The sequence below is a fragment of the Ovis aries genome, chromosome 3 (genome assembly GCF_016772045.2).
Source record: "Ovis aries strain OAR_USU_Benz2616 breed Rambouillet chromosome 3, ARS-UI_Ramb_v3.0, whole genome shotgun sequence".
In the NCBI taxonomy this organism is placed as follows: Eukaryota; Metazoa; Chordata; class Mammalia; order Artiodactyla; family Bovidae; genus Ovis; species Ovis aries.
In genome coordinates this window covers 57,702,189-57,823,054 of record NC_056056.1, presented here as the reverse complement: position 1 = coordinate 57,823,054, position 120,866 = coordinate 57,702,189, and the positions used below count along the sequence as shown (strand labels likewise).

The 120,866-nt window shown below is 44.9% G+C and overlaps 1 protein-coding gene across 8 annotated transcripts; it reads left to right on the top strand.

Moving 5' to 3' along the window:
• The first annotated feature begins 22,796 nt into the window (after nucleotides 1–22,796).
• ST3GAL5 (ST3 beta-galactoside alpha-2,3-sialyltransferase 5) lies at nucleotides 22,797–85,303 on the top strand. 8 transcript variants are annotated; one of them, XM_042245167.2, is made up of 8 exons: nucleotides 22,797–22,989; nucleotides 50,745–50,866; nucleotides 51,099–51,222; nucleotides 54,101–54,215; nucleotides 73,693–74,036; nucleotides 77,730–77,916; nucleotides 79,101–79,259; nucleotides 83,947–85,303. In XM_042245167.2, the coding sequence occupies exons 3-8, from the start codon at nucleotides 51,101–51,103 to the stop codon at nucleotides 84,193–84,195; spliced, it is 1,176 nt and encodes a 391-aa protein (XP_042101101.1). In that variant the 5' UTR covers nucleotides 22,797–22,989; nucleotides 50,745–50,866; nucleotides 51,099–51,100; the 3' UTR covers nucleotides 84,196–85,303.
• Nucleotides 85,304–120,866: the final 35,563 nt, after the last annotated feature.

Genomic DNA, 120,866 nt, shown 5'->3' with positions numbered 1-120,866 from the left:
TGAGTACCTCTGGGAATTCAAGGAGAGCTCTGAGGCTCCTCCCTGTCCCTCCCCTCATCCCCACTCCCACAAGGTACATCCTCACTCGACAGTTTGCAAGGGATCACTGGGGTTTATAGGGCCAAAGCTGCCCATCTAAGGACTTTGGCTAGAGGACCCAGGGCCCATAATAAAACTGGATGATTGCTTCCTCGCCTCTTTACCTCAGAACTCAGGGGAAGAATGAGAGACTGGCAAGAGCCCCATCCCCCACCTGGACCCCACTCTTGACTCAGACCATCTCATCAACATATCATTTGAAAATAAATAATCATTAAAAATGCCCAGAATAGGGCTTCTCTGGTGGCTCAGTGCTAAAGAGTCCACCTGCCAATCCCGGAGATACCGGTTCAATCCCTGATCTGGGAAGATCCCACATGCTGAGGTAAAACTAAGCCCACGTGCCATAGCTGTTGAGCCTGGGAACCCGGGAGCCACAGTTCCTGAAGCCCTAGGTCCATGTGCAACCACAAAAGCCACCGCAATGAGAAGCCTGTGCACCGCAACAAAGAATAGCCCCTGCTTGCTACAAACTAGAGAGAGCACACGCACAGCAATGAAGACCCAGCAGAGCCAATATAGATGAATGAATAAAGAATGGTTTAAAGTGACCATGATAGGCATTCATCTGTGACTCATCAGTATATCTTTCACATCTGAATGCTCTTGATGGCCCAATGAATGCAATTTAATTCAGCATAGTACAGTGAAGGGACTGTTTGAGTCAGAAAGAGCAATACAGCATGAGCATTCAAAGCAGCAATCGCAGCATCGTCAGGAAAACACATACACGCTAGTGGCCATTCAGGCCGGTGTTAAGTTAAAGTTTTGGAAGAACAGGGGAGGCAACCATTCTTTCTGGATAGAGGAGAAAAGTTGGGCAGCGGGCTGAGAGAGGAACAGGTATTTGGTTAGACCTTTGGGCCTCTGCTGGGAAGGGCTTGTGATCAAAGCAGAGAGGTGAAGTACACATGTGTTTGAGAAAAGGTGAGTGCTCTGGAAGGGCGATATAGGACAGATGTGAGTGTTGAGTTAGGGGAGAGAAGGAATGAGCCATCTACTTGGGCTAGGTAGATCCAAGGCCCAGACACGGAAGGGAGTGTAAGAGAGATTAGTAAGCAACATGGAACACTTGGGCACTGTTATCAGAACAGACTGGCTTCTCCCCTGAGAAATAACATCTATGGTGAGAAGGGCATTGAATCAGGGACTTCCGTGGTGGTCCAGCAACTAAGACTCTGGGCTCCCAATGCTGGGGGCCTGGGTTCGATCCCTGGTTGGGGAGCTAAATCCCACATGCTGCAATGCTACAACTAAAAGCCATAATGAAGACCAAGGATTCCGAATGCTGTGAGTAAGGCCTAGCGCAGCAAAAGAAAGAAATACTTAAAAAGAAGAAGAGGTGCATTAAACCAAGAAGACCATTCCTAACTCTGGCACTCATAGCCAAGGGACCTTGGATGAGTGGGTTCCCTCCTGGGTATTAGCTAGCTCCTGTATAGGTGGAAGAAATGAATGCTTTCCATTGGTGATGCTTGACATCACATCCTCCTAGCAGAAAGCAGATGGCCCACGAAAGGGGGAAGCTAAGGACAGCTCAGTGAAGGAACTGTTGACCAAGCGCACGCATGCTAAGTCATTTCAGTCATGTTGCACTCGGTAGGACGCTATGCATGGAAGTCCACCAGGCTCTTCAGTCCATGACATTCTCTGGGCAAGAATACTGGAGCGGGTTGCCATGCCCTCCTCCAAGGGATCTTCCTGACCCAGGGATCAAACCCACATCTCTTAAGTCTTGTGCATTGGCAGGCAGGTTCTTTACCACTAGTGCCACCTCAGAATCCCGGTTAAAGGAGCCAAAAGGAGATGGTAAAATGCCAGAGACTTGCAACATCTGGAAGCCATTATCACTCCTTGACCTGAAGGGATACACTGAGAAACCAGAAGCTGGAGTTCTTAATTAATAATGTGCTGATTGTGACCTGTAGAGTGCAGGGGCAGAGCCACTTTCGTGGGGGTGGGTGGGGATGGTGCACAGGACAGAGCTCCCTCAGCATGTGAACATCCCTTTGAGGAAATGAAACCCGTGGGGTCATGTTGACTGAAGGCACAGTTTCAATACACCTACACAAAGGAGGTAGAGTCATAAAATGTATTACTGTCAGGATTCTAAGAGCTGGGGGAAAGGGGTGGGGCACAGTGAGCTGGAGGAAGGCCAGCCATCCAACGAAAGGTCGTGAGTGAGCAGGACAGACAGAGCAGGGCAGCAAGCACCTAATGCTTATAAGACAGCGCATGTGGAGGTTACTAAGTTTTCTAGCACTTAACTCTCAATGGTTATTTTTTAAAAATATTAATTTATTTTTGGCTGTGCTGTGTGCAGGCTTTTCTCTAGTTGCAGCAAGCAGGGGCTACTCTAGTTTCTGTGCACCAAGCTTCTCACTGTGGCGATTCTCTTGTTGGCAGAGAACTGGCTCTAGGGTGCGATGGCTTCAGAAGTTGTAGGGTAGGGGCTTAGTTGCTCTGTGGCAAGTGGGAACTTTCCATACCAAGGATCAAACCCATGTCTCCTACATTGCAAGTGAGTTCTGAACCACTGGACCACCAGGGAAGTCCTAAATGGTCATTTTAAAGCTGCCCCTGGGAATTCCCTGGCGGTACAGTGGTTAGGACTCCGCACTTTCACTGCTGTGGGTCTGAGTCTGATCCTGCATGCTATGCAGACAAAATCAGTAAGCACACGAGTAAATAAATAAATAAAGCTACCTAATAAAGCAGGAATCCTGAGGGCAGGAATCCTAAACTCAAGTCCATGTGAGAGTTGGACCATAAAGATGGCTGAGTGCTGAAGAATTGATCCTTTCGAACTAGGTGCTGGAGAAGACTCTTGAGAGTCCCTTGGACTGCAAGGAGATCCAACCAGTCAATCCTAAAGGAAATCAACCCTGAATATTCATTGGAAGGACTGCTGCTGAAGCTGAAGCTCCAATACTTTGGCCACCTGAGGCCAAGAGCCAATTCATTGGAAAAGATCCTGATGCTGGGAAAGATTGAGGGCAGAAGGAGAAGGGCGCGACAGAGGATGAGATGGTTGGATGACATCATTGACTCAATGGACATGAATTTGAGCAAACTCTGGGAGATTGTGAAGGACAGGAAAGCCTGGCACATTGCAGTCCATGGGGTGGCAAAGAGTCTGAGCGGCTGAATTAAAATGTCCAGACTCTGAGTGTGAGCAGGATTATCATACTGTAAACTACCTAGGCAGCAACTCAGAAGAAAACAAAAATTGCTTTTCTGATCGCAAGGGGTGACAACATGAAGCTATTAGCTGTGAGAGAGGGTCTGCAGGACCAAACCTGTAGCCTTCGATAGAGAATATGGCCAGTGACAACTGGGGAAAAATAGGTCAGAGGCCAGAGGCGTGAGCACCCTGACCTGCAGCTACCCTCTGTGCCTCTCAGCTGAATACATGCAAAAACCAGAGAGCGAGGGAGCAGCTGGAGGTGATCTGCAGGGCTCAGCTTCTCAGGCAGAGCAAGGTGGAGATGGGCCTGGAGGAGGCGTGGAGAATGTCTCACACAGGTAGCAGGCTGACAAATTAAATAGCTATGTGTTTGTTTTCATGTGTAATAGAGAGGCTATAGCTAGCACATCAAAACCATCCATCCATTCACAGCTGTCACTGAGCAGGGAAAGGCTGGAGCAGATCTTTCAGGGATAAAACATTAGATGGTTGAGAGAAAAATATTAAGTGATGGTAAGGTAGTACAAAAATACGGCAAAAGTCAGGGACAGCATTTCTACAACTGAAGTTTGGGAAATTCTGGGCTGGATGAGATATAAGATTTCTTCCCTCTCTGACTCTGAGTTTCTAAGGGTCTCCATGTAGCCATAACTGAGTGCAAGAACTGTCTCAGGTAGTCTAGGTTCAGTTATATGTTACAGTCATTTAACAGGGTGGGGTGACATTGGACTTCCAGTGACTTCAATACTCTTTTAAGACTGTTTTTGCTCTTCTCTTTTTTTAAGTTGGAAGATTTTTTTTCTTTATTTTTTAAATATAAATTTATTTATTTTAATTGGAGGCTAATTACTTTACAATATTGTATTGGTTTTGCCATACATCAACATGAATCCACCACGGGTGTACACGTGTTCCCCATCCTGAACCCCCCTCCCACCTCCCTCCCCATCCCATTCCTCTGGGTCATCCCAGTGCACCAGCCCCAAGTATCCTGTATCATGCATCGAACCTGGACTGGCGATTCGTTTCATATATGATATTATACATGTTTCAGTGCCATTCTCCCAAATCATCCCACCCTCTCCCTCTCCCACAGAGTCCAAAAGACTGTTCTATACATCTGTGTCTCTTTTGCTGTCTCACATACAGGGTTATCATTACCATCTTTCCAAATTCCATATATATGCATTAGTATACTGTATTGGTGTTTTTCTTTCTGGCTTACTTCACTCTGTATAATTGGCTCCAGTTTCATCCACCTCATTAGAACTGATTCAAATGTATTCTTTTTAATGGCTGAGTAATACTCCATTGTGTATATATACCACAGCTTTCTTATCCATTCATCTGCTGATGGACATCTAGGTTGCTTCCATGTCCTGGCTATTATAAACAGTGCTGCAATGAACATTGGGGTACATGTGTCTCTTTCAATTCTGGTTTCCTCGGTGTGTATGCCCAGCTGTGGGATTGCTGGGTCATAAGGCAGTTCTATTTCCAGTTTTTAAAGGAATCTCCACACTGTTCTCCATAGTGGCTGTACTAGTTTGCATTCCCACCAACAGTGTAAGAGGGTTCCCTTTTCTCCACACCCTCTCCAGCATTTATTGCCTGTAGACTTTTGGATAGCAGCCATTCTGACTGGCGTGAAATGGTACCTCATTGTGGTTTTGATTTGCATTTCTCTGATAATGAATGATGTTGAGCATCTTTTCATGTGTTTGTTAGCCATCTCTATGTCTTCTCTGGAGAAATGTCTGTTTAGTTCTTTGGCCCATTTTTTGATTGGGTCGTTTATTTTTCTGGAATTGAGCTGCAGGAGTTGCTTGTATATTTTTGAGATTAGTTCTTTGTCAGTTGCTTAATTTGCTATTATTTTCTCCCATTCGGAAGGCTGCTTTTCACCTTGGTTAGAGTTTCCTTTGTTGTGCAGAAGCTTTTAATTTTAATTAGGTCCCATTTGTTTATTTTTTATTTTATTTCCAGTATTCTGGGAGGTGGGTCATAGAGGATCCTGCTGTGATTTATGTCGGAGAGTATTTTGCCTATGTTCTCCTCTAGGAGTTTATAGTTTCTGGTCTTACGTTTAGATCTTTAATCCATTTTGAGTTTATTTTTGTGTATCGTGTTAGAAAGTGTTCTAGTTTCATTCTTTTACAATTCTTTTACATTCTTTTTCATTCTTTGACCAGTTTTCCCAGCACCACTTGTTAAAGAGATTGTCTTTTCTCCATTGTATATTCTTGCCTCCTTTGTCATGGAAGATTCTTTTTAAATTTTTATTTATTTGTTTTTGGCTGCGCTGGTTTTTGTTGCTCATGGGCTTTCTCTAGCTGTGGCAGCGGGGCTACTCCTCCCTGTGGTACACAGGCTTCTCACTGCAAGGGCTTCTCATTCCTGTGGCTTCTCTTATTGCAGAGCATGGGCTCTATGAGGTAAGGGCTTCAGTAGTGGAGTCTCCCAGGCTCCAGAGGGTGGACTGAGTGGTTGCCCATGGGCTTAGTTGCCCATGGAACCTTTCCAGACTAGGGATTAAACCTGTGTCCCCTGCATTGGAAGACAGACTCTTAACCACCAGGCCACCAGGGAAGTCCATTCTTCCTCTTCTTGAAGGTTAAAAAAGCATAAGACACAGAGGTAGAGAACAAACTATGAACACCAAGGAGGAAAGGTAAGGGGTGGGATGAACTGGGAGATTGGGACTGACATATATGCACTATTGATACTATGTATAAAACAGATAACTAATGAGAACCTACTGTACAGTACAGGGAACACTACTTGGTGCTCTGGGAAAGAAATCCAGAAAAGGGCAGGTACATGTAAACATATAGCTGATTCACTTTGCTGCATAGCAGAAGCTAATACAACACTGTAAAGCAAATATACACCAGTAGAAATCAATTTAAAAAAATAAAATGGGGATAATAATAGTACTCACTGACTAGGGTTGTCATAAGAATCATCACATTTCCCATTACTGTTTTTTAAATTGTTATTATTATTTTAAAAATTGCTATTATTGTTGTAATTACAATGCCTTCAAAAAAAAAGTTGTGTCTATTTATGTGCCCACAAGCATAGTTTAAGAGTATTGCCCAATTGCTTCAGAAATAATTATAAAGGAATCGGGAGGAAACAATGAAGAAAAAAACACAAACCAAAACACATGAACAAGAACATTTATAGCATCATTACTTGTTATAGTCTCCAACTGGAAGCAATCCAAATATCAGTCAAGGGGATTAAGAAACAATTGTTATATATCCATACTAGGCAGCAATGAAAACGAACACATTTAAGATGCATGTAGCTACATAGATGAAACCCACCAACCAACACTGAATGAAAGGAACCAGACACAGAGTCCATATAGTGGGATTTCTTTTGTAAACAGTTCAAAAACAGGCTAGACAAATCTTTGAGGTAGAAATCAGAAGAGTGGCTACCATCACAGGGAGGAGGGTGAGTGAAGGTGGAGACCACAAGGAGCACGGGGCTTGCTTTGGGAATGTAGGCAACACTCCTCCCCCTGCCTACCTCTCTACCCGCCACAATGACTACTGTTTACTGAGCACTTTCTATGTACCAGGCTCCTCACACACTACAACCATCCAACAAGCCTACGGAGCTGACATTTGATTTCTGTTCCATTAACGAGGATGTGGGGGCAGAGTTACTATCTGCCAGGGCCAGCATGTTCATGTCCGTGTTCCACCATCACTAAGACTACTGTTTATTCAGTGTATACTGTGTACCAGGCTGTGTACACGCTGTTGTTGTTGTTTAGGCTCTAAGTCATGTCTGAATCTTTGTGACCTCATGGACTGCAGCCCACCAGGCTCCTCTGTCTATGGGATTTCCCAGGCAAGAAAACTGGAGTGGGCTGCCATTTCCTTCTCCAACACTCTTTCTTGACATGGTATCGTCACTGAGACAGAATTCACTGAGCTGTACATTTGTGATTTTTGATCTTCTTGGTTGGTCTCATACTACAGTAAAAAATTTTAATTTATGTGTTTAGAAAATGGAAAAGTTGTGACGTTTCCCTCGTTGATCTAGTGAAATGGCCACGAAGGATGAATTGTCTCTCTGGGTGGTGTGCCTCTGATGACCAAAGGAACTTTGTGGCAATGGTCTTCGGCTTGGGTCTATGAAGCATGTCCCTAGAGGTGATCTACTTCTTACAGGCATATGAGAAAACCATCAACCTTCAACCATTTTCAAAGGTTTTGGGGGAACTACCTTGTGGTCCAGTGGCTAAGACTCAGTGGTATCCACGCAGGGGATCCCCCAGCCTCATCCCTGGTCAGGGAACTACAGCTCACATGATGCCACTAAAACAACGAAGATCAAAGATCTATGCTGCAGCTAACACCAATTGCAGCTAAATAAATAAATATTTAAAAATAAGTTTAAAAAAAGGATTTTTGTTCCAAAAGTGATATGATTTCCAGCCCCAAACCTGCATGAGTGTTGGCTTTTGGTTGGAATTCTCTGAGGAAACTTTCTCTTTATTTTGGTTCCACTCTGAAATAAAAGTAGGTGTGTGCATGCTCAGTCACTTCAATCATGTCTGACTCTTTGCAACCCCGTGGGCTGTAGCTCGCCAGGCTCCTCTGTCCATGGGGATTCTCCAGGCAAGAATACTGGAGTAGGTTGCCATGCCCTCCTGCAGGGGATCTTCCCGACTCAGAGATCAGACCCCGATCTCCTGTGGCTCCTGAATCGTAGGCAGATTCTTTTATCGCTGGACTTCTGCTGAGCCACAGGGAAGCCCAAAAGAAGGTATCTTAAGGCTAGTAATTATCTATGGTGAGTATCCCACTGTCTTGGAGAGTGAGATCTGACTACATCTGTTGAAATTTCCCCCCTTTGAGGGTTCTGGGTACCCATAAGGATCTCCCATTTAATCTAACAGTTTTGTCTCCATCTCTGATCTACCTGGCCAGAATTAACAGATGGATCCAAGGCAAATCTGACTCCTGCTCATCTCTCTGTAGTAACATTTTTTCATTGTTTCTGCCTCAGAGGGGCAACTCAGCCTTCCTGTAAAAATATGTTTTTGATAGTTTCCTCAGCAACTTGGGGTTTTTGGCAGATTTCTCCAGCAGCTAGCCTGCTGTATTGCTGGAGCATGGCATTCTTTTTTTTTTTTTTTTGTCTTCATTTTCCGACAGTCTCTTGGAATCCTTTGCTCGTCCTGTTTTCTCTTCCTGGATTGATCTTCATTTTCTCCATTTGCTAAGTCCTACTGAAGAGCAAGGAGACCAAACCAGTCAATCCTAAAGGAAATCAACCCTTAATATTCATTGGAGGGACTAACGCTGAAGCTGAAGCTCCAATAATTTTGCCAACTGACGCAAAGAGCCAATTCATTGGAAAAGACCCCCAGTGCTGGGAAGGATTGAGGGCAGGAGGAGAAGGTGGCCACAGAGGGTGAGATGGTTGGATGGCATCATTGATTCAGTGAACATGAGTTTGAGCAGTCTCTGGGAGATAGTGAAGGACAGGGAGGCCTGCCGTGCTGCAGTCCATAAGGCTGCAAAAAGTCAGACAGGACTGAGCAACTGAATAAGAACAACAATTGTGATGGGCAGAAAATTCTAAAACAGCTCCCAAATCCCAAGCCTCTGGTGGACATATACTTTCTCCTGGTTCTTCAATCAAACACTAATCTAGGTTACTGTGAACAAATTTTCCAAATGTAATTAATGTTGCAACTCAGTTGATCTTAAAATAAGGAGATTCTTCTGGGTAGACTGGAATTAATTGTATGAGGTTTTTAAAAGCAGAAACTTTTGTTCGACTGGTAACAAAAAAGAAAGTCATGGAGCTCTGCTCTGGCTAGCCTGGAAGAAAGCAAACATCTGTGTTGTGAACCTCCTAAAGCACCACAAAGCAAGGAACTATGGGCATCCCCTAAGAGCTGGGGGTGGTTCCTTGGCCAACAGTGAGCAAACGACACAAAGACTGCAAGCCCATAACTATGAGGAAATAAACTGTGCCCTAAAACCAGTGAGCTTGAGTGAGGATCCCAAGCCCACACGAGGACGGCGGCCAAGGCCAACACAATTTCAATCACATGAGATCCTAAGCAGAGAAGCCAGTCACGCTGCACCTGAGCTTAAACTGTGAGATAGTGTGAACTTCCCTGGTGATCCAGTGGTTAAGTCTCTGTGCTGCCAAGGCAGGTGGCATGGGGTTGATCCCTATTTGGTCAACAAAGATTCTGCATGCCATATGGTGCATAATGTATTCTCCCCACCCTGCCCCAAAATCTGTGAGATAGTAAATTTGTGTTGTTTTAATCTAAGTTTATGGTAATTTGTCATACAGTAACAGTAAACTAATACAGCCCCAAATTAATGTAGCTACCAGTATATTTACCTTAACTTTTAATGCCACATTCAACTTTCACCCCTCTAAGAGGTGCCCTTGAGCCCTCAGGCAGATCCAGCCATGTCTCCTTGGGGCTCCCTTGGTGCCTTGTTTACTGTCTTTCTCTTTTATCTCACTGTGTGACTGATTTTGTTTATTTATTCTCAAGTGTCTTTCTCTTCTGCTAGACCATTTGGTCCAGAAGGTCTTAAAGGTCCTGAAGCAAGGACCAGTGTCTTAGGTGGACTCTGGAGTCTGATGGCCTGGGTTCAAACCCTGATTCTGCTACTTCTTAGCCATGTGATCTTGGTGGGTTATTTCCTTTCCATCTGATCTTGGGTAGTTTATTTTCTTTCCCCAAGTTTCTCCTTAGACAAGATATCTCTTCCCTCAAAGGGAAGTTTTGAAGATAAAATGCAGCTCAGCATCTTGATTAGCATAATACCATAAGCTAATAATAATTATGGCACATATCAGGCACTTGGCAAATATTTGTGCAATGAATATACAGGTGGAAGATGGATGGAATGAGGGCCTGCTTGAATCTCTGTATGTGAAGACATGTCCCATAGCTTCCAAAAGGATTCAGTCTCTGCAGAACTCTTTCCTCAATAAACTGCCCTCTGCCAGCAGTCTCCCCTGATGCTTTTGTACCGTCTCTTTCCCTCCCTTGTTTGTTTTACTCCTGCTTCTCCCTTGATTGTTCATAGGAAACATTCCTAGAAAAACCTCAAGGGACCGACTTCCTTTGTGCTTCAGGGCAGCAGACGGAGTCTGCGTTCTGTTGGCTGCTGCTGTGCTCCAGCCTCTGGGGACTGAGGGAAGCACAGAGTCCCCAGAGGACTTGAATGGGAGTCTAACAGAAGGTGAAACCCACCAGGGGTAAAAGATGAAGACAATCCCTGGGTCAGAACCCCCACGAGGCAGTGGTGGAGGGGGAGGGACTCCTGAGCCCCCAGCTCACACACATCCTCAGTCTTGGTTACTACAACTTCCTTCCTTCCTTCTTTCCTTCCTTTCTGGCCGCTTACAAAATAGTCACATCAGCATCATCCCTAGCAGCTTCAAGGATGCCGGTCCCTGGGGAAGGTGCAGCTCCTGTCTTGGTGTTAGATGACAGTCATTTGGCAGATGAAAACAGAGCATCTGGAGAGGCCTCTGTTATTGTTGTTCAATCACTAACTCGTGTCTGACTCTGCAGCTTAACAGACTATAGCACAGCAGGCTCCTTTGTCTTCCACTATCTCCACGAGTGTTTTCAGACTCATGTCTATTGAGACAGTGATGCTATCTAATCATGTTATCCTCTTTTGCCCCCTTCTGCTCCTGCCTTCAATCATCCCCAGCATCAGGGTCTTTTTCAGTGGGTGAGCTCTTTGCGTAAGGTAGCCAAAGTATTAGAGCTTCAGCTTCAGCATCAGTCCTTCCCATGAATATTCAGGGTTGGTTTCCTTTAGGACTGACTAGTTTGATCTCCTTGCAGTCCAAGGAACTCTCAAGAGTCTTTTCCAAACCACAATTCAAAAGCATCAGTTCTTTGGTACTCAGACTTCTTTATGGTCCAGCTCTCACATCCATACATGACAACTGGAAAAACCAGGTAATTTGAACCAATGACTTCCTTGTTTTTATTTATTGTAAAAAATAACATTTAGTAACATGGAAGTACATTTCTTAAAAAAGGAAGAAAGATTACTCACCATCACCCTTATCCCACAACTGGTTTCTTTTTCCAAGTTATCTTCCAGTTTTGGGCCGCATGGAAAAATTTGCATACAATCTATCTTGTGTTTGTTTGTTTGTTTTCATTTAATGTTATGTCTTAAACCTTTTTCAGTTTTGGAATAATCTTCACATTGATCTCTCTCTCTCTCTGTTTTTTAACTGAAACTATTCCAGCCAATTTGATTGAAGCATAATTAATGATTTCTTACCCCTTCAGGACATTATTCACTCCCTTGAATCTTTGAAGCTGGCTCTGGGCAACACTGGAAATGAAAGGAAGTTTGTTTTCTAAGCCCATTTGCATGCCTTACAGATCTTCTTTCTTCCCTGCTAGCAGTTTTAGCCCAAGAGTTCTCTCACCAAGGGAGCAATCTGCACTCCATTTCCAACCTGCTCTGAGTCTGTGCCCTCATTCAGCGAGCTATTAAAAAAAAACAAGAATATAGTTCTACTTTTTCTCAACGTAAAAGTGATACATGCTCATGTCATCCAATTTGAGAATATATGAAAACAAAAGAAAGTAAAAATCTGTTGTAATCTTGCTAGTCAAGATCAGATGCCACGGTTCTTTGTCCTCTCAAAAATGTTGTTGGCATTTTTGATGCCACTCATCTGTGTTAGGATTTTTACCTCCCAGAACCTCCTATGCCTTCCAAATTCATCTTAGAAATTAATCTGTGTTGTAGTGATTACAACTGAATGAGTAAACCCTAGAAAGCATATTATCCTGAGCCTTAGGCAGCTGTTGAGGAAACACACACACACACACAAAAAGGTACCTAATGCACTAACTGGGGGCACCTGAGGTTGGCTAGTGTGACCACAGTGGAATTCATTGGCTTATAATCTGCAATATGTAGAAGTAGGATGGACTGCAAGTCTGGTTTGATCAAGTGGCTCAAAACGTCAAAAAAGAATGGTTTCTTTCTAATCTCTCTCTGTATTTTCTCCACAACATTATTGTCTTCCTAAGGTAAGTTCTTCTTCCTTGGAGGCCTTATCAGTAATCTCTAGGACTACACATTGCTTGGCCCTTGTCTAGCAGGGTATGACAGCATCTCTCTCATATGATTTGATAAATTCCCACAGTCTCCTGTGATTGGAACAGTCTGGTTCCTATGGCCATCCATGAACCAATCCTACTGGCAAGGAGGATGAGAAAAATTTGTGTGGCTGAAACCAGTAAGTCTTAAACTCTAGTCTCAGGACTCCTTTACACTCACAAAAATTAATGAGGAGCCCAAGTTCAATTCAGTTCAGTTCAGCCGCTCAGTCACGTCCAACTCTTTGCGACCCCATGAATCACAGCACGCCAGGCCTCCCTGTCCATCACCAACTCCTGGAGTTCACTCAAACTCACGTCCATTGAGTCGGTGATGCCATCCAGCCATCTCATCCTCTGTCGTCCCCTTCTCCTCCTGCCCCCAATCCCTCTCAGCATCAGAGTCTTTTCCAATGAGTCAGCTCTTTGCATGAGGTGGCCAAAGTACTGGAGTTTCAGCTTTAGCATCATTCCTTCCAAAGAACACCCAGGATATCAATAATTACCTTAAGTGTAAATAGATTAAATGCATTAACCAAAGACATAGACTGGCTGGGTGGATGAAAATATGTGCATATATGTACTTCCACTTGCAACATCACTCTACTTGACGCCCCTCCAAAATTGCATGTAATTACTTTATATTGTTAAGTTAATCATGTTCCCATTATGGCTTATAATTGTAAATATCTTTTATTTTTTGTCTGACTATTGATTTTGAAATTGATAAACATCTTTTACTACTGTGATTATGTAACTGTTACTCACTTAATACCATTGTATCACAATCGGTCAACAGAAAAATAATAGAACTCTATATCACCCAAACTAGGATCTAATAGAAAAATCTGCAATCACTTTTTAAAATCCAGATGCATATCAGAATTATCTTGAAATTTTTTGAAAAATACAAATGCTCAAGTATTGCTTTTTTCTCCAGAGCTCCAGATATGTTTCTAATGAGCAGTCATGTTTAAGAACAATTGGACTATATGACGATCTTTTACTTTTATTTAGTTTGTTTCACTTTTTCTATTTCATATTCAGTGCTCCCATTTCATCTAGTTTATGTTCTCCAGTTTCTCCATCTCTTCTTATTTTTATGTTCTTTCTCAAGCCTTTATCAAGTGTAATAGAAAAGCTTTTATATACTTGTATATATAAATATGTATAATATATATATTTTAGAAAACATGAATTTTTGCCTAACTAAAATTTTATGACACTTTGATTCCACTTGTTTGACTTAGTATGAATAGAATGCTATATTTCTAATTATAAAATAGATATGCAACAAGCAACAAAGGTTTACTCTGTAGCATATAGAACTACAGTCAATAACCCATGATGGAAAATGATTTTAAAAATAATATATGTGTATTTGTATAACTGAATTATCTTTCTGTGCACCTGAAACATTTCAGGTCAACTATACGTCAATTATATATATATATATATATTTTAGAAAGAAATAGAATCCAAATTGGAAAGGAAGAAGTAAAATGGTCACTGCAGATGACATGATACTATACCCAGAAAGTCCTAAAGATGCCACCCAAAGGTACTAGAACTCATCAATGAATTCAATAAAATTGTAGATACAAAATTAATACACAGAAATCTATTTCATTTCTTTACACTAATGGTGAATTATCAGAAAGGGAAATTAGGAAAGCAATCCTATTTATAGTCACATTAAAAAGAATAAAATACCTAGGAATAAATCTAACAAAAGAGATTAAAGACCTATACTTGGAAAACTCTTAAGATTCTTTTGAAACTGGACATGACACAAACAAATGGAAAGATATACTCATGGACTAGAACTAATATTGTTAAACTCACCATGCTATGCAGAGCAGTCTGCCGATTCAACACAATCCCTAACAAAATGCCATGGCATTTTTCACAGAACTAGAACAAATAATCACAAAATGTATATGGAAACACAAAAGACCCTAAGTATCCAAAACAATCTTGAAAAAGAAAAACAAAGCTGGAGGATTCCAAACTAGAAACCTTCAGTAGTCAAACCAGTATTGTACTGGCACAAAAACAGACACGTGCATCAATGAAACAGAACAGACAGCCCAGAAATGAACTCATATTTACATGAGAAATTAATCGATGACAAAGGAGGCAAGAATATACAATGGGGGAAAGAAGTTCTTTAGTAAATGATGTTGGGAAAACTGGACAGCTACATGCAAAAGCGCCATCCTGAACTATTCTCTCACACCATGCACAAAAATAAAGTAGAAATGGATTAAAGACTTAAATGTAAGACCTGAAAGTATAGGTAGCATGCTCTTTGACCTCATAAGTAATGTTTTTGGGATATGTCTCCTTAGGCAAGGAAATTGAAAGCAAAAATTAACAAAGGGAACTACATCGAACTAAAACTTTTGAGTGGCAAATGAAACTACCAACAAAATGAAGAGGCCACCTACTGAACGGGAGAAGATATTTCTTCACCCATTTGTAAACAATATATTCAATAAAGGTTCAATATCCAAAATATACAAAGAACTCATACAACTCAACAACAAGAAAGCAAACAATGTATTAAAAAATGGGCAGAGAATCTGAATAGACATTTTTCCAAAGAAGACATACAGGTAGCCAACACGCACATGAAAAGAAGTTCCACAGTACTAATCATCAGTTCAGTTCAGTCGCTCAGTCCTGTCCGACTCTTTGAGACTCCATGAATTGCAACACGCCAGGCCTCTCTGTCCATCACCAACTCCCAGAGTTCACTCAGACTCACATCCATCGAGTCAGTGATGCCATCCAGCCATCTCATCCTCTGTCGTCCCCTTCTCCTCCTGCCCCCACTCCCTCTCAGCATCAGAGTCTTTTCCAATGAGTCAACTCTTCGCATGAGGTGGCCAAAGTATTGGAGTTTCAGCTTTAGCATCATTCCTTCCAAAGAACACCCAGGACTGATCCCCTTTAGAAAGGACTGGTTGAATCTCCTTGCAGTCCAAGGGACTCTCAAGAGTCTTCTCCAACACCACAGTTCAAAAGCATCAATTCTTCGGCGCTCAGCTTTCTTCACAGTCCGACTCTCACATCCATATATGGCTACTGGAAAAACCATAGCCTTGACTAGACGGACCTTTGTTGGCAAAGGAATGTCTCTGCTTTTGAATATGCTATCTAGGTTGGTCATAACTTTCCTTTCAAGGAGTAAGCGTTTTTTAATTTCATGGCTGCGGTCACCATCTGCAGTGATTTTGGAGCCCAGAAAAATAGTCTGACACTGTTTCCACTGTTTCCCCATCTATTTCCTATGAAGTGATGGGACCAGATGCCATGATCTTCGTTTTCTGAATGTTGAGCTTTAAGCCAACTTTTTCACTCTCCACTTTCATCAAGAGGCTTTTTAGTTCCTCTTCACTTTCTGCCATAAGGGTGGTGTCATCTGCATATCTGAGGTTATTGGTATTTCTCCCAGCAATCTTGATTCCAGCTTGTGCTTCTTCCATCCCAGCATTTCTCATGATGTACTCTGCATATAAGTTAAAGAAGCAGGGTGACAATATACAGCCTTGACGTACTCCTTTTCCTATTTGGAACCAGTCTGTTGTTCCATGTCCAGTTCTAACTGTTGCTTCCTGACCTGCATACAGGTTTCTCAAGAGGCAGGTCAGGTGGTCTGGTATTTCCATCTCTTTCAGAATTTTCCACAGTTTATTGTGGTCCACACAGTCAAAGGCTTTGGCATAGTCGATAAAGCAGAAATAGATGTTTTTCTGGAACTCTCTTGCTTTTTCCACGATCCAGCGGATGTTGGCCATTTGATCTCTGGTTCCTCTGCCTTTTCTAAAACCAGCTTGAACATCTGGAAGTTCATAGTTCACGTATTGCTGCAGTCTGGGTTGGAGAATTTTGAGCATTACTTTACTAGCATGTGAGATGAGTGCAATTGTGCAATAGTTTGAGCTTTCTTTGGCACTGCTTTTCTTTGGGATTGGAATGAAAACTGACCTTTTCCAGTCCTATGGCCACTGCTGAGTTTTCCAAATTTGCTGGCATATTGAGTGCAGCACTTTCACAGCATCATCTTTCAGGATTTGAAATAGCTCAATTAGAATTCCATCACCTCCACGAGCTTTGTTCATAGTGACGCTTTCTAAGGCCCACCTGACTTCACATTCCAGGATGTCTAGCTCTAGGTGAGTGATCACACCTTCATGATTACCTGGGTCGTGAAGATCTTTTTTTTGCAGTTCTTCTGCGTATTCTTGTCACCTCTTCCTAATATCTTCTGCTTCTGTTAGGTCCATACCATTTCTGTCCTTTATCGAGCCCATCTTTGCATGAAATGTTCCCTTGGTATCTCTAATTTTCTTGAAGAGATCTCTAGTCTTTCCCATTCTGTTGTTTTCCTTTATTTTTTGCATTGATCGCTGAAGAAGGCTTTCTTATCTCTCCTCGCTATTCTTTGGAACTCTGCATTCAGATGCTTATATCTTTCCTTTGCTTTTTGCTTCTCTTCTTTTCACAGCTATTTGTAAGGCCTCCGCAGACAGCTATTTTGCTTTTTTTGCATTTCTTTTCCATGGGGATGGTCTTGATCTCTGTCTCCTGTACAATGTCATGAGCCTCCATCCATAGTTCATCAGGCACTCTATCAGATCTAGGCCCTGAAATCTATTTCTCACTTCCGCTGTCTAATCATAAGGGATTTGATTTAGGTCATACCTGAATGGTCTAGCAGTGTTCCCTACTTTCTTCAATTTAAGTGTGAATTTGGCAATAAGGAGTTCATGATCTGAGCCAATGCAAATCAAAATCACTAAGAGATATCACCTCGAACCTGCTAGAATGGCTATCATCAAAAGACAACAAATAACAAGTGTTGGTAAGGATGCTGAAAAAAAGGGAACCCTTGTTCACTATGGTGGCCACTATGGAAATAGTATAGAGATTCCTCCAAAAGTTAAAAATAGACCTACCATATGATCTACCAATGCCACTCCTGAGTATTCATCTAAAGAAAATGAAAATATTAACTCAAAAAGATATATGCACCCCTATGCTCACTGCAGCATTATTTACAATAGCCAATATATGGAAGCAACCTTAGTGTCCATCAATAGATAAATCAGGAAAGATGTTTTATATATACATATGTTTTATATATACATATATATACAATGGAATGCTGATCAACTGTCAAGAAGAATGAAAGTTTGCCATTTGTAACAGCATATATGGACTTAGAGGGTACTATGCTAAGTGAAATAAGTCAGATAGAAAAAGACAAATACTGTATGATTTAACCTTTAACCTACATGTGGTATCTAAAACACAAAACAAATTAACATAACAAAACAGAAACAGAGCTATGGATACAGGGAACAAACAAGTTTTTGCCAGAGGGGAGAGAAGTGAAGGGGGAAAGAAATAGGTGAGGGTGATTAAGAGACACAAACTTTCATTTGCGAAATAAATGAGCAATGATTATATAAGGTACAGTGTGGGGAATATTGTTCAGTCACTCAGTCCTGTCAAATTCTTTGTGATCCCACGGACTGCAGCACGCCAGGCTTCCCTATCCTTCACAATCTCCTGGAGTTTGCTCATACTCATGTCCATTGAGTCAATGATGCCACCCAACCATCTCATCCTCTGTTGCCCCCCTTATCCTCCTGTCTTCAGTCTTTCTCAGAATCAGGGTCTTTACCAGTGGGTTGGCTGTTTGCATCAGGTGGCCAAGGTACTGGTGCTTCAGCTTCAACATCAGCATCAGTCCTTCCAATGAATATTCAGGGTTGATTTCATTTAGGATTGACTGGTTGGATCTCCTTGCAGTCCAAGGGACTCTCAAGAGTCTTCTCCAGCACCACAGTTTGAAAGGATCAATTAATTCTTCAGCACTCAGCCTTCCTTATGGTCCAACTCTCACATCCATACATAACTACCAGAAAAACCATAGCTTTGACTATATGGACCTTTGTTGGCAAAGTAATGGCTCTGCTTTTTAATATGCTGTCTAGGTTGGTCATAGCTTTTTTCCCAAGGAGTAAGGGTCTTTTGATTTCATGGCTACCGTCACCATCTGCAGTGATTTAGGAGCCTGAGAAAATAAAGTCTGTCACTGTTTCCATATTTATTTACCATGAAGTGATGGGACCAGATGCCATGATCTTAGCTTTTTGCATGTTGAGTTTTAAGTCAGTAATTATGTAATACCTTTGTATGGTGACAGATTGTAACTGGACTCATCATGGCGGTCATTTTGAAATGTATAAAATATTGAGCCACTATATTGCGTAACAGGAACTAACTTAGTGTTGTAGGTCAATTATACTTTAAAAACAAGCAAACAAAAAACAAGCAGATGCACAGAAAAAGAGATCAGATTTGTGGTTACCAAAGGCAGAGAATGGTGGGAGGGGAATTAGATGCGGGCAGTCAAAAAGTACAAACTTCTGGCTATGAAATAAATAAGTGCAAGGGATGTAATGCACAACATGATAAGTATAGTCAACACTACTGTATATTACACATGAACATCGCTAAGGGAGTAAACCCTAAGAGTTCTTACATGAGGGAATAATTTTTTTCTATTTCTTTAATTTTGTATCTAGATGAAATGGTGGGTGTTTACTAAACTTATGATAATCATTGCATGATGTATGTAAGTCAAATCATGTTGTACATCTTAAATTTATACAGTGCTGTATGTCAATTATATCTCAATAAAACTGAAAGAAAAACTGAATTATTTAAAAATAATAAAATAATTTATAAAAATAATAAAATTTCATGTTGACAAAAAGGCTGATGTTTTCAAAATCAAAAAGATGGTGAGAAGAATGCTTTTTAAAAAAAAACATATTCAAGTCTCTTTAAGTATGGCTTAATAGAATACAGCTGTATTTTCATATCTGCTTTTGCATTCAATCTGTTACAAGTTGTTTTGGTTAAATCATGTGAAGAAAACCTGCTTCACATTGATACAAAATTGGAAAAGCAAAGAGTACTCTAATAGTCTTTCAGGAATATTATGGATAGTCTTCTTTGATAGTACACCAAAACTCTACAAGAGGTTATTTCTTTATTTATATAAATACTGAAAAGCCGTCAAGTTGATGGCAACACAAGTTTTCCAAAATTCCAAATTTCTTTTGAAATCCAGAAGGTTTTCAAGATTGGCAACAAGTAGTCAATTATTTTCCTTGAAGAGACAGGCTTGCTTAGTTCATTTGCAAGAAGAAGTCTACCAAACACCCAAGCTGAGATAACCATAATTTGTCAGTTGTTTTCTCAAGTAAGAATGGAGTCCCATGAAAAAACAAAACAAAAAACCCACCAGCTATTTCAGCTTGCAACTCAAAGGACTGCATGAGTGCTTCTTCTTGCACAACCATTACATGTCAGTTTGCAGCAAGTGTTTTATGTGCAGTTTCCAGGTAAAATATTTACAAGGTGTGTACTCAAGAGACGCTGAGCTTTTAATGAGTTAATCACATTTTTGTTGCTCCGTCCAGAAAATTCTCATATGAAACTGCCTTTCTTTTTTCCCACCATGAGTGTGTGATGATGAAAACACTACTACAGTTGGGTGCCCTTCCTTTGGGAAAGCACCAGAACACCTTTTGCACACCTTCGCTTTTGCACCATCAGTAACAAAGGAAAATAATGTCTTAGATTATAATGAAATAATTTTGACTTCAGAGATTCTCTGAAAGGTTGCCCCTGAAAGGTCGTCTGAAAGGGACCTGACCAGGGGTCTGTGGCCCATACTTTGAGAACCACTGACTTGGACCAATCAGAGACCAGTCATAGAGCTAACAGTGGGGCAGGCTTACCTTAACTGTATGTTGCATCACAGAAGGGGGAAGATGAGGTGAATGTTGGAAGCAATCACAGTATCTGCTATGAGAATGACCAAAGTAATGAGCATAACGTAATGAACAAGTTACAAAATCGTGGGTGCTGTCCCAGGTTCACAAACAGCCCCACCACTTTGCTAGCCAAGGTCCAAACGCTTTTCTGAGACCAGTATCTGTCTTGAGGTCTTCCCAGGTGGAGCCAAGGTAAACAGTCCACCTGCCAATGCAGGAGACTCCAGAGACATGAGTTCAATGCCTAGGCCTGGAAGATCCCCTTCAGTAGGAAATGACAACCTGCTCTGGTAGTCTTGCCTGGGGAAATCCCATGGGATAGAGGAGCCTGGTGGGCCACAGTCCATTGGGTTGCAAAGAGTCAGACATAATTGAGCACACACAAACCTATGAGGCTTTGAGATCCAGTGGCTGATTCTCATCTATTGTTTGGGGATCTCTGTCCTAACCCTGAATAGTAACTAAGGGTGGTGGGGACTTCCCTGGTCATTCAGTGTTTAAGACTCCACGCTTCCACTTTAGAGTACTTGGGGTTGATTTCCTTGGGGAACTAAGACTTGCATGCTCTGCATTGTGGCCAAAAGTAACTAAAGGTGGCCCTGCAGCTTAGTGGAAGGAGTATTAAGAGCACAGCTTGCCTTGTTGCACAGAAAGTCAGTCTCTCTCACAATCTTCCAAGCGAGGGTACTGCTGAGCCTCATGCCAGCCATAAAGGGTATCTGGTTCTTGCCTGCCTCTGGGCAGCTTAAATGTGGAGGTGGGTAGATGAGGTCCCTGCATAGGAGAAGAGAATGGGGGTGATAAAGCCTTACCATGGTTCTGCTGGGCTCCCTGGTGGCTCAGTGATAGAGAATCTGCCAACCAATGCAGGATACAGAAATGGCAACCCACTCCAATATTCCTGCCTGGGAAATCCCATGGACAGAGGAGCCTGGAGGTCTATAGCCCATGGGGGTCACAGTCTGATACAACTGAGTGACTGAATGACTAAACAACAATGATTCTGCTGGTGGTGGATTGACTGGAAGATCAGCTGTACCCATTTTTAAAAATACTTTTAAATGAGGTCTGGCTTTATGAATAAAGAATACCTGGGAGAAAAGCAGAATAGCAGCTGAGGCAGATAAAAGTAAAGAGTGTCTGATAAGGCAGGCCTCTGTTTATCTCCAAGAGAGAGGGGCTGAGGTGCTTAGCATTCTCCTTGCAGCTGTCACTGACCCCAGAGAGTTAGGCCTCGGCTCTGCTAGCCAGCCTTGGCCAACACTCAGAATTCAGATCTCCTAGTGACAACTTTTCCTCCAATATTTTAAAAATGCTCACATGTCCTCACCTTTAAATAATCGAGAAACACTTTTAGGACAAAATCCTTTTGAAAGGTGTGAAGGCAGTCCTTCCATGCTTTCCTTTCCAAGTTTTCCCTGTTGATCTTTGTTACCCAAGATCCCACATTTTCCCCCCAGTCCCCCTGCCCCCAGCTGGGGAAGAGGACAGACAACTCCAAGTCCTGTTTAGAACTGTGCAAACCGTGTGCCAACTGTTGCAAAAAAACACAACAAAACAAAACAAAAAAAGTGACAAGACTCTCCGTTTATGCAAATTATCTGGCTCCATGTCTAGGATCTTGCTTTTCAAACTGGAACCGTAACCTACATCACAGGCACATGACTGCGATGCCCTGTGTTCGCCAACCCCAAAAGAAAGTCTGAAAGCAGAACAACTTCACCGACCTTACTGAAAACTCAACAAGTCCTACCGCACAGAAATGTCTCAAGGCGCATAATATACACCTGGCTCTATTAAAGAAACAACATATCGTGTGCTTTCAAGTCTTTTAATTCCTGAACTTGGGGATTCACGAATATTCACGCTTTAAAAAACTGTATGACATTTCCTCTCCAGATTCAAGGGGGACACCAGAGATACGGAAATGAGCGCTCCAAACGCAGGTTCGCATTCATACTCTGCCACTAAAAGATTTAGTGTGACTCACTTCTGCTGAGTCTCAATAACCCATCCCCGAAATTAGCGCTCTCTCACTTTTCTCCAATACTTGGAACAACATAAAACTGTTCAGTAAATCTCCAGATACACTCAGGCAGCTCTCTTGTTGTCTCCAGGGCCCCAGGAACTCCAATCCAGTGTTGTCTGCAGGTCCATCCCAGAGAATAAAGCACGTGACTCCATAAAGCCCCTTCATTCAGCGACTCCGCGTCTACGAGTGCTCTGCGCAGTAAAAGCCTATACTCAGTCCAAACACCTTTTGTTCCTTCACCATCTAACCGCGCGCAGAGATCTGGACGGCGGTGGGTGCCCGGGACCCCGTCGGCGCCAGCACACAGTCCAACGCGCGTCCAGCTGGGGGCGCCCGGCTCCCCTAGGCCCGCTGGGTGGAGGGTCGCGAGTCCAGGGAGCGGAGGCAGCCTCGGGAGCCCTCGCGCGCTCTGATTGGTTCTCGTGTCCTCGTGACTCCAAGGCCCGCCCCCGCCCCTCCTCCGCATCCGAGCCGGGGAGCGCTCGGTCTGGGACTGAATGGGCGCTAGCGCGGCGCTGGGGGCGGGCCGGGGCGCGGGGCCCGGGACTAGAGGCAGGCTGGCGCCCGCTCCCTAATATGCGAAAGAAGGCGGCGGGTGGCGCGGAGCGGCGTCCCCTGCAGCCGCGAACCGAGGCGGCGGCGGCGGCACCTGCCGGCCGAGGTACGTGGCGCAGCCCCCTCCTCGGCGTAGCGGGGCCCGCTGGCCGGGGGCGGCGGCGGCGATCGGTTCCTGCCCCCGCGTGGCTGGGCCCGGCGGCTCCGCCCCAGCCTCCCACGGGCAGCGCCCAGGGCACGGCTCCCCCAAATGCGACTGGCGGGGGCGCGGGCTGGGCGTCGTGGCCTCGCGCCGAGCGGACCGGCTCGGTACGCCGCGGCCCGCGCAAGTGTGGACGCGGTGGAGACGGAGGGGTGAACGACCGGGATGTGCGCTCCAGGCGCGGTGTCCCTCTCCCTTCTGTGTTCCGCAGCGACTTGGGGTTTAATTCATTGCTCGAAGCTTCCGAGCTCATTTCCCCGGGACAGGATTGGGGGTCCCTCGGTGACTAGCAGCTCCGGCGACTGCCTTTCGCATCCATCGGGAAGGCGTGATGTGCAGTGTCTGCAGGTAGAAATTCGCCAGTGACCTTTTGTGCCCACTCTGTGCGGCCAGCCCTGCGGAAGAGACACGTTTTGTGGTGACCTTTGGTGTTTCCTGAATTGTAAGGAGTAGCTTGACATGGGCGTGCATTCATATGCGCCTTTAGTGTGTTAAGTAATACAAGATTTTCTGAGAGCATCTTCGAATAGGAAGAAGCTAGGTTCTGCCCAACCCCACAAGAGGTGGGTGACCTTGGCCACGCCGATCCCCCTGTAAGACTCCATCTCCTGATCTGTAGTGGGAGGCTTGTCCTGCAGATGGCCAAGGTCCCTTTCAGGCCCCTGGTTCTGTGGTTCTGATGGCAAATGTGTTCGCCAATGAAGAGGGTCCTGCGGAATCACTAGCTCACTGGAAAGACACATTTTATGTCCTCATGTCTTAGTTCATGTCTGTGGCCTTTGCTTCATTAAGTATCAGTCTGTTTAAAAAGGAAAATGGTTTTTACCTGCCAGCCTACATCTGCCCCTTTGGTTTACCTGCGCATCAGGCCAAGCATGGGTCTGACTTTGGGATTACCAAGAGGAAGGAGATGTGGCTCCTGCCCTCTGGTGTTAAGCTGAGCCCTCCACTTGATAATCTGCCTCCAGGGAAGAGAGGAACCTTGGGGAGGAATCCTGACTGCTGAGTGAAGGGGCGCAGAAGCAGAAGCTGTCAGGATGAGTTGTGGTTTCACTCGCCTAATCCTGAAAGCTTGACAGGTTAGGAGAATGTCTTACATTTCTAGTTGTAGAGCCAGGAATCACCTGAATTCCAGCCAGGGCTTGGACGAGGAGAGACTGATGTAAACGGGCAGAGCCCTGTGACCAGAGTGTAGTGAACCGCTTCATGGGTCTGTCTGGTGTCTGAGGGACGCTATTTCTGTGAGATGGAATGAATCTTGGTTAGGATTAGTTGTTGGGTCTTCCTCTAGGCGAGAAAAAAAAATGGGTGAGGTGAGAAGGCCTGAAGGTGTTTGTGGAAGAGAGAGGGAGAGGGCTGACAGGCATCAATGATAAACATGCACAGTAATGACTGCCTGTTTTGAAAATGCTTATAATTTTGGCTTAAACTGCCAGATTGTTTCATATTACCACGATAGGTTACTATTGAATTTTTTGGAATTAACTGACTAGTTTTTATTGGAATATAGTTGGTTTACAATGTCATGTTAGTTTCTGCTGTAAAGCCAAGTGAATCAGTTATATATAAATATGTGTTTGTTGTTGTTTAGTCACTAAGTCGTGTTCGACTCTTTTGCATACATGCTAGGCTGTAGCCCGCCAGGCTCCTCTGTCCACGGGATTTCCCAGGCAAGAATACTGGAGTGGGCTGCCATTTCCTTCTCCAGGGATCTTCCCAACCGAGGGATTGAACTTGCATCTCCTGTATTGCAGGCAGATTCTTTACCGTGGAGCCACTGGGGAAGCCGCATAATATATATATATATTTAGATTCTTTTTCCATATAGGCCATTCATTATACAGTACTGAATAGAGTTCCCTGTGCTATACAGTAGTTCTTGTTTATCTGTTGTATATATAGTAGTGTGTATATGTCAATCCCAGTCTCCCCAAGTAACCCTTCCCTCTGCTTTCCCCCTTGGTAACCATAAGTTTATTTTCTACATCTGTGATTCTGTTTCTGTTTCGTAAATAACTTTGTGCTGTTTTTTTAGATTCCACATATAAGCGATATCCTATGATATTTGTCTTTGTCTGACTTGCTTCACTCAGTATTACAATCTCTGGGTCCATTTATGTTGCTGCAAATGGCATTATTTTGTTCTTTTTTTCTGGCTGAGTAATAGTGTTGAATTTTATGACTATGTTCGAGGCAGGATAAGAAAAACCCTTTGTTCTTTGATGTGCCTCCTCCAGTCCTCCCCTGTTTGCCCTGCTGGTCTGTTTGGCAGGAGTTTGTCTAGCAGGTTGGCTCTTGGGAGGTGAAAGAGACAATAGAGAGGTTTCAAGTCCTCTATGGGAGTCCATCCAGGGGCTAGGGGCAGAAGGGAGAGTCTTGGAAGAAGGCTCACGGCTCCCTTTGCACACCCTTCTGGTTCCTGAGAAGCGGTTTAATCAATTTAATCTGAATTGCCTGTGGAGGTGCTCTCAGAGGGCATGCTCTGTGTTTTTGGTTCATCTGGGAAGGCTTGGCAGAATTAAAGCAACTGGAAGTATACACACATTAACAATGGTACGCACTCCCTAACTGCTGAGAAGCAGCAGCAAGGGGCTGGATCAGCATGAGGGTTGTAAGTTAGCAAAGGCATCCAGAAGTGGGTGAATCACTGGCTTAGTGTGGGAGGAAACCATCACTATGGATGGTGACACGTAGGCCATTAGGGAGAGAGACCCAGCTTGAGCACATGTGCAGAGGGGGAGCAAGGAAGATGTGGCGAGCAGAAGAAAAATGAGGTTAGAGAGGTACAAGGACATTACCAGGCTTGTCTTACTTAGAAGAGCGTTATCTTGTTTTTCTAAGTATAGCATACATGCTAGAAAAGTAGGCCTAAGTGGATTACTGTCCAACAGATTTTGCAAATTCAGCATACAATGCTCTGAGATCAAGAAGCAGGAGCACCCCGTGGGTCCCCTTCGAGTCACTGCATCCTGGAAGAGAACCCCCACTGACTCTCGAGCTTGTATCACCGGAATTCTGCAGTGTCTGTCTTCTTTCCTTCGGACTTGGGATTCTGAGACTCACTCCAGATACTGCCTCTCGCTGTAGGATGCTCACTCTCATTGCTGATTGGGCCTGTGGGTGAAAAATACACTATATCTTTGTCTGTGCACTGTTGATGGACACTTGGGCAGTTGGCAGGTTTGGCTATTAGTTAGTGCTGCCATGACTCTTTCCATACCTGGCTTGTGTGTGTGCATATTTCTCCTTTTAACAGCTTTTTTAAATATTATATTTAATTTTTTAATTTATTGTGACATTTGGGTTCTGGTTCCCTGGCCAGGGATTGAACCCAGGGCCACTGCATTGGGAGCATGGAGTCTTGACCACTGGACCATCCGTGTGCTCAGTCACTCAGTCGTGTCCACCTCTTTATGGCCCTATGGACTGTAGCCCACCAGGCTCCTCTGTCCATAGAATTCTCTGGGCAAGAATTCTAGAGTGGGTTGCCGCTTCCTACTGCAGGGTATCTTCAGACCCAGAGATCGAACCTGTGTCTCTTGTGTCGACTACGCTGGCAGGCAGATTCTTTACCACTAATGCCACCTGGGAAGCCCCTGTATGTGCATTTCTGATGAGGGTCTATGTACGGGTGTGATTCCTGGGTCATGGGTATGTGTATACTCAGCTCTGCATGGGTTGTTCCTCACTACTAACTGATTAGCTCAACATTGGCTTTGAACCGGAGAGACGGAGGAAGGGCGTGTGCCAGGAGCCATGATGAGTTACCACATGGCTGTGGGCTGTAGATTCTCGGCTAGCGCAGTCACCTCCAGGCCACAGGCCACCCTGGGTCAGGCGGCAGGACAGGCTGAGCCCTGGAAAGCCCTCTAGCTCCGTGAGCCTCTGTGGTCAGGGAGTGGTTGTCTCTGGCCAGACTGCCACAGACAGCCCTGGGAACGTCTCCCTTACCTTTTCTAACGCTGCACTTTCTCTGCTTTGTTTTTAGTTATGTGACTTGTGTTCCCTGTACCTCTGGGTTTCTACTGAAGAATTCCCCCACGTCCTAGAGGAAAAGTTTATTTCTTGTTTGATCTTTTGAGACCATGCAAGACATTTTTGCTCTCCTTTAGAGTGTGGAACAATATCCAGAATTAAGTAATACTGGGTGGTTCATCAACTCTTTATACCCATGAATTCTTCCTCTTTTCAAGCTTTAAATATCTGGAATTAATGGTTCTGTTTCATGTGATGTGATATGATTAAAGAGGAAAAAATTGATACAAATAACACATTTGAAAAGTCTGTTTTGATGGACTAGGACGTTGTGTTTTGAACATGAAGTCTGCCTTTAAGACGAGGTGTCATTTTCATAATTAAAGGCTTACATGTGTTGAGTTCAAAGCAGAAGCAGTTTTTCTGTTATTCATATAGAGTTCCTTCTTCTCTAGTCCTTTCTCTCCCCTCAGCTTCTATTCTCTTCTGTGTTGTTCTCCACCTCATTTCTGCTTTTCACAAACATCTTGTTTTCATTTCCAATCTAGACTTCAGCAACAAAAGAGGAAGACAGAGTTGTGGTACTTTTTTTTTTCAACTAGGGCTGCCAATACTCTCTGTGCTTTGCTTGTCATTTTCTTCAATCAAGTCCTTAGTCATCCAGGATTTGGTATCTGGTTTTCTTGTTTAATCTTCCTTTGGAGTGGCTCTGTCCAGTAGAAATGTAACCCAAGCCATATATATAATATCAAAGTTTTGGTTTCCCAGGAAGACTAAAATAAAACAAACCAGAACTAAACTTAACTTGTATGCTCCTAATAATACAGCTCCAAACTATACAAAGTAAAAAGAATGACAAAAAAAAGTTGACAAATGTGACAACATAATGAGAGATTTTAGCATATCTATTTCAGTAACTGATGGAACAAGCTAACAAAAAACCAATAAGGGATTGATTTAAAAAGCAAAGCAATTAATAAGCTTGATCAAACCAATTAAATAGAAAACATGGTTCCAGCAAGTGAAGAGTATACTTTTACAAAAATTGAACATACACCAGGTCATAAAGTAAGTTCTAACATATTTAAAATAATTAGTATCATATTGACCAAATTCTCTGAATGCAATGAAACGAAATTATGTATCAGTTTTAAACTATAATTTAAAAACATATTTGAAAATTTAAATTTGAAAGTATTTAGATTTGAATGATCAAGAAGTAATAGCAATGAAAAAAGATATGTCAAAATTTGTAGAATGAAGTGTACACCTAAAGCTTGTGGGTTGCAACTAAATAAGGTAAGGGAAATATGTGGTCTTAATGACTCATATTTGCAAGGAAATAGGCAAAAGTTAATAACCCAGTCAGCTAAATTAAGAAGTTAGGAACTTAGCAATTAAACCTAAGAGATTAGAAGGATTTTTTTAAGACAGGTGAATTAATTTTAATAATTTATTTTCATCAAACCAATATGTATAAAATATTATTAAATTAATATAAAAGTTGTTTTGAGCTATTTTACATTCTTCTGGTAAAACTTAATTCTTCAAAGCCTTGTATATATCTTACATGAGAACATATCTCAGTTTGGACAGGCCATATTTGAATTACTCAGCAGCCACATGTGGTTCATGGTATCTTTGTCTCCTATAAACACTGAAGGTATTTATGGTGATAAAGAGGGCAATCAGAGCTAACAGTAGAGGGGTTCAATTATCTGCCAAGAGAATCAAGATTCATGAGAATCTTAAGAGTGTTTTGTGGTTCGCAGAGGGTGACATCTTACATACTACTCTCTACAACAAACCCACATACTATAAAATATAGGACAGAAATAAAGATAAATGCTGTACTGACTCACTATATCCTTACCTGTTTTAGACATTAAATATGTATATGTATAGGCCATGTTATATACACATTATATATGTATATGTATAGGTCACGTGTTGCTGCTTGCTATGCCCCCAGGCACATATATATTATGTATATATAGACATATATGTATGTATGTTCTTTTAATGTTCACAGAACCCATATGAGTTTGGTACCATTATTATCCTCCTTTTACAAATGAGGACATTGAGGCTCAGGGAGGTCAAGAAACTGTAGGGGATGGAGCAGGGATTCAGACTCAGGCAAACTGACCTGGAGGTGGTAGATGAGGCAAATGCATCTCTGTTTTTGTAGCACTCAGCACATTCACACCCCACATCAGAAGAGCTCCCATCGAAATTCCTGAGAGGATGTCTTGAGGTGGTCTCTGGTCCAAGTTCCTGCCTTTCCAGGCATAGTATCCTCACTCTCCATGGCAACTTCCTCACTGGTCCTGCCTCACAATAGGACTTCCCGTCTCCAGTCCTACCTCGAGAGAGGTCTCTCCAAACTCCAGTTCCAGTTTAAATCCCTCTCGCACAGTTGCTTCTTTTATCTCAGGATGAAATTCCAACCCACCATGGCACGGTCTGCTTCCTTTTGCAGCCTCTCAGTATGTTGTTCCCTCCAGGGCTGGGCCTTCAGACACGCACTTCAGTGCCAACTGTCCCTGCTCAGGGGCACCTGCTTCGCCAACCCCCGCCAAGTCCTATCCATTATTCCTTCCAGAAGTGGGGGGAGGCTTTTCTAAGCTCCCTCCCAAACACACAATACACCCAAGTCCCCCAAATGTAAAATATCTCCTAACACTGCCCTCATATCCAATGTAGAATAAGTTAACAAGAAAAATGAGGAAAATATTAACATTGGTGATGGGTCTACTTGTCTAATTTTAAAAATGAGATGAGAGCTTTTTGAAGAAGAGGCTGTATCTGTGTTGCTTCTTGCTATACCCGCAGGCACATACTCCCTGCCTGATTAAAAATGAGGTTACGTGAATGACAGTATGCCTGTTTGGGATCCTGCCCAAGAGCTGGTTTTCCACATTTTTGGAGCAGAGAGTAAAAGGGACGTGTGATTTAGGCATAAAAGGAAATTGTATGTTTTAGTGATGCCTCTCACAGACCTGAATAAATGTTGTCGGTTTTAGGAATTCAAACACTCTTAACTTGTTCTGAGCTTAAAATGACTCAGACAAAGCTTTCCTCTGCCTCATGTGGTTTTTCCCTCTCCTTCAGGCTCTCAGTGGCCAGGGCCTGTCAACCTTTGGGTTGTTCCCAGTCCCTGTTCCTCCAGTTCCTTTTCTGGGGTCATTGTCACTTTCTGATTTGTCGTTCTATATGACTATTTTGGTTCTTCTGTTCCTAAGGACAAAAAGTATTATTGAACATAGTCAGCCCTCCATGTTGACCAACTGCAGATCAAAAATACTCAAAAAGGAACATTTCCTGAAAGTTCCAGAAAACAAAACTTGAGTTTGCTGTGTGCCAGCAGCTATGAACATAGCATTTATGTTGTATTAGGTATTATAAGTAATCTAGAGCTGACTTAAAATATATATGGGAAGATATACATAGATTATATGCGAATACTGCATCATTTAATATAAAAGACTTGAGCATCCATGGATTTTGGTATCCAAGAAGTGGTGGTGGTCCTGGAACCAATTTCCTGTAGATATCAAGGGACCGCTATACCAGATTACTACAGAAACTGCCTCCCGAATCCTCCGCCTTCCCTTCCCAACTTAGCAGCTAACTGCTCCCTGAGGAATATTGCTGAGGTCCTATTTGGTGACCTCTCTTCATAATCTCAAAGCATAAGAACCTGTACGCATACTCTTTCTTCTGGGAGGTGGGATCTTGGTTATTTTAGAATTTGCGCACTCACTCGCCCATTATACTCCAGTTTAGGGAAAGGTCCCCATGTTGGAGCTTGAGTCCCAGAGTGGCTGTTGTTAACTGTTCTTTCTACTGACTGTCACTTTTTCCTATTAAGTATTATTTATGCAGCCTGGCTACTTGCATTCCCTTTAGATGAAGAGGGAGATCTTCCACTGAAAAGGTGGCTTTTAGATTTTGCTGTGTTTGTGGCATTCAGGAGGGTGCCGCAGATGTGCTCTGCTGTGGTATCTTCTGCATGTCTAATTTGCTGTCACATGGGTGCCCACCACCCAGGAGATATTACGTAAGATGTTTTGTTAGAGCTTGGGAGGGACCTGGGCAGTTCTCCGGGCAGTTACCTCAGTTTACTCCAGTGTCCTGTCTTATCCCTTCTGGCCTCCTCCTCTTATCCCCCTCTGTTACCCCTGCCTCGGCTGTGAAATCATCTCAGTGCGTGGTGGAACAGTGACAGCTGGTGGGGCCTTCTTGCATGCTTTGCTTTTTTGTTTTTTTTCTACTAGCAGCCTGAATTTGTTATGCAGGCTGGATCTCAGCAGGCTGGGTGCTAAAAGAACAGCCGCTGCCAGCTCAGTCACCAAGTTCTGTGGCCTCTTCCTTTACCACTCTTGTCAGCCCCCATCTCTCTGTCCCTCTCCGTCTCCCCTGCTCCATCAGCCCTGGCTGCAGTGGTCATCAGAGCCCCTTGACCATCCCTCCCGTGGCCTCTTACATCCCTGTGTGAGCTCTCTGCCTTCCTGCTTAAGGACCACTTAAGGTCACTCCTCCTCTGGGGCCAATTTGGAGGCCCTCATTCCTTCTTTTCTCAAATTTTTGATGTTCACTCATTTATTTGACTGTGCCAGGTCTCAGTTGCAGCACGAAGGATCCTTAGTTGGCATGCGAACTCTTATTTGCAGCACTTAGGATCTAGTTCCTTGACCAGGGATTGAACCTGGGCCTCCTGCATTGGGAGCACAGAGTCTTAGCCCCTGGACCACCATGGAAGTCTAATGATTCCTTCTTTGCTACATCTTCTCCCACTTTCCCCCAGATCCCCTGTGACCTGGCCGGAGCAGCCATCCTGGGCATCTTGGCATGCCAGTCCTCCCATCCGGAATACCTGCCCTCTCTCTCCTTTGTGTCTCTGAGGTCCAGTCTATCCTTAAAAGACCCATTTATACTTTGTCTCCTCAAGGAGGCTTCCCTGATTTCATCTGATGGCACTAGTGTTCTGTTGCCTGGGGCACCCCAGGCATACTGCCCTGCCTCCGCTTTTTGGCATTTTGAGTATTTAGGTATTTTTGTCTTCCCTGGTTGGAGTTTTCGTTTCAAGAGAAAGGCTATGTCTTAGTTTTCTTTATATTCTCTGTGCCTGATATATGCTTATTACATGTCTGTTTTAAGTATCATTAGGTGAACAAAGCAAATTATACAACAGTACAGACCAGCCCTCCCCAGCTGGGGCTCTGCTGCTGCTGCTAAGTCGCTTCAGTCGTGTCCGACTCTATGCGACCCCATAGACGGCAGCCCACCAGGCTCCGCCGTCCCTGCGATTCTCCAGGCAAGAACATTAGAGTGGGTTGCCATTTCCTTCTCCAATGCATGAAAGTGAAAAGTGAAAGTGAAGTCGCTCAGTAAGTGTCCGACTCTTTGTGACCCCATGGACTGCAGCCTACCAGGCTCCTCCATCCATGGGATTTTCCAGGCAAGAGTATTGGAGTGGGTTGCCATTGCCTTCTCCAGCTGGGGCTCTATAAGAGGATTAAGCCTGAATGCTCTAAGGCCACCATGATAGTGGGTTGACCAAAAAGTTCATTTGGAATTTCCCATAATATCTTACAGAAAAGCCCAAACGAACTTTTTGGCCAACCCCAATATATTATGAATTAACTTCTCTCCCATGCTTCTGGAGTGATTTGAGTTATAGACCATTGCGAAAATTAAAATAGACACCCAATCCTATTATGTAGCATGGAGAGCTCTGCTCAATGTTGTGTGGCAGGCTGAATGGGAGAGGAGTTTAAGGGAGAATGAATACATGTGTATGTGTGACCGAGTCCCTTTGCTATTCACCTGAATCTATCGAAACATTGTTAATCGGCTGTACTCCAATATAAAATTAAAAGTTAAATAAAAAGAGGAAATAGACACATAAATACTTTTCTGTAGGGCTTACCTCTAGTGGAACCCAGCCTGAAGATGTCTAGTATAAGTAATATGATCCCAATCCTGATAAAACAGACATATTCCAAGAGGAAAGACAGATGCAATATAGAGCATAGTGTTAGGGGTGGACATCACTGTGTCGTAGTGTAACAACCAGTGTGTGATTTCAACATGTTCTTTCTGAAGTTTTCAACTTTGTGGTAACAGAGTTTTAAAAAAAAGTTTTTTGAATAAGCTATATTGAAGGTCCTAAACCTGGCTGTGCCTTACTATAAGGCAATGGAGAGTTCAGTTCAGTCGCTCAGTCATGTCCCACTCTTTGCGACCCCATGGACTACAGCACACCAGGCTTCCCTGTCCATCACCAACTCCTGGAGCTTACTCAAACTCATGCTCATCGAGTCGGTGATGCCATCCAACCATCTCATCCTCTGTCGTCCCCTTCTCCTCCCTTTAATCTTTGCCAGCATCTATTCCAATGAGTCAGTTCTTCGCATCAGGTGGTCAAAGTATTAGAGCTTCAGCTTAATGGAGAGTTAGGGCTTTGTTTTTAAATATAGGTTCACTGTGAGAACTATATTTAAAAACAAAATCCAGAGTCTGCATTGGCTTATAGTAAGGCACAGCCAGGGTTAGGAACTCCAGTTTGGCTTATTCACAACCCACTCCAGTATTCTTGCCTGGAGAATCCCCATGGACAGAGGAGCCTGGTGGACTACAGTCCACAGCGTTGCACAGAGTCAGACGCAACTGAAGCGACTTAGTACACACGCACCTATAGTGAACCAATCCACCAGTAGTGGATCACTGAACTGACCCTTCAGCAATGTCCCTGGAGAGCCAGGCCTCTGAGTGAGGATGACCAGCTGTCAGACCTCTGAACTTGGGTGTTGCCACTACGCACTTTGTAAATGAAGGGCCGTGTCTAGCAGGCATGACTCACCATAAGAGAAACTAGCACAGTAATGGGTACTTACAGAATACTTTCAAAAGCAAATCTAGAGGTGTTTTTTCTTAACAGCTAAGAGTGAACATTAGTTGCTGTTCAGTCGCTAAGTTGTGTCTGACTCTTCATGACCTCATGGACTATAGCACGCCAGGCTCCTCTGTCCTTCAGTACTTCCCGAAGTTTGTTCAGATTCATGTCCATTCAGTTGGTGATGCTATCTAACCATCTTATCCTTTACCACCCCTTTCTCCTTTTGCCTTCAGTCTTTCCCATCATCAGGGTCTTTTTCAATGAGTCATCTCTTCAAATCAGATGGCCGAAGTATTGGAGCTTCAGCTTCAGTCCTTCCAGTGAATATTCAGGGTTGATTTCCTTTAGGACTGAACATACCCTGGGGTTATTCAAATTAAGTCTGAGACAAGAATTTCAATGCTTGTTCTTTCTCATCAGCTGTTGCTTCAACCAGCTCTGTTTTTTTATTTTCTCTCTGAAGTTTGACCTTACTTGACCTCGCACAGAATTTTATCCATATGGTAGGTGCTGAAACCAGTAGATTGGATGAGGAACAGGGTAATTACTTAGTCTCTAAGTATCTCCCATCAAGTTACTTACTAACTACAAAGGGAAGATAGTAACTTGGTAGTGGATAAACTTGCCTTACGCAACTTTGAGCAACTGATTTAACATCAACGGTATTGGGACAAAGCAATGTCAGGGCTTTCCTGAGAAAACACACCAGGATGGACCAGTATCACTTCTGGGAAATTCCTGCCTGAAATGTGTACCTTGAATCTAATCATGAAGAAATGGGCAGATCTCCACTGAGGGACATTCTTCAAAACAACAAGGCTGTACTTTTCAAAAAATGCCAAGGTCATGAAAGATAAAGGAACTGTTTCTGATTAAAGGAGGTTAAAAAGATATGACAGCTGAATGTCACATGCGGTTCTGGATGTGTGTTCCTGTTTTTGCTCTGAGGCCATTATTGGGACTGCTAAAGAGATTTGTCTGACGTCTTCAGAGTAGAGAATAGTATTAAAACAATAATAATTTCCTGATTTTTATCATCATACTTCGGTGTGTCTGGGAGTGTCCTTTTTAGGAAATACTAAAATATTTAGGGTTGCATATCATTGTGTCCTCAGCTTACTTTCAAGTGGTTAAAACAAGTAGTATGGATATCATAAAACAGAATCACCAAGCAGATGTGGGAGAATGTAACAAGCAGGTTGTCTGAGCGAGGCAAATTGTTTGTACTCTTTTTTTCAGTCTCTCTATGTGTTTGAGGTTATGTCCAAAAATAAAGGTTAAAAGCCCGAAAACCTCCGGGTCGTGGTGTTGCAGCCAGTGTGGCATCAGCGGCCAGGGCTCTCAGTGGCTGTCCTGTCCAGGATCACTGCTGAAATCATTTCCGGCAACACTGAGCTCTCTTCAGAGCTGGTTTTGTAGAAAATGGGTTGGAGACCACTCAGTGTGGCTTCACCTGACAGGAAGTTCTTTCCCTAACTTCCTGTTGCTGGCATCGCCACTGCTGTCCCAGAAGGCATCATGCCTGCTGTTCTCCCCTGGGTGTCTGGTCACCCAGCTCCAATCCACACATTTGCCCGGTTGAGACTAGACCTACAGCTGTTCCTGCCAAGGAGACTTCCTAGGCAGAGTGTAACTTCACATTATCACCCAACCTGCTTTGAACATACTAGCAAACGTCTTCAGAGAGGTGACTTGGCTACCGTGTAACAGGCAACAGCCAAACAGTTAAGTATTTTCTTTTTTCTTGAAAAACAGAACCAGTTGCTTTTTTTTTTTAAGTTGTTTTTCCCCCTCAGCTTTATTGGGATATAATTGACATGTAACGTGTAAATCGAAGATGTACAACATGTTGACTTGATACACTTATTTGCTGCAAAATAATTACCACCATAGCCTTAGCTTAAACCTCTATTACATCACATAATTATCATCTTTTGTGTGTGGGAGGGGTTAGAACATTTAAAATTTATTCTCTTAGCAACTTTCAAGTGTGCAATACACTGTTATTAACTATAACCATCATGCTGTGCAATAGATCCCCAGAACTTACAACTGGGGGCTGACACCTCCACATTGCTCCCACTCCCCAGCCCCTGGTAACATCCACTCTACTCTCTGTTTCTGCGACTCCTGCTGTTTTAGAGTTCACCTGTATATGGTATTCCAGTTGCTCTTTTATTTCTGTGTTGGTGGGTGGGAGAGTCATTGGACTATGTTTATCCCCCTTCCTCACCATACACACACAGAGATTCCTGATGGAAAAAGAATTCCCATCAGTGTTCTCCATGTGCTCTGGACACTGCACAACCAACCAATGAACGTGATGTCTGGACCCATGGAAGGATCTAGGCCTCATGTCTGCCTCTTGTTAGGATCTTGCTGAGTTTGGGTTAGTTTTTCTGTGTGGATCTGGCTGCAGGTCACTGATCAGTGCATTCATATATTCATTGGCTCATTGGTTCAACAAATATTTAAGGGCCTTTTACACGCTAGGTACTGTTTCAGGATTTGAGGTGACTGCAGTGAACAACATTTACAGTCCCTTCTCTAGGAATCGTATGCTTCAGTGGGGAAAGCAGAAAGTAGGCAAACACGGAAGAATCCTGATAAGTGTATGAAGTATTCATTGATTCAACAAGTATTTAAGTGCCTTTTACATGCTGCTGCTAAGTCACTTCAGTCATGTCTGACTCTGTGCGACCCCATAGACGGCAGCCCACCAGGCTCCCCCGTCCCTGGGATTATCCAGGCAAGAACACTGGAGTGAGTTGCCATTTCCTTCTCCAATGCATGAAAGTGAAAAGTGATGCTAGGCACTGTTTTAGAATCTGAGGTTCCAGCAATGAACAACATCAACAGTCCCTTCTTTAGGAATCTTATGTTTTAGTGGGGAAAGCAGAAAGTAGGCAAATATGGATGAGTTGTGATGAGTGTATGAAGCAGAAAAGTGAATCAGTGGGCTTAGGGTAGGAATGCAATGCTACAGAGGGTGATCGAGGAGGCAACTTTTGAATAAAAACCAGGATAAGGATGGTGCAGGAGGGCCACGGATTTGTCCCTGCAAGAGTTGCTGTCTTCTTAACATCTTTGTCACTTCAGTGAAACCTTGAAGGAACAACATCTGAAGTTTCCAGGCATGTTCTCATTTTGGAAAATGTTTATGTAGTCCAAGGGCTCAGCCTTAACTTCCTTTAATGCTTTTAAACCTATAAAAAGCAGGCAATTGAATGATAGTCATCATGTATTCTCAACATTGAAGTATACCAGTTAATTAGAAGTAGATTACAAAGCATACCTCAGTAGTCTTGCGAGTGCTTGCATCTTGGTAGGTGGTCAAAATTAGAGTGTAGACTACATAAATATTCTGGCTTCACAGATGGTGCTAGTGATAAAGAACCCACCTGCCAATGCAGGAGACATAAGAGACTCAGGTTTGATCCTTGGGTCGGGAAGATCCCCTGGACGATGGCATGGCTACCCACTCCAATATTCTTGCCTGGAGAATCCTGTGGATTGCAAAGAGTTGCAAAAGTTTACAAAGAGTTGGACATGACTGAAGCGAATGAGCATACATGCACACAGACTACTTATTCACAGGGCAACACTTCTATTTTCTATTTAGAAGACAGGTCCTCATAATTTTTACACAGTTTGCAGGCAGATCGGAAATTCTTTAGGCTAAACTCTATTGTTATTCACAGCTGTGCAAACTTGCTGGTGAGCAGTTTCCCAAACAGCCACACCCCCTCTCATACCTTGGAGGGATCTTGCTTGAAAAGCACATTTGGTATCCTCACCTGGTCCTGCCAGGCAGGAAGGTCTGGGGATGAGGTCTGGGAATCTGTGTTTTGGAGTGAGTGGTTCTTCTGCACTGGTCAGGTTGGAGGATCGCAGGCTGAGGTGGGTGGAGGCACTGAACATTCAAATTGAACGAAGACTAGAAGATATGGGATGATGATTGAGTGTGATTGCAGCATCCATGCTCTCACCAGCAGGTTTGTTGTGGTTTTGACCTCATGACTGAAGTTTCACATTTCTAAAATAGAACCGAGCCACTGCCTACCCAACAGAAATAGGAAAGTCCCATAGGACAGAGGTTTCCCACCTTTGCTGGTGGGAGTGCAATGAGATGATTAAGTTGCATGGATCCAGGAGTGAAAGCGGTCCTTCTCCCCACCAACCCAAGCACACCTGTGAACCCCACTTCTGCAGGCTGGTATTTGAACACAGGCCTGTCTGTGCCTGCCAGTTGGTTCCTGTCCCATGAGACAGTTGAGAACAGCACCCCATACCATGATGAGTTAAGATTTCTTGAGGTTATGCAACCCAAACCAAATCTAGAAAACGATTAGATACTGATCTTCAGTTTTTGCCTTGCTTCATTACCTGAAATACTTCAAAAATATAGCAGTGTGGGGACTTCCCTGGTGGCACAGTGGATAGGAATCTGCCTGCCAATGCAGGGGACACGGTTTCAATCCCTGGTCCAGGAAGATCCCACGTGCCATGGAGCATCTAAGCCCATGATCCACAACTACTGGGCCCGTGCTCTAGTCTGCGGGCTGCAACTTCCGAGTCCTCATGTTGAAATTACTGAAGCCCGTGCACCTAGAGCCTGTGCTCCACAACGAGAGAAGCCACAGCAATGAAAAGCTCAAGCAGGGCAATGAAGAGTGGCCCCCACTCACCACGACTAGCTAAAGCCTGAAAGACCCAGTGCAGCCAAAAAACAAATACGTACAAACAACAACAACAACAAATATAGCAGTGTTGAGGCTTTAATATAGAGAGACTTTATCCCAGTGGGTAGTCAACAGACAATGGAAACATTTTTGATTCACCAGCTGGGAGAGAGGGGAGGACCAGAGATGCTAGCAGCTTCTAGTGGACAGAGGCCAGGGATGCTATGAAACAGCCCACATTGCACAAGACAACCTCCTGCCACCTACAGCAAAGAACTGGTGGTTTAGTTGTTCAGTCATGACCGATTCTTGCGACCCCATAGACTGTCCCACCAGGCTTCTCTGTCCTCTGTCCATAATTTCCCAGGCAAGAATACTGGAGTGGGTTGCCATTTCCTTTTCCAGGGGATCTTCCCAATCCAAGGATCAAATCCGCGTCTCCTACATTGCTGGCAGATTCTTTACTGACTGAGCCACCAGGGAAGCCGACAGCAAAGAATTACCCAGCCCCAAATGTCAGCAGTGTTGAGGTAGAGAGACTCTGCAAGAGATCAACTCTTATCTGTGTCTCTTATCTGTGTTATATGTTAGGGTTCAAAATGAGCATTCCTGTTTGGAAAAAAAAAGAGTTCCACAGCTGAGACTGGTTTGCAGTTAGCCTCCTAGCTTGTATGAAGATGGCATTCTTCTTGGTTGGGCAAAGGGCACAAGTCACCAAGACTCCATGAGCCCCAGGGAAGACACTGGCTGGTGTGCTCTTGAGCTTTTCCAACTTAACCATACCCCTTCTCCCACAGCTTCCCCTCCCAGTCGGGTCAGGGTAGAAGAAAGTTTAGTTTAGAGCTTTGGTCTCACCTACTGCTTCTCAGCTTCTGGATCCCAGCCCCGTGGCTTTTGTGACAGTGCCCGTGGGTGGGCTTGAGTAAGACCACACCATGTCTGTATCTGAGCTGTGTGTCAGGCACCACACCTCTGAACAGCCTCCTTCCCTCCCACTTTCCCCACACCATTTAGTTACATTCTTGTCATTTCCCTGGACCTTGGGTTTCTACAAAGTGGGGTCTCAATCCTTCATTTCGCTCTCTCTCGGTTTTTTTTTTTTTTTTTTTTTTTGCCAAACTGCACAGAATATGGGCTCTTAGTTCTCAAGTTAGAGATGGAGGCTGTGCACTCTGCAGTGGAAAGCAGAGTCTTAACCACCGGACCACCAGGGAAGTCCCTCAGCCCTTCATTTCATCTCAGTCCCCCCACAGAGCACATTGGAGGAATTGATGAAATTAGAAGTCATCTTTTTTGTGTGTACAGTGGTGATTGTCATTGCTCAGTCACTAAGTCACATCCAACTCTTTGTGACCCCATGGACTGCAGCACGCCAGGCTTCCTTTGTCCTTCACCATCTCCCAGAGCTTACTCAAACTCATATCCATTGAGTCGGTGATGCCATCCAACTATCTCATCCTCTGTCATCCGCTTCTCCTGCCTCAGTCTTTCTCAGCATTGTGATCTTTTCCAATGAGTTGACTCTTCACATCAGGTGGCCAAAGTATTGGAGCTTCAACTTCAGCAGCAGTCCTTACAATGAATATTCAGGGCTGATTTCCTTTTAAGATTGACTGGTTTGATCTCCTTGCTATCCACGGGACTCTCCAGTGTCTTCTCCAACACTACAATTCTAAAGCATCAATTCTTCGGCGCTCAGCCTTCTTTATGGTCCAGCTCTCACATCCATACATGACTACTGGAAAAACCATAGGTTTGACTATGTGAAACTTTGACAGCAACATGATGTCCCTGCTTTTAAATATACTGTCTAGATTTGTCATAGCTTTTCTTCCATGGAGCAAGGGTCTTTTAATTTCATGGCTGCAGTCACCATCTGAAATGATTTTGGAGCCCAAGAAAATAAAGTCTGTCACTGTTTCCATTTTTTCCCCATCTATTTGCGATGAAGTGATGGGACTGGATGCCATGATCTTCATTTTTTGAATGTTGAGTTTTAAGTCAGCTTAGTGGGGACACTTGTATTACTTTTTTAGGTTAAAGTGATTCAAAATGCATTTTGTTTAGGAACTGTTGTACTCCTTTCTTAAATGCTTGAATTTCCAGAGTGTTATGGACTTGAAATTGTCATGCAGAGTCACAGATTTTATTGAAGGTGTCCTTGTCTGATTTCCAGCAGCATTTTCCTCTTCTTTCCAATCCCTGGAAGGCTCTGCCCTTTGTTCTTCCTCTTGGGGATCTAATCTCTTTAGAGCAGCCTTAATTGTCCCTTTATCCAAACAACTCCATGCCCTTATCAAGGCATCGATGGCCCTACTGCTGACTTTGAAATATTCCTTGTCTCCACCCTCCTCACGGGCAGGATTCTCATTCCATGCAGGAAGCAGCCTGAGCAGCATGTGAAACCTTCCTGGCAGCTGGGGATGGTCACATGATGCAGTTCTGGCCAAAGGGACAGAACTGGCAGCCTGTCAGGGATTTCCAGGGAAGTTTTTCCTCCCCTGATGGAGGTGCCTCCCCTTCCTCTCCGGTTCATCCCTCCTCTCCCTCCAGCCTGGGCTGGAGTTGATACCGGTGGAAGCCAGGAACACCAACGGCTTTGAGAGCCCCTGCACCAGCCCCACTCTGTTTGTCCCTGGACTTACCATGCTGTGAGAAGAAGACACCCCCAGGGACTTCCACTGCAGGGGCACAGGTTCGATCCCTAGTCAGGGAACTAAGATCCCATATGCCTCAAGGTACAACTAAAAAACAAAAGAAAAAAGACATACTCTTTTAGTTGAAAGCCTTGGCTGAAACTCCGGCGCAGATCCCTCCCCAGGGCTCCAAGCATGGGGTCTATCAGCCTGACGGCCCACAGGCCCTGGGGACTCACATGTCTTTCTTGTGACATCCCTGACACTTGAGTTCTCCTCCATCCTGCCTGCTCACCACATCTGACCTACCTCAAGCCCATCTCTTCTGCAGCTGGAAGCCCTTCCTGACCATCTGGCCACCAGCATGGCGGCCAGGGCACAAGGTCTGCTGCTGAGGCCAGCCCTGTCTCAGGCTCGCCACCTCCATCGCATCCCGGCTGCCTCCCCAGTGATGCGCGTGCACATATCATGACCCCCTACCACCACACCCGAATAAAATCTTCAGGGTTTCTTCTTGTGATCGTCCATGACCTGCCATCGTCCATACATTGACCCTGCAGACATAATGGTCAGGTTCTCTAAAAAGTGAAACTGTTAGTTGCTCAGTCCTGTCTGACTCTTTGCAACCCCATGGACTCTGTAGCCCTCCGGGCTCTTCTGTCTATGGGGATTCTCCAGGCAGGAATACTGGAGTGGGTTGCCATGTCTTCCTCCAGGGGATCTTCTCCACCCAGGGATCAAACCCTGGTACCCTGCAGGTAGCCTGCGCTGCAGGCAGATTCTTTACTGTATGAGTCATGGTTCCCTAGAAGCAGAGCCTGAGATAGGAATCATGGTCTCTGCTGTCCCCCAAGGAGCTTGACTTGCTTGCTCAGAGTGACCCCAGGCCTTTTGTACTCCGTTAGTCATTGCCTGGGGACAGAGGGCACATCCGTGGAGAAGTAGGTAGTTGTGTGTGGTGTCAATACTTGCAGCTGAGATGTGGCGCCGGCCCTGGGATATCCAGCAAACCCACAGTATTGCCCTTAACTCCTGCCTCTGCCCCCACCCAGGACATACTTTCTCAGCTGCACCTAGCTCACTTGGTCCCCAGACTCCCCAGCCCTCTGCTTTGCTCCTGCCCACAGGGTGGGTCTTCCCTCCTCACCTAGCTGCCCCTGCTCCTGCTATAGCTGGGTTTGTTGTCCTTGGCACCAGGGGATGTTTAATCTCTTCATACTTCAGAGCAGCCATCTCCTCCTGGGGCAGGCTTTCTATCTTGCCTCCTGTCCACTTTTATCAAGTATCTAAAACACAAACCCCAAGCACAATTCAAGTAATTATCTTCTCTGCTTTCCCGTGGATGGGTGTAACTTGTACCAGTTGAGGTTCACAGGAGAGACGTGAATTGACTTCATCTTGTTGACTGGCTCAGGATGTCACTCTCAGACCTTCTGAGAAAGGCTGGCTGGAAGGGTGGGTATTCTGTGGAGCCCGGGGTGGAGGCGGGGGGGAGGCATTTCCAGCTGCCTCTGGGATGTCTTGGTCTAGTTATTTATCATCTCAAGTTCCTCATATCATCATCAGTTCAGTTCAGTTCAGTCGCTCGGTTGTGTCCAACTCTGCAACCCCATGGACTGCAGCACGCCAGGCCTCTCTGCCCATCACAAACTCCCAGAATTTACTCAAACTAATGACCATTGAGTCAGTGATGCCATCCAACCATCTTATCCTCTGTTGTCTCTTCCTCCTGGCTTCAGTCTTTCCCAGCATCAGTGTCTTTTCAAATGAATCAGTTCTTCAAATCAGGTGGCCAAAGTATTGGAGTTTCAGCTTCAGCATCAGTCCTTCCAGTGAATATTCAGGACTGATTTCCTTTAGGATGGACTGGTTGGATCTCCTTGCAGTCCAAGGGACTCTCAAGAGTCTTCTTCAGCACCACACTTCAAAAACATCAATTCTGTGGCACTCAGCTTTCTTTATAGTCCAACTCTCACATCCATACATGACTACTGGAAAAGCCTTAACTAGATGGACCTTTGTTGGCAAAGTAATGTCATGCTTTTTAATATGCTGCCTAGGTTGGTCATAACTTTTCCTTCAAGGAACAAATGTTTTTTAATTTCATGGCTGCAGTCACCATCTGCAGTGATTTTGGAGCCCCCCAGAATAAAGTCTGTCACTGTTTCCACTGTTTCCCATCTATTTCCCACGAAGTGATGGGACCAGATGCCATGATCTTAGTTTTCTGAATGTTGAGTTTTAAGCCAACTTTTTCACTCCCCTCTTTCACTTTCATCAAGAGGCTCTTTAGTTCCACTTCACTTTCTGCCATAAGGGTGGTGTCATCTGCATATCTGAGGTTATTGATATTTCTCCCGGCAATCTTGATTCAAGCTTTTGCTTCATCCAGTCCAGCATTTCTCATGATGTATTCTGCATATAAATTAAATAAGCAGGCTGACAATATACAGCTTTGACGTACTCCTTTCCCGATTTGGAACCAGTCTTGTTCCGTGTCTAGTTCTAACTGTTGCTTCTTGACCTGCATACCAATTTCTCAGGAGGCAGGTCAGGTGGTCTGGTATTCCCATCTCTTTAAGAACTTTTCCACAGTTTGTTGTGATCCACACATTCAAAGGCTTTGACATAGTCAATAAAGCAGAAACAGATGTTTTTCTGAAAGTCTCTTGCTTTATCAATGATCCAGCGGATGTTGGCAATTTGGTCTCTGGTTCCTCTGCCTCTTTTAAATCCAGCTGAAACATCTGAAAGTTCACGGTTCACGTACTACTGAAGCCTGGCTTGAAGAAGCTTGAGCATTACTTTGCTAGCGTGTGAGATGAGTGCACTTGTGCAATAGTTTGAGCATTCTTTGGCATTGGCTTTCTTTGGGATTGGAATGAAAACTGACCTTTCGATTCCTGTGGCCATCATCACTAAACTACTAAAACTGACTTCCATTGCTGTTTCTTTCCGTAACCGGGACCCAGTTGGTCTTGGCCTGCATCTTTTCGGTGCAGGTCTTCATGATTTCTCGATCCGTGTCTGTCCTCGTCCTGTCTTCTTTCTCACCCGGATGTGCCTCAGGCTACCCTTCCCCTCAGCACCCAGCGTCCTGCCCCGCTGCCCACGGGCAGCCTGGTGAGGCCCCCTTCTGCCCTGCTGTGCCGCCCTTCTCAGGCCCTCCCGCCTGGAAGGGCACACTCTCCCGGCTGCCGCATCAGCGTCTCAGCTGCACGTGCTCAGCTCCCCAGGCCAGCCGCGTCGCTCCTATTTGCTGCTTCGTCAGCTTCGGTTTTGTTTTTGATAAGCTTGCGTGTATGTACGTGTTCAGTCGCTCCAGGCATGTCCGCCTCCTTGTGACCCCATGGGCTGTAGCTTGCCAGGCTCCTCTGTCCGTGGGATTCTCCAGGCAAGAATACTGAAGTGGGTTGCCATGCCCTTCTCTAGGAGATCTTCCCAACCCATGGGTCAAACTGGTGTCTCCTGGATGTCCTACTTGCAGGCAGTTTCTTTACCACTGAGCCACCTGGAAAGCCTGCCTTTATTGTTAAAAAAAAATAAACAAAAACCCAAAAAAACCCTTTACATACAGGTCTACCCACCTATTCCAATACCTACCCTCCCTAAGCAACCCCCATGTGGAAGTGCATGGATAAAGACGGCTGAAATTCTCAGCCCCCTACTTCTCCACTTGTGACTTTCAGCAGATTAAATGTATCAGGTTAAATGCAGATAGCAGTCCAATGAAGTAGGTGTTTTAGTGATTTAGGATTTAGTGATATCTTGTGTAGGATTATTCCCCCCAATAAATATTAGTGCCCTCCTCTTTGTTGCACCACTAGTTGCCTGTATAGTTTATCTAACAATTTTTCACATACTGGTCTGCAGCATATGTTATACTCTTACCTTGGATGGTTAATTCTTAATTTGAAACTATTGGTGCCAGATCTACAAGTGGACTGAAAGCCTGGACCTTGCCCTAATGTTTCTTCGTCAGGGCCTTAATAAGGGTGATTTGCTCATCAGATACATAAACATTTGAGAAGCAGCTGTTACATTTTCATATGTGAGTGGAAATATGTAATTTTGAAAACCAGGTCTTTTCTGCATAGAAGGGATTAGTGGAGGCTCTTACCCTGGCAGTCTGAATGAAAGGAGGGAGATATTCATCAGCCCTGGGATCTTAGCACTTGGAAGGAGTGGGAGGAGCTGCCCGTGAAGGAGATGGACAAGTTGGGAACCAGGAAAGTGCCACAGGGCAGATGGTGATGGCCTGCCAACACATGTCCTTGGAGGAATGCCTGAAACCACCATCACCTCTGAAACCTCGTAAGAAACGGAATATTTATTCAGTAAATAGGTATTAGTTGCCTATTATGTCCCTCTTAACCATCCTGCTGCTGCTGCTGCTGCTAAGTCGCTTCAGTCGTGTCCGACGCTGTGCGACCCTATAGACCGCAGCCCACTAGGCTCCTCCGTCCATGGGATTTTCCAGGCAAGAGTACTGGAGTGGGATGCCATTGCCTTCTAGGCACTGTGAACTCAGTGGTGAGCAAAGACACCTACTCTCTTGGAATCTATATTCTAGTGGGGAAGACAAGAGAGAAATGTCGATTCAAAAGAAAAAATTATGAGTAATTTGTCTCATAATAAGTGTTCTAATGGAAACTTCAGTTGCATGCCATCCTCCACTAAAGAGAACATTTTTAGAAATTCATTTATCTGTCTTCGCTGCCACGCCCAGGCTCTTCTCCAGTTGCGGAGAGCAGAGGCTACTCTACTTGCGGCTCATGAGCGTCTCAGTGCCGTGGCTTTTCTGGGTGCACACACTCCAGGGTGCACAGGCTTAAGCAGTTGTGGCATGTGGGCTCAGTAGTTGTGGTGCACACAACTTAGTTGTCTCACGACATGTGGAATTATTAACCCACTGGATCACGGGGAAGTCCCAAACAGAGCATTAAAGACAAAGGAATTGAGTGGACACAGTGCAGATGGTATAGAGATGAGCATGACTAGAAACCCCCGGGTTCTCCGAAGGAGCACCTTAGCGCCACTTGGCTGTGTGTCAGCTGTAAGTCTGTGAAGACAACTCAGCTTGTTGTGTGGAGGGACATGGAATCTAATGGTCCCTGCTAAGTTGAAAGAAGATATTCCAGCCCAAGTGAAACTTCATATGGGAAATCAAATTCTCCTGGTTTGAATGGATATACCCCAGAACGTGATCACATGTATATATACCTATGATTTTACAAACCAGCTTTTTTTCTTACAGTATCTTTCTGTGTCAATAAATGTAGGCACTGAATACTTTAAGCAAGAGCTTCTCAAACTAAATGTTTATATGAATCCTTTGATTCAGCAGGAGTGGGGGGTGGTGAGCAGTTCCGAGATTTCATGTGTCTAACCTCAGCAGAGGACGTGGTCACAGATTCTGCTTCATATATCAAGGCTTTAACAGCCGCGAGGAATGTCCCATATGATTTACACCACAAGTTAGCAACAAATTACCTATTGCTAGGCATGCTAGAAGGGCTTCCCAGGTGGTGCTAGTGTTAAAGAACCTGGTTGCCAATGCAGGAGACCTAAAAGACACAGATTCGATCCCTGGGTTGGGAAGGTCCCCTGGAGAAGGAAATGGCAACCCACATCAGTTTTCTTGCTTGGAGAATCCCATGGACAGAGGAGAATGGCAAGCTACAGTCCCTGGGGTCTCAAAGAGTTGGACACGACTGAAGTGACTTGGATGCACGCATGCAGGCATGTTAGATAGTTCAGTAGAATTTACATTTAACTCTTCGCTCTTATAATTGCTGTTCACATTCAGTTTCACTTTGAATCTTAAATATCATTGGTAAAGTACATTTTGGTGGTGGGGAGTTTATCGTGTTTGATGACAGACTATAGGCGTATAACACACGTTCATTCCATGTGGGATGTTTCTTTCTTTCTTTTTTGGCTGTGCTGGATCTTTGTTGTGGCATGCAGGCTTTTCAAATTTCAGCATGCAGGTTCTCTAGTTGTGGCACACGGGCCTAGTTGCTCCACGTCATGTGGGATATCACTTTCCAAACCAAGGATCAAACCCTCATCCCCTCTGATGGAAGGCAGATTCTTGACCACTGGACCTCCAGGGATATTCCTGGGATGTTTCTGAAGGTCCTGCTCTGTGCCAGGTCCTACCCCTGCAGCTCAGTCATTCAGGCAAAAGGGTAGAGGAGACCTAAAATGTACACAGGAAATTTCAGTTCATAATGGTAAACAGAGATAGGGGAGTGCCCAGGGGTGATTATGGTGTTTAAAATGAGTTTCACAGAGAAGGAGAGGGTTTAAGGATGAAGGAGCTTCCCTGGTGGCTCAGACAATAAAGAATCTGCCTGCAGTGTGGAAGATCCAGGTTCGATCCCTGATTTGGGAAGATCCACTGGAGAAGGGAATGGCAACCCACTCCAGTATTCTTGCCTGGAGAATCCCATGGACAGAAGTGCCTGATGGGCAGCAGTCCACGGGGTTGCAGAGTCGGACATGACTGAGTGACTAGCACTTCCACTTTTGCAAGGGGAAAATGGTGCAGAGAATGGGGACTGGGACCCTGGAGTCCTGCGCCTTGCACGGGGGAGTTGATGATTGCAGAGGTAGGGATGGAGGTATGATTCCAAGGCACCCAGTCTGTGGTCTGCAGACTGAGTGAAGGAGCAGCTGGGCCGTCACGGTGGGGAGGAGAGACCCATGAAGGAAGCTGGGCATTTAGAAGGGGGCTCGGGAGAGAGAGCCTGCCCAGAAACTGACAGGGCAAGCACAGGAGGGGCTTCCAGAAGACGCTGCCTGTCCAGAGACCCCAGGAAGGAACATGGACAGGATTCAAGAAGGGCCTCGATGGGGCTGGACTGGAAAGCTGTGGCCAGAAACCAGAGTGCCTAAAGGATGCAGCTCACCTAAGCCCTGAACCATTGGGGTGGAAGCCTGGAAGGCAAGGGCAGGGGCCAGCGACCAGTGGGCTGCTGTCACCCTGTGCCGAAGCCAGTACTTGTCACAGAACTAGAGGTGCCGTCCCCTCTGTTGGGTAGAAACCTAGGATGCTGCTGGAGTTACCTGCGGGCAACTCCATCGCCTCTGCTCGTGTCATACAGGAACGCCGCTCAGTCGTGTCCGACTCTGTGCGGCCCCATGGACTGTAGCCTACCAGGCTCCTCTGTCCATCGGATTCTCCAGGCAATAGTACTGGAGTGGATTGCCATTTCCTTCTCCAGCGGATCTTCCTGACCCAGGGATCGAACCCCGGTCTCCCGCATTGTACACAGACGCTTTACCGTCTGAGCCACCAGGGAAGGCTGCCGCCCCCGTCCTTGCCTTCCAGGCTTCCACCCAGATGGTCCACAGTCGCAACTCAGCAGGAAGCCGGGTGGCACAATGGAGTCTGGGAATGCAGTTTGCAGGTTTCAGTCTCAGTGGCAGAGAGGATGAGAAGGAGGAGAGGGAGAGAAGAGGCCAGAGCCCACAGCCCTGTCCAGGGCGCCAGCAGTAGGCAAGGGCAGAATCCAGATTCTAATAGCACCATCTGCTTTGTTCTCGGGAGGTCCACTCAGGCGTGAAGTGTCATTCTGGTCATAAAAACACAGGCATCATAGAAACTTCCACTTTATAAATGTCTTGATCATAAGCAGCCGCTTGGGAACCTCTGCTTGGCTGACTGTGTGTCCAAGTAACCACAGAGTTATGGTGGTTGAAAACCCTTCAGGGTCTCAGTTGATCTCATTTCTCCTTTAAAAAGAATTCAGTAGATTCTTCAGCAGAAGTTTGCTCATGAAGCCCCTGGCATGGTTTTGTTTTGTTTTTCTAATATTTAAATGGAGTGACGCAAGTCTATGAAAATTCTTACATTCTAGTGCTGCAGGGTTAGAATTGGGGAGAGTGTTAATGGTAGCAAAACATCAAATACTTGAATGTCAGTTTGAGAAAAGTTTTTTTCAAAGAAAACGTCACAATACTAATGGGGGAAATGAAGTGAATAATGAGATGTTACTTCCTCCTGCTACAAGACTAAGTATAGTAAAGATATGATTTCCTAAATTAATATATAAACGTACCATAATGCTATAGGTAGGTGCCTGTACTAGCTGAGATTTAAGTAACAGTTGCTTAAATAAGACTGAAGTTTATTTCTGTCATGCAAGAGTCCAGAGACAGGTGGTCCAAGGTGGATTGGTGGCCCTGTCCACAGGGGTGGCCCAAAAACCCAGGTCTCTTCTCTCTTGTTGCTCCTCCACCTCTTGGGCGATGTGCTGTGTCCAGAGTGGCTCATAAGGTGTCAGTATTTCAGCCATCAGGAAGAGGGATAAAGGAGAGAGCGGAGTACACCAAGAGATGCACCCTCAGGTTGTACAAGTCACTTTTGCTTGTTTCCCACTGACTAGAACTTAGCCCTGAGACTGTACTTAGCCCCTGGGGAGGCTGGGAAATGTAGTCTTTATTCTGGGAGGCCATGTGCCCAGCTAAAAATCCAGAGTTCTGTTCAACTGAGAGGAGGGGGGAAACTGACATGGGGGGGAGATGTCTTGATGTGTACTACAATACCCATTAGAATATTACTTAAAAATTGAGAATCTGAGAATAAAATTAATTCAAAAGATTAAGTAAGCAGCGTGCCTGAGAACATACATATTTTTAAAAGAAAAACTTCTTTTAAAATTACCATGTTTTCTTTTTCCCTTAGTGTAACCCTCTTCCTCTGTGTACATTCCTTTTCTTTTTTATGTACACTTTCTTTTTAAATTTTTATGGTAGAAAATTTCAAATATCATTGAGAATTGTATAGTGAGCCCTGTGTACCCATTGCCTAGATTCAGTAGCAATTTAAGGTTCATCTTGTTTCAGCTATTCCCCCATACACTTATCCACTTCCTGTTTTTTAAGCAGTTTTCATATCTCCTGTTTCGTCTGTAAATAGTTCTGTATGTGTCTCTAAAAGGTAAAGGCTCAAAAAATAAATCAGACCTAATTTTGGGATAGTTGTAGAGTCACATGCAGTTGTAAGATATAACACAGATTACTCCTTTTCCCCCCAGTGGTGTGTATCTGTGTGTGCTCAGTGGTGTCCAACTCTTTTTGACCGTATGGACGGTAGCCCTCCAGGCTCCTCTGCCCATGGGATTTCCCAAGCAAGAATGGATTGGAGTGTGTTGCCACTTGCTGCTCCTGGAGATCTCCCCAATCCAGGAATCAAACCCAAGTCTCCTGCATCCTCTGCAGTGGCGGGTGTATTCTTTACCAGAGAGCCACCTGGGAAGCCCTTCCCCCTAATGGTAGCAAAACTGTAGACTATTGAAGCTGGGATATTGACTGGCATATAGTCGGGAGACAGAATATTTCCATCCCCACATGGACCCCTCATGTTGCCTTTCCATAGCCACTTCCATCATTCCTTCCCTTACTCCTGACCACTACTAATCTGTTTACATTTCTATAATTTTGTCATTTCAGGAACATTACGTAAATCGAATCCTATACTGCGTAACCTTTCAGTATTGGCTCAGCTCGAGATTCGACCAGTTACTGTGTCTATCAATCCGTCACTCCTCTTTCTGGCTGAGTAGTATTGCATGGTACGGCTGTACAGCATCAAGGCTCCTTAGGGAATTCCTGGTGGTCCGGTGGTTAGGACTCTGTGCTTTCACTGCTGAGGCCCCAGGTTCAATCCCTGCTCAGGGAACTAAAATTCTGCAAGCCACACAATGTGCCTCCCAACCCCACCCCTGTGAAAAAAGTTTCTTTAAAAGCATCATCTACCAAACTTATGTGCCTCTTCCCCTCCTCCTCCCTCTCCTCTCTTCACAGCAATGCCAAGTGACCACAGCCGTGTGAAGCTAAGAAGCGATTGCTCACGGCCCTCCCTGCAATGGTATACCAGAGCTCAGAACAAGATGCGAAGACCCAACTTGTTGCTAAAAGACATCCTCAAGTAAGACTGGGCCCTCGGGCCACAAGATGCCTCTGATTTGGGCAGAACTGGGAGAAAAATTCAGTGAGAGCTTCTTGGCCACACTTGGTCACGGTCGTTTAAAGGCATGTCTGAGTCAGGGTTCAGAGCACATGTGCCCCAGGTGCCTGCATCAAGTCGTGCTTGGTGGCGGTGCAGTGCTGGCCTAGAGGGTGTCCAGGCCCTGCAACTTCCAGGTCATAGCCCTTCCCACTGCTGTCCAACAAAAGAGGGCTTCCCCCTCGCTATTTCCAGTGAGTCTAAAAATGCGGTTAATTAAAATTCCCTACAGGCATTTGAATAACATTTAATATTAAACACTAAAAAGCATGAGAAATATTCCAGCCAGGTCACCCTTCCATCCTAATAAGAGGTGTGAGTGTGAGCATGCGCATTCAGTCATGTGTCTGACTCTTGGCAAACCCATGGACTGTAGCCCTCCGGGCTCCTCTGTCCTTGGGATTTTCCTGGCAAGAGTACTGGAGTGGATTGCCATTCCCTTTTCCAGGGGATCTTCCCAACCCAGGAATTGAACCCGGGGCTCCTGCCTGCAGGAAGGTTCTTTACCACTGAGCCACCTGGGAAGTCATTAATAAGAGAAAGAATTGTTAAAGGGGGGATCTTGTCGGTTTTATTTGGTACCAGCAAAACCAGGTGGTAAATTACCCTTTTTTTTTCATGTCTCTGGGTGGAAATCCAACACTGAAATCTAGTCTCTCAAGTTATTTTACAAATTTGGGAAGGAGATGGGTAGAAAAGAAAGTGTATATTAATAAACATCTCTTTTTATCATCAACCAATAATTATCAAGGCTTCCACATGCCTGGCCCTGTGCTGGATACTGGCCAAGTGGGAGATAGACCTAGGACCAGAACTCCATACAGTGTGGATGGGACAGACTCACAGCCAGGAATTACAGTGCAGCAAAATCAGTGCTGTAGACACTGAACCTGCTATTAACCTTTTCTTCCTTCCTTTTTTTTTTTTTTTTTTTTGGTCCATGCTGCATGACTTATGGGATCTTAGTTCCCCTGATCCCCTGCATTGGACGCTTGAAGTCCTAACCACTGGACTGCCAGGAAATTCCCCGCTTTTTTTCTTTTCTAATCAAAATAAGGGAATTATTAATGCACTGAATATAATACCTTTACTGAGGGCTGAAGAAAGGAATAGGTAATAACTGCCTTCACAAGATGAAAAACAGATTAAAGATACTCATCATCTCTGCTCCCACACTTCCTCTTTCCACTTAAAGATGACTAGTATTACCAGTCTTGTGTGTGCAACAAATGTTCTGTGTGTATTTCCCTCCCCACACCTTCAGTTTTTAACACAAATGGTTGCGTCCCACTCACTTACCCATTTTTACACAAATGGTTGCGTCCCACTCACTTCTGTATTTGATCCCACAGAAGAATTAAGATACTTGTTCAGGTTTCATGGTGGACTCTATTGAAATGAGAATCAAGAAGTCTTTTTTAAAATTTTGTTTTTGAATTGGAGGAAAATTGCTTTACAATGTCGTGTTGGTTTCTGCCATACAATAGTGCAAATCAGCCATAATTATACATATATCAGCTCCCACTTCCTAGTGATACTTTCTTGCATCATAATCCTCAGATACTAGGAAATATTTCGCACTATTGTGTACAGTATACTATTCTAGATGCTGTATTTTTTTAACTGTCCCTTTCTTTAAAAAATAGATTATTTTCCCCTTAAGGTTATTCCTTCACTTTGTTTTTTCAATAACACAAATCATTTAAAGGAGTGTTTCTTAAACTTGATTTAAATTTTTTTAACCTTTACTTTGTTAGTAACCCTTGGGGAGCTTAGTAAAATGAGATTTCTTAGGAATTCCCTGGCAGTCCAGCAGTTGGGACTCATCATTTCACTGCCTGGCCCCAAGTTCAGTCCCTGGCTGGGGAACTAAAATCTCATAAGCTTTATGGCCTGGCCAAAAAGAATGAGATTTCTAGAACCAGGACTAAACTCAGTTCTTTTCTCCCTGTGTGTGTGTGTGTGTGTGTGTGTGTGTGTGTGTGTGTATTTTAAACTGTAAAATAGTTTTAATTTATCAGTCTTTTAAAAAAAATTTATCAGAGTTTTAAAAATTTTTTTCACAGGTGGTCTTCAAGGTGACTCGTGGTACTGCCTTAGTTCATTCTGTCTCGTTTCTGGGTATAATTTTTTAGAAGAATAATAAGTAGATTATTTACTTTGTTTTCTTTTTTTATGGAAGAGCTCACAGTATATCTCCAAGTTTCTTTTTTATTATGGTAAAATATCTTAGATTTACTGTTCTAACGATTTCTAAGTGTACAGGTTCATCGGCATTAAGTACATTCACACTGTTATACAACATCACACCATCCACCTCCAGAACTCTTGATCCTTTGTACCCATTAAACACTACCCCCTCCTCTGCTTCCTCTAGCCCCTGGCAATCAGCATTTTAGGTTCTGTTTCTGTAATTTTGACTAGGTGCATCTCATGTAAGTGGAATCTTAAAGAATTTGAAGGGCTATTTTAAAGTAGCAAACAATTAAAGCTGAGATTCTGTAGCTCAAAATTTATTAATTTTTTTGAAGTCAAATAATTTTTATTGTGATTCAGCTTTTACTGTGGTGCCTTTGCAGAAGAAAATTTTTTACTTGTTTATAACAAAGACAGTCATAAGTGACTCATTTATCTTGTTAGGAAAATAAGAAATGCCGCCCTACTAGGTCATCTTAAAGGCTGTACTTTCTTGCCATGCGTCAGACAAACTCAATTTGGGTTAGGTTTTCAGTTATTTCACGTGTTCTCTCTTGATTATTCCATGACAGCGTCACTGTGCCTCCTTAAATCTTTTTTCTAGGTGTATACTGCTTGTATTTGGAGTGTGGATCCTTTTTTATATCCTCAAGCTAAATCATACTACTGAAGAATGTGACATGAAAAGAATGCCTTACATGGATCCTGATCGCATAAAGGTTAGCTATTCCATCAGTGTGGTTTAAATTAGAATAGTTCCAAGTGTGTACTTAAATAGTAACATCATCTCTAAAGTGTTATAAGTAAATGTTCATGAACGTTATAAGCAGAAGGGAAATCATTTAACCTTTGCACTTCAAAGCACCCCCCTTACCCTCATTGTTCTTCCTTCATTCATTGATGTCATGGGGTGAGGTTTTGAGCACTAGGGATGGGTTTTGTGGAAGACAGTTTTTCCATGCCCTGGGGTGGGAATGGGGATAGTTTGGGGATGATTCAAGCATATTACATTTATAATATCACTGCTGATCTGACAGAGGTGGAGCTTAAGCAGTAAGGTGAGCAGTGGGAAGCGTCTGTAAATAGAAACGAAGCTTTGTTTGCTTGCCAGCTGCTCACCTCCGGCCATGTTCTAACAGATCATGGACTGGTATTGGCCTATGGCCAGGGGGTTCATGAAGTTAATATGCTATGATCCTATCAATGTAAATGTTCTTAAAGCAGATCAGAAAGAAATTCTTTTCCTATTGTTTGTCATTTCTGTGTTTAATTTTTTAGTTTTAATGATTTTACATTGTATTTCAGGATTTTTCCTTCAATGTGTATTTATTTTTTAAAATCAGTTGTCATATTAAATGCTAATTCCACTGATTAAGTTGCAAATTATCTGATAATGTTCAGCCCTGGACAAAAGATGAGATGATTTTAAGTAAAGTAGCATGGTATTAATGATAACTGACACATATGGGTGCTTTACATATATTATCTTTATAAATTGAATTATATTTAATTGTCATGAAGTGTTCTTTGCATCTTACAGATGAAGCCCTGAGAGGTTAAGCTGCTGGCCCAAGTTCACGCTTAGTTTCAGTTCAGTCGTTCAGCCGTGTCCATCTCTTTGCAACCCCAAGGTCTGCAGCATGCCAGACTTCCCTGTCCATCACCAACTCCCAGAGCTTGCTCAAACTCATGTCCATCAAGTCAGTGATGCCATCCAACCATCTCATCCTCTGTTATCCCCTTCTCCTCTTGCCTTCAGTCTTTCCTAGCATTAGGGTCTTTTCCAGTGAGTCAGTTCTTCTCATCACATGGCCAAAGTATTGGAGCATCAGCTTCATCATCAGTCCTTTCAGTGAATATTCAGGACTGATTTCCTTTAGGATTCACTGGTTGGATCTCCTTGCAGTACAAGGAATTCTCAAGAGTCTTCTCCAACACCACAGTTCAAAAGCATCAATTCTTTGGCACTCAGCTTTCTTTATGGCCCACCTTTCGCATCCATACATGACTACTGGAAAGACCATAACTTTGACTATGCCAACCTTTGGTGGCTAAGTAATGTCTCTGGGTTTTTAATATGCTGTCTAGCTTGGTCATAGCTCTTCTTCCAAGGACAAGCGTCTTTTAATTTCATGGCTGCAGTCACCATCTGCAGTGATTTTGGAGCCCAAGAAAATGAAGTCTGGCACGGTTTCCATTGTTTCCTATCCATTTGCCGTGAAATGATGAGACTGGATCTTCATTTTTATGAATGTTGAGTTTTAAGCCAGCTTTTTCACTTTCCTCTTTTCACTTTTATCAAGAGGCCCTTTAGTTCCTCTTTGTTTTCTGTCAAAAGGGTGCTGTCATTTGCATATCTGAGATTATTGATATTTCTCCTGGCACTCTTGATTTCAGCTTGTGCTTCATCCAGCCTAGCATTTCACATGATGTTTAGTTTAGTTAGCTAGTTTAGTTAATCTAGTGTATTGTTTGTGTGTGTGTGTGTGTGTGTGTGTGCGCACATGCACACGCTCAGTCATGTCTGTGACTCTTTGTGATCTGATGGATTATAGTTTACCAGGCTCCTCTGTCCATGGAATTTTCCAAGCGAGAATGCTGGAGTGGGTTACCATTTCCTTTTCCAGGGGATCCTCCTAACCCAGAGATTGAACCCACGTCTCTTGCGTATCCTGCGTTGGCAGGTGGATTCTTAACCACTGCATCACCTGGGAAGTGCATATATTGTGGAGCTGTTCTAAAAATGATTTCACAATAGAAGTTCATTTGACCCTCATTATAGTCCTGGAGATAAAGCTATTATTATTATTACCCCATCTGATAGCGGAGGATATGTAGGAACAGCAAGATTAAGTAACCTGTCTAAGGTTACCTGAGTGCTCGAGTCAGGGCTTGGACCCAGCAGTGTGGTTTCAGAGTGCAGGCTCCTGATGACTCTCCTCCTTGCCTGGGTAGAGTGTCCACAAAGAAGAAGCCAGAAGTTATAGGTAGTGTGATGCAGAGAACAGAGAGCTTCAACTTTGACCTGGTTTCAAATCTAAATGCCACTCAATTACAGTGAGACCTTGGGCAAGTGACTTAATTGTTTGCTGTGCATGCCTGCTAAGTTGCTTCAGTCATGTCTGACTCTTTGTGACCCCTTGGACTGTTGCAGCCTGCCAGGCTTCTCTGTCCATGGGATTCTCCAGGCAAGAATACGGGAATCGGCTGTCATGCCCTCCTCCAGGGTATCTTCCCGACCCAGAGATTGTACCCCAGAGTCCCCATTTTCTCAGTTGTGGGGCATTGATAACATCATCTGAAATGGAGTGATCAGAGTCCAGTAAGATAACAGGCACAGAGCCCCTTTTCTAGTTCTGATTTTTACTCATGTATTTCTAATCTGTATATGCTTGGAAATACCTCAGATTTTTGGGGGGACAAACAGGTATAAACACATACATGAAAAGGGCGTAGTTAATAAATCCACACATGGCTTGTGTAGAACCCTTGTGTCTCAGGATCCTTGCTGATCATGGGGCCTTTCGTTCGTGCTGTTTCTGTCCTCAGACGTTTGCCGACTCGGTTCATCCCGGCAGCATGACTTGGTTCCTGCCAGTCTCTTTAGCCCCTGTGTCACCCCACCATCGTAGCCCTGCCTGTATCAGGCACACAAAAAAAACCCTTAATCTACGATTAAGTTGTAGATCTTCTAAGGAGAAAAGCCTATTCAAATTCCCCACCCGATTTTTAACTGCGTTATTTGTCTTTTTATTACTGAGCTGTATTAAATTCCAGAGGAAGGAGAGAGGTTCCGTGAACCACAGTGCAACGTCTCCTCTTTGAACTCCAGATTGTACAGAAAATCCAGGGTTAAGTTTTAACAGGCAATTATTTGAGGACTTAACAGTAATATGCGTGTGTGTGTGCTACGTCTCTTCAGTTGCGTCTGACTCTACGGCCCTGTGGACTGTAGCCCGCCAGGTTCCTCTGTCCATGGGATTATCCAGGCAAGATACTGGAATGGATTGCCATGTTCTCCTCCAGGGGATCTTCCCAGCCCAGGAATCGCATCTTTAACATCTCAGGCATTGGTGGGCGGGTCCTTTACCACTACTGCCACCTGGGAAGCCCCTACAGTAATATACATTATATTTAATATTCCTTTGAGGAATAAGACAGATGCCTCCTCTTTGACTCTTCATAATTCCCAGTAGACAGAAAAAAAGCTCTCCCTCCTCTTCCCCCTAAGCCATGCAACGTGAATTCCCCCTTTAGGCTGGTGGGGCCAGTTTTAAACTGAAGTTCACTGTTGAACCAGTAACAGCCTCTCATGGGTGCTAGTGCCCTGCCCCAGTTGGATTCAGTAAGGATTCCTGACTAGTCCTTGAGCAGGGGTGGAGGGGCCAGGGTACCTAATGGGCAGGGTCAGCCTCCCAAGCTCCACTGCCTGCTGGAGAAGGGATGAGACAGGAAATGGAGACCCAGGAGGCAGCCCAAGGGGCCAGCCACATCAACCCAGTTCTGAAAGACTTCTAAAAGATCATTATCTTTTCCAATTAGAAAGTGCCCCAAAATTGTGTGGAAAGGAGAAGGAAGGGGGATGTGGTTGTGTAAGTCAAACAGGTTTGTTCAAGTCTCAGTTTGGAAATTAATAAAGTAAGAAAGTGAAAACCTGCTCTAATCATGGTGAGATGAGGGGCGTCTTTTATTCTATTACCTGACACTTTTAAAAATGTTAGCGCTGTTGACTCTGTCAAAATGCCCTACTTCTCACGGTAGTCATGACTGTGCCAGAAAGCACCTGTCTCAGAGAGCACGGCCAAGGAGAGAAACAGCAAGAGTGAGATGCTGCTAAGGCTGTTGGGTGGGGAATAGCAGAATATGATGCTGAAAGGAGACAGGACCAGAGCATGAAAAGCCTTGAATTCCACTCTGTTGTTATTCAGTGGCTCAGTCCTGTCTGACTCTTTGCGACCCCATGGACTTCAGTGTGCCAGGCTTCCGCGACCTTCACTATTTTCCAGTGTCTGCTCAAACTCATGTCCATTGGGTTGATGATGCCATCCAACTATCTCATCCTCTGTTGCCCCCTTCTTCTCCTGCCCTCAATCTTTCCCAACATCAGGGTCTTTTCCAGTGAGCTGGCTCTTCACCTCAGGTGGCCAAAGTATTAGAGCTTCAGCTTCCGCCATCAGTCTTTCCAATGAATAGTCAAGTTGATTTCCTTTAGGATTGACTGGTTTGATCTCCTTGCTGTCCAAGGGACTCTCAAGAGTCTTCTCCAGCACCACAGTTTGAAAACATCCATTCTTCAACCCTCAGCCTTCTTTATAGTCCAACTCTCACATCCATACATGACTATGGGAAAACCATAGCTTTGACTAGACTCTGAGCAGCTCCTAAATTTAATATCTGATCCCACATCACTAAACAGGAAGAGAAAACATCTAAGTCCCCGTTATAGAGGAAGTGAACAGGGAACTTGCTGGTGTGAATGGCTGGGAGGTGGTGTTCAGTATGAGCTCCCTACAGAGAAATCTCTGTGTCGAGGCTTTGGTGGAGACTGACCTGTCCTACCAAGAGCGCTTGGATGAATCTGATGATTATGGTTGTATATCAGCAGGAGATCTCAGAGTCATGTGGGTGGGGCTCTGTTAGCTTTGTTGACAACATTCTGCAGCTTGCAAGGCCAGCAGCCTTGTTGGACTCTGAACATCTGGTTACATTCTGCCGGTATGAGTACAGCGGAAGTGTGGCTCTGGCCAAGTGTTTGCTGTGGATTTTGTATTTTCTATTTAAAGATGTCTCTTAATATGTAGCTTGTGCCAAAAGACTGACAGTGGTTTCTGCAGGGTTGCTACGACAGTTTGAGTGTGGTGTAGGTGCCAAGTTGCACTTAAGAGATATTTGAAGAGAGACAAGGTCATAGTCACAGCAGTTTAGGTTGGGGCCACATGGTAGCACCATTTTGAACTTGGCCTTCTCTTGGGAACTAAAGACCACACATCATCACCCTGGGGACTGCATTCTGGGCTGTTCATCAAGGCCAAGTTTATGTCTTTGCTCTGACTCTATAGACCCACACTCACATATCTAAAGTAAGCAGAGTATTCCCTGGTGGTCCAGTGATTAGGACTCCATGATTTCACTGCAGAGGGCCTGGGTTTGATCCCTGGTCAGGAAACTAAGATCCTAAATGCCACACAGTGCAGCCAAAAATAAATAAATAAAAAATGAAGTAAGCAGAGTAACCCTGGGCTGAGTTTTAAATCAGTCCAGGCATTCACACTTCCAAACTGATCCTTCTCTCCCTGGTGTCCTTACTTTTCCCCTGACCATCCTTCAGTAGTCTCATAGAGGTGAGGAAACTGAAGCCTAGACCTTGGGCTCATGCTTTAACCAAGTTTACACTACGATAGCAGGGAGATCCAACCAGTCAGTCCTAAAGGAAATCAGTCCTGAATATTCATTGGAAGGACTGATGCTGGAGCTGAAGCTCCAATTCTTTGGCCACCTGATGTGAAGAGCTAACTCACTGGAAAAGACCCTGATGCTGGGGAGGACTGAGATCAAGAGAAGAGGGCGACAGAGGATGAAATGGTTGGATGGCATCACTTACGTGAGTTTGAGCAAAGTCAGGGAGATGGTGAAGGACAGGGAAGCCTGGCATGCTTCAAAGAGTCAGACACAACTCAGCGACTGAAAAACAACACTGTGATAAAGAGATCTGGAACTGGGTCTAGATCCAGATTGTCTGATTGTTTTCTTCTTAACAGTGTCTTTTGATAAAATATACATGCTGTAAGACTTACTGCTTCTCCTTTTAAGCACCCAGTTGGAGGAGTGTTATTGATATTGTATATTTCTCCCAGCAATCTTGATTCCAGCGTGTGCTTCATTCAGCCCAGCATTTCTCATGATGTACTCTGCATATAAGTTAAATAAGCAGGGTGACAATATACAGCCTTGATGTACTCCTTTCCCAATTTGGAACCAGTCCATTGTTCCATGTCTGGTTTTAACTGTTGCTTCTTGACCTGTGTACAGATTTCTTAGGAGGCAGGTCTGGTATTCCCATCTCTTGAAGAATTTTCCACAGTTTGTTGTGATCCATACAAAGGCTTTGGCATAGTCAATAAAGCAGAAGTAAAAGTTTTTCTGGAATTCTATGCTTTTTCGATGATCCAGTGGATGTTGGCAATTTGATCTCTGGTTCCTCTGCCTTTTCTAAATCCAGCTTGAACATCTGGAAGTTCACGGTTCATGTACTGTTTAAGCCTAGCTTGGAGAATTTTGAGCATTACTTTGCTAGCGTGTGAGATGAGTGCACTTGTGTGATAGTTTGAATGTTCTTTGACATTGGAATGAAAACTGACCTTTTCCAGTCCTGTGGCCACTGCTGAGTTTTCCAAATTTGCTGGCATATTGAGTGTAGCACTTTCACAGCATCATCTCTTAGGATTTGAAATAGCTCCACTGGAATTCCATCACCTCCACTAGCTTTTTTAATAGTGATGCTTCCTAAGGCCCACTTGACTTCGCATTCCAGGATGTCTGGCTCTAGGTAAGTGATCGCACCATCGTGGTTACCTGGGTCATTAAAATTGATTCATTGGAAAAGACCCTGATGCTGGGAGGGATTGGGGGCAGGAGGAGAAGGGGACAACAGAGGATGAGATGACTGGATGGCATCACCGACTCGATAGACATGAGTTTGGGTAGACTCTGGGAGTTGGTGATGGACAGGGAGGCCTGGCCTGCTGCGGTTCATGGGGTCACAAAGAGTCGGACATGACTGAGCGACTGAACTGAACTGAAGGTCTTTTTTGTATAGTTCTTCTGTGTATTCTTGCCATCTCTTCTTAATATCTTCTGCTTCTGTTAGGTCCATACCATTTCTGTCCTTTACTGCGCCCATCTTTGCATGAAATGTTCCCTTGGTATCTCTAATTTTCTTGAAGAGATCTCTAGTCTTTCCCATTCTGTTGTTTTCCTCTATTTCTTTGTATTGATCTCGGAGGAAGGCTTTCTTACCTCTCCTTGTTATTCTTTGGAACTCTGCATTCAGATGCTTATATCTTTCCTTTTCTCCTCTGCCTTTCACTTCTTTTCTCAGCTATTTGTAAGGCCTCCTCAGACAGCCATTTTGCCTTTTTGCGTTTCTTTTTCTTGAGAATGCTCCTGTACAGTGCCACAAACCTGTGTCCATAGTTCCTCAGGCACTCTGTCTGTCAGGCCTAATCCCTTGAATCTATTTGTCACTGTCACTGTATCATTGTAAGGGATTTGATTGAGGTCATACCTGAATGGTCTAGTGTGCCGGGGTCTAGCCCCGGTGGATCCAGGGAATTCGAAGCGGGGATAGCGTTGGTGAGGAAAGACTTATTTATTTAGAGATATAAGATTAGATTAGGAAGAAATAGTGTAGTAGGAAAATTTAGGCGGAGAAAAAGAGGCTGAATAACTTGGCTACAGGGAAAACCAATAAAACTCCAGACAAGGAATTTGCACCATCTACGATAGGCCACCGGGGTCGTTTGAATATTGGAGAGTGCCCCGCCTTGGGCTCTCTCTCTTACGGATCTTAGAAGCCGGGACAAGTAAGTAAACATGGTGAGCCTCCACGCCCCAGATGGGAATTCAGCCGAAAAAGGGAGAAAAGAACGACATGGGGAAGCCCAGCATCGGTGCAAGACTCCAAAGACTATTTTTCAAAATCAGCTTATATACCCCAAGTTGTACATAAAGAAATAGAGTTATGCAGGGGCAGCAGTCCTGACCCTCATTGAGACAAGGCTTTCTTTTTGCATACCCTCCCATATACAAAGGTCTCGGGTGGTTTACATTATCTTCTGGCCAAGAGGCTTGTTAACATTTTTATGGCTCTCTTCCTGGATAATTGTCTGTCAACCAGAAAACTCCTTTTCCCTAGAAGTGTTTTTTCTTTACTCTGCATCACCCTCAAAGTACTAAGTAAAGTTACATTCCTGTAGAACAGAGGTGCAGTGGGTTATAACAAAGAAAGTACTTAACTCAGAGATCTAATGTTGCTAATACCAGGTCTACTACCTGTTTTTCTATATACCAACTATATCTAAAAATAGAGGATATGAAAATTTGGCAGCAAGTATTGGCTCAACAAATGAAACCTTTAATCAGTCCTATTCTAATGATTTTGACTCCTCAAATGTAGGAAGCCCCTATATTCCTAGGATGTTTTAAGCTTCCTGTGCCTCCCGCAGTCAGGAGGCCTCAAACAACCACATGCACAGCTGTACGAGTCCTACAGGCAGGCTAAAAAGCCATCAGAGGGGTTTTTGGGTTGAAACACTTGTATTATGCCCAGGAGATTTATTATCTAAAAGCTCTAATTTTTCCAGAAAAAGGTGGTGGGGGACAGTCCCTGTTAATGACAGAAGAGTAGGTGGAAAGCATAACACAATAAAGCAGGCAGATTCTGGTCTTGGGGGGTGGATGCTCAGGAATTTCCAGGGGGAATCCCTGAAGCCGATCATGTCCTTGCGTTTTGTCAGGCTTCTTCCGCATGACCTTGTCACGGGTGGGATTCCTCACGCTGGCTCCCAGCACTAGTGGTTTTCCCTGTTTTCTTCAATTTGTCTGAATTTTGCAATAAGGAATTCATGATCTGAGCCACAGTCCGCTCCAAGTCTTGTTTTTGCTGACTGTATAGAGCTTCTCCATCTTTGGCTACAAAGAATGTAATCTGATTTCAGTATTGACTATCTGGTGATGTCCATGTGTAGAGTCTTCTCTTGTTTTGTTGGAAGAGGGTGTTTGCTATGACCAGTGCGTTCTCTTGGCAAAACTCTGTTAGCCTTTGCCCTGCTTCATTTTGTACTTCAAGGCCAAATTTGCCTATTTCTTCAGGTGTCTCTTGACTTCCTACTTTTGCGTTCCAGTCCCTATGATGAAAAGGACACCTTCTCTTAGTGTTAGTTCTAGAAGGAGCATCTAGTAAGTTTATAGTTATACCTCCATCACCACAATCCCACTGGAACATTCCATTACACGTTAATTCCCTCTCACCCCTTCTGTGGCCAGTCCCTACCCTCAACTACCAGCCCCAGGCAACCACTGGCTGGTTGATATTTTATCATGCTATTCTCTCTGTGACTTGGTTATTCAGATTTTTCTGCCTTTAACCAGGTAAAAGCTATAGACAGCTAACCCATGGGAGTTAAGCCAGAGTTTACAAACATGGAAGTGAAAGTTTCATAACGTAACCCATACCTTTGGTTCATGTGGTCTGTGGCTGAGTTGGGTTCCTACGCATGTCTGGTCAGCTCCAGACCTCAGACCCCGCTCCAACCCAAATGCTGTTCCCTGTCCTGAGTTTAAATTGATAAATAAAACATTGCCTTTTATTGCAATGACCAGTGCGTTCTCTTGGCAAAACTTTGTTAGCCTTTGCCCTGCTTCATTTTGTACTCCAAGGCCAAATTTGCCTATTTATTCAGGTGTCTCTTGACTTCCTACTTTTGCGTTCCAGTCCCTATGATGAAAAGGACACCTTCTCTTAGTGTTAGTTCTAGAAGGAGCATCTAGTAAGTTTATAGTTATACCTCCATCACCACAATCCCACTGAGAACATTTCATTACACGTTAATTCCCTCTCAGAATTATGCCACTCAGAATTATGCCACTTACCTATATTTCTGAGAAGGACTGTCCTAAAAATTATGGGGTAGAACTGAACATGGAGATGCTACTGAAGAAAATTCATTTTTTAATACCCTTCTGTGGATTCTCACTTTGTGGTTTTCCATGGCAAATAGCTATGTCATTGACAGCTGAGGCTGCCTGGTGTCTGTTTATTCTCAGTCATGGGCAATCAGCAAACTCAGCCTGGAAGTCTTTCAGAAACTGAATCTCCTGTGTCCCTGTGTCAATTCAGGAGCAAAGGGGCTTCCTGTGTCTTTGAGAGAGTCTATAATCCTCTGCTTGGCAGTGGTCCTCACTCAGGATGGATGTCAGCCAGACTCACCGTGTCCTTCCTCACCAGCCTGCTCCGGTGCCCAGCTTTGGCACTGTCTGCAGCAGAGAAGAGGAAGGTTGTGATGCTTCCGGTCTTGATTGCAGCTCTGCAAGGCGAGCTGTCCTCCCTGGGCATTTTTCTTCTGAGCTTTGAAGCCCGGAAGAGGAAGGAGGGAGGCTGAGACTTCTGTGGGGCGTGTTACATGTTTCAACAAATTGAAACAAAAGAGGAAAAGGAATTGCTGTGGTTTTGGCCATTTCCAGTGGCACTGAGAACTTTGTCACTGGGATGGATTTATAGCACCTGCTATGAATGAGGGACAGGAAGGGTCACCATCAGAAGGTGCTCTGCTCATGGTCTAGAAAATTCACTTTGAAGCCTGAGATGGACTCTCTGCCAGAATGGACATTTCACTCCTTTCAAATTAGAGAGAAAATTTGGCGGCCAGAAGAGTCATGCTCCGGTCTCCGACTCCATCACCTAACCTCTCTTTCCGGTCCTGTGTCAGTCATGAGGCTTCTGTCTCCTGGTACTTTTCTGATGTTCTTTTTTATCCCAGGAGATTTGTAAAAGAAGATGCTTGGGATATGCTTCCATAGTGAAGAATTAGACCTTTTGTTCTCTAAAAACTGTTGTTAATAACCCTCAGGCCTGGGGTCTCGAGACAAGTGTGCATAGTACATGTGGTCCCTCTGCATGCCCTGCCCACTCAGTCTGGCGTTAAGTGCCAGTGGTTGCAGAGCGTCGCTGAACTTGGAGGCATGGTCACGGTGAGGCCTCCATTCAGGGTCTTCTGGGGTCACAGCTGGCTTCTTGCTTGGCTTTCTCACTGATTCCTTGCAAAGATGCCAGTTCAAACTCTTGCTCTCAGTGGTGATTGTCAGCTGTTCTCTGTGGGCAGAGGCTAGGATCATAGGAGCCTGGGAGGCGATCAGACTAGGTGACCTGCCAGCTCAGCTGTGTCCTTCTGGGTGAGCCACACTGAGCCCACAAAGTGAAGATAGGAGCGTCTTGCCAGGTGTCCTAGGCCGTCATGCTGGTGGCCTGAGACCGTGACATGTCTGCAGCACTGTCCAAGGCTCCGGGAACATCACTTCTCTTCTCCAGGCGTGGGGCCAGATCCTCAAGACATAAAAGACATAAACGATGTGCTCTTTCCGGTACTAATAACTTTCTGAAGCTGTGATTTTAAAAATAGGGAGGGGGTTCTGCTATATTCAGAGAATTGTTGTTTCTACAAAAATTTTATCATGCAAAAATCAGACAGGACTTTGAGAAAAAAAACATAGTTGAGGCAAACATTTAGAACTGTATACAGCAATAATAATCCTCATAATAGTACTGACACGGTTCAAAAGACATGTTTAATACTAAAAATAAGTATCCCAGCAAATAGAGGGCCACCCCCCACACACACACACACACGTGCTCACACATGCAGTTTGATGGAAGGAGGGATAAGGCAAGGCCAAGGCTGCAGCATGTAGTGATGAGGACGTAGAGCAATGAAGGAGAACTTCCTGACAGACGGTCCCAAGGCAGCATTTGGCCAGACTGAGCCAAAGGGCAGACGGCTGGGTGAGTGGCCGTTTATTCCATGTTTGTCCATGTCCCGCTGCCTTCAGCCAGGCTAGTGTACTTGGCCTTCAGCAGTCATTTCTTGTTGATGCAAAACATTAACGTTGCAGGGAAAATTGTATACAAAACCAAGGCAATTTTTTGTTGACAGGACAAAGTTGCAGGTTACATCTAGTTTCCATTCCAGGCTGTGAAGCTCATTACCCTAACTGATAAATAATCCTGTTTTTCATCCCACTAGATAGGAACCTGAAACAGGAAACCTGTTTTTTTTTCCTCTCTCTCTCTCTCTCTCTCTCTCTCTCTCTCTCTCTCTCTCTCTCTCTCTCTCTCAGCTATGCTATACAGCATGTGGGATCTTAGTTCCCCAACCAGGGACTAAACCTGGGCCCCCTGCACTGGGAGCGTGGAGTCTCAACCACTGGACCTCCACAGAAGTCCCTAGGAATCTTTTTTCTTTTAAACTATGGTTTTAAAAAATACCATAAAATTTAAATTTAATTTAAAATTTACCATATTTATTATCTTTAAATGTAGTTTAGTCCTGTTAAATATATTCACACTGGAACATTTCCATCTTACTAAACTGAAACTGTCCCCTCCCCGCAGCCCCTATTAATCACTGGTCTATTCTAGAATAGAATAGAAACCACCATTCTTTCTATTTCTGTGAATTTGACTACATTAGATAATCTCTATAAGTGGAGTTCTACAGTACTTGTCTTTTTGTGACTGGCTTATTTATATTGTTATGCCCAGTGTCCGAGTCCCCAAAACTGAGAGAATAAGACATCCACAGCAATGCAAAAGCATAAAGGGGTTTATTGCTAGCTCAAGCTAGGGCTCAAGTCTCATCCAGTGCAGTGGAGTCTTGACGAGAGCCCCGAGCTCTGAATCACATCTACTTTTATACAGACGGTTTTTTGTTCCTGTAACAGCATAGCTGATTGGTTAAACCATACGCGCACGCGGCACTTTTAAACCTCGCATCCCTATCCGGATTGGCTCAGGTCTGGCGTGGGCGGGGGGCTACGGGGATTTTTTTCTGATTGGTCGAGCTACACTGCCTGTGGGAGTTCCCAGTGCCTCAGCTTTCCTAGAGACTAAACCTCAGGCCTAGCCTGCCCCTTAGAGCCTGTCCTGGCTTCAGTTTGGTCCTAACATTCCCCCCTGTCTTCAGCTACATAGAGGAATCTTCCTCTTTATTTTGGGGCAGGGCCTGATACTGTTGCCTCAGTCCCATCAGTTGGATGGTATTGACACGGTGACACAGTCTTCTACAAAGGCAACAAGTTTAGTTATTATGCATGGACCAAAAGTAAGTATTAATAGTAGCACTATTAGAGGGCCCACGAGGGTGGAAATTAGCGTTGTTAACCACAGGGACTGTTGGAACCAGGACTCAAATCAATTTTGAGACTTTTTTTTTTTTTAGCCCTTCTCTTATCTTGGCCAGGGACTCCCTGATTACCCCTGAGTGATTTACATAAAAACAACGTTTTTCCCCTAACACAGCACATAGACCCCCTGAGAGACTTCATACTCAAGATACTTTTTGGGAACTGGGGAGGAGGTCTCTTTTTTCTGTAACTTCTTCCTGCTGTGCATGGGCGTAGGCCTGCCTAGCAGAGCAGAAATCTCTCTACCTGATCTAAGTTGGGGTTTTCTACATCTAAAACCAGCTTCTACCCTTGTAGTTGCAGCAATTTAGTTGGCCCCCTCTCAGAGATGAAATAGACAAGGGCCAAACAAGAGACTTAACAGGATGGTCATCTCCGGTCCCCGGAAACAGAAGGCAACATTTGGGGTGAGGGTTTGTGACCCCTTCTGATTGGTTGGTGGTGAGGCAACAGAGCAGTGCTCCAAGAATATTGTGTTCAGTCTGAAGTTACCATCTTCCACCTGGATGGAGGCTCAAAGACATTGTTATGCATATTTTTTTGAGCAGGAACCAGGACTCTGTCTGGAGGCTGTACCAACCTTTGATTGTTTTTGTTTTTATATCTCCTCCCTTCCCTGATTAGCAATTGTTTGAATCTATGCTTTGGAATTCAGGGAAGGCCAAGGAGGCTGAACAAAGTCTATATCCTACAGATAAGAAATGGAGAACACAGAGCAGATCTGTACTCCAGAGCCCCACAGAGTCCCGCTCAGTTTTAATTTTAGGGAACTAGGCAACAATGACTATGATAACTTCCTGTCAAAATGGGGCATAGGACTGCCCCAGCTTGGAGCAATACAAGCTCTAATCTGAAAGTACACCCATAGCATCACCTAGTTATTTTCTAGGATATCTGAACCGTAGCTATTCTATTTTGACTTTTAATTGTAAACTATTTTTTAATAGCCAAAGCAGATTTTACTGTTAATGACATCAGTGTTTCTCTAGATATGAGAAGATGCAAGAATTGGGACTCATAAAATCTTCTCCTGGAAAGATTTAACTATCTGAAGGCCTGTTCTGCCAGTTTTTCCCAGAGCACAGAGTGCCTCATTCTTGATATTTACCCTGAACTCTTTTCAGGGGCGTTGAAAGTCAGCAGTTGCAGCGGCCATGATTTAATCTTTGTAGATACAGATGGCGAGTGTCAGTCTTCAGTTGGCAGAGCCCCTTTTTGCTCATAAATTGACCATGATTATGAGGGGGGGGCACTTCATGACCATTTTATCTCATGGTGCTGAGAATGTCTGTTCTCAGGTTTGGCAGAAATTCTGTTGACAGGCCACTCAATGTGCTGTTACTGGATTAGGCCATAAAACAGTATCTAAAATTTTCTGGACCACCTGTCTTATTAGCTTCTTGGTTCAGGAAAATATTCCCTCTTGTTGCTTTTGGCCATATCTAGAGTTACACTGTTACCATCATCGATTTTATATGGGACTATATATTATTTTATTAGAGGCCTTATACACACATTTGACAGTGTAAGAAACAGCAATCTTGTAAGACAGGGGAAATACAAATAACATAGCCAGCAGTATTAGTAAAGTCACAAGTAAGACTTATGTTAAGAACTTTCATTAGATGTAGCCCAGTATATCTTCAGGTCATCTGACTTAGCCTGTTCTGTAGAATCTTTATCTTCCAGGGAAATTATATATTGGCACCATCTATAAGGCACACAGCCCAGTTTTTTAGTGTTACTAGACTGATTATCTTTAGTATGATTTATTTATTTATTTATTTATTTTAACAGAGGAGACTTTAAACCTAAATTATTGTAGCCTGGCATTATTTATATAAATCCATCTCATAATTGTGGGAGATTTTTCCCTTCTTTGTGGAAACTTTTTTGTTCTGATTGAGCTTGGGTAGTAGAAAAAAGCTCAAATTTATAGCCAGAGTCAGAGCAGGCATTATTAATTGGCCCAGTGAGGGGATCCTATCTAATAATACCATAGTGACCTGAATATGACTATAATTTTTAAGTAAATTTTCTCAGGGCCAACCAGTTAGAGTCTGGTAGTAGAGAAATTTACCAAGGTAACCCAGAACTAGACACAGGTAATTGGCCACAAACCCAACAATTGGATTGATTTTTAAAACTAGCATAGGATCAGGCCTGTGATAGAAAAGCATTTGACTTATATGCAAAGGTCTAAGAAGTCAAGAAAACATAAATGACCATACGAATCAGGTCCCTCATCCCGGGGAAGCTGTCTCCCTCTGATGTCGTCGTCTTCTCATCCTGGTGCAGTGTAGTTTCTCCTGATAAAAAAGTCCTTCCATCCAGGTTGGAGACAGTCCCTTAAATTATGTCTTTTTCCCAGTCCTGGTTGCAGGTCATGAGGCATCTGATCTTCATCCAAAGATAGATAACTGAAATAAGCTTCAGAAACAAACTTAGGGTGTTTTTTAAGAATTTAATTAAATTTTACATCAATATCACATAACGGCAAAGAACCATGTAAGAGATGAGTCTTACTAGATGCAGACCTCCATTAACAAACTGGGATTTAGCATTTTGAAATATTTTTTTTATAGTTACCCTTATTTTTATTAAATATAACCAAATTAAGGCTAGTTTATTTGCAAAATAGGTCTGTTTTTACTGATTTTGGTCTGATGATTTTTATAACCATAATTGACTATAGGCTTTTTATTTTGCTGAAACATTTATAGAGTCTCAGACTGAACTTTTAAAGTAAAACAGGGCTGGGAAACTCACACCAAAGGCTTATCACAGATTCTGCCTAACAAATCTAGGTGAATTTTTTCCTTTTAAGGTCTCAAAAATTTCTTGAGATTTTTGTACCCATGAGATAATCTTCCTAACTCATTTGATAAACTTATTGGAAACCTAAGAACTCCCAATTTCTAGAGGAGTCAGAAAATATAATTGTTTTGTTTATAACATTTAATTTTATCAAAGTATTGTCATAATTAGTTTGAGAGGAAGATTTTCCCTACTCCCTGAAAACATAAGATTTAAACCCATAATTTTTTAGATAGAAACCATAAAAGTTATAAGCATATTTACTGGTTCATTTAGTCCTTTTGTTAACTTTTGTGAAGTCATCAGGTTTTCCATTAAAATACCAGGACATATCAGAATGTTAAAAACTCCATATAATTTTTAGGATATCTGTATTAGTTAATTTACCATACATTATAACATGAGCAGATTTATTATTCATTTGATAATCTTTTCCATGTAATTTAACCAACCAAATAAACACAGTTTAATATCTCTCCTTGGGATGCTCCAGGGGCCTTCTGAAGCACCCCAAAGTTAGCTAGAGATATAAAAGCTCATATCTCATTTACATTTTTAGAAGTTTTTTCACTTGAGGTAATTTCCTTGTTGACAAACTTGTAACAGATATAATATCTAACTTGTATTAATCCTAGGTACAATGAAAATATTTTACTTAACGTTAATTATTTTAAGACATGTCTATATTAGATAGGTCAACAAACAAACATTAATATCAGGTATTTAACATTGAATATTTTCCAGTTTACATGAACCTGGAATTTGTTTAATTTAGAATTACTTGATTTGTAAGCACTTACCCCCCTTTTTTTAAGCCAAATAAATAGAGCTCATATACATATTAACTACAAAAATATTACCAAGACATATTTAGACAGACACAGTGCAAGATCTAGCTTTAAGCCTTTTTTTTTTTTTTTTTCAGTGTCAGGAGTTAGAGATGGTCTAGATAAGTGTTCCTGAGAGCCCTGGTCTCAAGGCACAGGGAAAGAAGATCAAGTTTTAATAAAATGGTGGCAGGTCTAAACCACATGGTGGCCGAACAAAGCAAAATTTCTTCTCCAGGGGATCTTCTCGACCCAGGGATCGAACCCAGGTCTCCCATATTGCAGGCAGATGCTTTAACCTCGGCTCCACCACGTAAGCCCTTAAATGCAAAAATATAGTCTCTCAGGAAACCGCTTATAGAGACACAGAACTTCAGATCTAAGTACTAACATCAAAGATTTCAAAGGAGGAAAGGAAGCCAGGTTGAAAGAAGAAGGGGGAGGAGGCAGGAGAGGGGGGCAAAAGGGGTGGCACAGACGTCTCCTGCCACCTACAGATACCCAGGCGTTACGGGACTTTTCCCTGGGCCTCCAGAGAAGGGAGGACTGGAACTCGGCCCTACCAGAAATCAGAACCAGAATTCGAGTTCTCTGCCAAGAGGAGGTGATCAGTCTCCAATCCTCAGCTCAGGCTGAGGGCCCTTTGACCAGATTTTTGCGTCCAGGACCAGGGGAGGGACTAGAAAAACAGGGAAGGATAGGAAGGGTTAAGGAGAGGAAAGAGAAGGGGGAGGGGAGAGAGGTCAATAAAGTCTCTTGTTCCTTACCAGTCGGGGCACTCTGGCCAGTTGTCCGCGTCAGGAGGAGACCAGGGACAAAAGGGTCCCGGTTGCAGCTGCTGGGTCTGGTCCATTGGCAGGCAAGCTGGCCCCTGAGTACCCCGAGTGGTCAGGATGTCAGTCTTGGCTTTTTCACCAATAGCGATAGAATTTGTGCCCTAGATTTGAAATCAGAAAAATGGTCAGTCATAAGGGACAAAGGAGTAGAAGTCGCTTGCCCCATGATTACAGAGAAGAACACAGGAGACAAAATGAACACACAAAGAGCAGAGACAATGCCGGCACTCACACAGACACGACAAACAGATAACAAATACACGTCGGCCGAGAACACAGCACTAGGTCTTCCTGGGCCCCCCTTTTTAACACTTTTCCCCCTTGACAGTATCTTACCGGCAGGACGTCCACAGAGCCAGCCGCCTCCCCGGCACGATGCCAGGCCTCGGCTTTACGCTGGTCTTAACCAGAAAACAGAGCCAGCCGCCTCCCCAGCATGATGCCGGGCCTCGGCCTCACGCTGGACTTTACCAGAATTAACATCGGTATTCAGAGATCTCTCCTTCTAGTGAGGAAACCCCTTCTGCCGGGAGAGTGTTTTTCTTCCCAGTTGAAGGGATCCCGGACGAGCCCCCAAATGTTATGCACAGTGTCCGAGTCCCCAAAACTGAGAGAATAAGACATCCACAGCAATGCAAAAGCATAAAGGGGTTTATTGCTAGCTCGAGCTAGGGCTCAAGTCTCATCCAGCGCAGTGGAGTCTTGACGAGAGCCCCGAGCTCTGAATCACATCTACTTTTATACAGACGGTTTTTTGTTCCTGTAACAGCATAGCTGATTGGTTAAACCGTATGCATGCCGGCACTTTTAAACCTCGCATCGCTATCCGGATTGGCTCAGGTCTGGCGTGGGCGGGGGGCTACGGGGATTTTTTCTGATTGGTCGAGCTACACTGCCTGTGGGAGTTCCCAGTGCCTCAGCCTTCCTAGAGACTAAACCTCAGGCCTAGCCTGCCCCTTAGAGCCTGTCCTGGCTTCAGTTTGGTCCTAACAATATGAATCTATCTTTGCGGTTCATCTGTGTTATAACATGTATCAGGATTTTATGAACCATGAAATCTTCTGAGAAGATTTTTAAAAAATGAAATCTTAAACACCTTTTGAACCCTGGATTTACTTGAACGAGCTAGGCCAGAAGGGTGGGAGGTGGGGGCCTTCCTGTTTCACTCATGCAATGAAACATCTTAATTGAGTTTTATCTCCTTTTCATGTGCTTCTCCTAGATTTTCCTCTCAAACGTCAAGCATAAATTGACTCCTTTTAAAGTGTCTTTTAAAGCTTATTTATTTTTGGCTGTGCTGGATCTTTGTTGCTGCACATGGGCTTTCTCTAGCCACAGAGAGTGGGGACTTCTCTCTAGTTGCCGTGCGAGAGCTTCTCATCGCGCTGGTTTCTCTCGTTACAGAGCACAGACTCTAGGCACCCGGGCTTCAGTAGTTACAGCACGTAGGCTCAGTAGCTGTAGCTCATGGGCTCTAGAGCGTGGGCCAGTCGTGGCTCACATGCCGCATTGCCCCGTGACAAGTGAAATCTCTGGACCAGGGATTGAACCCTCATCCCCTGCATTGGCAGGAGGATTCTTAACCGCTGGGCCACCAGGAAAGGCCCATAAATTAACTCTTAAATGCAGGTGTTTTGTGTTACAAGTCAGTCATCCACAAGGGAGCTACGTCAAACACCGCAGGGCCAAGTGTCCCCTGTCAGAGTGTACTTCTAATGCCTGCAGGCCTTTGACATGCAGGTCTGTGTGCTTCTTTCCAGAGAGCCCAGCAGTATGCCCAGCAAGTCCTGCAGGAGGAGTGCCGGCCCCAGTTTGCCAAGAGGTCGATGGCACAGCTCTTCAGGAGCAGGTACAGCTTGGACCTGCCACCATTCGTGACGAAGGTCCCTGCGGAGAGTGAGGCTGAGTACAAGTACGACCCTCCTTTCGGATTCCGCAAGTTCTCTGGGAAAGTCCAGACCCTCTTGGACCTCTTGCCAGAGCATGACTTTCCTGAACACTTGAGAGCCAAGAGCTGCAAGCGTTGTGTGGTCATCGGAAGCGGCGGGATCCTCCACGGACTGGAGCTGGGCCATGCCCTGAACCAGTTTGATGTCGTGATACGGTACGGTGGCTTGAAGAGCAGCCTCTGTCCTCTAGGCTGTAGCTCACTGCCGTGGGTCAGGGCAGCACCACAAACAGGAAGCACCCAGAACAACCCCACATGTCCCTGCCTTCTGGGGACTCACGTTTTGAGAAGTTGAAACAAAGACATGAAATGATTGGATGCTCCAAACTGTGCGGTACTGACCCTCATTTTGGTAAAAACCTTTTCAGTGGAGTTGAGGGTTGGAAGGATGGGTAGATTCAGATAAGCCAGCGAAGGAGGAAGGCTGTGCTAGGCAGGGCCCGGAGGAGGATGTGGGGAAGGGGGACATACTTGAGTCAGTGGGACACCTGGCTTCTAGGAGTGGGGCTTGGGGTGGGTGAACCTGGAAGGTGGCCCTGGCTGGGACCAGAAAACACACAGAAGCATTTAAACACCAGATCCCCTGGAGGAGGGTCTGGCAGCCCACTCTAGTATTCTTGCCTGGAGAATCCTATGGACAGAGGAGCCTGGTGGACAACAATCCATAGGGTTGCAAAGAGTCAACCATGGCTGAAGGGACTAATCACACTCACTACAGGCAGTAGGCAGTTATCCTGAATTACAGGATTTGCTGATAGTTTGACAGTCATGTTAGGAAACACCAGGATTTCCAGTCTGAGGTCTGAGGTGTTAGTGGAACCACTGGGATAGTTGAGGAAAATCTCTGGCTAGTGATGAAGGATGACAAGATCCATCTCAGACATCTTGAGCCTGAAAGTGGTGGTATGTCCACATAATGCCTTTGTCACCAGTTGCTGTGATTTGGGGCAAGTTTCCTTGCTGTCCTGTGCCTTGATTTCCTCATCTGTAAATGGAGGCCATGATGGCACAGAGCTCATAGGGTTACTGTGAAGACAGAATGAGTTAATAGGTGTGAAGCGTGTGGAACGGTGTCAGACTTACGGTAGATGCTCAGTGAAAAATGAAAGTGATAGTTACACAGTAGCGTCCGACTCGTTGTGACTGCATGGATGGTAGCCCGCCAGGCTATTCTGTCCATGGAATTCTCCAAACAAGAACACTAGAGTGCTGTTAGGAGCTATGTTTGGAAAATGTATAGGAAGGAGGAGGAGCTATGGAAGAAAGGGGAGGGGGTGTAAGAGGTTTCTAGGAAAGACCCAGACTTTTTCATAAGGGCCGAGAGAGGGAAGGAACAGGGAACAAGTTTTGAGGCAAAAGGTGTGAAGTATGGGAGTAGGGTCAGGGCTTCAGGGATGTGGAAGTTGTGGAGATGAGCAAGGGTATAACTGCTTCCTTCCTGTGGGGGCTTCCTGTGTGCCAGATGCTGTCCTGGCTCTGGTGGGGCTCATGCCTTGGTGAAGCCATCCTGTTAGCCAGTGTCAGAGGTGAGGACACAGAGGCACCACAGGGCATGGAGTTCCGACCAGACCCTGACACTCCAAACGCAGAGTGCTGAGGCTTCCAGAACCTCCGCCCCAGCTCTGTGTGAGCAGCTGAGCGATGTCCACAGGCAGCACTGCAGGAGGCAGACGTGACCCTGTGCCCATCTTAACGGTGCACAAGTGGGATACGGGAGGAGACAGGGTGAGAAACTGGGGTGCACACTGGCCAGAGGAGAGAGACTGTGGAAGAGGAGGGTGGCCTTGAGCTGATCTTGAGGAAAGGTGGGATTTGGCTAATGAGACGGCTTCAGCAAAGAATGAGACTCTTCAGGGACTTCCCTGGTGGTCCAGCGGCTGAGACTCTGTACTTCCTATCAGGGTCCCTGGTCAGGGAACTAGATCCTGCATGCCACAGCTAAGACATGGCACAGCCCAATAAATAAGTAAAAATTAATTAATTTAAAATTTTTAAAAACAAACAAAAAATGAGAATATTCAGAGCATGTGACAGTGTCTGGCCCACAGGAAGCACCCAGAAACAGCGGTTTCATCGTCTCTCATCCCAATATTGTTCACAGTCCCTAAAAGAAAGGTGGGATTTGACCTTGAAGAAGGAGGGCAGGGAAATCTGGGTGAGGAGCCCTGTCTGGCTGGAGGAGAGTGAAAGAGGGGTCAGGGGCTGGCTCGATGACCACTGATGGTGGGGCCAGCCTGGGAGGCATGCACGTCATGCACAGGCACTGGGCACCAGGGAGCGCTGGGGACTAAGGAGGGAGACTTAGCCAGATGGTAACAGAAATCAGCTGAAAAATGTTTGGTGGGTAACTTTTAGGTTTAAAGCAGTTCTACAATTAACAGAAAAGTTGCCAGAGTCGTACAAAGAGCTCCTCTTTCCCCAGATTCCCCAGCTGATAACACTTGATCACACTGGCTTTATAATTTTCTCTCTTTATATTTTATTATTCTTTTCTGAATCCTTTGAGAGTTGCAAATTTCAAGCTCCTTCTTTACACCTAAATACTTCAGTGTGCATTTCCTAAGAACAAGGATATTCTGTTATAGAACTACAAGATGATATTCAGAATAAGGAGATTAACACTGATGCAGTAGAGACTTATTTACAATCCTTATTCAGATTTCACCAGTTATTCCAGTAGTGTCCATTATTTAAAAAGAAAGGAGGGGCTTCCCTAGCAGTCCAGTGGTTAAGACTGTACACTCCACTGCAGGGGACACGGGTTCAATCCCAGGTTGGGGGACTAGGATCCCACATGCCTACATTATGGCCAAAAAAATTTTTTAAATAAATAAAGGAAAAGAAAAAGAATATAACTGGTCCAGGATCATACTCTGCATTTAGTTGTCATGTCTAATAATATCTTTTAATAACCCAGGACTTAGGTATCTGAGATCTAGATGAGGAAGTAAAAGTAGAATGGAAAAGAAAGGTTTATACAGATGTGATAATACAGGGAAAAGACCAAACAGACTTTTCTTGAGATTTCAAAACTATGTACCTGGGTGAGTGATACTGCTTTAAGAAGAATTCTTAATGTTTCCCCCAGACCATCCACACTGGCAAAGCCTCCATCGATTTAACAGTGGTCAGTACCCCAAACTCCTGCTTTAATTTAAGACCAGGTTGCACCCTGGTAACAGTCGGTAAAGAATCTACCTGTCATGCAGGAGACCCTAGTTCAATCCCTCGGTCGGGAAGATCCCCTGGAGAAGGGAATGGCGACCCACTCCGGTATTCTTGCTTGGAGAATACCCTGGACACAGGAGCCTGATAGGCTACAATCCATGGGGTTGCAAAGAGTTGGACAAAACTGAACGACTTTCACTTCACTTTGCACTTGGGCCCAGTGCCCTCCTCGGGCCCAACCCTGTCTGTGAAACTATGGTTTGTGTCTGCTTTGCCGCGGTTTCTAGGTTTTCTTTTCTGATTATCTTTTTGAAATTCTGGCAAGGACCACTAATATCCAAGCACAATGGAAAGCTTTCAAGGAAACATTACTAGTGCCCAGAGAACACACACAGTATAATGTGTTTAGTTTGGCTTAACGTGGCAGGACTAGATGGAATTGCTTGTCATTCATAGATTGGATCTGGGCGGATGTTGCTAGTTCGCAGACTGAAGACTTCGCTCATCAACACCTGGAAAGGGCAGAGCTGAGGGATGATGGAGCTGCTGGAGGGGAAGCACCCTACCCCCAGCCATACCCTCATTCCCAGTCCTTAAAAAATGTGGAAAACACGCTGCAGCAATTTTGCACGTGATTAAGTGGTTAATGTCAGTTTATCTTTGTCCTTTTTACTTAAATAGGTTAAACAACGCACCAGTTGAAGGATATTCGGAGCATGTTGGCAATAAGACTACTATAAGAATGACTTATCCAGAAGGTGCACCTCTGTCTGACCTTGAATATTATTCCAGTGACTTGTTTGTTGCTGTTTTATTCAAGAGTGTTGACTTCAACTGGCTTCAGGCAATGGTCAAAAATGAAACCCTGGTAAGCACTAGAAATTCACCCATTGGATGTGCCTTTGTAAAAGTGAAGGACTTTCTAACTGGAATTATAGGGTTTTGGTTTTTTTTTTCATTTTTAAGTTAACGTTCATGCTTTTGTGTTGTCTTTCAAATAGCCACTCGTTTTGTCGAAGCCCCTCAGAACTCCCCTTGGGAAATTGCTTTCAGAACCCAAGTCACACATGGAAACCGGTATCATTACTTAGTGGAAATAAAAAGCATGGGGCCAAAATTGCTATGATGAGGTTGACCACCCAGCTGATTTACCAGACCTGAATTTACATGGCTTCTGGCTGCTGTCAGAAATTAGACTTATGTGCATGAGTATAAATTATTATCAAGGCTGCTCAGAAGAATATCTGTAAATTCTCTGAGGGGTCCTTTCAAAGAGAGTCTCCAAAAATGCTTTGATTGGTGGTGCTCTTGTTGGAGTCAGTCCATAGCGTTCCAGAAGGGCAGATGTGGATGAGACGGCCCTGACTTGGGATTCCTTTTGTTTTCCTTTACAGTAATTTATCACCCTGCTTTATGAGGCCCCCTCCATTATGCTGAAATAAATTTTAGAGGTCAGCTTTTACGGAAGTGTGTGTGCGTTTATATGCACTTGCACAAACTGGCTGACTGTAAAATTAATAGGACATATCCAACTCTTTAGAGAAGCTTCACATGATGGAGAATTTGTGTCTCCAAAATTTACTGGGGTCCTCTGGATTTCCTCTGGGTAGTTTTTCTAGTTGAAAGATGAAGCACATATGAAATGATTTACAGTCAGACAAGAGATATCACCAGACAGAAAGTGGAGTAAGTGGCTGGGGGCCGGGGTGTGGTGGGGCCTGAGCACAGGTGGGCCTCAAACTGAATCTATTTGCTTGATCTTCCCTGGACAAAATGATGGCTTTGGATCCTACCATCTGAGGCCATTACCTTAAGAACGTCTTTCCCCAAACTGATGAGAGTTGCTTCTGCAGTTCCTTTCCTTGCCCAGTGCCAGCTTCCTGATCAGATCCTTACCGTTGCATGGCTCTGTGACTTTGCCACAGAATGCAGAACACAAACCCATGTGGGGCCACACCCACAGCTTTGCCCTCATTAGCAGGGGCCACATTCTCCCCCTCCTCTGATATCTTTATTAACTCTCCCTAATGATTGCTTGCTCTCTTTCCTTAGCCATTTTGGGTGCGGCTCTTCTTTTGGAAGCAGGTGGCGGAAAAAATCCCACTACAGCCGAAACAGTTCAGGATTTTGAATCCAGTTATTATCAAAGAGACTGCCTTTGATATCCTTCAATACTCTGAGCCGCAATCAAGGTTCTGGGGCCGAGATAAGGTATTTTTGTCACTGCTGATACGTAACTGTTTCTCTCTGTGTTGGAAAGGAGCCGTCTCTATGCCTTTCAGTTAGGCTCAGCTGTAGACCCAGGAGCATCTTCCAGAGATGACACCTCACCATGTTTCATGTGTGTTTACCCCTCGACATCTTAACCTTAGAGGCTCCCCATTGTTTAATCCTTTCACCCCCAGTGGTTCGTCTCTTTAGTATAGTTAGCACTTCAATCACTGAGATATTATGTAAGGTATTCTTACTCCAGGAATCCATAGAAAGTTACTCCAAGGCTCTGGAAAAGTTGTCTACATTTTAGCACTACAGGACACTTAAGAGAAAATTGACATTTATCATCACTCCTGAGAACCCTCATGGGCTGCAGTCTGTAGGGTTGCAAAGAGTTGGGCATGACTGAGTACGCACGTGCACGCATGCATAGGTGATGGCAAATAGGCAATTTCTGTAGATCAGGGGTCCACAACCTCCAGAATCTAATGCCTGATGATCTGAGGTAGAGCCAATATAATAATAGAAATAAAATGCACAGTAAATGTAACATGCTTGAATCATCCCGAAATCATCCCCAGCCCCCAGATTCATAGAAAAATTGTCTTCCACAAAACCGGTCCCTGGTGCCAAAAAGCTTGGGGAACCCTGCTCTCGAGCAGTGCTTTTCCGTTGATGCCCGAGTCCCACACCCCAAACATTCCGATTTCATCTGTCTGTGCTGTGGTCTGTACACTGGGATTTTCAAAGTTTCCTGGGTAGTTTTGTTTTGCAACCTACTCTGAGAACCTTTGTGCTGTAGATGGTTCACTACAGTAGATTCTTTACCTGCAGGCAGCTTGTGTGGCTCTGGTCGGAGATGCCTGTATCACCTGTTTCTTCGTAATCTAAAGAACTGTCTGTCCTAAGTCGCCTCAGTCGTGTCCCACTCTTTGCGACCCCAGGGACTGTAGCCCACCAGGCTCCTCTGTCCATGGGATTCTCCAGGCAAGAATACTGGCATGGGTTGCCATTTCCTTGTCCAGGGGATCTTCCCAACCCAGGGATCAAACCTGCATCTCTTAGGTTTCCTGTACTGGCGGGTGGGTTCTTTACCACTAGGGCCACCTCCTGTGTCTCTAAATGAAACTTTTGTAAAAGCAGAGGAAATCATTTTTAAACAGGATTTTAAGCAAAGCATTTATATATAAGGGAGAGAAAGGGATTTTTAAATGTGAGGTTCTGCTACCCACACCAGAGGCCTGAGATACCTCCTAGGAGGTGGGGCTGATCCAGGAGGGAATTTGCAACACTGAACTGGACTCGGGGGGTCCTCATCCAATAGACAGATGAGCAGCTTCTTCTGTTTGCCCTTTGAAGCAAATTCTAAATAAAAAGATGATTTAACACAACTGTGTAAATTTTAAATTAAGAATTCTGTGGTTGTTAGGGAAAGTAAGTATCTGAATGTTGTTGTTTAGTTGCTAAGTTGTGTTTGACTCTTTGTGATCTCATGGACTGTAGCCCGACAGCCTCCCTCTGTCCATGGGATTTTCCAGGAGAGAATACTGGAGTGAGTAGCCATTTCCTTCTCTGGGGGATCTTCAGTAAGAGCTGAGTCTAACTCTGGCTCCAGCTTCAGGCTTGGGTACCCAGCTCAGGTGAAACAGTTCACATGGTGGAAGTGGTTCCCTTCACAGGCCGCCGTTTTCCTCGGGGGCTCTGCCCTCCATCCATGGGGAGCCCAGGAGGGCCATGTGATTCCTGCCATTGCAAGAACATGGTCGGGATCCATGGTGCCTTTTCCCTCTCGGAGGAAAGCGGCCCTATCCCCTACCAGTGACGGTCAGGTCTTTGCCTGGCTTTAGCTGGCCTCCCCTACTCAGAGCACATGCGGTGCCCCAGAATGTGGGCTTACAATTTTTAACCTGTTGGCATCACTTTTAACAAAACAATTTTTCTAAAAAAAAGATAACATACTACAGCAAGACTCTTAAACTAAGTTATAAGAGATTTCACTATAAATATACCTAGATTTCTATATCTTTTAAATGGCCTGGTTTCTTTATTAGATAGTATTTATAGAGTATTTTTACTTTATTTTACTCCATAGTATGTTTTAAGCATAGGAAAATGCTCATTTGTTGGTTTGCAGGTCAATTTTATTTTAAAAATAACCTTTAAAAATTTAGTTACATAAAATATGAAATTGCTAAATAGAAAAGAGTATCAGAAGCAAAGTTAGTGGGGGGAAATTTATCATAGAAACAACGGAGTAAATACTCTCAAAACATTAAGTGGAAGTGAAGTTGCTCAGTCGTGTCTGACTCTTTGCGACCCCATTGGCTGTAGCCTACCAGCCTCCTCCGTCCATGGAATTTTCCAGGCAAGAGTACTGGAGTGGGTTGCCATTTCCTTCTCCAGGGGATCTTACCCACCCAGCAATCAAACCTGGGTCTCCCACATTACAGGCAGACGCTTTACTGTCTGAGCCACCAGGGAAGATCTTATTAAATCAAAAGGAAAACAATGAGCCAAAAAAGAAATGGGAAAAGAATTTGAACAGACATTCACAAAAGAAATTAATTCAGCCAAGGAATAGATGATAAAATGTTCAGTTCCACCAGTAATCAAATAAAAGGGAATTAAACCTACAATGACATTTTTTTGCATGTTTTCTTGGCAGAGATTTAAAAGCTTGATAATGTCCTTGTTTGGCAGGAATGATGTAGAATTTAAGTTGGCACTTTTTCTGGAGGGTAGTTTGGCAATGTATGTATCAATTTAAAATATGAATAGGGAAATTGGGAAGGACTCTAAAATTTTTATTATAAGGAAATTAGAGATAATCTGCCAGGCTATTCTAGGTTCATCGTAGGCAAGGTCAAATAGCCAAGGATTAAAATAGCCTATTGAAATTGATGCTTTCAAATTGTAGTGCTAGAGAGGACTCTCAAGAGTCCCTTGGACTGCAAGGAGATCTAACTAGTCAATCCTAAAGGAAATCAACACTGAATATTCATTGGGAGGACTAATGCTGAAGTTCCAATACTTTTGCCACCTGATGGCAAAGAGCTGACTCATTGGAAAAGATACTGATGCTGGGAAAGATTGAAGGCAGGAGGAGAAGGGGACAGCAGAGAATGAGGTAGTTAAGATAGCATCCCTGACTCAATGGACATGAATTTGGCAAACTCCAAGAGAGAGTGGAGAACAGAGGAGCCTGGTGTGCTGCAGTCCATGGAGTCGAAAACAGTTGGACACAACTTAGCGACTGTAACTGAACAACAACAAATTCTTGACCTGCTGGGTGCGAGCTGGCTGGAGTTGGAGAAGACAGGACACCACCTGAGAGTCCTAAACCCAAGAGGCAGGCTTTCTATGGATCAATTTCCCTTGGTTTCTGTTTGCAACCCTGCAAAATGACTGTTGAATTCCTTCATAATAAGGGAGGCTGACTTGAGAGGTAGACACGGCACACTGGGGATCAGGAAGCAGTTGTTATGAATGGTGGGCTCCCTGGATGTTTCCTGATCCCACCTTCATCTATGAACTCTGAAGGGTTCCCTGTTGTCCTAGCTGACAGAAAAGGACAGTTGCTTATAGAAGCCACAGACTCAGCTCAGATGAATATGTTAGTAGATGCAAAAGAATATCAAGTAGTAGATGGGCAGTAGCCTCCAGGAGGGCTCTCTATATTCCTGTCTGCCACCCTGTGTGTTATCTTTATCTACAAACTGCATTGGAAATTCAGAGAGCACGCTTCCAGGTGTACTAGCGGCAAGATGTCGGACATGAAGAGGGAACTGCAATGCAGTCAGAATTCAGAACTGGACATTTGGCATTCTAGACCAAAGCCAGTAAGGGTACATTTGAGGGGGAAAAGAACTCAAATGTGAAAGCCCATAATTTGAGGTTAAAAATGTACTTGCTTGATCAGAGAGTAAGCAGAAATTGACTGCACAACAGGACATGTGAAAATGACCTAGGGACATTATTTGCCAGGAAAACAGGTGGGGGCCTTAACCTGCAGGTAAAGGGTGAACACAGTCTTCACAGGGCAGGTTCTGAGTCCCCTCTGTTCTCAGGCAGAGGCTGTATGGAGCCAGGAGCCAGTCAGGACAGGGTGGGCTCCAAAATCCATGTCCCAAGAAGGGCTATGGCTGCTTATCCCAGAGCAGCCCATGTGGACTTTTGCACGTGAGAGAGGACATGAGTTTGATTCGCCATTATGGTCATCCTTTGTACGGCTGGTGGGTGAAGGTTTTAGAAAGAATACCTTTTAGCTTGGTGCTTAAAGGACCCACCAGGCTGCCTTTCACAGATATGTTCAAAGAATTTACATCGGGACTTCCTTGGGGGTCCAGTGGTTAAGACTCCATGCTCCTAATGCAGGGGACCCAGGTTCAATCCCTGGTCGGGGAACTAGATCCTACATGCTGCAACTAAGACCTAGTGCAGCCAAATAAATAAACAAATACTTTAGAAAAGAAAAAAGAATCCACATCACAGACCATGTTTTAGAGTCCAGATTCCTGACTTTGAGGGCAGGTCAGACTTTAGAATTGGGTGATATGTAAAATGGTGTGATATATAAAGTTGCAGTCCCGAGTACATATTTGCATTACTTTGCATAGCATGTAGCGAACCTGGAAAGCAGTGACCTATGCTAAGACCTTTTCTCTTTGTCTCTTCTCCTTTGCAGAATGTCCCCACGATTGGTGTCATTGCTGTCGTCTTAGCCACACATCTGTGCGATGAAGTCAGTTTGGCGGGCTTTAGCTACGCCCTCAACCAACCCAGAACCCCTTTGCACTACTTCGACAATCTCTGCATGGCTGCCATGAACTTTCAGACCATGCACAATGTGACCACAGAGACCAGTTTCCTTCTGAAGCTGGTCCGAGAGGGTGTGGTGAGAGATCTCAGCGGAGGCATCCATAGTGAATTTTGAACCCAAAAAACCTCACTTGAAAATGCAGCTCTGGGGGACTTCCCTGGCCATCCAGTGGTTAAGACTCCGTGCTTCCAGTGCTGGGGGCCCAGGTTCAATCCCCATTCTGGGAACTAAGATCCCACATACTGTGAGGCACAGCCAAAAAAGAAACAAATGCAGCTCTGACCCAGAGGGCTGTTTTTCACAGCCTTCTGGATGAATCTCATCCTGCAAGTACTTTGAAGTGCAGCCAGTGTTTTTTAATTTTTAATTTAAAAAACAAAAGCAACCACAAAAGTTCTGCTTTTCCCACTTCCTCCCCCTATTTATTTGAGGCCAGTGTTTTTGCACAAAATTTTGTAAGTTAGTTTTGAGAATGGGAAAGACTTTCCAAAGAGAATTGTATGTCATGATATTTTATTGTATAGTAAGGAAGTTATTTAATTTGTAAAAGCTCTGTTCCTGTCTACTGCACACAGAATCCCAGGTCATTAAGTGGAAGAAGGGAGGTGACTCCTTTGATGACAGTCTCGAATGCCTGGTTCTGGTTCTCTGTTAGTCTGTTTGGTGGGACGAATGTTGGACGCACTTTCAGGGTGACATGCTCGGTAGTTAAACCACTGGTTGGGCCAAGCTAGTGCGTGAGGCCTGGGCCACTTGGAGAATTCATGGTCCCTCTCTCTTGATCTGCCTTCCGCCAGAAGTCTTAGAGGAAGCAAGCAGGAGAAATATCCTGGAGGTCGCTGGTTAGGGAGGGACACTGAGACACTCTCTGTGTCCTCTGAGTACTGCAAAGCTGCCCTGGGTGGCAGAAGCCACAATCTTCCCTGCAATTAGGACAACTCTTAGATTTCCAGGAGTTTTTAACTTGTCCTTCCAAACACTTTCCACTGTCTTCTCTGAGGTGGCTTATAAAAATTAGGACAAACCCTCTGTTCTCTGGAGTCATAGAGGAGTAAGCTCTTTCTAGGAATGTTTTCAGAAACACTGAAATGAAGTCTTCCCAGTGTTATAAATTGCCTATTTAAAAAAGAAATTTTTTTTTGTTTTGAATGCCTACTTGGCAGTGTGTACCAGGCAGTGTGCCGGTCAAAAAAAAAGAATAAAAGCTTTTGAGGAACTCTTATGAGCTAGTTAATTTGAGTGTTTTTTTTTTTTTAAGGAAAGAAGTTTATAAGTGTAGTAAAATGTCCTTCTTGGATGCTGCTGCCAGGCAGGACCTCACTGTAGGGACAGTAGAGAGGGAATGAAGGGACCTCCTGCTACCCCTGTGTCTCTCTCTTCTCCAGCTCCCTAGGTACTGCTGCCCCCTCCCCCTGCAATTCTCATGTCACCCATAGCCGTGGTGCAGCTCTGACCCCCAGCCAAGTCCAGTGGCTCCCACATTTGCCAGCTCCTCAGCCTGGGCAGGGCAAAGAGCTGGATCATAGCTCTGAACAAGTCCCTGAGATCTCCAGGGTCCTGCGGCCAAGCTCAGAAGGGCCCAAGTAGCAAAATAGCATTTCTCTGATTTTATGTCTTGTCTTAAAATTTTTCTATGGATTTTGCTTTCTACTCTTTAAGACACATCTCACCTGTTAAATGGTGAGACTCAGGGGCTTCCTTGGTGGCTCCATGGTTAAGAATGCACCTGCCAATGAAAGACACATAGGCTTGATCCCGGGTCCAGGAAGATGCCACATGCCTTGGAGCAACTAAGCCCGTGTGCCACAACTATTGAGTCTGCACTCTAGAGCCCAGGGCACTGCAACTACTGAAACCCACATGCCTAGAGCCCATAAGCGAAGCTACTGCAGTGAGAAGCCTGAGCACTGCAACTGTGGGGTAGCCCCAACTCACCTCAGCCAGAGAAAAGCTTGCGATACTGCAAAGACCCAGCAACAGCCACAAACACACACAAAATATATGTATGTATATATTTAATGGTGAGACTTAGCTTTGAATATTGAGACTCAGGAAGATGGTCAGCACCTGTCCTGTGATTCAGATCAGTCCAGGCCTGCACCACACGTCTCCACCCTCTCATCCTCAGGGGCTACTTACAGAAGACCCCATGGACTGTAGCCACCAGGCTCCTCTGTCCATGGAATTCTCCAGGCAAGAATACTGGAATGGGTTGCCATTTCTCCAGGGAATCTTCCCAACCCAGGGATTGAACCCGCATCTCCTGTGTCTCCTGCAATGGCAAGTGGATTCTTTACCTCTGAGCCACCTGGGAAACTAAAGCAGCCCAGATGTTTATTTAAGAAGACAAGAAGCAGCTAGGGCCTAACACTTGGACAGCTTTCCCAGGGTTGTGTGCACCACCTCATGGGTGTGTGTGGTCTCCTGTGCCCCTGCCTTGCACAAGCGTTGGGAAGCAGTCTGTCCAGCATTTTCCAGCTTTCATTTCAGCGAATGTCAGCCCTGGGCCTATGCCTCTCAACTTTTCATTTCTAGCAGGCAGTACGTGCTCTAAATCAGTGGTCCCCAACCCTTTAGGCACCAGGGGTTGATTCTGTGGAAGGCAGGTTTTCTATGGATCCGGGGGATGCAAGAGATGGGGAGCAGCCATAAGTACAGGCGAAGCTTCACTCAGTCACCCTCCGCTCACCTCGTGCGTGCAGCCCGGTTCCTGACAAGCCACGGACTTCTTAAAGAGTCCTTTGGACTACTAGGAGATCAAACCAGTCAATCCTAAAGGAAATCAACCCTGAATATTCATTGGAAGGACTAATGCTGAAGCTGAAGCTCCAATACTTTGACCACTTGATGAAAAGAGCCGACTCATTGGAAAAGACCCTGATGCTGGGAAAGACTGAAGGCAGGAGGAGAAGGGGGCAACAGAGAATGAGATTGTTGGATGGCATCACCGACTCAATGGACATGAGTTTGAGCAAACTCTGGGTGATGGTAAAGGACAGAGAAGCCTGGCAAGCTGCAGTATATGGGATCGCAGAGTCAGACACAACTTAGGGACCAAACAACAACAAATGAAGGTCCCTGGATAGCTGCCTGTGGGACCAACACCTGCTTCCCAGGTGCTGACCCTCAAGACGGACCACATGCTCAGCTCTTGAACTAAAGCACAGACCACCAGGGGAAGGGACTGAGGACACAATGCACTCCTTGCCCTTCCCTGGAGGCCAGACACCCTGACCCAAACTTCTCAGTCTGTTTCTCTTCTTTCCTACATCCCAAGGCCATTCTAGCCTGTTTTTGTGTTCACAGAACAGGGAATTTATTTGTATTTACCTACAACCAACACACACACACATATATATTATATAATTTATAAATGTATATATTTACCGAATAAATTCAGTTTCAAGAAAATTGGTTTTAAAGACAAAGAGGGAATTCCCTGGCAGTCCAGTGATTAGGACTCGGAACTTTCACTGCCAAGGGTGGTAGTTCAACCCTTGGTTGGAAACTAAGATCCTGCAAGCCTTGAGGCATGGCCAAAACAAACAGTAAAGACAATGAGTTCATTTAAAATATTGGTTTGTTGTTTAGTCTGCTAAGTCCTGTCTGACTCTTTTTGCAACCCCATGGACTGTAGCCTGCCAGGTTCCTCTGTCCATGGAATTTCTCAGGCAAGAATACTGGAGTGGGTTGTCATTTCATTCCCCAGGGGATCTTCCCAACCCAGGGATGGAACCCAAGTCTCCTGCATTTGAAGGCAGATTCTTTCTACCACTGAGCCATCTGGGAAGCCTGCAAAATGTTGGTTAGGTCCTTGATATGAAATACCTCTCTAAACTACCAGATGGTAACAAATTAGCAGAGATAGAATGTTCAGATAAGACCAATTAATGACTAAAGTCAAACTCAAAAGTAGTTTCATTTTGTTACCTATAACATATCCAGATATCCTCTCAGGATGACTCATTTGGGGTGGGAAGAAATTGACTATCAGTCCTAAAGCAATGAGAATTTGAGAGTACATCTGGAACTAAGTTATAAACTCTTTAGTGACAGAATTTTATATTTTATTCCATCTATAGCACCCACTTAGCTCAATGGGCTTCCCTCATAGCTCAGTCAGTAAAGAATCTGCCTGCAATACAAGAGACCCGGGTTCGATTCCTGGGTTGGGAAGATTCCCTGGAGAAGGAAATGGCAACCCACTCCAGTATTCTTGCCTGGAGAATCCCATGGGCAGAAGAGCCTGGCAAGTTATAGTCCATGGGGTTGCAAGAGTCGAACATGACTTAGCGACTAAACCATAGCACCCACAAGAAGAACTTGCCTACTGTAGGCATTAAATAAACATGTTTGATGTTTTAAGATTTTTCTTTCTTTCTTATGGCTGCACTGGATCTTCATGGCTGCACACGGGCTTTCTCTAGCTACAGCTAGTGAGGGCTACTCCTTGTTGTGATGCTGAGGCTTTTCACTGCGGTGGCTTCTCTTGTGGAGTTCTAGGCACATGGGCTTCAGCAGTTGCAACACGAGGGCTCTAGAGCACAGGCTCAGTAGTTGCTGGGCACGGGCTTAGTTGTTCTGAGGCACGTGGAATCTTCCCAGACCAGGAATTGAACTGATGTCCCCTGCTCTGTCAGGTGGCCACAGAGAAATCCAAATATGTTTGATTTTATTTGATATCTTTGATGGAATTTGAAGACAGTCAGCAGATGGTTTAAGATTGTTAACGGTGAACTCTTGGGTCTATAAGCTGGGTTAAGGAAGTCTTTTATGCTAAGAAGAAGGGAAATACAGGTGATTAATGCAATAAATGCAGTCACAGTAAGCGCTTTGGGCAGGAAAGAGTTCTCTGCAGGAGATTCCTTGGCACTAACTTTAAACCAGGCTCCACCCATGCTCTTCTCACCTCAAGCCCTCACACATCTTTCAGATCTTTTGATCACACGATACCTTGCCTAACGTGTTGGTTCTTTCTGTTGATCAAAGAAGCAGAAATCTTGAGAACAGACTGTGCGAACAAGAGAGCACCTAAAGAAAAATCAGAAGTCGACAAGGCTACACACCGTGGGGGATGGCGAGGACTCTGACCCCCTTTCTCAGTGATTAACTGAGATTACTTTCCCTTTTTCCCTTTAAAAACTTTCAGGGCTGAGCATAACCTTTGGAGATGGTTTGGAGCGTGGCATTGAGTCCAGCCTCTCCCCAGACAGCTGGCACTCTAACTAAAAGTAACTTTCCTTTCTACCAACAGTTATCTCTGTCTTGCCTATTGATTTTTTCAAAATATCTATTTTTGGCTATGCTGGGTCTTTGTTGCTGTTCTCAAACTTTCTCTAGCTGCGGTGAGCAAGGGCTGCTCTTTGTTGTGATGCTCAGACTTCTCACTGTGGTGGCTGCTCTTGTTTTGGAGCACGGGCTCAGTAGTTGTGGAGCCAAGGTCAGCTGTCCTGTGGCATGTGGAATCTTCCCAGATCAGGAATTGAACCCGTATCCCCTGCATTGGTAAGCAGATTCTTTTCTACTGGACCACCAGGGAAGTCCTCATATGTTGATTTTTGAACATCAAACAGCTGGACATGAGTTCTATAATATCACTTTTTCTTTACATAATTATCCTAACAATTTAAATGATATTTTGAAGAATGTGTGAAAGCTTATTAAGTCTGTTTAATGGCTGTATCATGTCCATATGTTTTTGAAAACCAATTTATTGCAGAAGTTTCTAAAATAGAAGTTTAATCTGTGTACCTTATCTTTTCAAAGACCCGCCGAGAGGTATGTATTGCAATGTGGGTTGGGGTTTCTGACTCTTAACAGGAATTCCTGAATCAAAGGTTTGCAGTCAAGGAAGTCTTAGTGAGTTTATTGTATGGAAATTGGAAACCAAGATAATACATCTCTATTTTACCTACACATTTCTCTTTAAAAAAAAAAAAACTATACATGGTTTACTCGATAAAGATAATTTTTAAAAGACGATAAGGACTTCCAGTGGTCCGGTGGTTAAGAATCTGCCTTGGAAGGCAGGGGACTTGGGTTTGATTCCTGGTTGGGGAACTAAGATCCCACATGCCACGGGGCAACTAAACCAGCAAGCAGCAATTACTGAGTCCGCACACCACAGCTAGAGAGTCCCTGCACTGCCGTGAAAGGTCCTTCATGACATAAGGATGATCCGGCATGTCCCAGGTAAGACTGGAGGCAGAGAAATGAATAAATACATACAAAAAAGAAAATTGCAAAAGACACGACGCATTTTGAACTGGGCAGTCTTTAAAATAACGGTGGACACAGGAATTCCCTGTTTGTCCAGTGGTTAGGGCTCAGCGCTTTTACTGCTGGGGCCCAGGCTCAATCCCTGATCAGGGAACTAAAATCCCACAAGTCATGAGGGGCGGCCAAAAAAAAAAAAAACTGCCTTCTGACTCAGGTCTTGTCCTGAAGCTGCTTCCTCTTCCAGTATAAAGAGTGAGTGAGATTCAGATCATACACGCATACACATACTCCAAACAAGCAAAACTGTAGATTCCAGTGTAAACCAAAAGTCTTGTCCCAAAACAAAAGATTGAGAGGAATGTCCCAGCAGTGGTCTTTTCCTCCCTGTCTTGCCTATGGCTCATTTATGTCACTTTTCTTAGCAAATTTGACCTAAATTTAGGGACACAGTGTGCACTGTGGTCCTGAGGGGTGAGCTGAGGAGAAGTCAGAAGGACAGACTCTGTCCTCTTACTAACCTCTCCTGCTCTCTCAACACCACCACCATGCATGATCTGGAAGCCTAATCAGGAACAGGAAACCATCTGGTCGACCTTTTGCTCTACAGCCAAGCATTTCCAGTTCATGGATGCATGCCGGCCTGGAGCCCCACATCTGGAAGGGGTGGTCAGTCTCAGTTCCAATTACACTGTCCAATTAGCAGGTCAAATATCCTGATTTTGACTTTAAACAGTATAATCACCATACTCATTGTTTTATATACTTATTCCTAGTGCCCTATTTTTTGTTTTTTAAAAAGTATTTATGGGCTTCCCAGGTGGTGCAGTGATTAAGAGTCTGCCTGCCAGTGTAGAAGATGCAAGAGATTTGGGTTCAATCCCTGGGTTGGGAAGATCCCCTGGAATAGGAAATGGCAACTGGCTCCAGTAGCTTACCTGGAAAATTCCATGGACAGAGGAGCCTGGCGGGCCAGAGTCCATGGGCTTGCAAAGAGTTGGATACAACTGAGTGACTAAGCATACACACACACAAAGTATTGATGCCAAGACATTCGGAGTAACTTTCAGAAAGGGTTCTCCTGACCCTTGCACCTCAGCCTGCAGCTGCTTCAAAGTCTTTCCAGAATTTTTCCCAAACCTCTCTCTATAAAGAGCTAGTCCTGATTTTCTTCCTGTCTTCCCTTTCTTCTGCCCACCCCACCCCCTGTTCACATCCTATACTGAACATTGATTTAGCGTCTCTCCAACTAGAAAGAATCCTTTCTCTTCAGGAAGTTGGCAGAATTGAGCTGACAACTGAGGAGTTTCTGGCCTGGAGCAGGGAGCCAGATTTAAAAACCAGAGACTTGTTTCTGTTTGTCAAATGTCAAAACTTCCTGTAGAAACAAGGACTATCTGATCTCTGTTGTCCAATTTTAGATACTTCTGGAAAAATAAAAAACAATGTTAAATATCATTTAGCCTTAAGATATGAAATAGAAGGAAAGCCAATTTAGATCATTTTTTGTTTCCTTAGCCTTTTTGAAGTCTCTGTGTATGACCTTTGCATAACAAACTTGTGTTGCAGTAACCCTGCATCTGTCTGGCTTATGCACTGAGGAAATCTAAAACCTCTGTTAACACCCATTGATACTTTTATTTTTTTTTTGGTGGCAGAGGGAGGGGTGATGCTGCACTGGGTCTTGGCTGCAGTGTGTGGGATTTCACTAGTTGTGGCATTCTGGCTTAATTGTGCGGAGGCATGTGGGATCTTAGTTCCCTGACCAGGGATCAAACCTGCGTCTCCTGCATTGGAAGCCAGATTCTTAACCACTGGACCACCAGGAAAGTTCCCAGCCTTGCTGTATGAGAGAAGGAGAGGGGAATATTTTGAAGCATTGATCCTATGGGCCAACAGACCAAAGTCGGTATGTCCACAAGCAGTGGCATGCTTTCACATTATTGTCATCATCTGGGTCCAGGGTCTGCTGTCTCCATCTCTGGGAGAGGGTCTGGCCAAGTCAGAACAAAGGCCATGTTGACGCCTACCTGCTCCAGGTGCAGCCCCAAATTCTCCAAAACTTGGAATTGAAACAAAGTTTCAGTGTTGTGTTTTTTTTTTTTTACACACACACTGAAATATATCAGCTCCTAGAATACAAAAGTGAGACCAACAGTGAGGGGTCCTGCTGCCGACTTGATTTTGTGGCTCTGGCTAACCATTCTGGCAGACTGTTCTGTACTGAACACCATTTGGTCAAATGCTGAAAACAGCTGATGCTCTGCTCATCCGTTCCAAACAGATGCTCTTGGCTGTATCTTAGTACTCAGTACTTAGTACTTAGTACTTGGCTAGCCCCTGACGATCCTGTCCTGTGACACCTGGTGCCAGTTATCTCTGCTTTGCCAGCACAGTCACTGTTAGTGCAACAGCCTTCCTAGAACCATGACTGGACCCTGATGGGCAGGCTGCGGACAGAATGGACCCTGGCCTCCCACCCCGCTGTTAGAGGGGAAGGAAATGTTAAAGACCTGAGCATGACGACACAGGCATAGAGCAGAGGAGAGGGCATTGTGGAGAATGTAGGGGATGCCCAGGGAGTCAGCCTGAGACCAAAGGCTCGGTGGGGGAGAGGGGAAGAGCCGGGAAACAGAGCAAACGGGCTGATGGAGGTGGCACTGCACGACCAGCTTTATCAGGGCAAACCCAAAAGGCAAGCATAGATAGACTCAGGGTCAAGCTTGCAGAGGCAGGAAGCCCTGTAGGCCAGGGTAAGATGAATATCAGGGTAAGATGGAACCACCAGAGGGTATTCGTGATGTGTCTAACCTCCTTCAGTTTATACTGAAACATTATCTTAGAGGCTGGCTGCAGGTGGAAGGATAATGGAGGTGGGTTGGGTGGGGAACTCCGAAACAGAAAGGATGAGAAAAACCAAGAAAGGTGATTTCACTGCTGATAAGACTGAAAAGTAGGTGGTGCTGGAGAGCTGGGCCTGGTGAGTAGCTCGGCCCTGCTGTACCCCTTGTACATGACATGCATGACACCCCTGTATGCTTTGGGACAAACTACATCCTTTTCTGGGTTTCTCATCTTTTAAAGATGTTCAGGCTGGATTTAGAAAAGGCAGAGGAGCCAGAGATCAAATTGCCAACATCCATTGGATCATAGAAAAAGCAAGAGAACTTCAGAAAAACATCTAGCTCTGCTTCATTGATTATGCTAAAGACTTTAGACTGTGTGGATCACAACACACTGTGGAAAATTCTTAAATAGATGGGAATACCAGACCACTTTACCTGCCTCCTGAGAAACCTGTGTGCAGGTCAAGAACCAACAATTAAAACCGGACATGGAACAATGGACTGGTTCCAAATTGGAAAAGGAGTATGTCAAGGCTGCATATTGTCACCCTGCTTATTTAACTTCTATGCAGAATACATCATGCGAAATGTCAGTCTGGATGAAGCATAAGCTGGAATCAAGATTGCTGGGAGAAATATCAATAACTTCAGATATGCAGATGACACCACCCCAATGGCAGAATGCGAAGAGAAACTGAAGAGTCTCTTGATGAGAGTGAAAGAGGAGAGTGAAAAATCTGGCTTAAAACTCAACACTCAAAAAACTAAAATCATGGAATCTGGTCCCATCATTTCATGGCAAATAGATGGGGAAACAACGGAAACAGTGACAGACTTTATTTTCTTGGGCTCCAAAATCACTGCAGATGGTGACTGTAGTCATGAAATTAAAAGACACATGCTCCTTAGAAGAAAAGCTATGACCAACCTAGACAGCATATTAAAAAGCAGAAACATTGATGGCAAAGGTCTGTCTAGTCAAAGCTATGGTTTTTCCAGTTGTCATGTATGGATGTGAGAATTGGACCATAAAGAAGGCTGAGCGCCAAAGAATGGATGCTTTTGAACGGTGGTGTTGGAGAAGACTCTTGAGAGTTCCTTGTCCTGCAAGGAGATCCAGCAGTCAATCCTAAAGGAAATCAGTCCTGAATATTCACTGGAAGGACTGATGCTGAATCTGAAGCTCCAATACTTTGGCCCCCTGATGCAACGAACTGACTCACTGGAAAAGACCCTGATGCTGGGAATGACTGAAGGCAGGAGAAGGGGACAACAGAGGATGAGATGTTTGGATGGCATCACCGATTTGATGGACACGAGTTTGAGCAAGCTCCGGGAACTGGTGATGGACAGGGAAGCCTGGCGTGCTGAGCAACTGAACAACAAAAAAAGAGGGCATGGAGAGGGAGGGTTGTGGGGAGGGCAACACAAATTAATTTCCCTCTGAAAGTGTTAGTCGCTCAGTCACGTCCAATGGTTTGCAACTCCACAGACTGTAGCCTGGAAGAAATTGTGGGTGCTTGCTCAGTTGCGTCCGACTCTTTGTGACACCATGGATGGTAGCCTCCCAGGCTCCTCTGTCCATGGAATTTTTCAGGTAAGAGTACTGGAATGGGTTTCCATTTTCCTTCTCCAGGGGATCTTCTCAATCCAGGGCTTGAACCTGTGTCTCCTGCCTTGGCAGGCGGATTCTTTACCACTGCACCACCTTGGAAGCGCAGTAGGGAGAAAATCCCAACACTAAAAGGAGTGGCTGTTAGAATGGACCACAGCGCCACCTCGCCACCTTGTGTCTATATGGTGTATGGCAGCTCTCAGAGCACAGGGCTTCCAGAGCAGGGAGTCCGCCGCTTTCCTGTGCAGGTCAGGCCTCCTCTTCAGCTGAGGTTACTTCCCTCCTTCCTGGTTGGCCCCTTTCCTGTGCGGGTCAGGCCTCCTCTTCAGCTGAAGTTACTTCACTCCTTCCTGCTCTATCTCTGACCACTTCTTCTTGGGTTCACCTTCCCCCCTCCAAGTCTCTGCTCTTGATCTCTTCTTTTCCCCTTCGATTGTAATCTCTTCCTGAGAAATCATCCACTCTCACAGGTCACCCTGGCTCTCTTTTCTCCCACACCCAGGTCTGCAGTGGGGCCTCCCCCTCAAGTCTTCAGAGCCACAGCCTAGCCTGTCCGTCTCCTGCAGGACATTGCCTCCTCCCCAGCTAGCCTGGATCTCAGACTCCAAATGCAGAAAATTCTAGGGCTCTTCCACTAAACGACTCAGTTTAGGCAACTGATAGGCAACATCTCGCAGGTAACAAATTCCTGGTGGCTCCAATGGTAAAGAATCTGCCTCCAATGCAAGAAACCTGGGTTCAATCCCTGGATCGGGACGATCCCCTGGAGAAGGGAACGGCAACCCATTCCAGTATTCTTGCCTGGGAAATTCCATGGACAGAGGAGCCTGGTGGGCTACAGTCCATGGGGTCACAAAAGAGTCAGACATGACTTAGCAACTAAACAGCAACATTTGTAGCATTATCTAATATTATCTAATAGGGAAGTGTGCTACTCAAGATCATGATCTTATAATGCTTAGCCAAAAGTAGCAGAGACCTTTGACCTATGACAAAGCAATTTCAATCCTGGGTACATAATTAAATTGCTGATAAATTCTCACACAGGTCTAAAAAGGAAACGTATAAAAATATGTATCATAGCATGTTGGTGGATGCAATCTAGGTGTCCACCCTGGAGGAGCAGATGGGTCCAGCGTAGCCCATGTACACCCCACGAAGTACCACATAGCAGTTAGAGGCAACCGGACCTGCTGTAGATGCTACAAGATGGATCTAACTTCAAATCAAAGAGCTGAGCATAAAAAGCAAAGAACAGAATGAGACCTTTGTCAGTCCAATGGGCAAAATGGAAAGCACTGGAAATATTTTAAACAGAGAGGCTTGAACACAAAGCTAGTGATAAAGGGGTTGGATTGCTATAGGAACAAAGTGGAGGTTAAAGCTACTTACAGATTCATGCCTGCAGGAAGCAAAGAGCAACAGTGTTACAAGAACCACCACCACTGCTCCCTGCAGAGCTGCTCCCAGTAGCCCCCTCCCCCACCCCACAAAAGGCTTTTCCCATCTTCCCCCTCCAGTTTCCCTCCATTGCCTCCCATCATCACCAGAACCTCACAGGTAGAAAGGCAGGAGAGTCAGGGACTACGGTTTTTGGATTTCCAGACCCTGCAGTGGAGATGACGGTCTAGACAAGCAATCAGGAGCCAATGCACGTGACCCAGCATAGCCCACCTCTTTGCACCTCAGCATCCATGATTGATTGATTTAGTTCCTAAGTCATGTCCGACTCTTGGGACTTCATGGACTTTAGCCTGCCAGGCTCCTCTATCCATGGGATTTCCCAGGCAAGAATACTGGAGTTGGTTGCCATTTCCTTCTCCAGGGGATCTTCCCAACCCAGAAATCAAACCTGGATCTCCTGCATTGCAGGCAGATTCTTTACCAACTGAGCTATGAGGGAAGCCCAATACAACCCATATTTAAACTTCTGAGTGACAGTGATCGTGACACCCTGACAGCAGGAGGCAGCCATCACCATACTTTCTTGGACACGCTCTCTCTGTCCGCAAAATATTAGAAACCAGGTTCCGCTAGTCGCTGCCTCCATCTCCGGGCAACGTTAATTTCTCTTCTAATTCAATCACCAATCCCACCTGAATTTTCTGTCACCTAGAAACAATCCTGGAGGGACTTCCCTGGTGGTCTAGCGGCTAGCTCCTCATGCAGGGGGCCTGGGTTCAATCCCTGGTTGGGAAACTAGATCCCGCATGCCACAACTAAGAGTTTGCAGGCTGCAACTAAAGATCTAGCATGCCACAAGGAAGACAGAATATCTGGCATGCCCCAGCTAAGACCTAGCACAGTCAAATACATTAATTAATTTAAAAAAATTTAAAGTACATGGATGCTCATTGTGTATAAAGAAGAAAAGAAACAATACTGTTATGTTAATATCATCATTTCTTATTTTAGGCAAAATTTTTAAATTAATTTATGTGTTTGTTAAAAAAATTTTGTGTTTGGTTGCCCTGGGTCTTCGTTGCTGTGTGTGGGCTCCTCTCCAGTTGTGCTGTACAGGCTTCCTGCTGCAGAGCACAGCATGGGCGCAGGGGTTCAGCGCCGTGGTTGTTGTTCAGTCAGTGCTGTCCGACTCTGCGATCCTATGGACTGCAGCACACCAGGTTTCCCTGTCCTTCACCATCTCCTGGAGTTTGGTCAAACTCTTGTCCACTGCAGTGGACAAGTTGGACTGGATGCCATCCAACCATCTCATCCTCTGCCTTCCTTTTCTCCTCCTGCCTTCAATCTTTCCCAGCAACAGGGTCTTTTCCAATGAGTCCCTCTTTGCATCAGGTGGCCAAAGTATTGAAACTTCAGCTTCAGCATCAATCTTTCAAATTGATATTCAGGGTTGATTTGCTTTAGGATGGACTGGTTTAATCTCCTTGCAGTCCAAGGGACTCTCCAGAGTCTTCTCTAGCACCACAGTTCAAAAGCATCAATTATTCGGCGCTCAGCCCTCTTTTTGGTCCAATTCTCACATCTGTACATGACTACTGGAAAAACCATAGCTTTGACTATACAGACCTTTGTCAGCCAAGTGATGTCTCTGTTTTTTAATACGCTGTCAAGTTTTGTCATAGCTTTTTTCCAAGGAGCAAGTATCTTTTAATTTAGTGGCTGCAGTCACCATCCACAGTGAATTTGGAGCCCAAGAAAATAAAGTCTGTCACTATTTCCATCGTTTTCCCATCTATTTGCGGTGAAGCGATGGGACTGGATGCCATGATCTTAGTTTTCTGAATGTTGAGTTTTAAGCCAGCTTTTTCGCTCTCCTCTTTCACCTTCATCAAGAGGCTCTTCAGTTCCTCTTCACTTTCTGCCATATGGATGGTGTCATCTGCATATCTGAGATTGTTGATATTTCTCCCAGCAATCTTGATTCCAGCTGAGTTTCATCCAGCCTGGCATTTCCCATGATGTACTCTGCATATAATTTAAATAAGCAGGGTGACAATATACAGCCTTGACATACTCCTTTCCCAATTTTGAACCAGTCCATTGTTCCATGTCTGGTTCTAACTGTTGCTTCTTGTCCTGGTTTCTCAGGAGACAGATAAAGTGGTCTGGTATTCCTGTCTACTTAAGAATTTTCCATAGTGTGTTGTGATCTACACAGTCGAAGTCTTTAACATAGTCAATGAAGCAGAAGTAGATGTTTTTCTGGAGTTCTCTTGCTTTTTCTGTGACCCAATGGATGTTGGCAGTTTGACCTCTGGTTCCTCTGCCTTTTCTAAAACCAGCTTGAACATCTGAAAGTTCTCAGTTCACATACTGTTGAAGCCTAGCTTGAAGGATTTTGAGCATTAACCTTCTAGCATGTGAAATGAGTGCAATTGTACAGTAATCTGAACATTCTTTGGCATTACTCTTCTTTCGGATTGGAATGAAAACTGGCATTTTCCAGTCCTGTGGCCACTACTGAGTTTTCCAAATTTGTTGGCATATTGAGTGCAGCAATTTCACAGCATCATCTTTTAGGATTTGAAATAACAACTGGAATTCCATCACCTCCACTAGCTTTGTTCGTAGTAATGCTTCCTAAGGCCCACTTGACTTGACACTCTAGGATGTCTGTCTTTAGGTGAGTGATCACACCACAATGGTTATCTGGGTCATTAAGACCTTTTTTAATATAGTTCTTCTGTGTATTCTTGCCACTTCTTAATATCTTCTGCTTCTGTTAGGTCCATACCGTTTCTGTCTTTTATTGTGCCCCTCTTTGCATGAAACATTCCCTTGGTATCTCTAATTTTCTTGAAGTGATCTCTAGTCTTTCCCATTCTATTGTTTCCTCTATTTCTTTGCATTGATCACTTAAGGCTTTCTTACCTCTCTTTACTATTCTTTGGAACTCTGTGTTCAGATGGGTCTATCTTTCCTTTTCTCCTTTGCCTTTCACTTGTCTTCTTTTCTCAGCTATTTGAAAGGGCTCCTCAGACAACCATTTTGCCTTTCTTTTTCTTGGGGATGGTTTTGATCACAGCCTCCTATACAAAGTTACAAACTTCCATCCCTAGTTCTTCTGGCACTCTATCAGTTCTCATCCCTTGAATTTATTTGTCACTTCCACTGTATAATCATAAGGAATTTGATTTAGGTCATACCTGAATGACCAAGCAGTTTTCCCTACTTTCTTCAAATTAAGTCTGAATTTTGCAATAAGAAATTCAAGATCTGAGCCGCAGTCAGCTTCCTGTCTTGTTTTTGCTGACTGTATAGAGCTTCTCCATCTTTGGCTGCAAAGAATATAATCGATCTGATTTCAGTATTGACCATCTGGTGATGTCCATGTGTAGAATCTTATCTTGTGTTGTTGGAGGAGGGTGTTTGCTGTGACCCGTGTATTCTCTTCCCAAAACCCTGTTAGACTTTGCCCTGCTTATTTTGTACTTGAAGGCCAAATTTTCCTATTACTCCAGGTATCTCTTGACTTGCTACTTTTGCATTCCAGTTTCCTATGATGAAAATGATATCTTTTTTTTTTTTTTTTTTTTTTGGTGTTAGTTCTAGAAGGTCTTGTAGGTCTTCGTAGAACCATTCAACTTCAGTTTCTTCAGCATCAGTGGTTGGGGCATAGACTTGGATTATTCTGATGTTGAATGTTTTGCCTTGGGAATGAACTGAGATCATTCTGTCACATTTAAGGCTGCACCCAAGTACTGCATTTTGTACTCTTATGTTGACTATGGTGGCTACTCCATTTCTTCTAAGGGATTCTTGTCCACAGTAGTAGACACAATGATCACCTGAATTAAATTCACCCATTCCTATCCATTTTAGTTCACTAATTTGGAAAATGTTGATGTTTACTCTTGCCATCTCCTGTTCCAGTTTACCTTGATTCGTGGACCTAATATTCCAGGTTCCTATGCAATATTGTTCTTTACAACACTGGACTTTACTTTCACCACCAGACACATCTACAGCTGGGTATCATTTAGGCTTTGGCTCAGCCTCTTCATTCCTTCTGGAGCTATTTCTCTGCTCTTCTCCAATAGCATACTAGACACCTACTGACCTGGGGATTCCTCTTTCAGTGTCATATCTTTTGCCTTTTCATACTGTTACTGGGTTCTCAAGGTAAGAATGCTGTTCATCAACTATATCTCAATATCTTTAAAAAAGAATCCTGAAGACATACATTTGAAGGGAAAATTGGACTTGAAGTAAACGTATAAAAAAATTAATAGATGTTAAAAAAAAAAAAGAAACCACTTCCCTATTTGTGCTGAGCACCAAGGCAGTGGGGCAGGTGGGGGTGCAGACAAGCGCTCATTCACTGGTATAAAAGTTAGTGAAGTGTGAGCCATTCCCCAGGAACCTCAGTGCAGACCCTGGAAACCCAGGCCCCAGAGATCATCCAGCACTGTGCTTAACAGTGTAGCCTCTGGAAGAAGCAACTCAAGTCCAACCTGTACAACCTCCTAGATGTGTGGCTTTGAGCAAGTTCCTGACCTCCCACGGTCTCATGCTTTTGAACTGTGATGCTGGAAAAGACTCTAGAGAGTCCCTTGGACAGCAAGGAGATCAAACCAGTCTATCCTAAAGGAAATCAACCCTGAATATTCATTGGAAGGACTGATGCTATAACTGAAGCTCCAATACTTAGGCCACCCAATGTGAAGAGCCAACTCAATGGAAAAGACCCTGATGCTAGGAAAGATTGAGGGCAGGAGGAGAAGGGGATGACAGATAGTGTCACCAACTCAATAGACAAGAGTTTGAGTAAACTCCGGGAGACGGTGAAGGACAGGGAAGCCTGGAGTGCTGCAGTCCTTAGGATCGTGAAGAGTTGGACAGGACTGAGTGACTTAACAGCAACAACATCTGGAATAGAAGATGGAATGAGATCATCTGCCTAAAGTGCTCCATAAATATTAGCTATTAGCATTAATAGCCATCTCTGTGAATTATTTTTTTAAGTCTGACAGTAGACCACAAAGGACTACTTAGATTTTAAATTAATATTCCCTTCATAACATAGAAATTACCTAGTTATCCTCAAGCTGTTATGTTCAGTTTACAAATCTTGTTATTCTGTTTATAAATATGGCAACATGAGTCTAGTGTCTTTCAATTCTATTTGATTAATGATCTGTTAACTTGAGGACACTAAGCTCTTTTGAAAATTCATTTGCAAACTTAATTAAATTCCCCTAAACACTTTGAACTGCATTCATAAATTTAATATATTGTATTTTCTTTGTAAACACTTTGGTGGCCTAACAAAGCAAAATATCTCCAAGTAATAAATTATCATGGTGCTTCCCTAGTGGCTCAGATGACAAAGAATCTGCTTGAAGTGTGGGAGACCCGGGTTCGATCCCTGGGTCTGGAAGATCCCATGGAGAAGAGAATGGCTACTTGCTCCATTATTCCTGCCTAGAGAAATCAGTTCTGCTTTGGTTCTCTAACAAAGCAAAACACCTTCAAGTAACAAATTCTTATAAGCCTAAGAAATAAGATGTATTAATACAGTGAAGCACCAGCTTTCTTTAAAATCTCATAATATTCACAAAAATGGAATCAAATTTTCTTTCCCTTTCCAACTGAAACTCAAAAGTCTAGATACCATTACATATTTAAAATGCAACAGGCTAATCTATCAGTCTTCAATGTGCGAGAATCGCTTAACTATTATAATACTTTAAAGAAACTACGATACAAGGGTTGGGCTTCCCTGGTGGCTCAGTGGTTAGGAGTCTGCAATGCAGGAGACACGGATTTCAACCCTATGTTGGGAAGATCCCCTGGAGAAGGAAACAGCAACCTACGCCAGTATTCTTGCCTGGGAAATCCCATGGACAGAGGAGTCTCATGGGCTACAATAAACACAAGTGTTACTCCTAAACTTAATAGTTTGATCCTTAGGGTTTACTTTATCTTATCATCTTTATGTTTAAACCTAAACTTTCCCAGGTTGGAAAAGGGCCCTTGAAGAATCGAATGCACTGTTTCCAGCAGGCCAGGGGCACCACCCTCAGGGGACTGGTTACATGGCTGATAGTGTATGGCCAAGTGGTGGATGTTTTTTGGTCAGAACTTCAAGACAGAATTGTGGATCTAGAAGCTACAGAGTCCAAACGGCTGCAGTTTGGATCCTCCAGGCTCTTTGTATATTTTGAGATGACAAGTGTTAGTCACTCAGTCGTGTCCAATTCTTTGTGACCCCATGCACTGTAGCCTGCCAGGCTCCTCTGTCTATGGAATTCTCTAGGCAAGAATACTGGAGTGGGTTGCCGCTTCCTTCTCCAGGGGATCTTCCTGACCCAGGGATCGAACCCACATTGCAGGTGGCTTCTTTACCTCCTGAGCCACAAGGGAAGCCCTGAGATGACAAGTAGAGGCCCTCAAGTTCATCCCTTTCAGACAGAAATGGCTTTGCAACCTCAGCTCCCTAGGCATTTAACCCTTTACCCAGTTTTCCATAACCTCTTTTTTCACTTTTATTGGCTTAGTTGGAACATGAGTTAACATGTTCCGTTCCTCATGGCGCCTCCATCAAGCTTCTTCTTCTTCTTTTTTAGTGTTTATTTGGCTCTGCCAGGTCTTAGTTGTAGCATGTGGGCTTTTTAGTTGCGGCATGTGGTTCCCTAACCAGGGATAGAACCCAGGTCCCCTACATTGGGAGCATGGAGTCTTACCCACTGGTCCACCAGGGAAGTCTCTCCCACCCCCAGGCTTCTTCAGTTGGATTGAATCAACCTGATCACCCGCTTCCCTGGTGGCACAAATGGAAAAGTTTTGCAATGCAGAAGTTCAGTTCAGTCCCTCAATCGTGCCTGACTCTGCGACCCCATGAACTGCAGCATGGCAGTCTTCCCTGTAGTTCACCAACTCCTGGAGCTTGCTCAAACTCGTGTCCATAGTGTTGGTGATGCCATCCAACCATCTCATCCTCTGTCGTCCCCTTCTCCTCCTGCCTTCAATCTTCACCAGCATCAGTCTTTTCCAATGAGTCAGTTCTTCGCATCAGGTGGCCCAAGTATTGGCGCTTCAGCTTCAGCATCAGTCCTTCCAGTGAATATTCAGGACTGATTTCCTTTAGGATTGACTGGTTTGATTTCCTTGCAGTCTAAGGGACTCTCAAAAATCTTCTGCCGTCCAGAAGACCCGGGTTCAACCCTGGGTAAGGAAGATCCCCTGGAGAAGGAAATGGCAACCCACTCCAGTATTCTTGCCTGGAGAATTCCATGGACCTGGGAACCTGGTGGGCTACAGTCCATGGAGCCATGTCTTGTTGGCTTCAGCTGCAGCAAAAAGGTCGCTCCAAGTACATAGCATTTTCCCACAGGCACAAGTTGCTGCTCGGCAGAGTTTAGAGGGGCAGGAGCTTTTCCCGAGATAATCATTTACCCTTTGTTCTTAATCTGTTTTCCTCCCCGTATTCAACCTACCTTTCCTGCTTTTATTTTCAGGATCTTGAACAATTTAAGGGAAGTGGTCTAGGGGTTTGGGGAGAGGAGAAAGAGGTGGTTTGGGGAGAGTGGTGGTCCAGAGTAGCAGTGCCCACCAGAAGGGACAGAGCCTCAGGTGGCAAGGGTAAGCTGCGTGGGACGTCCGGGGCACACGTGGGTGTGGGTCCAGGCCCTGGGGCTGCTGATCTTGGTGAGGAAGCAGCAGAAACTCCTGAAGGCTTAGATGTGAAGCTCTCACAGTGGCCCCGACACACTAAATATTTCCCTTGCCTCCCCCTCCCCTTTTTTCTTGTATCCCGTTAGGCTCCTGGGTGCTTGCACGGGCCTAGGGAGGAGGAACCCCACCTCCAAAGCCAAGTAACAGTGAATGCTTCTTCAGCCCTGGCAAGGTGAAGTCAGGTCTAACTTAATTTTTCTTTTTTAATTGAAGTAGAGCTGATTTACAGTCTGGTGTCTCTGGTGGTAAAGAATCTGCCTGCAGTGGTGGAGACCCGAGTTCAGTCCCTAGGTTTGGGAAGATCCCCTGGAGGAGGAAATGGCCACCGACTCCAGTACTCTTGCTTGGAGAATCCCATGGACAGAGGAGCCTGAGGGGCTACAGTCCATGGGGTCGCTATATATATATATATATATATATATATATATTCTTATGTATATATTCTTTCTCCGAGACCTTTTGCTTATGTGCACGTGTGTGTCCAGTCACTAAGTTGTGTCCGACTCTTTGCGATCAGATAGGTTGTAGCCCACCAGGCTCCTCTGTGCATGGAATTCACCATGCAAGAATACTGGGGCGGGTTGCCATTTCCTTCTCCAAGGGATCTTCCCGACCAAGGGATCAAACCTGAGCCTCCTGCACTGCAGCCGAATCTTTACCACTGGGCCACCTGGGGAGTCCCTCTTTTTGCTTATAGGTAATTACAAAATATTGAGTATAGTTCCTTGTGCTATACAGTAAGTCCTTGTTGGCTATCTGTTTTATATACAGTAATGTGTATATGTTAATTTCAACCTCCTCATTTATCTTTCCCCCACCCAAGGTCTAATTTGATTTTAACGAAATAGGGAAGGGCACTATTTCCAGCGTTTGAGTCCTGTGATATTTACATAAAATGATTGTTCCTGGAGTAGGTGGAAGAGCACTGCAGGGTGGGAGATGAGAATTCTATTACTGAACCACCAACAGAACAAGACCACTGCAGGGCAGGTCTGGCTCAGCCATTCAACAGCAATTTACCTCACTTCACCGACCCTCAGTTTTCTCATTTGTAAAGTGGAAATGGGTTTCACACCTACCAGGGTCCCTTCCAAGCCAGGGTCTGGCCCGCCTGCCCAGTCCAGGGTTTGGAGGCCCTGCAGGTGGCAAGTGTTACAGTCACTCTCTGTACAGAGGAGCAACCGGTGCCAGCCCAGCCTGGCCAGCAGAGGGCACTGCCATGCCATGCAGACTGTTCCTGCCTCAGCCTGCAGGACCGGCAGCTCACCTCAAGGAGGCCCCCCGTCCTCACAGCTGTATGGAGGAGATGTGCTATCCAGCATCCATCCCCCTTTCAGAGAAGCTGTCTCATCCCCTGGACCGGGTCACTGGGTCTCCACTCAGGCCAGCTTCCAGACTCTCTGGAGGATCCAGGTCACCACAACCGTGTGACTCCTCTTATCCCCACCATCAATTCCACTCGCATAGTATGCCAGGCCCGCTCAGACACCTCATGTCACTTAATCTCAAAGAAATGAGATAGAGCCCATCGCCCTGTGGGGAAATTGACACAGGAGAGACAAAGCGACTTGCCAAGACCTCATGGAACTGCACCGAAACCCAGACCGCTTCGGATTCCAAAGGCCGCGTGACCTCCACAACAGAGTTGAGTCTCTTGAACGTGGGCCTGGGGGTTTGGGCTGTGGGGGGAAGCAGGATGGCGGGGGTTCTAGTCGCCTAGCAGAGGTCTAGAAGGCGCACTGTGCAGGCACAGGCTGGCATAGTGCAAGCTGCGGTTGGCGTCACGTGGAGCACGGATGGGCCTGGAGATCAGATGCCCACTGTATGCGGCTTGTTTGGGGCAGCCCCGTCAGAAGAAGCTCAGACCCTGTGAGGTGTCTGTCCTTCACTGAGGCTGAGCAGGGCTCCTGGGAGGCCCTGATGACAGGACAATTAGGGAAATTGAAGGCAGGGGTGGGCAGGGGAGCCCGGGCCACACTCTCACTGTCCTGTTTCCTGGGTTGGCGACCGATGGCAGCTACAGGCAGTTGGCGCCCACCTGTCCTCCATCTCCTCCGAGCAAGCTGGCTCGGGGCCCTTTTCTGTTTCCCTCTCGGAGGTCACCAATGTGACATCTCCCAGCAGCCCAGATTTACCATCAGTGAAAATTCAATTCCCCCAAATGGGGAACCCTGTCTGCACAAGAGACTGGGTCAGACCTGCAGGGGTTTTGATGAGGGACCAGAATGGGGGAGATGAACACATCCACAGCTCAAGGTGACCCAAGGCCAAGGCGATGGGAGACCTGAAGTTGAGGAGAGTGTTGGGGTACCCTGGTGGGGAGGGCCCGGGAGGACCTAACGCACTGACGGTCAGCAGACAGAGCCTTGGGCTAGAAGAGGGGCTGAGCCCAGGCGGACAGGTGGGAGGAGGGGCCCGGGTTCAGAATCAGGAGAATGTGTGGTGGTGAGGAATGTTCGATGGCGTTTGTCAAGGATGAAACAGGGAAGGCGGGCAGGGGGCAAGCGTGGGGAGCTACGTATCAGGCTGAGGACGCCATGGGCACATACAGCTGACCAGCACGTCAGGAGGGCAGCAAAGCACCTAAGACTCTGAACCAGACTGCCTGGGTTCAAGTCCCAACCCAGCCAATCACTAGCTGTGTGACCTTGGGTGAGTCATTGGGTTCCTTGGTGTTCTAGTTTCTCACCTAAAATGCTGTTCAAGTATGACAGCTACTGTGAGCATGAAATAAATTCAACTGTGTGCAGCACTTAGCAAGTGCCTGACTGTTACAGCATATAAATAATAGCAACAGCTATTTGGGCCGCACATACGATGCTCCAGACTCTGAGCTGTGTCCCTATCTTCTACATCGTAGCTTTAACCTTCACGGGAAATCTCAGAGGTACTATCACCGTACCATGACTGCACCCATTTTACAGATGGGGAAAGGTGGTCACAGTCACAGAGCAGCAAAGTAATGAGCCTGGCTCCACAATCCTGCCCAGAACACTTGGCTCATATCTCCTCCTCCCTCCCCCACCCGCCTGGTTCTAGGGACCTTCTAAGCCACCGGCTCTTTCCGCTGCCAGAGAAGGGTCCTGGGCCATGGTTTCTGTGGCTCATAGATCCTGGGATTCTGAGCCCAGCTTTGTGGGCCTGAATGCAAGAGTAGGAGAAGCAGCTCAGTTCCCCATTCCCTTCCGCCCCTCTTCGCCCCCGCCCCAGCCCCACCTCCACCCTGCAGACCCCTCCCCAGGTCCATGCCTAGCAGTCTAGGTTTTAGGCTACACACCAGCCGCTCCCTGTTCAAAGCAGGGGGAAAGGCGTGGAACCCTTAAAACAGTGCAAATGTGTCCCGCGCCTGGGCCCGGCGCGCACAGACAGAAGTTGTGTACACAGGATTTTAGTATTTCCTCTCCGGCTCCAGCCCCAATTTGAGGGCCTGTAAAAGCTTGAATGGCGTCCAGTGCGGCGTGGTTTGCCTAAGCTCGGCTCCCGGCGCAGAGTCAAAGCAGCCCACACAGGGCTGGGGCGCCCGCGGGGGTCCCTGGGGGGCAGAGGGCGCCCATGTGGGGCCGCCGAGCCTCCCCCCAGCCCCCCCCCCCCCCCCCCCAGCCCCCCCCCCCCCCCCCCCAGCCCCCCCCCCCGCCCCCCCAGCCCCCTCCCCCGCCCCCCCAGCCCCCTCCCCCGCCCTGGTGTGGAGCTCTGATGGCGGGAGGCGAGGGCCGGACTGCCTGCGTGATCCACTGCTTCACCGCCCCCCACCCCTCCCACGTTGCCTGGAGGAAGAAATTATGAGCTGGAAACCTCTCTCATTTCATGGGGGTGGGGAGGGCTCCCCGTGACTGAGGGGCTAGTCCAGGCTGTACCCCGGGCGGGGGCGGGGGCGGGGAGCCTTGTCCAATCCCTGCTTTTAAACCTGCCCCCAAGCACCTCCACCTTAGTCTGAAATCATTCAGTCTCTTCCCCTCGCTGGCTGTGTGTGTCTATACAACTCACTCACCCTCACTGGGCCTCAGTGCCCTCACCTGTGAAAAGGAGCTGGTGTGGCTCCATCTCAGGCTCCTGCCAGTCCCAGCCCCAGCATCTTGGGGTCCCAGGAGATTGTGAGCTGCAGGCTGGGTGCCCATCTGAGGAAGAGAGGTCTGATCCCCATCCCCAGGGGCTGTGACACTGGGCGGGGGGAGGGGGGATTGTGTCTCATGGCCAGAAAGAGATCCCTGAGGACCCTTCATAGTCAGGGGCCTTCCAGGGGTCACTCGCACCCTGAGCATAGCGATCTGTTGTGGACACAGCCTGGGTATCTGTGCGTGGAGGCTTTCAGCCTGCGTATCTGTGCGTGGAGGCTTTCCGCCTATCCTCCACAGTCTCTGCTCTTTGGTCCCCCTCTCACATGTGTGATGTTCAGGGCTGCATCTGAGCTGAACAGAACTCATTTGGTGACTTGATCTGACACTTAACAATCTTAGTCTGTGGAGACACGGGTTCAGTTCCTGGGTGGGGAAGATGCCCTGGACAAGGAAATGGCAATCCATTCCACTATTCTTGCCTGGAAAATCACGTGGACAGAGGAGCTGGGCAGGCTATGGTCCATGGGGTCGCAAAGAGCTGGACATGATTGAGCGACTGAGCACATGCACAGTTTCTGCCTTCGGAGCTCCATTTTTAGACGAAGTAAAGAAAGCTTGGAGAAATTAGACAACTTTCCCCAAATTACTATGTTGATCATGAATGTTGTTCACTGGCCATTTCCACTCTCTCTTTCAGGCATGGGGTAGGCTCACACCTCAGGGGGTCCCTCTGTAGTTGGGTGGGGCCATCACTGCCGATGGTGACTGCAACCATGAAATTAAAAGATGCTCCTTGGAAGAAAAACTATGACCAACCTAGACAGCATATTAAAAAGCAGAGACATTATTTTGCCAACAAAGGTCCATCTAGTCAAAGCTATGGTTTTTCCAGTAGTCATGTACGGATGTGAGAGTTGGACCGTAAAGAAAGCTGAATGCCAAAGAATTGATGCTTTCGAACTGTGGTGTTGGAGAAGACTCTTGAGAGTCCCTTGGACTGCAAGGAGATCCAACCAGTCAATCCTAAAGGAAATCAATCCTAAAGGAAACTCGATGGACATGAGTTTGAGCAAGCTCCTGGAGTTGGTGAAGGACAGGGAAGCCTGGCATGCTGCAGTCCATGGGGTCGCAAAGAGTCGGACACGACTGAGCGACTGAACTGACTTATGTGACTGGTCCTGGCCAGTGAGTTGTGAGTAAAAATTATATGAGTCTCTCCCAAGTCAAAGCATTCAAATGCTAATTCAGGACCCTCCAGATCTTTCCTCTCCCTCTGTTCCAGCAACCAGCAAGTTCAAAATGGTGGCCATTCATTAGCCTGCACCCAGTTCAGTTCAGTTCAGTTCAGTCACTCAGTCATGTCCGACTCTTTGCGACCCCATGGACTGCAGCGCACCAGGCCTCCCTGTCCATCACCAATTCCCGGAGTTTGCTCAAACTCATGTCCATCGAGTTGGTGATGCCATCCAACCATCCCATCCTCTATCATCCCCTTCTCTTCCTGCCTTCAATCTTTCCCACCATCAGTGTCTTTTCAAATGAGTCAGCTCTTCGCATCAGGTGGCCAGAGTATTGGAGTTTCAGCTTCAACATCAGTCCTTTCAATGCACGCTCAGAGCTGATCTCCTTTAGGGACTGGTTGGATTTATTTGCATCCCAGAGTGGGGAGAAATAGAACAGAACTCTGAATGGATTCATGATGGACATTTAGAATGAAGAAAATAAATCTTTGTGTTTAAGCCATTATAAGCCATTACACTTTTTTTTAATGTATCTTTTTCTTTGTTTTTGGCTGAGCCTTGTAGCATGTGAGATCTTAGTTCCCGACCAGGGATAGAACCCATGCCTCCTGCATTGGCAGTGCAGAGTTTTAACCCCCAGACCTCAAAGCAAGTCCCTAAGCCATTACACTTTTAAGCGCATTTGTTACCACAACCTAACTCATCCTCTCCTGGCTGATACAGCCACCAAGTTGGACTTTGGAGGGCCCCTCACTCCAGCATAAGGGCGCAATGGCCTCTCCAGGAAAGGAGACAAGCCATAGAGTTATATGGACAATACGGCCCCTAGAGCATATTGCTACTAGAACTCTCTGCTCCTAGGAAACTGGACTCTGAGTGGCAGCAGGCCCCAGGCCCTCTGCACCAGCTCGGCTTGGAAAAGGCCCACAGGGTGTTCAGCGCCTGCGTCAGGTGACCCAGGGAGCCCTCCCTGCGCCACTTAGCACCAGCCACACAGCAGCTGGATCTACTTCCAAGAGCCCCTCTAAGGGGAGATAGGGGCAACCTGGGACCCACTGCAGCGAGTCTCTGGAGTAGAAGTGGGGGGACATAGTGGATTTCACAGTGTCAAGTCCAGGAGCTTCTGCTTTCCTAATAAAAGGGGACAGATTCAGCTGGTGTGGCCTCTCTCTTTTCATCTGTCTGCCTCTGGTTTGTTTTGAATGTGGGCATGATACCTAGGGTGTTTCCTTGGTGGCTCAGTAGGTAAAGAATCCACCTGCAATGGAGGAGACCCCGGTTTGATCCCTGGGTCGGGAAGATTCCCTGGAGAAGGAAATGGTGCTATACCAGTCATCTAAGACCACCAAGAAAAGGCCAGAAGAAACTCTCCTCCACTGTTGGTGGGAAAGTAAGTTGGTGCAGCCATTATGGAGAACAGTATGGTGGTTCCTTGAAAAAAAAACTAAAAACAGAGTCACCATATGATCCAGTAATCCCATTCCTGGGCAAATATACAGAAAAAAAGGAAAAGGCTAACTTGGAAAGATACATGCATCCCAGTGTTCATAGCAGCACTATTCACAATAGCCAAGATATGGAAGCAAATTAAGTGTGCATCGACAGGTGAATGGATAAAGAAGATATGGTATATATGAGAATACGTATACAAGAGAATATTACTCAACCATAAAAAAGAATGAAATAATGCCACGTGCAGCAACATGGATGGACATTCTAAGTGAACTAAGTCAGTCAGACAGAGAAAGACATCATATGATGTCACTTAAATGCGGACTCAAAAAATGATACAGATGAACTTATATACAAAACGGAAACAGACTCATAGACTTAGAGAACAAGCTTATGGTTACCAAAGGGGAAAGGGAGCAGCGAGGGGTAGTTGGGAATATGCAGTTAACAGTTACACACTGCTGTATATAAAAATGAATAAACAGCAAGGACCTACTGTATAGCACAGGGAACTATATTCAGTATCTTATAAAAACCTATATTGGAAAAGAATATGAAAAAGATGTAACCATATATTTAACTGAGTCACTTTACAGTACACCTGAAGCATTGTAAATCAATTAAATAAATAATTAAGGCCAGAAGAAACCTCAGAGTTGTTGAGCTACAACAGCAATGTTATAGCTGATTTCTGATTTCTTTCTCCTGATTTCTCATTATGAGAAAAAGACCCCCTGTGTGTATAAACCTCTATAACCAGCCTTCCTGCTCCTTGCAGCCAAATACCTTCCTATCGGGTACAGTTCCTAGCAGGGGAGTTGGAAGAAGGGACTTTTTCTGGTTATCAACCCCTGCATTCCTCCCCTTTCCTCACGTGAGGTTACATGGCCCCAGATCAATCCAGTCCCCAGAAGTTGTCCCCAGTCAGTTCCAACTGCAACAGGGAGGAAGATGTAAGCACCCCACATCCAGGGGTGCCCCTTCACATCTACTCCAGAGTTATCGCCCCCAAAACACAAACCTGAACATGGCCCTACTCTGCCCCAGAGCCTACCACCTTCTCTCAGACCCTAAGAATGGCACTCAGATGCTCTTCCAGAGCCCTCAAGTTCCTTCCCACCCTAGATTCAGTTTACCTTTGCAGCTTTAAATCCCTTTCCTCCTTACCAGGCACCATCCTCTTCCTAAGCCGCCTCTGCCACCACCACCCTCCCACCCACCTTGGTCTAAGGTGCTTTTACTCTCTTTTGCATTCTTTGTCCACACTTTTGTTATAGCAAGTGCTCTTTCCCTTATAATTACTTGTTTGCAAATCTTTCCTTCCAGAGATTGTGAGCTCTGAGAACAAGGGCCAATCCTTACTCTATTTGTATATACCTTAGCTTCCAGAGTGGCTAGTACTCAAAACACAGCTTGTTGAGTAAATAAGACCTTTGGTGCCTTGGTGATACTTTGGATATTCACTGCGAGCTTTCTCTTTGGGTCTTATGTGGAGCCACTCTTCAGGTAAATTGTGAAGTTCCCTATTCTGAGGAAAGGGCTTGCTTGGTTTCCTACTAAGCATATTTAATGAGCACCCACCGTGTGCTTGTATCAGTTAGCCGCTACTGCAATCATGCTGTGTAACAAACACCCACAAAATCCCAGTGGCATATAAATGTAAGTACTTATTCATCTGTGACAAACTTAGACAGCGTATTAAAAAGCAGAGGTATTACTCTGTTGACAAAGGTCCATAAAGTCACAGCTATGGTTTTTCCAGCAGTCATGTACTGATGTGAGAGTTGGACCAAAAAAAAAAAAGCTAAGCACCAAAGAATTGATGCCTTTGAACTACTGTGCTGGAGAAGACTCTTGAGAGTCCCTTGGAGAACAAGGAAATCAACACGGAATATTCATTAGAAGGACTGATGCTGAAGCTGAAGCTCCAATACTTTGGCCACCTGAAGGGAAGAGCTGAAAAGACCCTGATACTGGGAAAAATTGAAGGCAGGAGGAGAAGGGGAGGACAGAGGATGAGATTGTTGGATGACATTACCAACTCAATGGATGTGAGTTTGAGCAAACTCCAGGAAATAGTGAAGGATAGGGAAGCCTGGCGTACTGCAGTCCATGGGGTCACAAAGAGTCAGACATAACTGAGCAACTGAACAACTTGAATCATCACTTATCTTTGAGTTGGCTGAGGGTATCACAAGTTGTTATTACAATCTTCACTTTTCAGACCAGAGGTGAAGAGAAGTAAAGTGATAGTCTAAGTCTGCACAGTTGATAAGCACCAGAGCCAGAATGAAAACCTAGGAGCCTGCATCATAGATGGATTTTTAACCGTTATGTTGCACTGCCTTGCCCCCCTGCCACAGACTGAATGTTTGTGCCCTTCCTCTCTGTGAATGTAATTATTGACACTTGATCCCCAGTGCCAAGGTATTTCAAGGTGAGGCCTTTGGGAGGTGATTAAGTCATGAGGGTGAAGCCCTCATGAATGGGATTAGTGCCATTATGAAAGGGGCCCAGAGAGCTCTCTAGTCCCTTCTGCCTTGTGAGAACACAGGGGAAAAACAGGCACCTATCAAACTGTAAGCAGGCTCTCACCAGACAGTGAAGCTGCCTGCTTCTTGATCTTGAACTTTTCAGCCTCTAGAACTGTGAGAAATAAATTTCTGTTGTTTACAATCTACCTAGTTTGTGGTATCTTATTGTAGCAGCCCCAACAGACTAAAACACTCTCCTTGGGGAGCAACCCACCTCTATGCATAAAGAGTTTGCTCTTTTGTTTTAATGAGTAGAGTCCACTTTGATGCCTTTTACACTTTTTTGGGGTCTGTACTGGATCTCTGTTGCTTCAAGGGCTTTTCCCTAGTTGCAGTGCACGGGCTTCTCATTGCAGTGGCTTCTCTTGTTGCAGAGCACAGGCTCTAGGGGTGCAGGCTTCAGTAGGCGCAGCACGTGGACTCAGTAGCTGAGGCTTCCAGGCTCCAGAACATAGGTTCAGGAGTTGCTGTGCACAGGCTTAGCTGCTCTGCGGCTTGTGGGATCTTCCTATATCAGTAATGGAACCCCTGTCTCCTGCACCGGCAGGCGGATTCTTTACCACTGAGCCATCAGGGGAGCTACGTTTGCTCACTTTAAAATCACAACCTAGTATTTCACTCAATGGATGGCAATATATCATAATTATTTAGCCAGTCCCTACTGATGTGCATTTAAGCTGTTTCCATACTTTCACTGTTACAAACAATGCTATATGAACAGTTTGTGCCCAAGTCATTCAGCCTTGGTGAAGTGTATCTGCAGGGGAAATTCCTAGAAGTGGAATTGCTGGGCCAAAGATATGAGCCTTTATAATTTTGAATGATATTAATAAATTGCCTGCCAACAATCTATGGGCTGGCAATTTCCCCACACCCTTTCCCACATGGTATGTTAGCAAGCTTTTTGATCTTTAATAGCATGATGAATGAAAACTACTATCTCAGTGTTTTTTAGTTTGCATGGTTTCCATTATGTGTAGGGTTGAAAAAATAACGTTACCTCATGGGGTTATTGTGAGGTTTAAATAAATTAAGACAATTAATAGATATCAAGTTCTTACGACAGTACCCAGTTCATGGTAACCGCTTAATAAATGTTTATTATGATTACTCTGAAATATTGTGGGAGTGTGGAGAAGGGCAAGCCACAGAGCAGTATGTATAATATGCTATTATTTGTGAAATAAAACAAGAAGCAAAGATATATATACATACACACATATATACATGCACATATATGTGAATATATGTATTTGCATGTATATATAAAACATTTCTCAGAAAAGATATACAAAAGTAGAAAATATTGATGCCTCTAAGAAAGGAACTGGCTGCTGGTGACAGCAGTGAGAAAAGATTTTTCCTTGCATTCTCTTTGTATCACATCATGTTTCAACCATGAGCATGAAACCTTCTCAGAAAAGGTTGCAGTTACTGGCACTTCCTGTAGGAAAGCAAGCTACACAGGTAAGAAGGATTCCAGACCTATGGCTTTATTCTTTTTCAATTTTATTTAATCCAAGATATGCAAAATAGAATTACTTCAACATGTAATCAATGAGTTAATGATGTTAAAATGAGTTAATGATCCTCCAATTAAAAATTTTAAAAAAACATATATATAAGTGCCAAAACTAAATCATAGAAGATGCTATAGGAAAATATGTCTATTTTCTAGACAGGGTAGGATTCCTTAAGCAACATGCCAAAAACAAAGTCATAAAGAAAAAGATTCTAATTTGACTGTATTAAAATTAGGCATGTTTTCACTGAAAGACAATAAGAATATTAACATATAAAAATGCACTAATGATATTTTAAAGATACAAAAATCAAGTCACGATTTAAGACTTTTAAATCTTCTCTGTCTATGGTGATTCTCCAGGAAAGAGTACTGGAGTGGGTGGCCATTCCTTCTTCCAGGGGATCTTGCCAACCCAAGGGATTGAATCCGCATCTTCTGGGTGGGTCCTTTACCACTAGGGCCACCTGGGAAGCCCCTTCATTTGGATGGCCACGTTTAAGTTGCTTGTTAGGCACATCTGGCTACTGGATATGTACTTGAGCAGGACCCAATGGGGCCTTCCCTGAACAGGCCTTGCCCCATATCCTCGCTTTAGCTTCTCTCTGAAGTACCTAGATAATAAAATCTGATGCACATTTCCTGAGCCCCATGGCTGTAAGCTTAAGTTCCCAGAAGGCGCGGAGTAGGCAATGGCAACCCATTCCGGTACTCTTGCTTGGAACAGCCCATGGACGGAGGAGCCTGGTAGGCTGCAGTCCATGGGGTCGCTAAGAGTCGGACAACGACTGAGCGACTTCACTTTCACTTTTCACTTTCATGCATTGGAGAAGGAAATGACAACCCACTCCAGTGTTCTTGCCTGGAAAATCCTGGCAATGGGGTCGCACGGCAATGCTGTCCATGGGGTCGCATGGAGTCGGACACGACTGAGGCGACTTAGCACCAGCAGCAGCCCAGAAGGTGACGCAGCCCATTTTCCCACCCTGGCCTCTTGAGGGCGCCAGACTCACCCTAATGGTAGCTCAAAAGAAGGTTGGCGTTGCCACAAGCTGAGGAATGGGAAGAGCTAGCTGTTCATTCGTACCCATTTGTCCATGCTCTCTAAACCCAATATCTCTATCCAATCCCCTTATGGCAGGAGGAGGCAGGACGATGAAACAAGGGAGCCTGAAACCTTTGATACCTTAAAGACACCTGATGAGATCATAGAATTCCTGGATTTAGTACCTTCATCCAATCTTAATGACACCACTGACCTCCTAGGCAGACAAGACTCATCACCTTCCTGGGCCTGAGCTTCCTTGGAGTGAGAAGGGGTTACTGACACCCAGCCTACATCATAGGGTTTGAGTTAAATCAAATAAGCAATGTGGAGCCATATTGAAAAAAAAAAAAAAAAAGCATGATGTTAGGCAGGCTTACAAAATGCGGGAGTGGAGGGTAACAGTGAGCGTTCCTGACCAGTCACCAAAGAGGGAGTCTTCTCATGGTGCTATTCCATGAGACATCTCTTCCCAGTTCAGACTCCAGGCTGGGAGCCCCCCTTCTCATCCGGGAGAAAAGAATGAAGCACCTTGCCCAGTCAGTGCCTGATGACAGATGCCACACAAAGGACAAAGAGTAGGAGGATGCAGGAAAGAGAGAAGCTGAGCCTGGAGAGAAGTCAGGCTGGGGTGTGGAGACTGCTCAGTGGGGAGAGGGGAGGAGTCAAAGTCACCTGACAGCGGTTCTCTGAGGCGGGGAAGGGAGGACGTTCCTGTCTGCCGAGCGGGCCCCATGCGCAGATGTGGGGCTGGCTCTCTCCTGCCAAGGTCTGAGAGACCCTGTCAGGGCAAGACTACTCGGGGAGCGGAGGCTTATCAAAGAGAAAGTGAAAGTTGCTCATTTGTGTCCAACTGTTTGCGACTCCATGGACTTTAGCCTGCCAGGCTCCTCTGTCCATGGAATTCTCCAGGCAAGAATACTAGAGTGGGTTCTCTTCTCCAGGGGATCTTCCCAACCCAGGGATTGAACCCAGGTGTCCTGCATTGTAAGTGGATTCTTTACCATCTGAGCCACCAGAGGAGCCCAGGAATACTGGAGTATCCTGGAGTACCAGAGCCTATCCCTTCTCCAGGGGATCTTCCCGACCCAGGAATCAAAGTGGAGTCTCCTGCATTGCAGGCGGATTCTTTACCAGCTGAGCTATCTGGGGAGCCCATCAAGGAGAGAAGCACGTGTCAAACTCAGCATCAGCTCACTTTGCAGAGTCTTCTTTAGGATCAATTTCAGCTGCTGTGATCGAGATCCAAAGCTTCCTCAATTGTATTCCCATCCTGGCACTCAGGGAAATTGACAACAGTTATTGGGTTGGGGAAAAAGTCCGTTCAGATTTTTCCCGTAAGCTGTGTGGAAAAATCTGAATGAACTTTCTGGCCAACCCAGTATATAGCTCCGCTGGACCAAGGATGGAGACCATCAGTAGCTTCACACACCTGGTACCCACACACCAGGAAGGCCCAACTTTGATCAGGAAATTTGGCATTATTAAGGTAGACATTCACTTCCCTGTCAAATGGAAGAGTGAGTTCTTATGCTGACTCTTGCTCTATGAAGACATCAAAGGCCTGGACCCCATCTGTATTGTTGCTCCTCCATCCTTAGCACACTGTCCTCATCTGAAAGATCCAGGATGGCACAGCCCACACCCACCTTCCATCTAGAGAGAGGGTGAAGGGGAAGCAGAGGCCTGCCCATCCTCTTAAGGGTGTCTTAGTTGCTGCATAGCCAATTACCCCAGAACTTAATTAATTAAAGCAACAAGCATGTATTATCTCAGTTTCAGCAAGTCAGGAGATCAGAGGTTGCAGTCGAGGCACTGGCCAAGACCAAGGTCCTCCGAATGCCAGCTAGACCGAGGCTTGAGGATTCACTTCCAAAACGGTTCTGGCGTATGACTGTTGGCAGGAAGCCTCAGGTGCTTGCCACATGGGCCACTCAACAGGGCTTCTCTTTTTTTAATTGATTTTTGGCTATACTGAGTCTTCGTCGTTGCGTAGGGGCTTTCTCTGGTTGCAGCAAGTGGGGGCTACTCTCCCATTGGGGTGCGCAGGGTTCTCATTGTGGTGGTTTCTCTTGTTACAGAGCACGGTCTGTAGGGTGCACAGGCTCAGAAGTTGTTGCAATGCGAGCGCTCTAGAGGGCGGGCTTAGCTTCCCTGAGCATGTGGGGACCAGGGATCGAACTCATGTCCCTCGCATTGGCAGGCAGATTCTTAACTATTGGACCACCACGGAAGTCCCATAGTGCTTCTTGATTGTCCTCATGACTTGGCAGTTGGCTTCCCCATTGTGCTTATTACAAGAGAGAACAAGGAGGAAGCCCTCTGCCTCCTCACCTCACATGTCACACACAACAACTTCTGCCATATTCTACCCTTTAGAAGCAAGTCACTAATCCAAAAAGATGTCTGCCCCCCCCATTATTCATAGAAACAATACTCACAGTGGCCAAGGTATGGAAGCAGTCCAAGTGTCCATCAACAGATGAATGGACAAAGAAGGCGTGGTGCATGTATACAATAGATTGTTGAAAGTGAAAGTATAGTTGCTCAGTCGTGTCCAGCTCTTTGCCACCCAGGCTCTGTAGCCCACCAGGCTCCTCTGTCCATGGGATTCTCCAGGCAAGAATACTGGGGTGGGTTGCCATTCCCTTCTCCAGGGAATTCTTCCAACCCAGGGATTGGACACAGGTTTCCTGCATTGCAGGTGGGTTCTTTACTGTCTGAGCCACCAGGGAACTCAGCCATTAAAAAAAAAAAAAAAGAGCAAAGTAATGCCATTTGCAGCAATGTGGACAGACCCAGAGAGTACCATACTCAGTGAATTAAGTCAGAAACAGAAAGACAAATACTATATCATATCACATATATGTGGAATCTAAACTATGGTACAAGTGAACCTATCTACAAAACAAAAACAAACTCACAAACACAGAGATCAGATTTGTGGTTGCAAGGGGGGGAGGGGGAGGGAGAAAGAGGGACTGGGAGTTTGGGGTTGGTAGATGCTTATTATTACATTTAGAATGGATAAACAACAAGGTCCTACCATATAGCACAGGGAACTATATCAAAGTCTCTTGAGATAAACCACATGGAAAAGAATATTAAAAAAAGAACATCTATAAGTGTACAACTGAGTCAATTTGCAGTACAGCAGAGACTGGGACTTTATAAATCAATTAAAAAAATTCTTTATTGTACTTAAATAACAAAAAATAAAATAAATTTAAAATGCAATATATATATGTGTGTGTGATATATATATATATACATATATATGCACACACACATAGGACACACATACAACCATAAAAAAAAGGATGAAATTTTGCCATTTGCAGCAACACAGATGGATTTGGAAGGCATTTTGCTAAGTGGAACAAGTCAGACACAGAAAGACATAAATACTGTGTGATATTGCTTATATGAAGAAACTAAAAAATACGACAAACTAATGAATATAACAAAAAAGAAGCAGACTCACAGATGCAGAGAACAAATTAGTGGTTACCAGTGGGGAAAAGAAGAGGGGAAGGGCAATATAGGGGTAGGGGAAAAAAGGGTTATTATGTGATTATATGAAATCATGTGTGAGAAACTTTTGAAAATTGTAAAACACTATAGAATTCAAACAATCTTTAATTCAATTTAAATTTTTCAGGAAAAAAAAGACAGAAGTTCCTAAGTATAGCATATATCTAAGGGAGGGGTGGGAATTAGGCTTCACCTTAATGAAACGAATGTGAAAGAATTTGTGAACACATGTAAAACTGCCACAGGACACATCCAAAAAGTTCACATATTCCTCTTCTGCTCACCCCCTGTTGGCTAGAACTCAGTCGCATGACCACACACAGTCAAGGGGAGCTGGGATGTATCGTTTTTGTTGTAGTGGACACCCAACCAAAAATGGGTGGTCTGTTACTATGGGAGGGAAATGGTACATGAGCAAAGTTTCTGCAACTGAGCGACTTCACTTTCATTTTTCACTTTCATGCATTGGAGAAGGAAATGGCAACCCACTCCAGTGTTCTTGCCTGGAGAATCCCCGGGACGGGGGGGAGCCTGGTAGGCTGCCATCTATGGGGTCACACAGAGTCGGACACGACTGAAGTGACTTAGCAGCAGCAGCAGCCAAAGAAGCAAATGTGCAGATATGCTGGTGGGGGTAAAAAAAATAAAGAACGCTGTGGAATACAATTTACGTTCTTGGAAAAAGGAAAACCTGTTTCTCATCAGTGGCATCCTTGAAAATGCTCATGACGGACGGATGAGTGAAAAACACAGGTCGAATGACAGCGTGAACTCATTCAAGGCAGTTGACAGACACAGATCTTAATGGGCACAGAGACTGAGAGGTGATTGAAAGGGCATTTGCCAGCCCAGTCATTGTGGTTATCTCCACGTGATTGAATTACCGGCAGTCACTTCATACATTTCTGTCGTTTTTCTATATCATTTACTGTTTTTCCCCAAACAGAAAAAAAACATACACAGTATTTCTTCCTATCCTTTCTAATCAACTCACCTCCCCAAGCTGGTCTAGAAAGAATGTTGGTGAGAAATTCCTGGGTGTCCTGCAATGAGACTTGCTGGGTAATCTATCAGATCAGAGGCAAGCCAAGCACAGGGCAGCAGGAGGGCAGGGCCAGAGGTCTGGTTGGACAGTGAGGATGGGCCAACCGTCATAGTACCAGGGCTGGAAATCGCAGCTGAGCAGGGGGTGGGGGCATGCCATTAGAACAGAAGTCAGAACAGAGAGTCAGTTCAAAAGTGGGAACAACCAAGGTGTGGTGCCCAAGGGATGTGCCAGGGTGTGGGCAAAGCCTCTAAGTGTCCATGCTGAGGACAGTGCTCGCAGTTCCAATGAGTCCAAGGGAACAGGAGGAAAAGAGATTTCAGAAAGTGGTGCTTGATATCAGTGATGGGTTGAAAACCAATACAAACTGTAAAGACCCCAGGAACCTCTTTCAGGGCATTTTTGGAGAGGTACAGCCAACAAGACTGCAGCCATGACGGAACCAGGAGGACACGGGGGAGCATGTTACTGCCCCAGCAGGAGCGCCTTTGCAGGGCTGATGCTGACGGCACTGGACAAGGATGGGCAAGCGGGTTTAA

Excerpts from the sequence above, each read along its gene's own strand:
- ST3GAL5 (XM_027965734.3), top strand. The coding sequence starts at position 22,905 with ATGCGAAAGAAGGCGGCGGGTGGCGCGGAGCGGCGTCCCCTGCAGCCG. Across the intron at positions 54,216-73,692 it reads TGGATCCTGATCGCATAAAG|AGAGCCCAGCAGTATGCCCA; the intron begins GTTAGCTATTCC and ends GCTTCTTTCCAG. Across the intron at positions 77,917-79,100 it reads TGGTCAAAAATGAAACCCTG|CCATTTTGGGTGCGGCTCTT; the intron begins GTAAGCACTAGA and ends CTCTTTCCTTAG.